The sequence below is a fragment of the Buteo buteo genome, chromosome 2 (assembly GCF_964188355.1).
Source record: "Buteo buteo chromosome 2, bButBut1.hap1.1, whole genome shotgun sequence".
In the NCBI taxonomy this organism is placed as follows: domain Eukaryota; kingdom Metazoa; phylum Chordata; class Aves; order Accipitriformes; family Accipitridae; genus Buteo; species Buteo buteo.
Genome location: NC_134172.1, coordinates 43,099,023 through 43,220,918, shown reverse-complemented (window position 1 = coordinate 43,220,918; position 121,896 = coordinate 43,099,023). Strand labels below are relative to the sequence as shown.

Sequence of the window (121,896 nt, the reverse complement as noted above, 5' to 3'; positions counted from 1 at the left end):
TAAAAAGGTGAAAAGAAAAAAATCCTCCATGCAGCGTGGACTGATCTCTGCACCATAAGCCAGGCTAAGAGGTACTAGTTTAAACATCATGGAAATGCAGCATTGTTAAATAATTTGCGTCATCTGCCACTGGGGACTCAGGCGCACATGTTAGGTGGCCATTTATCCATGTGTTTTCTCTATCCCGGAGCATTGTGCAGAAGAGAAGTCAGCTATCAGGATGTCACATCTGTGCACAGACCTGGGCTGCTTCCCGGGGCTTCTGCACCTGCATTTGGGCCAAAGGAGCAGAGGGAAGGGGACCGAGGGGTACCTGAGGTTCTCCTCAAGATCCTCCCATATTCCAGGACTATGTGGGAACTGAGTCAGTCTCCAGCCTAGGTCAGAGGCAATCTTCAGCTGTGTGTTGGCAGCCGAACCTGCAAAAGTGGCATAAAAGTGGGCATTAGTGTCAGCCTCATTTTATAAACCGTCACCACTGCTTATGCATCATGCAGCTTTGAGTATCTGCATTAAGTACATGAAAACCAAGGCAGCAATTATCTAGCCTCCCGTGCTGCCTGCATGAGGTCTACAGAGCATCACACACGATGGAGAAGAGCTGTTGTACAGCAGTCATCCAGCAGGCCTCTCTAGATTTGCTTCATTTTGAGCTGCAATTTCTGGGCCAGATGGGCTTTTAACATGTCGCATTTGCCTTTATACCACCTTATATAAGTAGCACTCGATGCTGTTGCACGAAATAATTCAAGCCACAATCTTCTTAAGCTGAGGTATAGGGGGATGTGCAGAAAGAAGGGCCCTTCAAGGAGATACTCCTCCCAGTTTTAAGCATGTAGCTTTATAAGTAACCCCGAGGTCCTCCTCCATCCAAAGGCAAAGGCTCTCCCAGAGAGCAATGCAGGGGAGCAACCATCATGGATAACCACGCAGCCTGCCTTAGGGATTCAGGCTGGGCAGGAGTGGTTTGTTTCTGTAGTTATAGGAGACAGCAGAGTTCAGCTCTCTATCATTGCACGCTCTGCCTTAAAACAGAAGTGCTAGGGGGTACGTTTGCAGCAAGTATAAACTCCTCTGTGAAGGGGCCTGGCACGGCAGAGCAGTGTCTGCACGGAAGGAAGCTTTATTGGCGTGGATGGACCTGTTTGTTCCTGATAACCAGAAACGTGCAGCCTTGCAGCCTCCACGCACGCCTGCTCAGCTGCTCTCTCTCGCTGGCAACGTGGCTGTGTCCTTGACCAACTTTCCTGCCCAGCAAGCACAGTCTCCGCAATGTTTTTTCCAAGCTGCCCGTTGCAGCTCTGTTGGCTGTCAGGGGTGGCTGTGTCCAGGCTCTCCCCCTACCTGGATGTTCCCCCCTGCCCGCTCCAAACTTCAACCTTAAAAAAAAATTGAAAGAAAAAAAAAAAAAGGTATTTGCTGATGAAGGCTCTGGCAGCTGCTCGCTGTACTCATCAAAGAAAAGGAAGTGCCAATTATTTCCTTGTACAAACTGTTTCTGTAATCAAAGAGCTCTGCGGTTCAGTTGCAAATGCTGATTCCCTCCCACCCCACACACAGACCATGCATGGGTCACAGGCCCGAGCAGGAGGTAGCTGGCTGCCCACACCCTCATCAGTTTATACTTTCACACAGCAATGCTCATACCTTTGTTTTCCTTGTGACATTCACCATTTCCTCGTGGAGTGAGGACACGAGATGGGGCAGTCTGCTGTGGGCACATTCACACTTGAGTCGGTGCTGTTGACTCCAAGCCCAGCAAGTTTCCCATGAACAAGCACAAACACTTCATGTCCCCAACCCCAGAGCATCTTGCCAAACTGGGAGGGTGGCAGAGCGGGGAAGGGAATCATGTTTTTACTGGGAAGTGTCCCTCCCATCCCCCTCATTTGCTGTGGTAAGGCTCTTATACCCAAACAGGGAAAAATTACTCATGGCCCATCTGGAGCATCCTAGTGAAAGCTGGAAAGAGCTCTTCCCAAGGACCTCCCAGGCCCTGGGACCTCCATGGCTCACGGCCCCACTAACAGGGGCTCAGACTTGGTGGCAACAAGGAAAGCCATATGCAAACATGCCACCAGAGAACACATGCCAAGAAAAAAGAAAGCGTTTTTGTGCTGTTATTTTTTCCAGTGCTGGCAGTCATAATTTTGTTTCTGTTTTAATTTGGGGGTTTTTTTAAACACCGATAGATACAGTATTTCCTGGAGAAGACTCTCTTATCTCCTAAAACAGTAAACTCTTCAAACTAGGAAATCAAGCTGGGAAAAACCAAACAGATCTTTGGCCTTCATATGCCCCCATCCAACCACCTGGCAAGATGGACCAGTATCTCAGGCGGACCGAGATGTGGGCTCCCAGCCACTGTGCACCGGTGCAGCCCCTGTGACCTTACAGCAGCTGATGTTCTCATCCGTTACTTCTGCATTGTTCATCTCAGTGTGCTGTCCTCCCCTCCAGATTTCGTACAGAAAAATACAAAGAACACAGAAACACAGTTTAGCTTGCTGACATAATGCCCATATTTAATCTTTTAAAACAAGAACAAAATCAAGAATAAAATCAAGAATAAAAATTTCATTTAAGTCATACAGTACATTAATCTTTCAGCAATGACCCAATCTACAGTACTCAAATGCCTGGCATGAAGTCTATTATCTCAGCGTTTAACAAGTGTATAACCAGTGACACAGTAAAAGAAGAGCTCACAATACACAGCTAACACGATGAGTTTAGATTTTCTTCTAAGAGTCCAGCCAGAGTTTATAATACGTGGGTCACTTTTGAACCGTACTTTAATCAACTTTTTTGTTCAGTCAATCTGTTTGGGGCTTTTTTTTCTGTTATATGAGTTTTTCCATTATGTACAGGAAGATTATTTCAAATGAAATTGCACAAGTTAGAATATCTATCTATAGGCATACATGGTCAATCTAACTAAAAATTTAATAAGCAGTAATTACTCAGTCCTGGTTATACATTCCTAAAGGCTTAATAATACAGTTTTAAGAAGAAAAACAAAATAAAACAAAACACAACAAAACATAGTTGTAGGGTGGCAATCTCTGCAAGAAGCCTCCTTCCCTCCCAAAACAACCAAGGGTTAACCGTACTTTCCACATTTACAGAGAAGTCATTTCAGCTCCTAAATAATACAAAACATGTGACTGTCCTTTCTGAAGTCTGAATGGTTCAATGCGTAATTCAGTGAAGCTCTCAAACAAATAATACTGGTAAGATGCAGACTGTTAACAGAAATTAGGACACTATGCCCCGATAGCACATTTGGATAGCAAAACTGTGTGTATCAAGGGGCCGTTACCCAGCGGTTAAAGTAGCTTGAAGCAGGAGGACGGCTCTCCCTGCAGCAGCTGCAGAGCAGGGGAAAGGGTGGGCTCTGCTGCTCCTTAGCCAAGGCTAATGCCGGATTTCCCCCAGCTCTTACTCGAGCACCTGCCCCCTCCTGCTCTCAGCCCCCTGGCCCGTGCTCCTGACCACTTTCCGAGGGGAAATCCCCAGCCCACAGGTGACCGGAGCCATGGCAGGGTGCAAGCCTCCCCTCCCCTGCTTGGCTCCTGATGCTCAGGGGCAGGCAGAACGCCTCTCCTCCAGCTCAGCAGCAGGCACACGCCGGCTCCCATGGACGCGCCGCTGTGCAAGAGATGCTTCGGCACAGCAAGGAGCAGCTCTGCAGTCTGGCGGCTTGCTGGCTCCTGGCCTCAAACTACTGCATACATCTAAACGCAGTAACAAACCGAGAGGTCTCTCCCTCCGCAGAGTAGTGTTACCAAACGCTAGAGACCCAGAGAGCTACCTCTAATGTAAGTTAACTAAACACAAGGTTAATGGAGCATCTTGTTCCCACATTAGCAAAATGTAACTAATTAACGCAACTGCTTTGACTTCTTTTAATCTCTTTTCTGGTGCCAGGTCCTGCTACAAATGGAGAAAACCCATAGAGAGCCGCTTTCCTACATGGAAAAAACAGCAGAATCTTAAGCCTTGAGGATCTGCTTTGTAATTTGCTACTGGCATAAACAACAAAAAAAGTCCCATTTGTTTGGTTGGTTTTTGTGGTGTTTTTTTAAGAAAAAAATCCAGACCATCCAGTGCACCTTCTCTGCACATACACACACACGCACATGCACACGCACCAATGGAGAGCTCCAGAAGAACAGGCATGGGAACCACAAAGCCCAAATTGTGAAAAGACATGGGGAATCTCACATTTCTGTTTTCAATTCTTGTTTAGCAATGAAGCAGCAAAATGATGTATTGCAAGAAATAAACGGTCACAGAACACACATACACCCAAACGCAACCATGGATACATTTTTCCCACTTTTTTTTTCTGATAGATGCTGTTATTAATCTGATAGTTTCTTTCTGGCTGTGCTGAAGTTTCTGAAGAGCATCTAGTGCTTCTTTAACCTTTATCAGAATGTAAGAACCTCAGTGGCAATTGACAATCAATCTCATTAGTGCCACAACCAACCATCTCCACTTGAGATTCTCTATGAACCCCTTCTGGAAGCTGAATCTGACTCTGCCCCTTTGGTGCCACTCTGTTGCCTTTTTTTTTTTTTTTTTTTTTTTTTTTTTTTTAAATTAACAAACACAGCATAGTAATGCAAATTTGATGTTTTCTAAAAATTAGAAATGCTCAGATAATTAGTTCAGCAATATGCAAAGTGCATCTATTTGGTTCTTTCCATAGATCACCTTCTGTTGTAAGTTTAAATTCCTTCACAGTTTAAAATATTGTGAAGAAATTATATGTATACTTTATGTATAGAACTATTTATATACATACACATATATACACACAACTCTGTACTTTATATAGCCATAAACACTCATTACTTAACTATTTATATTATATACACATGGCATGAACACACGCTCAGTGAAGAGTTGGTGCAGGCTGAAATCATTCCATCGGGTTTAATGGAATAACAACAGTGAAACCATGAGTGAGTTATCAAGAGACACTGACATACATCTATTAGATAAGTGAAAGACCAATTAAAACAGCTCTTCCATTTTCCTATTAGCGCAGGATTGTTCCCACCCCATTCCATGCTCTGTATGCACATACACAGCTATTTTGCGTTCAGTTTACATGAGAGGGCAGTGGTGGTTATTTTTTCTAAATGAAAGAACAGTCCATATTTACTCCAGCTCATCGCAACCTCTTCTGCAGAAGTGTGGCACAGCTGGGTCTGGACATCTTGGAGGACTCTGAATGCTGTGCCGCTGTTAGCTGAAAGCACCTGCTGAAGCGTTATTGCATGGTTATGGGACAGCTATCGATTGTTCACAGTCTGTGAACTCTCTCTCTCCAACAAGTGGTACAACTGTATAAATACATATTTTAGCACAAAACAGTTTAACACGAGGCAAGTCCAAGTACAAATGAGACCTAAAGGCCTAGGGGTGAACTTTAAAGGCCAAGAGTTCTTCAGAGTGCATGTTGTTTAAGGAACGCAAGTCAGGTAATTTCAAAAGAAGTTTTGTGAAAATAGAGGCTTCATTTGGGTGATTTTTCATGATTAAGGTCCTTAATGCACGGATTAGTGTTTCCTGAAGTGCCTCCACAGAATTGACATTTTCTATTCCGGAGCGATCTAAAGAGAAGAGGGGGGGGAAGGGGGGAAGGGGTGGGGGGAGAGAGAAAGAAAAAACGGGGGCGGGGGGAGGGGTAGAGACTGAACGGATGTAGTCTGCAACATACAGCCACTGCAAGAATCACTCACTAAATTAACAAGCACAAGAAAATTTAAATACTTATGCCAAAAGTTTCAAACCCACATATGAAAAGTCTTTTGAACATTATTTAGATTCAACTGTGTAAAGTATGAAGTTCCTGCTGAACTGGCAGCATTCAATCACCTTTTCTGTAATCACCCATGTTTCCAGAAAAGGACTGATTGAAGCACACACTTAAATTCTATTTTGCTGAATCACAACTTTCAATGCAAGGAGAGAGACAGGGCACACAGAAGTAAGAATTTCAAACATTTCTCAAGGCTGGACATAGAACCCTAAACTTAAACTGGCTGTTCATATTTCAGGAGGAAATCCCACTCATCAGGACAAGCCACCCTCGTATCTGCACAATGGGACCCCAGGGGCAAAGGGAGTACAAGCCTTGACGTGACTGGGCACTATTTCTGAGTGTGTTCTGAAGCACTTACAAAATGAAACATCATGCACCCAAAAATTCCCAATTGAGAAAGAAGAATTTCAATGTCAACAAAAATATTATGCTTTCACATACTGCACTCGTCCCACACCCGAAGCATCTCTTTCAAGAGAGCTGTATTTAAGAACATGCCTGTTGTCCTTAGGTGGAACCCAAGTAAGCAGCTTAAATGGATAAATTTTTAAGCAAAACCTAATAACCATGCACAGTAGCTGTTTTTTGCAAGCTGTAGCTAGCCTCTCTTCTTAAATGCTACATAAATTCAGTGGGGCACAGACATACACGAGTGACAGACATGAACAGAAATGTGCTTTGATGTGTACACGTACTTAAGCACTTTGCAGAACTGGGACACAGAATGACAACAGCTTTCTGGAGCAGCACTGAGTCAGACTGTACAGTCAGAGTGGGAATCCCTTCCTTATGCTGTCAGTGTCAATCCAATTGGACTTCTCAGGTGAACAGAGTGTAGGAAGTCCTCCTGGACTATTCAGTGCAGTTCCCTACCGCTATGGGAAAAATTATTATATAATCCACTTAAGTATCCATCCTGAAGCAGTTAATGTGTTTTTTTCCTTTAGAAAGATTGTTCCAGAACCCTCTACTCTAACAATTAGTAACTTTGATTAATATCAAACGGTGTTTATTAGCACATATTCCACTCTTCTGTGTAGATTGTCCATTAGGTTTGATAGCTGCTCTCCAAGAGAGCATGAGTAAAGAGATGCCTCTCTGCCTTTATTTGTTAATATCTATCCCACTTGCCCCCCCGCTTTGCAAAACATGTAGGTTTGCTCTATCCTGAACAGGGATGATGACATTTGCACAGAATATGCCAGAGGAGGTTTCTCAAGAGCTCTGTACAGTGACAGCGGTACTTACTACCTTGCTTCTGAAAGTAGAAGAACGCAGTCCAGTCTTTCCTGGCTGCCTTGGGTGAGTGACTGTAGCCTCCTCTCTTCAATGAGTCGAAACCTTTCTTCTCCCTCTCAGTCTACTTCCCAGTTTCTCCCAGTGGACAGCAGAAGTTTTTGTTAGTACTACCCCAGTAAGAGAGAATAATAGAGGGTGTGTATTTTATGTTCTTCTACCACAAGGCATCACCCTCAGTTAAGAGATTATCTGCTCTCTAGACTTGCACAAACCATATTCAGCTTTGCTTCCACCTTGCTTCTTCCTTCTTCAGTGCCCATGATCCATCTTGCTATCTTCCCTCCATCTTCAACACATCCAGCTAACGGAAGCCAGAGGTGAAGCATTTTTTTAGTTTTGAAATGGTACCAAGGTAATTCCTCAGCACCACCAGAAACACTCCTACATCCTCACTGTATGGCCCCGCTTCTTCTTTCTTTGCCATGTGACACCAAAACAAGAGGATGTACACAGTTACACACATTCCTTGCTACTACCCCTGCTTCTTCTTTCTGCATGTTCTAAATATCCCTCGTAAGTGTGGTTATTCATCCAGTGTTACATGGAGATGCTTCTGACAAGTGTTCCACCCACTAGCACTATTTAGAGACTTATGAACATTTCTTTTTTTCCACTGGTGTTTTTTCAAAAATTTTAAACAACTGAAAGTCTTTTTAAAAGATTTTTAACTAGTGCAGCATGGTATTTTATATTCTGGATCACACAATCAGGATTCAACAGGTCACACACCCCTGTCTGCTTCTGGAACTGATGTAAAACTTGACTACTGTACCACCTTCCTTTCAATCTTCTCTTGAGTAACTTTCATTCTGAGATGAAGAAGTCTTAAGTGGCTTTATTCTTCCACCTTCAGTTCTTCTTCTAGTTACGGCATCCTTTGCCTTTGCCTGCATCTCCATGTCATTCTCTCTGATGCTCTTCCTCAACTCTTCCTCCTTCTCTAATTGAGCTCCACCTCCACCTTATGGGAAATGACTCTCTGGGTCACACTCCTCCTTGAGGTGTGGGGTGCAGGGGATCTGTCTTTCAAGATCAGTTCAACCAACAGGTGCCCACAATCCTTCCGTTCCACAGACACCTTCTCCTCCTGTCAAGCCCTCACATTGCAAGCATCTTCCCCAGGAGCTCTGTTGGGGGCACTTCTGTTCTTCTTAGGTACCTGCTCAAGCATGAAGCTTACTCAGTTACTCACTTGTGCAAGTAGTAACTGCAGCATTTCAATTTAGTTGCAAGGTGCAGAGCGAAGCTGATCTGAAAATTGCTGGACACTCAGTGACCATCAAGGTTACTGTTGTGTCTGGAATACCGTAAGAATGCAAGTTCGGGCCCAAACATTAAAAGACTAATGAAGTTGTACTTTATAAAACCCTGGAAGTATTTTGTGAAGATGTCCAGGAAGGCTGTGATCAGACTACAGATCAGATCACAAGGTAGCTAAGATAGGTAGTAATAATGTCCAAAACTATGATCTGAAAAATCCTCAGCAGCTGCAAGAAGCCTGAATACCAAACACCTCCTCTTTTTGTCCTGTTGCATGGCTCTGCCATTACATGATGTACATGTTACATACCATGCCTAAGCTAAGCTCTACTGGAAGCTAGCAACAGCATGGAGCAGTGCTCAAAAGGCTGGGGGGGGAGGGGCTGGCTCTGTGCTAGAAGCACATTTAACAGAACAGATACAGCCACTTACATTCAAAACAGGTGGCACAGAGATGGTGATATTCTAAGGCCCAGCAGCTGAGCAAGCAAGAAGAGCGGCTGTAGCCTAGTTATGACATTGCACAAGGAGGGAAGAGGCCTGGTTCTCAGTCCTTATTTTAAAAGGTTGTCTTCAGTTCTCATCAATTTAGCTTTCCAAAAATAAAATACGTAAAGCAGAGTCTGGAAAAAGCAACTAAAACCCCAGGTTTCTCTCTGCTACCTGAACATTTTCACTGACAGACTACAGTGCCATGCTTCCTTCACACTGCCATTCGTTCTGGCTTTTGAAGCTTGCAAACTCTGTACCACCCTCTGCTCATTACCACCACTTACAAATTGAAGAGGCTACAGCTGCCCAACCCTGTGCTATCACATTTCAGTTAGGCCATACACAAAGCTATTAGACTGAAGTGTCCTACCGTGTTTACAGAGGCTTCGTGTGCCTACAGCACCATGGCTGGGATGCCTCTCCCTGATAAGAAAGATGTGCGTCTAACCCACTCATGTGGAAGAGGTGTACTTGTTCAAGAAGTGAGTGGCCCCAAATGCTGGCTTGTTGTATAAGTGGACACTACTAGTATTCCTGCCTGCTACCTCTAGAGAGCTCCTTACCCAGCAAGCAGGGATTCTGCATCTTGTATTCCAGGCATTATATGCAGAGCTAATGTGCCTAATTTGAGGCTTTAGATAATACTACAGAAGTAGGTGCTTAATCCTTCTTTGAATCTGGGCCAGGGTGTTCTGTATATCCAGGACTGAAACAAGATATGAGGCCGGTGAAGATGTTAGTGGATTGGCAGACCTTTAGTGGTAAGAAGTCACAATGCAGATGAATAGGGCTTTCTTGCTGACATAGGCAGAGATCAAACTGTTGGATTTAGACTTAAGTAAGATACGCAACTGACTTCAGTGACAACACTTGGAAGTAAAAATACCACCTTATCCCAAGATTTAGGCTGTGCAAGTCAGGAGTAATTTCACTGATGCTGTCCTGTGAAACTTAGATGAGTCAGACAAATAGCTTCTAAATGGCCATCGGGCAGCTATGAGATGTATTTTTGCATTCTATAGAAAGTAGTAGGAAAATAAGCCCACTGTCACATTTTTCCAAAAGGCAGTATTAGAAAGAGCAGGTATGTAAAAAAGTAAATTACAGTCTGCTCGTAGCTTAAAACCTACTAAATTGCACTTAGACGTGAAATAACAGGGTATACATTTTACAGAAATCTTTTAATAGAGAGCCATATTCAAAATTTGGCAAAGGTGCAAGTTAACTTTCTCTCCTTACCAGCAGATACCAGGACAACCGCTGTAAACAAACTCATTTCCTCATCACTAAGTTGCAGGGCATTTAGTTTCTCACTAAACTCAAACATTGAGTTGAGCAGATCACCAGCTCCCATCGAATGCAAGTCATCCACACTGTACTTCTTTCCACTCAGGAAGGTGACGGTACGTTCCTTTGCATCAAACAAAGATGCAAATCGTACCATTAAAACCTGGTGAAAGAAAAAAAGAACAAAAACAGGTAAATATAGGTGGATTTCTAGAAAAGCAGAAGAAAAAAAATTAAACCTTTTAACATCATTCAAACCGTCTCATTAACAACTGTACAAGCATTCTATACAAAAACTGTCAGCATGCTATTGAGCTGTAAAAAACAGTGCAAGCTCTGGCCCAGTAGTCTGAGGGAAACAAACAAGTGAAAAAATTAGTGAGTGGATGCAGGGGAGGGGCTATAGCACATGAAAGGGAAGAAAATTAAAATTTAAGCCTCAGACAGCCTGAGCCACAAAGACACTGCCATTCATAAATATGCCAGTAGAACAACTTGCTTAAGCCACCAAACAGCCAAAGGCATACACAGCATTAAAAGAAATGTTTTCTTGGCCACACTTATGAGGAGCAAAATGAAGGTATTGAACCAGATTCTTGCTTGGCGTAAACTAGAGCAGCTCCATTGAAACAATGCTGCTTTACACCACCTGATGATCTGGCCCACTAGGCATTCTTTGGGAAAGTACCATGCCGCATTGCTGTACCCACAGGAATGTTAATGAGCTCTGGTAAAAGGAGCCACATGTACAGCCTTCAAAAGGCTAGGGAAGCAGGGCTTGAAACAGCACCTGGTCTGTAGCTGCAGCTGGGAATACCCCTTTGGTATAAGCACCTGGACTGGAGCAGGTTGACATGTGCTGAACTTACCCCTCTGGGCTGAAATTTCTCTTGTGGTTTCTCAGTCGTACTGTGAAATGTTTCCCTCTGGAAAGGCTTGTAAAGTTTCATTTGCTCATGTTCAACAACCTTATTTACATTTTCAAGGTTTAGGTTGCACAGAAAAGCCTTCTTATTTGGAGAAAATGAACCAACTGGCATTGGTTAAAACTTCAGACTTGCTGCAATCTCTTGGTGTGACAGTTGTTTCTTCTCACTTACCCTACATAACTGCATTAATTTAAGTGTTTACTACAGATGAGAGGAGAACCAGGTTTTCAGCAAAGACTAGTGCCTTTGACAAGCTTAAAAAAGGAGGGTTCAAAAAAAAAATGAAAATGTTTGAGAATTCAAACACCATTCATGCACATTACGTGACCTGCTCCTAAATTTTAACAGCCAAATGACATGCAGCAATCTTGATGGACACATGAGCACTATGTATTATTCACCTTTGTCAGCTAAGCTATATGTCCTTTGACGACATTAACTACAGAGTGCAGAAACCTAGGCAGAAACCTAGGTGCAGAAGCCCGCAGAATACAACAAAAGGAGACAAAGGGCAGACAGACAATGCTGAATTTCTGCATTAGCAGGGACCCACCAGGTGCTCAACAACCTTTCAGTTCAAAATGGTATCCCCTTACAGAACTGGGCGTTAGAAACATGAACTTTAAATAATGAGCAACCAGTACTAACGCTGGTATTCAAAACTGAAGCCCATGAAGCTGTGCTGACTTAATACTAAGGCAAAGACCTTGCCTATAGATTTCAATGTCACCATTCTAACCCAAGGAAGAACAGTTTAGACTATGGTATAGCACATGATTGACTCATCCCATTTCACTTCAAGCCAGACTCCTATTTGTGCATGCTGAGGATATACCTGATCAACCCTATCACCTGACCATGGCAAGGTAAGCAGACAAAAACCTCCACACAGACAAGTGCTTGCTCACTTCCCCACCACCTGCAGCCAAATTACCAAGTTTGTGAGTCTGTAGAGAAATTGAGTCACTACCCCAATCGATCCAAGGGGCTCGTTAGCTCTACCATCAACTACATTTGGAGTGGGGGCTTGTGGAGGTGGTGGAGGATCCACCCAAATCCATTCCTTATTTTACAGTCACCACTGTTTCTGAGCTGGCTCCCATACAAAGCCATGCAAATACCACCACGATATACTGAACTCCCCAGTACTCTCACTTCTAAGAGGGCTTTTTAGCTTACATGTGTGTGAATATGTATAGCTATGCTGCTTCTGCACCAACATTGTCTCCATGTGTCTTCTTGCCCCCAAACAAACAAGCACTCCTTGAATATGAGCTGCTGGCAAGCACGGTGCCAAGACAGCCACCCACTGGTGCCCAAGGGAGCCAAAACAGGCTCGGAGGCAGTACTTTTAGTCAGGTTCTTCTATTAACATGCAGAGGTTGGGATATCCTAGTTTAGTTACGCAGCAGACAGAAGCAACCTTGTATGCACCAGGGTTTCAAGATGCTTCTGCCTCTATTGCAATGGTTTCTTTAATCCTGTTTTGGTGTTTTTTTCCCCACTGCTCTGCAGCATTGGTTTTTTTGGTTTTTTTCTGTTCCTAAGATGCCACATAGGCCTTTAACTACAGGTACAGCTCACTAACAGAAATCACTTATGTTTCTTATAAATAAGTGAATAGGGATAAGCATGCAGCCATACATTATTATTAATTTCCCTGGATATAGAAACAGTCTTGTCAGCAGTTTAACAGTTTATCAGCAGTGCTTGTAACTGGCAAAAAGGCATATGAATGAGGCTTCAGAAAAGCTTGAGGTGAAGAAAGGCCAAGACAAAACATTTTCTTGCAAAACATGAAGGTTTGGCTTTACGTTATAGGAACAGTTCAAGCCTGATTCTCCACCCTCCTTGAGGGCACTGGACAGTATACCACTTTGCAGAGGAAGGAACCGACATTTGTGTAACGTGAACAGCAACATAAGAGGCTGTAGCTGAAGAAGTGAAAATACAGCCCTTAGCTACAGGAGTTGTAGATGAATATTAAAAGGTCAAGAATAAGTATAATGGCAAAAAATACATGACAGCAAAATGGGAGCAACATGGAAACTGACACGCTCCAGGCACCAGGTCTTCCAGTATAACTTGTACCTTCCAACCCAACAATTATCCATTTTAGAACCGGGCTGTATATAAATACAGATAAAAGACCCAACACATTACATGAGAAATGTCTTCAGTTCAGGTAAATTTGAAATCCAGCATCCCTCTTTGAAAGAATAAATCAAGTAAACAAGAGCAAAAGCATCACCAACCCTGCCCACCCCAGAAAACCACAGTATCATTGCATACTTGAGACTTCAGCTCCTCTGTCCCTCTGTGTTTAAACTTCAAATCCAAATACTTATCAAACGTGCATGGTCCCCAATAGACACGAGTCTGGAAGAGCAACTAAAATCTTAAGTAAAGGTCCCCTGGTGAAGGTCACTAATTATAAAACAGCACCAGGCTCTGGTATCATTCCCAATTTAACACCACTAATTCACATATATGTCATGCTTGCAAGTGGGTGAAATTAACCACAAGGACCTGGTGGGATTAGCCTAGAGTAAGTCAGGCTGCAGCTGGTACACAGTATCTACAGAGCTGCAGCAGTACAGCTAGTTATCAGTGTTACTGCTTTGGAGATGGAGGCTTCAGCAACCCCCAGTTCCCAAGAAAGGCTAGTGGTGACTGGTCAGGATGGATACTCTGGCTTTGGCAGGGAGCACAGTGGCAGAAGGAAGGACATACAGAGCAACAAACACATTCCTCTACAAAACTTATAAGTCAATAGATAGCTTTCTAAACTATCCACCCTTCCAGATGCAGTCTGCTTCTCTCCAGGCTAAGCAAAGGTAGCTATCAAAGTAACCGCTGCTATACAAAACCAAGAAACTCCTTGTGAGTCGTTTATTAATGCCCAGGGAAGAGGAAAGGGTAAAAGGGCTGAGCACTTCTGAGCTACTTGGAAGAGGGACAGCTCACCAAGATTTGACCAAACAGAAGCACTGGACACCATCAGCTTAAGGAAAGCTCAGAGCTAGCATCCATGAACAAGCTGGTTTTGCCCAGTATAACCCAGTTTATTTTTGTTCTTAAGGGGGTCGGACTGATGCACAGCTTTTCAGGTCCACACTATACACACAGTGGTCTCACCTCAAAGGTCCCAGCCTTCAGAAGATTAACCTGGTCATGCTGGGAGAGATCCCGGAAACCTGGGATGCGCTTGGCAAACTCCACCACTTCCTTCACCGCAGGGGTAAAACTCAGGGAGAACTCTTCCCAGACTTCATGGCCAGACTTGTTTGGGTCCACGTGGGGAGTCTTACTCATTGGGCAGACCTGATGTTTACAAAATGTAAGCAGAAGACAACTCTTAAAGATATAATTCCAAATACTGACAAATACTTGAAAGAAGCAGATTTATTCTTCAAGAAAACTTTGTAATAATGACACAGGGAGAAAAAGTATCAGTATTCCTCAGTCAGGTCCCAAAGCAACTAGATTTCTCTCCCTCCCTTTAAAACAAACAAACAATAAAAAATCCATGGCAGTCCATTAGCAGTCTGTTTCTAAATTTGCTGACCTTGGTAACACCAACATTGTTTATAGCAAAAGACTTGAGAGAGCCTGGGTTATGCTACTCTTCCCTGATGTCACTCATGGCTGACATCTGGATTTCTCTTACTTGTATTATCCCTGTCATCTCACAGTTAATCGTGATTTCACAATCAATCAATTGTAATCTCACAGTCGCTACTACGTTCACTCTCATATATCTTTCTTGTTGTGCAGGTAGCTAAAGTGATTCAGTCAAGGTGACAAAGGTGTCAACACCAGACCAAGGAATTGAGCCTTGGTTTCCTGAGTCACAAGTTTACACCCTCATTACCAGAACAACCTTCCTCTCCTACGTGTTTGCTTTTATTTGTATCACTGAAGGAGGACCAAGGAACTGGTATTCCAATTTTGCTCAGTCAGAAGATGACAAAATGCTCTTTCTTTTCTACATATAGCAATTATTTGTAGGAAAGTCTGAATCCACTATAATGAGATGAGACGTATCAGACAAGGCTGACTGCTGATAAAATCCCTCTGTAAAACCCAACCAGACACTCTGAGATACTTTCAGTTCTGCTTTCTAAAATTTACATCTTTTAATGAAGTTTAAATCTTTTAATATTCATTTCACCTATCATCATCAAGGACAAGAATTCCTTTTAAGTATTCCTCACAAGTATACTATTACTGTGTATGTAATCCTACATAATGTCAGCAAAGCAAATAGAAAGCAGTGAAATAGATTAGTAATTCCTCAGAGCTATGCTGCTTTTGCAGGCCATCTTGACTGATAATTGCCTAGCAATTCTTTGCATGGAAGGTCCCAAGATTCATTACAAGCATATAGTCAACAGGTATATATGCATGTGCATGTGTATGAATTTGACAACAGCTAGGGAAAACAAGATAGAGATACAGATACACATTTCTGGAGGTTTTGTGCTTTTTTTTTTCCCAAATATCAGTTACTAACTGGGCAGTCAATATGCAGAAAGCTCTCCCCAAAAGACAAAAAACAGAATTGCAGATTTCTTGGTTCAGCTGTGAAACACAACATCATTTGTGTGTCTGAGGACAATGCCCAAAACCAAACAATTACTTGTGGGGTAGAGGGGGACCTTTTCCATAACCTGAAAATCATGAAATATTTTGGCAAAAGGAAAGGTCTAGGCACACAACCAGAAGCACAGCAGACACTAGCCACTGCTCCATCCACGATACTGCAACAGTTCACACAGGTATTGTGAAAAATACAGCATTCTCCAAAATTAAGGAATCTCTGGTTCGGCACCCTGCTCTGGATTAGACACAAAAAGCATCTCAACTCATCCCACAATGGTTTACTCTAACCCCCAGGCACTCAGTCCCAAAGGGAAAGTGCCACTTTCACCCGCTGTATATTTTGTCTAAGCTCTCTTGAGAGACCGCTGCCCAAGAGTCATAGAATCACAGAATATCTCAAGTTGGAAGGGACCCATAAGGATCATCAAGTCCAACTCCCTGCTCCTTGCAGGACTACCTAAAACTAAACCATATGACTAAGAGCATCATCCAGACACTCCCTGAACTCTGACAGGCTTCCTGTGGAAGCAGTTGTCAGCTTGTGCAGTCACTAGGTCTCTTTAGAGGAACCTCTTCAGGAATGACCTGCTCTGCTTTTCTGGTTGTGGGGGTATGAGTGAAAAAACCAAACCCCTGAACATCTGTCTCTGTACTGGTTCAGAGCCTAATTACACTCCCTTACTGCTACTGACTCATTTTGGTCAGATTCTGCTCTCATCAAATTCTCTGGCAAAACCCTCATTCACGTCAGGGACGCAGGGTGTGGGGGGAGGCCGTCCTGCAGTGCTCTGTTGGATTCGGTTTTGTTTCCTCACCGCTGGCTGTGTGAAACCTCCCTGCAGCTGCTATGCACAGGTCAAACTGACTGGTTGGGCCTCTGCAGGCAGTGCCACTCCCTGCCTGCCCATACTGACAGGTTTAACCTCTGCTTCTCAGGAGTGCCAAGAATGCTGCTGTAGTGACTCCACATACTTTCCCTGCAAGGAAGAAAGGTTGGGAATGATTATTATTTGCCATGGTGTACTGCCCAGAGTCTGCGATTAAGGTCAGAGCCTGCTAGGGATGGCATGGTCCGCATATGCCGTAGCTGAAGAAGAAAAAAAAAAACAACGAACCAACCAAAAAAACCCCAACAACAGAAGAAATCCAACATCAAAACAAACAGCCTTCACTGTGCAGACTTTCAGGGGCCTTCAAGAACCTGTGAAAAATCTTCACAAACTAGGAGGAAGGAAAACATCGGCAGCTTGAGTACTTCAGAAAGGTCAGGGGCTCGCACTTCTCGACAGGAGTGCAGAATGAGAACGAGGATGTTATGTTCTCTCATCACAGGCGGTTCCAGTGATAAAGGACCATCTATTTTAAGGGGCTTACAGAACCGGTTGCCTGAATGGCAGAGAAACAGTGGGTGCAAGGCAAATGGGAGGGACCTGTTAAGGAAAGGAAAAAAAAAAACCCAAAACACAAAACCCATATGCAAGAAAACAGGAAGCATCCTTGTTAAGAATTCAGTGAGAAAATGCTCTAGCAAAGTCATCTAAGGTACCCGTAAGTGTGTGCAGAGCCTCGCTTGTGTAAGTACTATAGAAAAGACCCTGAACTTCTCTCAAGTGGTTTAGGTGTGCGACTTCCTCCTGCCTCTGTTCAGATCTGAAGATGTTCTAGGGGAGAAGGATGCATAGCCTGTGGGTCCCATTAAGCCTATATTTCACACTGCCTGTAACAGAATCAGCCTATCCCCATTAAAACAAAACAAAACACTCCCCTGCCCTCCTCCCCCCAAAACACCAGCCTACCCAGCAGGAGAGATTTTAGAACACACTAGCAAGGTGTGCAAACAGAGTGGCTCAAAATCCTAGCTCTGGGGTCTCACCCCAGAAATTTGCTCTGAATACCTTTAAGAAAAATATAGCATATCTGACTGTGTAGATTATTTTAAAGTGAAGTCTTCAAGAGGATTGAGTGAAGAAGGGAATTTATGAACTCCTAACATCTATTTCCATTTTTAAGTCAAGCCAGTTAAAAAAGCCATGAGTTTTCTTCAACCAATGCTCTTTGACATCAGTCTACTTTCAGTTTGCTAGAAAACGAGCCAAGAAACCCCATCATTTGTATGACTTCAAATGCTCCACACAACTTGCACCATTATTCTCCTTCATCACAATTTGTGCTATCAAACTTGTGTCACCATGAAAAGTTTCAGCATTTGTGCCAATTGTGTACAGCTGGATCACATGCATCGCTAAGCCTTTCACTAAGTCAAAGCAAACAATCGATATCAATATACCAGATGCATTCTTCCTCCAGTGCTGCAAGAGTAAGTGGTATTCTTGTTTGGAGAAAAGCTGTCTTCTGGGATCCTATCACAAAGTCGCTGAGTATAACCACTGGTGAAGTTCATACAGTGGCCATTTGTGAAACACATGGCATGCCCACTTGGATAATGCATTGCGCTTCTCCCTTTGTACTGTCCACCAAGGTGGTGCTCACTTTCAGGGTACTGAGGGCCACTGAGCCCACCGACACAGTGCTCGCTGCTCAAGATGTACTGCTCAGTGTTCTTTGACACTCTCTCCCCACTCTGGGACTGCATCATCTCCGCTGGGTTTTGGGACTGTTCTTGGTTGTACATGAAAGTGTCTTTGTGGGCCCTAGTGACCATACCAATCACTTCTTCCTTAGCCATGTCAGTGCTAGGAGGGGGAGAAGGGCTTTTGATGGTTTCCCGCTCTTGTTTGGGCTTGGAGGAAAGTTCTTCTTGAGGTGCTTGATCTTGATGTTCTGTTAATGCTTCATTGGGTAAGTGACCGCTGAACTGGCTGTTCATCATGGTTTTCATGGCACTCTGCATTTCAATCAGCATCCTCTGTTTTTCACGTTTGGGAATACGGCCAAATCGAACAGCTACCAAGGTGGAGAAATGAAAAGGGGGCAGGGGGGAGAAAAAAGTCAATCCTGAAAGTGTTAGCAGCAGACATAGGCATCAAGCCAAAGTGAAAAACCAACAAGAACACACACAAAATACACACCCCAAACAATAATCTTGCCTTTTAAGGGAAGACTTTAACTACTCTCACCAATACTACAGCAGAGGTATTACCACTGAAGTCAAGGAGCTTCCTGAGCATAGGATAGGCACAAGATACGAATTACATGCTGCTGTTTACAGACAAAGAGAAGGCTGCTCTAAAGCACATAATCTCTAAAGCTTTTTCCCCTTTTGCTACAAACCTAGCTATGGACTATACATGCAGTTGTGTTAGTTAATTAAGTGTCAGGCCTTAAGATTGGATCAATTAAAACAGTACAATTTTGTGAGCTGACAATTAGCTGAATTTAAACACAGTTCATATCATATTTGAATATAAGTCCTAGAAGACAGCCCCTCATGGACCAATTATATAACTTGCCAAAACAATTAAGAGCAACAATGCTGAATGAAGCTTACCTCGGCCCATTTTCCTGATAACTTTGCCTTGACAAGGACATTTTCTGCTGGCAAGGGGAGGGGCATCATTGTGGCCGCAGCCCTTTTGACCCTATCCTAGGGAATCTACAACTGCCTCTACTATCCTGTCCAACCACAGCCTTACAAGGGCTTATAACCAGTTTCGACTGATGTAATTATGTTCATGCAGTAGTCCATCATTAATGTAACTAAATCTCTTTCATTAAAGCAGGTGCAACCTTACACGCAAACAAGCGCCTAGGGGATGAAATAACTCCTATGCACAACAAGAACTCAGAACAATTATTTAAAATAAGTTTTAACACTCCACCCACTAAATTATTAACAGCCCAAGATTCCTAGTTCTTGTGAAATAAACACCCAGAGAAAATTAAAAAGTGAAACAGAAGGAAGAGTTCTGGTTCATGACAGTAAGTTGTAGCAGACTAATGAACTACACTTTCAGCATCATGTTTTAAAAAAAGTCACAAGGAGTGGATAGCCAGCAAGGTGGTCAGAGACACAGCTCAATATTACCCTTTCCTCCTTGCCTCCCCCCTCTCCCCAAGAAAAAAAAAAAAAAGAAAAGAAAAGAAAGAAAAAAAAAGAAAAAAGAAGAGCAGATACATGTTCTCCCCATGCACCCAAACCTAACTCTTTAGGCTCTATAATGATTACTCTAAGGCTATCAGCTTGGGCAGAATTCCCTTTCATTGAAAAAGCAACATTAACAAAACAAAACAAAAAAGAATCGAGTCTTGTTCAGATTCAGGCAGGATACAGCTATAAATATTAACTCATTAAAACAAAATTGAGACTCTTCTTACAACTGTCTCCTTAACAGACCACTGCAGCGCATCCCACTGCATTAGCCTCCAAAGATGGGAGGACACCTCTGCGGCCAGTATTACGTTACCAGTTCAGGAGAGCCACGGAGCAAGAAGGCAAGCTGATCTAAATACTCTTGGACAGGGAACCTGTCCCTGACAATAGGGCTGGCTGTGTTTTCTGCTGTTAAGACCCTTAGCAATTGGTTTTGAGGTGGGCAGCAGATTCCCTCTCAGAGGATCACTGCTTAGTAGAGGAACGTACCATCTCTTGACATCCCAACAGACAGGCATTTTTTGAAACGACACTGCTGGCATCTGTTCCTATTCATTCTCATTATAGAGCAGTTGTTATTCTTCAAGCACTTCTTATACTGGATGTTTTGCTGAATGCTTCTTCTGAAAAAACCCTGTAAACAAACAAGCAAACAAAAAAACCCCACAACTATTATTACAGCACATGTCAAATCCTCCTGCCAAGATTCACCTCTCAGCAAGCACAGAAAACCTCATTGCATCTCATCAGCTGCTTCAGAGCCATCAGCCCCAAGTGATTTTAAAGAACTTGCTACTCCTCATGACTTACTTCCCCTTCATGCGTGATCTGTGTATAACACAAACTAGTTATGATTTCTAACTATAGAAGATGCTAAGTTGTTCCCTGCATAGTCAGCACCTAAGAGCAAAGTATCTCCAGAATTACCTCTATCACTGTGCTGACAGTTTATAAGATATGCCCTCAATCTCCTAAGTGCAAAGGTGAAAGTCAAAACCAGGTCTTTTCACTTCGATCTCCACCGTTTGGCAACAAAACCATCCTGTTGCACCATATGACCTTCAAAGACAGTTCTTTCACATAACCCTTAAGTTGATAAACTCCTTCACAGAACATAAAATCTGCAGTGTTACAATATCAGAAAATACAGCTCTACTGATACGCGAACATGCAAGCACCCAGTTCTGGCTTTCCCCATGGTAAAGAATTGCTTTTTCCAAAGCTGTTTTGTTCTGTGTCCCAGCCCAGGTGACAACTCACACCCACTATCTCTTAATGCAATTAACATTCACATGTCTTGCGTGACATGGTCCTTACCACCTCTGTCTCCAGTTCTGGTTCTCTGCTGTGCACTCCAGGTCAGGGAGGATCAGACAAGGGGCAAGAACAAAAAGCATTCAGAGTTTGAAAAATGCTGTGTATTGCTAAGTGGTTTGCCTTTTCCTACAACTTACACACTGTCTGAAATTTCTCAGTTTTAACAGAGAAGCATCCTGGGTTTTTTTCGGAAGTATCACCCCTCTTCCCCTATGTGGGGAACTTGAGCATTTCACCAACAGAAAGGTGAGCAGAAATATAGCTCACCTTGCAGCCCTCACAGGCATGAACACCATAATGAAATCCTGAAGCGACATCTCCACAGACTTTGCAAAGAAGAACCATGCCATTAAATTCTAGAATCAGAACAGAAAAGTCAAGGATATAGAAAACCAATGACAACTGCAGGAACATGTTTCCAGCTTTTAAAACCTGGACTAAAAGCAAATTACGTCAGGTCAGCTCAACATACAAAAAATACAGCAGAGGAACAGACAACAAGAATGTACAAAACCCCTGAACAGTTCAGAAGGTACCAGTACAAGGGAGAGGGGAAAAAAGACAAATATGAAGCACTCAACAGAATAGGGAGAAAGCACATATTCACTGGACTGTCAATCACGGTAGCATTGTACTCAACTGTAGAAAAAGAAAGTCTGCTTACATTTACGCACTTTTAAAAGGCCCATTTAGTTAACTCGGCCACCAAAGTTCGGGCTCAATCTGTTTTTCCATCAGGACAAGTAAGGCCATATAAAGGCTACTGTTTCCCCAACAGAGAATAAACATCTTTTCTTAAAACCAGAAATATTAAAGGACACTTTCTTTTATTATATATTGTAAACAAACCATACACTCTACCTATTTGATAACAATTTAGGACTGGTAACTCAGCCACATCTACATATGTAAAGACTACTCATTTGAGTGCATATCCACAATGGCATGCTTACACCCTTGACCTTGAAAATACTTTCTCAGCCCTCTAAAGATACTCATGGTTTGGGTTTTTTAAGTTTTTCCCCACCTATTTTATTCCAGCTTGCAAAAAAAGATTTTTTTTGGAAGTCTTAAGTGCTGGTCTAACATTGGTTTCACTGAAGCCAATGGGAATTTTACTAGTGACTTCAGTAACCACAAAGTTACCTTAACAGTGAGCAACAGAGACAGCTGGAAATACTCCCACAGAACCATATTCTACCAGAAGAGTAATTTATTTGACATTTGGGTTTCATTTGTAAAGAGGAACTAAAACTTTTTTTTTAAGGTTTTGAAAAAAAACCAAACCACAAAATTTCCTTTTCTTTTTTTTTTTTTTTTTTTTTTTAAAAACAGAGCTAGTACTGAGCTAAAAATGTTATCTATCTATCTATACATCTGAACAGTTTTCATCTTCAGGAACCTCTGCCCTGATACCAAAAACCTAGTTGCTAGCAAATTTTTAAGAGGAAGTAAAGGTTCTTACTAAGAACTTAGGGTAGGAACACATCAAAAAAAAAAACAAACAAACAAAAAAAAAAAACCCCAACTTTTTAAGGTAGAACTGTTAGATACTTATTCTAGCTTCATAACAATTCAAAACAATAAAACAATTCTGCCAATAAAAGAATTCAGCCTTCAAAAGACTAGTGTAAATTCCAGCTAAGTGTTTATTGAAACACTCATTCCAGCACTTAGTTTGATTCCTACCCTTCCAAAACTGTTCAAATATAGTTCTTTACTGTCAATCTTTTCTGATTACCAAAAAAAGTGTGAAGCAAATGGCTAGAGCTAGATTGTTAAATGCATTTTAAAAGGCTATCCATTAGTTCCAGCTTACGAGTACTTTTGTTTGCTACATCTACAGATTAAAACTTGGAATCAAAAAGATAAAGGTCCCAGCTACAGCTATGTAAATATAATACAATGTTTTGGTAATCTATTTATTTTGTTCCTCAAAGAAATCTGGGGGGATGAAAGGTGGAGGGGAAGGGGAGGGAGTAGGAAAAACAGAGAAACTAGATTTGCAAGACAGCTCCATAAATACTCCTGAAGGCAACTTCTGATTACTATTACCTTTATTTCATTGCATCTTTTCAACCAAGTGTTTGATTTTTATTAAGATCAGTTTTCACTAGTGAAAATCTGAAGTAAAGCTGGACTGTATTTATGGACTGTTTGAAGTTAGCAGCAATGGGACCTCTATCTATTAGCATTTGTATGGCAATACTATACGTATTACTATACATATAATGCAAAAAAAGATAAAAATGGAGGCTTTGCTATGTGCCTTCACAGCAAGCTACGCAGAGGACCTGTTTGTAATATATGGGGTTGTAATATATAAGGGGAAAATGGTGGTTTCAGGAACCAGCACCAAACATACTTGTGACTCCATTATGGCCTTTTGTCAAACCAGCAACACTCGACTGGTTTGTTTTAATAGTCTCCTCCAGCCGATCGCTCTTCGGTGCCCCGTCAGAGCCCTCACTGCTCCGACTGTTGCAGCCGCCTTCCGAGGAGGAGCTGTTCGGAGAAGATGGTACAGGCGAAGAGGACGACTGGAAACCGCTGTCTGAGCTCTCGCTGTGACATGAGGCTGGGCTAGATGCCGAGCTTGAAGAGCTGATGTAAGCTATCACACCCCCTAAGGCAAGAAAAAAAAGGCGGCACGTAGTGACATAACAAGCAGACATGCACCGCTGCCATGTGAGCCACGCCATGACCCAGCACCACCAGACCCAGCCATCACGTGTTCCTGGACGCCCTCCTTTCCCTCGCTCCCTCCAGCTTGCTTCTCTCCATTTGTTTTCAGCGGCTGACCTCTCAATCTGCCCCATCCCCTTCTCCCGATTTATCAGAATTCCTCCAATCCAAGTCGAGATGAAACAGCAAAAGCAAAAGATGGAGCAACAAGCCATGGTGCTGGCAGGACGGGGCAGCAGGGAGAGGGCACGAGGCGGCCCAGGGAGGGTTTCTCTGGCCATCCTCTGAGCAGAGCTCATCTGGAGCCACAGCAAAGACAGGATCTTACAGCACTGTGGAGCCAGAATGCAAACAAGCTAGGTTAGGGACAGAAATAGGGCAGAGAGAAAGACTTCATGCAGGCTATGCGCCAGAGACACAGAAAGGAAAGGCTGGGAGGTGCTCACGATGCAGAAGGGAAGGGGGCAAGGGAAAGAAATAGCGCTGCAGCCTGGTTAGCCTACTGAACGCCATTTGTCCAACTGCAAGCCTTTGTAGCGTTTCTAGTAGCAGCTAAACTCCAACTGCCAGGCTGCTATTTGCAAACAGTCTCTGTCCTGCAATCTGACACACTTGAGAATCCCTCAGATGAAACAGCTTTTTGTCCTCAGACAGACCTGGGAGCAGTTCTGGCTTTTCACAGGCTCCTTTTTCTTGCTCTTAAGCAAGAAAAATTGTTTTCACTTCATTTGAGTTTGTCTCCAAGAGTCGGCATTTCAAAAGTCAATATAAAAATATTTGATATTTCACACAAAAATTTCAACAGCGAAAGCCACGCAACTGTTTAAATAAACTCCACTTAGCATCTTCTCTGCTTTATGCCTGTATTGCTCTGTAAAGTCTCTTCACAGACGACTCAGGAGATTGCAGCAAGGAACTCCACACGCCAGTAAGAATTAAAAAACTTTAGAACGGCCATGCATTGGCTTCTTCTGGAGGAAAAAAGCACTGGTGTCAGTTGAGCCCTTGATCAACTGAGTTGGCATGGCAGGTCGGGGCTGTAGCCCCTTACATCAGACATCACCTCCTCACAGATAAAGGCTGTTACGCCTATTAGGCAGCAGTGTTATACAACCCTGGAAATATCACTGCTCGCAGGTAGAAATTCTGACTTACAAGTTTTCATTACTTTGATCAGCTGTAACGGTCCTCTTAGCATTTCTGCGGCAGCTTTACTGGCCCATTTCCTCTTTAGCATTTAATTTTTTCTACCAAGGAAACTGCTGCCAAAACCCTGAAGAGCATGCAGCCGAGGAGCCCCCGGTAGAGTCGCCGTGGAGCAGAAGTCAGACCAAGCGGTTGCGCGACACGTGCGCTACACGCAGACTGCTCCTCACGTTCCTGGACACAGGCGACCCTACGCCCCACCAGAGCGGTCATTCCTGGACGGATTTTTTAAAAAAATAATCCTCCACGCAGCGTAGCACGCGTTCGGGATCATTTTTCTGGAGAAAGGAGGGTTGCAATGGACACGCAGGTCCCGCAACAGCATGAGAAAAAGACGGCGTCAAACGCCCGCGCTCGTGTAAGACACCACCGCCTGTTTGACAGGGGTCCTGCCGTCCCCCGGTGCCACACCCGCCTCTGCCCGGTGCCGGGTCAAAGCTCACAGCCCGCCTGCTCCAAGGGAGGCACCCGGCTCCTCAGCAGGCGCCTTATCTGCAAGGGGCAGAGCAGGGCACGCGAACACGGCTCCTGCGGCGAACTCCATGTTGCCGCCTGGCCCCACCGCCTTTAAACCTGCCTCATAAAAAGAGAGGCTCTTTTCCCTCAAGGGCAACACACCAGTGTCAGAGGGGAGCACGGCAAGGGTACGCCTGTGGGGGTGCGCGCCCCTTGTCTTCTGAGAGCCCGGGGAGCCCCAGATGGCTGGGCTGCTCCCGCACCCTAGAGAGCCTGGCAGTCTTGTCCGCATCACGGTCAAGATTCCCAATACTTTCGCTATTTTACAAGTTACATCTCCCCACGGGCCCCGTTTTTGTTTGACCCGCGGTTAAAAGCTGAATCTCGCACACAGCACGGGGCGACAGCTCCAAACAAAGAGCCCGGGCAACGGCGATCTCCGCGCACCCACATACGCCGGTACCCCGCAGGAAGGGACCCCCAGGCTCGGTGGAGAAGGCGGCCCTGGGTCCGTAAACCGATGGGGCTTTGCGCAGGGAACGGGACGGAGGGTGCCGAAGCAAGGCCTCTCGGCCACGGCGCCCCGCCGGGCGGAGTCGCGAGGACCCCCGGGCCTTCGGGTCCTACCTGGCGGGGGTTTACTTAAGGCGGGGGGAGCCCCGTAACGTGCAGGTACTCGATTTCCACAGAGGCTTAGGAAGTTGTAACGGCGCGGAGGCGCCAAGGAGGAGGCGAACCGGATACGGTACGAATCGTTTCACGCGGCGCCCAGGACGCCGCAGCGGGGGCTCCCCGGCCGGCACCCCCGGCCTCGCCTATCGCCCCCGTTAACAAAGCAGGAAAGCAAAGCGGGGAGGGGGGCAGCGGGGTCGCCCCGCCCGCCCTGCCCATCTCCTGCCGCCCCGCGGGGCCGGGGCTGCGGCTTTCCCTGCCGTCAGGCGGAGCCGGGCTGGAAAGGCCCTGCGCCGCGCCGCGGCGCCCTGCCCTGCCCCCGGCCGCCCCCTCCCCGTTACACAACGCCGCCCCCGCGCACCGGGCCGGTCCACGTGCGGGGCGCCCGGGCAGCCCCGCCGCCGCCGCCGCACACGGCCGCGCGCGTGCCGGCCCCGCGCCCCCGCCGCAGCGCGTCCCCCGCCCCTGCCAACGGCCGCTCCCCCCCCGCCGCGCTCCACCGCGGCCTCGCGCGGCGGGGGCGGGGCCGGGCGCCGCGGGGGGCGGGGCCGCCGGCGCCGCAGCGGCGCGGCCCCACGTGTCCCCGGCGCGCCCCTCCGCCGCCGCCCCGAATGTAGGTCACCAAAACAGCGGCCGCCCGCCCGCCTCACGTGTCCGCGCCGCCAGCCGCCCCGCGCCGCCGCCCCGGCACTATTATGCAATCCGCGCGTCACCGCCCCGCACGGCCAATGAGCGGGCACGCCGCGCGGAACGTAAACACAGGGCGCACATGGCTCGCCCGGCGGGTCCATGTGAGGCAGCGCGCGGCCGTCCCGGCCACCAGCGGGGCCGGGGCCGGGCGCCGCCGCCGCCCTCCGCGCTCCCCCCGCCCCGCGGCGCCCCGGCCGGCCCCCGCCTGTACCCACCCGCCCGCCCGCCCGGCCGGGACGACCGCGCAGAGCGCCCTCCCCCGCCGCGGCCCCGGCCCGCAGCGGCCGCCCCGCCGCTTACCCGCGCTGACTTCCATGGCGGCCTCCTCCCGCAGGGGCAGGGGCGGCGCCGCGCTGGGCGCCGGCAGGGCACGGCACGGCACGGCGCGGCTGGGCTCCGCTCGGCTCGGCTCCGCTCGGCAAGGCACGGCACGGCACGGCTGCGCTCGGTCGCTGTCTCCACAGCTCCGTCCCCGCCGCAGCCCTACATGCAGCGAGCGAGCGGGCGGGCGGGAGGCGGCCGCGCTGCCGCCTGTCAGAGCGGCGGCTGCCCCTTTACAACAAAAGCGATCGGGAGCCGCGCAGAGTGCGGCACCGCCGGCCGCCCGCCCCGCCCCGCCCCGCCCCGCCCCGCCGGCCGGCCCCGCCCCCGACCGCCCCCCTCACCCAGTGACACACTTTCCGCGCCGCCCGGGCCGCGGGCGGGAGCGCTCACGTGCGGCGGGCGCGTGCGGGCGGCGCGTGGGGCGGCGGGGGCACTGCGGCGGCGGGGATTGCCGCGGTGGCGGGGCTGGCACGGGCACTGCGGCGGCGGGCTCGCGGGGGCGGCGGGACCTGCTCGCGACGCGGGGGGGGGGGAGGGTGCGCGGAGGCCCCCGCCGCGGCCTCGCTGCCCCCCCCCCCCTTTAGCCGGGCGCGGCGGGGGGGAGCCCCGCCGAAGCCACCTCCGTCGGCCGGGCCGGGCCGCGCCGCTGCTGCAGTCGGCGCGGCGCTCGCCCACCGCCGCTGCAGCGCAAGTATGTGCCCGTGCCCGCGCCCGCGGCGCCGCGGGGCACGGTGACGGCCGGCCGTGTCAGCATCCGCCGGCGGGCTCCTCCGCCGCCGAGCATCGGCAGGAAATGCCACTGCTCTGATAGCCGCGGCTAATGAGCTCTCTCCTCTCCCGACCAGGACGTGGGGCAGTTCCGAGCACGGGTGCTCCGTCCCCTCGCAGCCGCTTAGTTTCCTCATTGCAGGGGAAAAGGAAAATCCGGGAGAGAGCCCTTCGCTAGCGTGCACACGCCAGTTCAGCCTAAATAAACGCAGCCAAAATAAACGCAGCCAAGTCTCCCGGCACAGCCCCCCCCCCCCGCCAATAGCTCCCCGAGGACCTACTGCACCGGGGGGGTTAAAGCAGGGGTGTCCCCGCCCGGGGGGGGCCGCACCCTCCCCCATCTCCTGCTCCCAGAAGGGAACCCACAAAAAAAGACCCGCCACAACAATAAAAGGGGGGGTACGCTCTCCGTTAAGGGAAGGCAGAGCCCAAAATGAAGCTCCGTCCTGCCTCGGCCCTCCGGGAGGCAGAAGGAGACGCGTGGCGTCAGGGTGTATTTGGACCTCCAGGATGAGAGGGAGGCAGCGGGGTTAAATGAGGCTAACGAGCGGAGGTTAAACGCAGCTAAATGTAGTTTACCACCTCCTAATTTGGGTGAGTTTCTTCTCTTCTCGAATGAGGTAAACAGGTCAGTTTGGGCGAGCTTCCTCACTTCTCGAATAAGGTAAACGGGTGAGTTTTCCTGTTTTTCTGCCCGTGGCCGAGCAGCTGGGAAGCATCCATCTTTCCTCTTGGTCCACAGGCAGCCCCCACCGCCATCTCCAGGCCCTCCATCCCCCAGCCCTCGTTTCCTACAGCAAAACTTTCTTGTTCTCCTCACGTTCCCGGTTCTCCTCCTCGTACCGACTCCAAGCCACGTTTCCTAAGCCCTGCCGCGTTGCCGTCTGGCTCTCTCGCGCTGCCCCTGCCTGCTCGGCTGGCGGCCAAGCAGTGCTGCCTGCCCTGGGGATGGCCAGGTATGGGCCACAACGTCCCACCCTCCCTTCCCATGCTCAGGGCACCTGGCTGGGTCTCTGTCTTGCTCCTCCACGTGGCTGCTAGTCTTCGTGGACCGAGCACAAATCTGGTGTATTTGAGATTAGCCTGGCCTGCCATGTCAAGCCTCTCGACAGCTGAAACTGGCCAACAAACCCAAAGGAGAAGGTAGTGTATAAATCAGATTCTCCTAGGAAACCAAGCTAAACATCAGGGGCAACAGCAGAGCAAGTACTCTCTGCCTGTGCATTCTCTGCCTCTGGGATTTTTTTTTTTTTTGTGTTGTTATTTTTGGATTTTGGCAAGGCATTAACGTTTAGACACGATGCTTATGTGGTATGTACTAACCGGTGGGTTACCAGCCCCAGATGTTCACTGCGACTGCTGAAAAAAACTACAGAACTTGAGCTCTTGCTGTTGGATGAGGCGGGAGGAGACTTCAATCTGCAGGTAGTGGTGGAAGCACTCGGAGATGAGTATGCAGGCACTGGCACTCGGACCAAAGGTCCACCTGGCCTGCAGGCAGTCTGTGGTGCTCAAGGGAGGCTCCAGGTTCTTCAGGTCCATGGACTCCATTCCTGAGAGTGGCCAATAAAGGGAAGGACTGCTCCTCCACTTCCTTTGTGGGCAAGGACAAATGCTGCTGCTCCTGCCTGGCGGGACAAATGGGAAAGGCAACATACACAGCTCCGTAGGATGCCGTAGGGAGAGGCCATCACACTATTGCTCCCAATCTCAGTCTCTCCTATTTACCACCGGGACAGGACTTTGCCCCTCCCAGAGGGATCCTAGCCTCTAGTATCTTCTACCATTTGCTTTTGAGACTCTCGGGGATCATTATAGCAGTTTCAGCCTGCTCTTGCCCCTGGCGCTGCACTTTGCAGCCCTGGAGCCACCTCCCACCCATCTTCAAGAATGCCTTTATTTTGTTTCTCTCTCGTATCTCAGATCAACCCCTTCCTTAATGACCTTGGACGGCTCCCTGTGCTCCAATACTATGTCCTCTCTGGGTCCTCCCCTGAGGTGGCTACACACACATGTGGGTTGCAACAGCCAAGCACTTCTGTTAGCAAGGGAGTATGGCAAAAGCAAGTAATGGGCCCACTACCCAGCCTTCCACTCAGGCTCCTTGTCCACAACATCAGAGGAAGCCAAAAGGTGTGTTTCCTGAGAAGGTCCAGCAGGTAGAGCTGGCTGTGGGTAGCCATGGGGCGGTGCAACCAGTATAACTCCCATCCTGGAGTTCCTAATGGAGAAGATCTCAGGAATGGCCCTGTCCACTCCTGTGCTGTAGGTCTGCTCGTCAGCACAGAGGTATGGACTGCCACAGTAGTCTATGAGAGCCACTTCAGTGTTTGGAGGAGAAAACTTTCTTAGCAAGCGTCAAGGTTTTTATTCTGCCCTGTAGCCTGGGGGAAGACAATGCTCCACCGATGGGTTGCAATATGGGAGCCAATTTTTTCTTGGAGCCTCTTTCCACCTACCTCTTCCAAACCCATACAAACAAACACCTAGCATAATAACCTGTGGCTCTGGGTGCTAACCAAGTCGTGGTGCCTGGGCTGCTTCTTGAGGGGCTTCTTTTTGACCCTAGCTTGGCTGCTAAAGCTCTAGTGTTACTTGCTGAGCTGTAAGTAACATTCCCTTTAAGATGTGATGCTCAGTGGGTAATCCCTGATGCCCATGAGGAGATGTGATTCGCTACGTGTTGTTCACCCCTCCATGAAGGGCAAAACCAACCCTGGCATTATGGAGAGGCAGTGTGCTGCTGGCATTCACAGTGGCGTGGCACGTCTCCAACCTGACGGTCAGACAGGCACTAGGATGACCACCTGAAGAGCAATTGGGAATCCATATGTTTGGTCAGTCCTCTGAATCCTTCAGCCCCTGTTCACTGAGGTTGCTGCTCTCTGCAGAAGACTTGTGTGAAGGGGCAGAAGAGGGGAAAAAGCACAAAAAATGGGACAGAAAGCTTCTACAACCCCCTTCCCACTCCTGGGAAGGCACACAAATATTCCCCCTCCCCCTTTCCTCACACCCGACACAAGTGGAGCAGCTAAATCTGCATGTTTAAATTCCAGAGGTTGCAGACTGACTCCCACCTGTGCTACAGACTCTCCTACTCTGGATGGGAGATGGCACGACAGTGTTGCAGCAACTAATGCTGACTTAACTGTTAAGCGCAGTTGATAGCTGCATGGTGGGACAGGATGCACTTTGGCCACCTCACCAGAGGTATGTGGAGACCAATGACTCTTTTTCCTCAGGCCTGAAATGCTGGTAGTTGCTCAGGTCAGGACAGAATGCCTGCACCTGTCTGTCGCTGCAGAGAGGCCCTCCTAATCCCAGTAAACATCCACACACCAGCCAGGAACGTAGGAGTTTCCACCAGCAGGCATTTGTCTGCTTTTGGACGAGTTGGATTTCTTCAGTGCCTGGCACATTTACAATAATATTAATTTGACCCTCAAACATATACTTTGCAAAGAGAAAAAATTTGTTTACATGAAGAGTGCCAAGGAGCAGCATTTTTTCATGCCCCAACAGCTCCTCATGTTTTCTGTTTCTTTGTTCCTTATTAACTCAGGAAAAAATTCCTTAACATCTTATTTGTCTGTTTGACTGATGCTCGGAACAATGCTGGCATTTGCACAGATCTACAGTGAGCCCAAGTTCTCTTCCCTGGTCATTTACAGCTTACAATGGTTTACATATAGTGAAAGTTATTTCCCCCCCATATAAAATACTTTGTCACTGTTTTTCTGTCCAGTCAGCCTGTTTGAAGAGATCCTTCCAAAACCCTCAGTAATCTGTCTGTCCCGAATAATTTGTGCTCCACAACTGCAGGTGGAACTAGTTCATACAAGTACACTTCTCTTAGGTGAGGCAACTGATTTCAAACCTATCCTTGCATTTTCAGCTTCTGTAAAGCAAAGATTTACTTGCTATCTTCAGTTGCTAGCTTAAATATTGCCCTCTAAAAGTCATTATAATGATAGCTATAACCGTGACTTCTTTCCTACATTACATGATATAAATAGCAATAACTCATCTAACTAATCTCAGCCTCTGGAAGCCAGTGGAAATTTTTCTATCGATCAGAGTCGGCTTGGGTCAAGCCCTATGCGGTGTTTTCTGACCCCTTGCCCTACTTATTCTCCATTTCTATTTCACATATGTATCTAACTCTTCAGATTGTTGCACTTTTTTTTTTCTCTCTGTTGAAGAGAAATCCTGATAAGGAGGTCCCAGAGGTCTTTAGCTTGTCATCACATCCCTTCATAGGCTGAATGTGTGCAGAACGCTTTAGGAAGAAGCAAAAGCTAAATATAGAATCATTTAAAGCCTACCCATTAAGGGCATGCCTACATGACATGAATGCAACTAGCTTAGGTACCGGGAGCGGTGTAGTCACGGAGCTAAGTATAACCGAAACAGAGGAGCTGGCTCACAAACTGTTCCCCCTCGCTCACATCCTGTCTCTCAGTGCCAAGTATCAGAGCCTTGGAGGAAGATATAAAAGCTCATAACAGACAGTTATATACTAACTTGCCCATAGGGTAACTTGCTTCCTGATTCAGCTCTTTAGCAGTCAGTTTATGGCCTGAAGCACGTAACACCGCTGCTTTTCTCTCTTACCCAGTGTTCTTGCAGGTGTGCTTTTTATTCACATAAATTGGTAATAAAAAGTGGCCTTCTAGGCTGGTCAAAATGATGGGCAATAACCTCATGCAATAGTGACATATTACAACTAGCCTCAGCTGCCCTTGCAGATTTTAATAGAAGGTGAGGACTTGGACCTTTGGTCCAGAAAGACAAAGCATTAATCTTGCATTGATTAAGCCTATATTATATGGCAGTAATATCACTGCCCACCTTTTCCTTTTTGTGCTAGAAGTTACTTAATCTGCTGGTACATCATCTATTTATCCAGAAATAAAATCATCAGTTAATGAAACAAAGATGAGAATATTTATTTCTTGATTGGGCCAATCATGATTTTGGGGAGAGAAGCAGAAAGGATTGTGCAAAGGATGCACCAAGAGCTACCCTTTGCTTTCACTGAAACACCAAGACTGACATGACTTAACTGCAGGTGATTTCTAACGACACGTTGTACTGTCTCGGAGAAGACATCAGCAGTGTTGTATTGAAGGCACAGTCAGCAGACAACTGCTGCCTTTCGCTCTTGGCAGCTGCCAGTCCATTCTCCCCACCACCCAATTCTCTCCAGGGGCAACCGCCTTTCTCCTTCTGGTGTCTTTTGTAATAAACATCCTTCTAAGACTGGATTTTCTTCTGCCTTTTTCAAACTCTCTTATATTACAGTGTCCTACAGAGCATCTTATTTCAAAGCACTGATGCTCACTAGGAAGTTAGCTAAGCTGCAGGCTGCCAGCGATCATGTTGGCATTGTGTGACACTGGCACAGTGCTGGCCAGGACATTCCCAGTGTGGTGGGCATTGCTGTCACCAGATCAAACCCATCGCTTCAGAAGTCATGTAGCTCGGCTCCACCATTTCCTTTCTGAACCCTCCAGGCCACCAAAACATAAATATCCAGTTTGCTTTTTCTCTTTGTAAACTATGTTAATCCTTGGAGGGATGTAGTGTGACACAAACACAAAGCTCAGTCCTGGGCAGAGCTGAGATGCAAATGGCACCTTCTCCTCCTCTTGGGAAAACTCTGCAGGTTGTATGGAGGGGACACAAAGTCAGAAATGTCACCCACAGCTCTTGCAAGATTTTGCGTATCGCCCTTGCTTCTCTCCTCTGGAGCAGCACAAGCTTATTGTGATTACTGGCATATTTTACAAGGAAAATCCCAGGGAAAACTCAGCTCAGTCATGAACAGAGGCAAATGCCACCTGCATCTGGGCCCTAAATAGCCCAAGATGGTAGAAAATGAACAGCCTTTCCTTACAGATGCCATTGGTCCCTGTGCATTGGCCCCAAGAGAGAGGACCGTCTTTTTACATCCAGGCAAAACAAAGGCAACTATATTCAAATCAGTAAAATTTCTCTGGGTAATAAACCAAAACATATTTTGGCCCTAAGGATTATTACCTGTAACTACCCAAAGGATAGCTAGCAATTTAAGAGCGAGGACAGCCTCAGACTTTCAGCAGCTCTATATAACACAATGTTTTTTTCCCCGATCGTTGTCTCACCCTGGCTGACTTGGAGGTCAAAAGCTGATTTAAGGCCTAATGCTTCAAGGTGCGGAATTGTATCAGGAGATGATGCGTGGAACACCGAATCAGACCTTGTGTCCTCCTGGATTAGGCCCAGGTGGGCAACTTCTTGTTCCAAAATGCTGGCTTGTCTATTCTGCTAAGAGCCCAAAGAGTTAAAGTTATTAACTGGCTGCAGAATAAAATGCATTAGGAATAAATATGCTTTAGGATAAACCTATTAAATGGATAAAAATGCCATTACCAGTAGTGAAATATGGTTGTGTGACCTTTTAAATAAATAAGCCTGCTATGCACCAAATTATGTCAGATAATAAGCTTTATACATGATAAAGTCATGCAGTAGGTCTCAATCTTCAGGCATTCAATGAAATATTGCTAGCCATAAAGGGCTTCTGAAATGTTACACTAAAGAAAATTGCTTCCAGCTATAAAAATTTAACTGTTAAAACAAATGTAGTTTCTCTCACAAAATTGTATGGAAGGCATTGGCAGCAAGAATGAAAGCTTGCTAGAAACAAACCTGAGGTATTCAAACTATTTTGCAAATACACAACGCTTCTTAAAATAACTCAGATTCCAGATAAATCTGGAATAACTTGATTGAAAGCAAAAGGGTTACAATCCTGTAACACCAGTGTAAGATCCAAATTATGTTCATAGGGTCTTAGAAATATGTTTGTGGGGTATCTCAGGATACAAACATTGCTGTGGATGCAAACTAATCTACACTTGTAGTTTTGGCACTGTACAAGCGGTGGAAATACTGACCTCTCTGGCTGTCCTGAATCTTGGGCCTGTGTTATGCCTCAGTGACTTGCCCAGATTACTCCTGACACAATGATATTCCTATTAAGGGACCATTCATATTTGATGTGATGGAAACAGAGCTGGATATTATCAGCCTCGTGAATAAAGGCAGACATGCATTTAGTCAGATTCAGCTGCCAGCTTCACACGCAGCAAAACTGGCTCTGTACAGTAAGTCAGAGTAAGAACTTTCAGCTCTAAACCATTACGATTAAGAAGGAATGAAGCAAATTCTTTCATTCCTTCTAGTGATCATGGGCAAACCAACAAAACCTCCTGCTGAGGCACTTAAAATTTTATCAAAATCATCCTGGTCACTTCATCTGTTGTTACATGAACATCAGTGAATACATGCAACTCCCAGCTAGGGTCTCAGACACAGCTCCAAGGACTGAAAATACTCTTGGAACTCCCTGCCACAATCAATTATCTTCTCCAAAAGGTGATATTGGACATTAAGAAAAAGGAGCATTCCTGTTTCTTCCAGGTTTTTTTCTGAACTGGGAGAATGCAAACACTTTTTCTGAGGGTAGAAAGGATCTTCTTAACCTCCAGCTACAAACACCGACAATTTTCACTAACGCTCAATCCAATACAAACTTTTCCAGGAGGGGCACTGAAAGAGACATAGCAAAATTCAAGCACACAAAAGAAGCCAGCTTTGCCCCAGCTCCCAAAAAGCAAAAAGATCACTCTCTGAACCTTAGACATTTTAACTGCGAAGAGCCACATTCTCTGCAACTACTTTTAGTGTTTTTGCTAAATAGAGCAAGGTACGCCACGCTAAACACAACCTAAACGGGACCACTGCAAAGGAATGAGTGGCATTCTGAGGCTAGCAGTGAAATTTTATCTTCTCCTCCTGAACAACTGTAGCACAATGTCTAGAAACAAATAATAGGTCTGTTCCTGGCAGGAGCTCAGCTGCATCCTGAAAATGCCTCCAGGCACTTGCTATTTTGTTTTATTGCAGTTCCTCAAAACTGGTCAATTGTAAGCATCAATCTTGCAGAGAAGGCACATTATCGGTGGTGAAGGACAACTGCTTGTTATATAATCCTGCCAAATCCTTGATACAGCAGTTCTCAGTGAACAACCGTCTTGCTCTGAGTCATCTGGAAAGTCTCTGGTTCAGTGAGCTTCCAGGAGCATCAACCATCACAACAGGTTCTATTTCCACTTCCCATTTCAAATTACAGGAGGCACCTATGAGTCAAGGCAATCATTTTCTCTTTATCTACTTTCAGATGCCATCCCGCGTACGGATCCAGCCCGCGTTCCTGCGGAGCCAGAAGCCCCGTGGGAGTTCCCAGCTGGCTCTGGATGTCACAGCTTGCAGTGGTCTGGGGTGGCTGTTGGCACACAGGTCCCACTGCAGTTACTGAGCAGGACAGTCCGAGGGCAACCACGGTGTGAGGGAATCCTTACCCTGCTCTTCAGAGAACTGGAGATGTGACATGTGGGGCTGGACTTGCTCCGTGCTCAGCAGCCTTTCTCCAAACACCCATCGCTGGTTCCTGTCAAAAGTGGATGCCGTACCCATTAGACCTCTGGGCTGGCCCTGCACGGCCATTCACGCGGTGGGAGGCAGGCACTGCCGAATGCCATATCCCTGCTCCTGTCACCAGAGCCAGGGGCTTGATTAGCTCACGCTTTGAAAATTTTTTTTCCCCTTTGAGGCAATGCCAAGTCTTAATCCGGTCCTCGGTCACGGATCTCAGCAGGACACATTACACTGGATCTATCTTTGAATTAGGAAGTTTCCCGCCTCAGAGCTGGCCAGCTTAGACCTACTGCTCTCCCACCTCTCCTCCTCCCCATCATGCCCGACAGACAGCTGGAGTCAGCTCTTCTGACAACAGCGTTGGCACGCAAAGCTGAGAAGCTCATTTTTCACAAACCCAAATGACTACAACTTTGGCAATCTCACTTCTATTGAACAACAACGAAAAGAACCGAGTCAGCAGCAAGCAGTAGCCTGTTGCACAGGGCTGTAATAAACCCAGGAGAGACAAGATGGGTCAGCTTGGGTTGGCCAGTAGGTGCCAAGAGAGCTGGTCCAGGGTTACCGCTGCAGGGGCCAAAGGGGGGAAAGATGGAAGGTAATTACTTCCCTGCTTCTCCGTCTCACTCCTCTGCATATGACAAAATTGCTTCAGCCTTTACTACTATTACAAAGTTTCTATGAAAGGACCATACAATTCAATATTCAAACTTAAATGCAATTCATATGATTTTAGGACAATTTGCAAAACTGCAAAACCCATCAAGTTTCAGTATTCATTATGATCTGGACAGAATTCCAGTTCTGCATTCATTCCCACAGTCATAATTTGGCTAAAATAATTATTCAGGTTCAAAACAAATCTCGTATTTCCTTATTTTAAAATTATCTTTCTTAAAATAAATTAAAACTCCAGAATATTGCCAGAATGGCACCTACTAGAAGGCAAGATCGTTTATCAGAGAGGTATTTTAAAGTTTTCTGTTCTAAACAGATGGGACCATCACTGGAGAAAATAGAACTCGTGTATGCCACATTTTCCATAGTTTTATGATTCTTGTGTTTTTTATTAAACTAGCAAGTGAAAATAATAACTATAGTGGAGTTTTTTATTTAGCCTCAGGAGTCAGAACAGTGATTCAGTTGTTCACAGTGGGTTGTTTTCTTTTCTCCTTTTTTCCTTCTCAGCAATATAAATCATAAATCTAAGAATTGGGTTTCCAGTGTAACCCATTATAGCAATTAATTTATTTTGTGTTTCCCATGGATATGGTATAACTGTTGCTTTAAAATTGCTGTTTGGGTAAAACAGGGCCCAAAACCTAAACAGCAAGTATAATCTAAAATGTGTATCACACATAAAGGGCAGCAATCATCTTCCCAGTACAAATCATTGGCGTTAACATGAAAAACTTAGTATCCCACTATCAGTTCATATGAGTTTTTAGTCTCCCTCTGTTAAGAATGGACAACCAGGCATCTACCAAAAATAAAACTACCTACACTAGGATTGGGAACTAAATTCTCCAGATTTAATAGAACCAACCGAATCATGTATTTTGTATAAATAATGTATGTATTAATCTATTAAAAAAAATCAAGAATCCTTTTATTCCCACCTTTTTCTAAATTTATAAATATTTAAACTGGTTTATATCTGTCCTTGACTTTTCTTGTGTAGCTGAATCTTACTTTGTGGCTTCTTATGTTAAAAAGATTGTAAGCAGATGTTCTATGTTCTCCATCAACACCTGCAGCAATAACTTGTAAACAAAGTGAAAAAATGAAATTTTCTGTTTTAATTAAAAGCTTTACTATGACTTTGCTTAACTATGCATTGACAAAACTGCTTCCCAAATAGTTGCAAACAACATAGCAACTTGTAAGACAACATTTTTATACATAGCTCTGAATGAACTGAAAACACAAAGCTCAGAACACGTTCTTTATAAAGGTTGCGTAACTTGCTATCTAAACTCATCTGACTAATCACGAAACCCATGAGAGAGGCAGGTGGATCGTAACAGCAGATGAGTTGAAGGGCAGCGATTCTCATACAAGGAAAGGGTTCAAATAATTGCTTATTAGTCACAGAAAAACAATGCTGGAAGAAAAATGTATGAATAAATGAATGAGCGAACACCAGACTAATGAGCTACTTCCTCCACTTGGCATATGAGCTCTCTGGGGATGGCGACTCATTTTCATTACACACGTGAACACAACGCAGAGCATAACAGGGTCTTGGTTTCTGCCTGCTGTTCTGGCTATTGACACGCAGCCTGGTGATGAGGCCTGGAAGATGGAGGGCTTGAGCGCTGGACCTGGTGCCTTTCCCAGCCTACTGTTCACAGCACCGAGAACAGCCCTTCTGCTCTGGGTTCGGGGAAGCGTGGCTGCTGCCCGGTCTGTCGGGGTTGCAGATTGACTCCGGAGACACGGGCACGTGGAGCTAGCTGTGTGCTGAGGGGACTTGGGTCCAGCCAGGTTTATGCTGCGGGGACCGTGCCACGCAAACCTGGCCGACGAACCCTGGCTAGCTGCAGCCGGCTCCTCTGCAACACGTTCCTGTCACCGGGCAGCACCAGGGTACTAACGAGCCCCGCTGGAAGCCAGCTGACTTGTCCTCTTCTTTTGTCTTCTCCTTTTTTCCTTCAAGGCGCCTCTTGATTCTTGGGTTTCCAAGGGAACTTCTCAGCTTGCACATGGACAGTCAGCTCGGGTCTGGACGTCTGCCTCCACAGCCCTTTCGCAAGACACATGCTGCGTAACCCCTGAGGAGTCAGCTAGGGTCCAACATGTGAACTAGCAAGGGTCCTTCTGAAGCCTGGTACCCGGAAGGCAACACAGGGAGGGAGACCTGAGCAGGCTCAGAAGGGGGCTACCTTCCCTCTGAGAGAGCGACCTCAGCCAGCATTCATCTTAAGAGAGTCAGGCTTAATTTAATCACTCATCTGCTCCCACTGAGGTCTCTGATCTCCAGGATACCCCAGCTCTCTGTTCCCCTGAATGATGGAGAGTTGACAGTATTTAATGAGATTAACTGTCATCTTCATTACATAAGAGCCTTTAATTACACGATACCATTGAACATCACTTGATACCAAAGAAAAGCATGCTTTCTTAAATTTCAGGCACTGACAAGGGGCCTAGAAGAACTGGGTTCCAATCCTGGCTTTGCCACAGGCCTCTTCTGGCATGTTAGGTAAGAGCAGAATAGCCACTGAATTAAAGGTTGTGTAAGCAGGCTCAGGCACTTCTTAACTTTAGGGAGCTAGACTTTGCAATCTAAACACTCTGTGTGTAATTATTAAATTGAGGCTGATTCAGAACCTTGACACATGAAGAGTACTACCCACAGGCTCTCCATCCTTTTATACAGCTTCACATTTCAAACAATTACTTGAAAAGGACTGGATCAAAAAGTTGGTGCTTGCTCAAAGCCCCAGAAAAGTGTCCAATTCAAATCCAAATTGCTTTTTTGTGGCTGAAGCAGTGTTTCCATCACTCTGAGTATTTTGGCTTGATACTCTCAGAACTAGACCTGTGTGTGCTGCAAAAGAAGAGAGCCATACAAGGGCAAAAAAGATGGTGGTTTTTCCCATCTCGGAAAGCGAGTAGATGAAAGAGTAGAAATCAGGCTCTATTTTTAGAGTCTAGCTTTTTAATTCATTAGCTGGACAGGGCTGTTCACATGCAGTCACTTTTCTCACTAGGTCAAGGCTAGCGAACAACTGCTGCATTACAAGGACAGAGATAAGTGAGCAAGTCAAACTATTACTCTCCTCCATCGCCAATTACTTCATTCTAAGACCCCCCCCCAAAATCACCAGTGACATTCAGTGACCTTCTGCTGCAAGGAAGGAGCAAACTGCCCCCTCCATCAGCATCTGTGCCTACCACAGCCAGCACAACGGCGTCCCTCGCCTGGCAGCACACAGCTGCCTTGCAGAAACTCCCAATGCTTCGGAGACAATGTAAGGAAACAATTACACTTGCTGTTGATTAGCAAGTCTGTACTTTTCAACTTAGCTAGTGCTGCCAAGTAATGAGCACTTCTATTAGCTACGTGGGAAGGGAGTTTACTACTTGCTTATTTAAAGAACATGCTAAATCACACAATCTGTTTTTACACATCCCACCTCCCAGGAGGACAGTTAGTTTCTAACAGGGGCTGAGTTACTTGCCAGGCCCTCAACTTCTACCAAAGGCTAAGCGGTTAGTTAATCTAGGCACAAAAGTGAAGTCCAGCCTAGTAAAAGCTTACAATCAACTATTTTCAACAGCACCTGATACCAGGCTGAAATAGGCTGGTACTGTACAGCCCCGTCTCTCTGCAGTTTAACTGTGGTACTCATTTTGTCTTGCCTAGGAACCAGACAGCTTTTTTAATTACATCTAAAACATGCCCGTTCAGACTGAGGAATAATCAGTCCTGCAAGCAGAGCCAAGCAGATGCCTTGGAAACAGATTACTGGATTCCTTCGTGTCTTAATAAACTTCACTAGTGAAATTCCTGACGCTTCCTCTTCCCTCCCCCTGCCCTCCTTCAGCTATAGCTTAGTATCTGTGTTTCAGGCAGACTTGGTGTACAAGGAGGGTTGAATTCAAGTAACAGCCTCTCACTAGGACCACGGTCTCAGATGACCGATGTTCACCAAACTCATAAGGAACTCAGACTTGCAATCTGTTGACCTTGCACAACAGGTTCAAAAATCAAATACGAAAAGCAGGTCACATAACCTCTCTCTAAGCCTGGTTTCCCAAGCTAACAACCCCAAAGAAGTTTTTCCTCAATGTTTTGTCTTTTAAAAATAGATTTTAATAAAGATCATTTGCCTTTCCTCTTCACACAAATACTGCACTGCCATTTCCCCCCCTTTCAACCCAAAACACTTTTCAAGAGTGTAAGACCCTTCCAGTGTGAAAAGATGCTAAGGCAATCTGATTTTCCAAAGACTTGGGATTAGCCGTACATGCCCGCAACTCCCCTTGAAGACAGTACCATCTGCTTCAACTTCCTTAGCTAGTCTGATACATACCATGCCTTCTTAGATACACTTTCATCAGTAGCTTTCAATAAACTTTGGAGGGGACAGTATTTCCCTCTTCCTATTTTAAAGTTCAAAAAGCTACATAAAGGACCACGAGGGGAAACCTTAGGCAAGTCTCACTGAAGACACCCCCCACATGCTAGAAGTTTTGAACCCTGGCAAAGGACACAGCATTAGTGCTGATGGCCCAGTCACCTGCTATCACCTTCCCCCATCAATGGCAAGGGTCCTAGACAGCTTAACAAAACCTGGTACAGCATAATCAAAGTTGGTACCTTAAAAGAAACGGACACATTGGCTATACTGGCACCACCTTAAGCCCTTAAATCTACAAAAGGGAAAGATCAGCCCCCTCTCTACAGTAACCCCCTCCATGCTCCAGGGAGGCCTCATTCACCAAATTTGCTCCTAGGAACTTCCTGTCCTACACCATCACAGGAGCTGCTTTCAAGGATACTAGTGATACTTCACAAGGAAGGTTAAAAAAAATCTCCCTTCGTTAGAGGAGCAGACAGCACTTTTTAAGAGAAGATTCCTTTTGAATTTTTTCTTGTTTGAGCCAAACAAAACATGTCCTGAAAGGATTGCCTCCTTGAGCTGTTCATCCTGGCTTGAAGAACACATTGCCAAAAAGTTTCTTCTTCAGACTACCATCCTCCTCTAAGAACTTAAACAGCAAAGTAAGTTCATTTCTCAGTTGAAGGGCAAAACTTGGACATTTCAGTCCCAGCACTTTTTTTTTTTTCCAAATCTTTCCACATCCCATGTTGAAGCTCCAGGAAGACACAGCCACTTCTTGGGCCTTCTATCAATACCTTTTCCTATCACTATCCCATGGACGTTGTACGAAATCTGTGGAAGCTAGGACAGCCATGCAGCTAATTTACCAGAAGTTGCAGTTATTCTCCTCTCAGCGTTTACATGCAAGTTGACTTCATGCTGAAAGGTCACACTAATTTCACAAAATATAGCCTAAAATACATGCATCTATAACTGCCTGTCATCCAAATGTGATTATTTCTACCACCTAACCATGCAGAGTAAATCAAGAATGCAGCTCTTCAACATGACAGAAATGCTCTGTTCAGTATCAAAAGACAGATCCAAGAAACACTCTTTGCTGAAAAACAAACAGCCTGCAATCTTGCACAAATTAATACCTACTCTACAGTCAATATTTTATTATTCAACCTAAAACATTGTATGTATAGTTCTTTGTGAAGTGTCTGTATTTAAAATACTGTGCACTTTAATGATCAGAGCAAGCCTTACCTTTCTATTCTGTGCTTAGTTGATTTAGCCAACGTTTGCAGACAGCACAGGCTCAAGAGCTGGTTTCACACTGAAGACATACAAAAAAACAGAACTTGAAAAATAAAATTGCCATTAGTATTTAATCACCTATAAAAAAATAAACTAGCACTTTCAGTTTACATCTCATTGCACAAGATCAAAGCTGGCCTTCAGTCTAAGCACAGGAGACAGAGACCCTGACCTACAGACAGTGAAGAAGTGTACTCAGACCAACAGAAAAAAGAACATGGACTAGCCATTAGGTTTTCAATTCACACGGCACATGTCTTTTGAGTCTTATCAAAAGTGAAATCCACCACAGAACTCTATGCTTGGGGCCTACAATCTTCACAAATATCAAATTACATTTTCAAAAGCCTTTGAAAATATGGAAACAACTGAAATCCTGGAGAATTCTACACTTCTCCACATAAACCAAGAAGCAGCAGAAGCACTTGGTAAATTCAACAACCCGCATCAGCTTTATTAGATCGTTACATTTACAAGAATTAACGGTAACGGTGCAGCTGCAGGGTATTGCGTCTTCTCCAGGCAGCACGACGTGAGCCACCAATGGTGTGGTGGAATTTGTGGCCCTTGCCAAGACCACGACTCTTCCGCCCGGCTGACGTCAGCCCACGCATCTCTCTGTGCTTGTGGACGGGCTTGGTTATCCACTGGGTATCAGGGTTGCGCCTGATGGTCTTATGGAAGGGATCAATCAGGATCACTTCAAAAAACTTGTAAGTTGAATCTTCACCGACCCAATACGAGTTCAAGACTCTCAGAGCCCCACAATGACGGCCAGCACGTTCCTAGAGGAAAAAATAAATGCAAAAGGCTGTAAAACCATGGATGCAGGGCACTATTCATGCAGAGAGGTACAAATAGCTCAAGATTTTGTAGGTGCTAGAAATTTCGATTTGCCCTGAGAGACCCTCTCTTCCTAAAAGAACTGTTCCCCTTCCAGTTGCAAAGATGCAAGAAAAAGTAATAGCTGAAAGGAATGCTGTATTAAAAAAGAAAAAAAAAAAGAAAAAAAGGCTGTTTGGATTCCTACATGAAATGGGTTTTAAATAACGTAAGGAGGAAGGTGCTTGATTGACAAAAGAAAGAACTACTTTGTACACACAAGCACCCAATCAGTAAATACAGAGTTAAAAACAATTGTAACATGAAGAGCACAAACTGCACTTGGGGCCATGGAACAATCTTTTGTGGGAAGTTATGAAAGACTGATCAATTTACACATCCAAAACTACAGGGGAGAAAGACATTTCTGCAGAGAATAAGTCCATACTGATAGAAGAAAAGAAAGAGCTGATGTAACAAGTCTTTGTTCCACTGCTAGCATATTAGTGCTTGCTATTCCTACCCTCACTTGTGGTTGGAAAGAAGCAGTCTTAGTTTAGAAAACAAAACAAAGCAGAAAATAACAATTATGCAACTCCATCTGCCTCTCCCATCAAGAATGCTCCTTATTTAAAAAACTAAAAGTGTGTTTAATCGTAGGACTTCATCATCACCGTGAGAAAGCATGAACCCATGAAGCCCACCCATCTTCTATCCCAATGCAATCCCAACCTATTGCTAGTTTACTTGACTATTTTCTGCATATGTAATAAAATTCTTTCAAGTCCTTGTTTTATTCTACCATGTGAGAGCAACATGTATGTTAAACATTAAAACACCAACCATCCCCAACCAGCTTCTATGTGCAGACAGTAGCTACAATCGAGGTTTTGTATTTCTATAATATTTCTGTCTGAAAAATGTAAGTCTTCCAGGAAAAAGTGTGTTAGAATCAGAAAATTTCAAACTAAAACTGAGGGCCCATGAGCTGTCACTACAAGTGAGCATGTGATTAGCCATCAGGTATCTGGGAATAGCATATACGAAGAGCATGCCATGAGCACTGAAAACACAGAACTGCATTTTTAATTTAAACTCATCATCTGTGTTTCTTTTAAATTAGCATGTCCCATATACGGGGTTTTTTTTCCTCCTTTGAAAACCCCCACCATATTCAGCTTGCTGAAGTCACTTATGAATATTTTTGAAATCCTGGGAACAGGAAAAAAAAAAGTCTTCTGCTTCAAGATGGAAAGGCAATGAGCAGTCTCCATTTAATGTCTCTTTTTTGAGACTGCAGACTGGTATTAATTCTAACCCACTGAAAGAGTTTTTTCGAAAGGCGAGAACTACATCTCTTCAACACTACTACTGTGACGTTATGAAACTTAAAAGATCTCATCAAAGTTTCCGTTTTGAGTATTTCAGCAGGTAACAACATCTCGCCTAAAAACAAGTCAACCATGAATCTTTGTGCTTGTGAGGTACCAAAGTATTTTACAAAGAACCAGGTTGTCTCTGGCATGCTGCTTTCAGATCCTGTGACATAGCTAAGTACGCTGTACAGCACTGCTACTACACAAACAGGTGCTACAGACTTTAAGACAGGAACTCATCCATACTTTGTGAAAGGACCATTACCTAAAGTTGGTAATACATACAACATGGCAGGGAACACAGCGGTGGGATTTACTGATGAGTGAAGTCAGACACCTTAGCGTATTTGAATTTTTACTTCTCATGCCTAACCCTTTATTTTTACTGGGGTTTATACTAGTTGTATGTCTAATTTTCATTACAAATATTGTGGCATACTTTAGAAGTAAGCATACACTATGAACTTCAATAAACCACCTAAGTAGTACTTCCCCCAGACCCAATTTGTAAAGTCTGAACAGTTTTTTCATTTGTCTCAATACAGCTTTTCCAAACATTCTGGTGCTTTCCTGCCATCTGTATTCAAGATCTCTTACCCAACACATCAACAAAACAGTTGTTTGGGGCTTTTTTTTTTGTCTCTAGTCTATAGACTAAAACCTTCCTACCGCCAAGTTTCTGAGCAATAACCAGAATAGTTACCTCCGCTACAGACTGAAGACTCCGGGCAAACTTCAGCTGGTTAACACCATGATGCACAGGTTTACCATAGGTTGCACCTTTCGGAACTGGGCGTTTACGACCACCACGGCGAACACGGACACGGTAGATAACGTAACCTAAAAGAAATGGTGACTTAGGAACTAGAAGAATTCTGTCACGAAGCAAGTGCAGATCACAGCAATACAATTTTGATGCCCATACTGCATTTCCAAACCCCAAAACTTTACAGGAAATCCTGCAAAATTAGGTCACTATACCAATCTTCACCAAAATCTACAGCTGGGGGTGGCTAGCACAAGATGTTTTTGTTATTTCCATTACAAGTGACTAAGGTAAGTGATGTCCTGTCACAACTATTTTTTAGTTGCAAACCAGAGCTCATGGCACCTTTCCACTCTCCAGTTCCAAATATACCAAGAACAGCTACAGCTATGTTGTAACACGAAAAACCCCACCCCGAAACACCTAACAAAACAACCACCCCAAACCTAAAATCCCATATTCCGATCGTAACATTCATAAAGCACTGAAGCACCAACCATCCACAAACCTTGCTGAAATCTGATCCCTGAAAAAGGAGGAAGCTAGACAAACTTCACAAACAGTAACAGAAATGTAGACTCTTAGTTTTGTATTTTCATAGTGGACAAACTGTTTCAAGGATTTGCTCAAGTTACAGATGGATGGCCACTTTCCCCAAGTTTCTTTCACTTAGCAGTAACTGTTTCCTAATGACAGTACAAACTACATCATCTTGCTTACTCAAGTGCACGCAGCTGTAATACAGTCAAAGTAACACATGACAAAATCTGGGCAGAGAAAGGACACCCCCCAAAACCTAGGATACTAAAAGCACTGGTCAGCTCTGCAGTAGTGACACAGCACAAGAACAAGAATTAAGGCCAAAGCCTGCTTGATCTCCATCTGCCAAAACAGCCACAGAAGGCGTGAACTCAAAACTCCATGAAGTAAGGTTTTGGGCGGTGGGCACTACTACCAATTTAACATAATATTAAAGTTTGTTTCACGCAAGACACTTCAGTTTCTTGTGGAATAATTAAGTTTCAGGTTTTGCTGCTCTACTATCACATAAGGAAGGAAGGAAGCCGACATAAAAACTTGGCCACGACATCACGAAGCACATGGACTTCACCTCTGCGTCTCATTACCTTGCTTGGCCTTATATCCCAGCCTGCGAGCTTTGTCTGGTCTGGTTGGCCGGGGAGCTCGGTGCAAGGCAGACAGCTGGCGATACTGCCAACAGCGGACACGGAGGAGGAATCGCATCACATCCGACTGCTTTTTCCTCCATAGCTCCTGGATGTACTTGTAGGCACCCATGTTGGTCTACCTGCTGAATCGAAAAGTCAATGAAAAACGTGCACCAAGTCCGATTCCAAATTTGAACAGCTTTCAAGAGAGACACTGCATAAAACCATACACGTAACACCACTGAAACACATGATGCTCTCAAGCTTCTTTATACCACTGCCTCACCTGGTAACACGGCTCACACTTGGTGGCCCCCAAGAGAAAACACGGCAGTTACCATTCTTGGCAATTTTCTTCCTTTTCATATGTTATCAAGTGCTGAACTCCTCAGCTAAGGAATTTTCAGACGTGTATGTCAGATACTACCCAAATCGATAGTTAACATCCGAAACCAGTTGTAAATATTAATCTAAAGAAGGACGTGACTGTGAGTGGTGTGGTATTTGTTCTTAACATGGTTTAATTACCCCTAAAAACCTCTGAGCTTTTACATACCTGGAGCAATTAGCAGATTTAAGTGAACTCCATCAAACCCCCACCCAAATCACCACCGGAAAAAGGCAGCTCATTTTATTTGCACAAAAAAAAAAACCAGTTCACGTGTGATTTTTCAAGTCTGCCCACCTACGGCCTAGCTCTCGCCACCCCCAGCTCCCCCTCCTCTACGATCGCATTGTGGCATAAAACACCACAAACCAACTGCAAACCCGGAGCCCAACCAGGACGTGCGGCCTGTAATCACCCTGCACCCGCTACGCTGCGGTGCGCGGTCCTCTGCTCACACCGGGCAACCCTGGGTCCGACCGAGTGTCCACCTCCCCTCCCCTCCCCGCCCCACACCCCAGGCGCCCAGACCGCCCCGACGAGGCGCAGCACACGGGCCCTCCACGGGCCCTCCACCGGCCTCCCGGGGCCCGCGGCCCGCCCAGGCCGCGTTCCCGGCGGGCCGCAGAGGACCCGTGCCGCGGGAGCAGCCGCGTCCCGTCCCGCCCCGCTAGGGTGGCGGCAGGCGGATGCGGCAGCGGGGCGAGCGGATGGCCGCCTCGGGCCCGGGATGGAACCAGATTGAGGGAAAGGCCGAGCACAGACAATCCCTCACCTGATGGCGCCCAGCACCGGAAAGGAAGAAGCCTGCTTCCCACAACCCCTTGCGGGGACACCGCGCTTCCGGCGGCGGCAGCGGCGCCTCATGGGTAATGTAGTCCGGGGGCGTGGTGGTGCGGGAGAGCCGGGCCGCCCTTCTCGCCCCGCCCCGCCCTGCCCGGCCCCCGCGCCCGCCAATGGGCGGCAGGGGGCGGGGCTCTGCCCGGCAGGCCGGCGCGGCTCAATGGGGTCCTGTGGGAAGCTCTGCCCAGGTGCGCGCTCGCGCTGGGGCGGGGGGGGGCCGGGGGCGCGCGCGGGGCCGGGGGCGCGCGGAGCTGCAGGGGGGTGGGGGGGTGGGTGTCCCGGGGGGGAGGGGGGGAGTTGGCCTCTCAGCGGCGGCGGGGTGACCTCTCCGTTATTTCAGCGTATGCTTCGCAGAGCGCCCCGGCGTGTGAGGCGTTACCCGGTTAACCTGGAGTCGGCGGAGGACGAGGCCAGCCCCTCCGGGTCCCGAAAAGGTACTCTGCGGCCCGCAGACCGCTCCGGACTGCCGACGGGGAGTTCGGGCCTGCCGCCCTGCCCTGGCCCCGCTGGCAGAGGGAGCTGCCCCTGGCTTCTGGAGGCCTCCCGCTAAAGCGAACCCCCACCGGTCCACACGGGTTTAAAGCAGACCGGAAAACCTGCTTTTGCACTTGCTTTCCTGTGCTTCTGCTTTTCACCCTCCTGTTTTCTGTCACCTGGTCCGTCAAAGCTAGGAACTTTCTGTGCGTGAAGTAAGAGGGAAGGAACCGCCATTTTGTCGCGTTTCCAGAAGCCATCCTGATACCACCAGATACCGCCGGGCCCGCAGCAAAACCACGAAGCCCGGTAACGCAAGTCTTGCAGTGTACGCACACGCCGACAAACACGGCCCCTGCCCCAGAGGGTTTGCACACTTCAGGGCTCACAAACAGTCTCCCCGAGCCCGGCGGGGCAAGCGTCGAGGCTGTGGGCAAGCATCGGCACCAATGGCAGTAGCCTAAAACCTTAAAACATGGTGTGGGAGGAAACCCTAGTCCTAAAAATATCAGTCGCTGGTGAGCGCCTGGGAGGGAGCTGTGCCTGCGAGTCACCCGCTGCTTCGCGTTTTGCCTCTCGCCTTTTCATGGGCTTCGCTTCTGTCTGGTGCCGAGCTCTGCCACCGCGCCGGGCTCACAGACTCCTGTGTCTGCACAGGGCTCGCCTGCTTACTCGGCCCTCTTGGGAAAGATGGGAAAGGGCTACAAGGTGGTGGTTTGTGGAATGGCCTCGGTGGGAAAGACTGCGATTTTGGAGCAGCTTCTCTATGGAAAGCATACCGTTGGTGAGATATTTTTACTTTTGGTGGGGGGAAGGGGATTGTTTCCTTTTCCAGCATCTTGTTACGTGTGGGCCCAAAAAAACCCAGTAACCGAGGACCGCAAACTGCACTGAGGTGAAGGAAGAAATTAATGTGGTTTTGTTGCATCTCTGGGCAGTTCTTGAAATCTGTAGTCCCTTACTTACTGATTTTTAAAAGAGGCTCGGAGAAGAACCCTTTCCGTGATGTTCCCAGTTACAAAATAGGTGAATGTTTAAAAAGAAACAAACACAGGAAGCAGGTGATGTGCTTGCTGCCTATTTACATAATATCTCATTCCCTGAAAGATGCTGTAGATGCCTGAAAAATAAATAGATGTCACATGATGAGTGGAGAGACTGTTTAGACTTTCGTTCCGTCTTCTTAAAGCTTTATTTTGCTTGGTTTTGGCTAATATTTAATCAAAGCACTGGAAAGAAAAACAGCTCAGCTTTAGGCCCACGTTCTGTACTGAACTTCAAGGGCCAAGCTTCTCGGGTCTCAAAAGAAATCCTCCTTCGGAAAATGGACTTCAGAGAGGAGCATGGGATGTCTGAGACTTGCTGTGCACAAAAGAAAGGGAACGAAGGCAAAGCCGGCTTGTTTCCCTCTTTTTCCACATGACTTGGCTTTGAGAGGAAGGGCAATGATTGGCAGGCTGACAAATTATTCCTGCCTCACCCAGAAACAAGGGGTGGCACCAGGGGTGAATCTCAGGGCTTTGACCAAAGACGTCTAGTCAGTTTGTATCTTTTCCTTGGGCCGGTAAATTAAATGTTGGGATAAGTTACTGGATAAACCCTAGGATTTCTAGAATGGTGTTTTGCAGGCACTACGCCTTTAAAATGTGGGGATGGGAGGAATTTGCTGGCAAAGCGTGATATAGAACTGCATGCTAATACCCTTGTCTAAAAGGAGGATTTCCTCTAATGTTGCAGCAACATCTGTTTCCAGCATCCTACCGAGCCCTAGGCACGTAGTCCCGTGTAGCTTTCAGCGAGAAGGTTGCAAAACCTGCAGGCTGAAGGTTTTTCCCTTTGCTACCAACTTGCTTCTCCTCTGCACTGGCCTGGGTGATTGTCAGAGACACCCGAGCAGCATGAGCAAGGCCACGTTACTTAAATCATATTGCATTGCATTACTTCCTGCCCCAAGCTCCTATTAGTGAGCCAGGCAGGAAGGATATTCGGGTGTTGCTGATCGGAGGAGCTATTTATGGAGCTAGCCATGTACACGATTATACAACGTCATGGATACTAGCTGACATAACTGGAGGGAGGCCTCGTGCCTGGGGTTTAGCTGTGGGCGTCCCTCCGTCGCTCCCGAATGCTCCACTCCAGCTCGGCCACTGCGCAACGTGGACTTCCCACCCCCCACCCCTTAAAAAGATCAGTTTTTCTTTCCTGCAGCTCTGCTCTTATTTTTTGGAGTTAACTGTAAGGGAGGGAGCAGCTGATAGCAGGGGGGAGGGTGCAGTGCAAGGGGAGAAGGAAGAAGGTAGTCTCCTGTTCTCTATGATTTGGTCAAATCTTATTCCCAAGACATTTGGAGAAAGAGGGCAAATAGCAGAGTCAAGATCAGCGTATGGAGAGAGCTCATACAGAGCCACAGCAGCCCCAAGGGATGAGCGGCTATGGCCCAGCACTTTTGGTATCACCCGTGTGTGCCATCAGGCACGTTGTGGGGGATGGACTGATAGGTTGGTGTTTCTCGCTGTCCCGCTGAGTGGTCACTGTCCTCCCTGCTGCTTCCTCAGCCCACAGGCAGTTCTGGCAGAGAGTGCCTGAAGTATAGGCTGGTGAAAATGGTTCCCAGAAGATCTTTAGCTACTGCTCCAATCTGTATTGATTTAACCCTTAAACTGCAGAGGCAGGACACCACTGTGAGGGTCTCACTGGGCAAGGACAGAGTTTGAGGAATGGCAAGTCTTTGATTGCCTCTTAGCTGAGCTGCTTTAAACTGCACAGAGCCGTTGCTGATGCTACCGTTGCAGGGGTGGCCCATCCACGCTTAAAACATGATTACTGAATCTTGATCCTCCTTTCCTAAAGCTTGCAAGCTCCAGAAAGCTGACATGTACATCTTGGCTGCTGGCCTCTTTGGCAGGAGGCAGAAAGGACTAGTGTGTTTGCTGAAAGCCTGTCTGTTCAGAGCCAACCAGCAAGGCAGCTCACCGGGTATGGCAACATGGACACAAGCTGTTTCAAAACCTGTGCTTCCTGACTGACGTCAGGAGCAGCTCTGCGGCCAGTCCAAGGGCTAGGGAGCCGTGGGGAGGACTGCCGAGCCAACGCACGGAGTCTCTCCATTCCTGACGGCATCCCCATCCTCCTCCCAGTGACAAGAAGCGTGCTCAAACTTGGTTGTAGGCTCAAAGCACAAGGTCGGGTGCCATCCTCTGGGGTGTCCTAGCCACTGACATGGGGGTCTCCTCCTGGCTGTAAATCAGCCATGAGTCTATGTCAGTACTCACGTGCCTCCTGTTGACTTTCCTGTAAAAAGTATTGGAACAGCTGCTATCAGGGAAGTGATTAGTGTCCTTGGAGGTTTCACGCTGTTATATAAAGCCCTTGGCTTTGAGCCCATGCTTCTGGCTGTGGGCTTAGCGATGGTGCTGTAAGCCCAGTTGCACAGTGTTTCTTTTCCTAGAAAAATGTGCACCTTCAGCTCTGCCTGGCTTGTCATGGATGAAGTCCCTAAGTGCGGCCATTGCTTACATGGTCAGCAGCTAGCACTCTTGCAAAGGCACTAAGATTGCTTGAAGTCAAAGAGGAGAGAGTACTTGGGATGGAGGAATACCCCCCAAAAAGAAATATCTGTGTCCCTAGAACCTGTGAGCAACAACATGTGGTACTGGGTTTTGTGCTAGGCTTTAAAACTGCAAGAGGGGCTGTTTGCCTTGGGCACTAGGATGAGAGAGGGCAAAAAGATGAGAAGCACTGTCAGAGCCACGTAAAGTAATGTACGTATTGCATAGCAGCCTCTCTGGCTAAACTGATATGAGGAATCAGACAAAACCTGAAAGGAGATGTCTGAAACGGGTGCAGATTTAGCTTTGAGTCACGTAGGGATTTTATTGCTATAGGTCAGGCCAAATAGTTGTTAAGGCTTGCACATATGTATACAGTTGCCTGGTACCTGGGATGATCTCTCTTTTTGTAGCTTCAGTGTTGTTTTTGTCCAAATCCTTCACCTTCTCTTGCACTCCTGAAGAAAGGAAGAAAGAGGGGCCAGTCTTTCCTCCTCAGTCATGAAATGGGTCCTTGACTGGCAGTAGAAGATTGTCCCACTAAATACCTGTGGTACCTGGCACTGCTTGGCCTTAGCTCTCTTGAGAGGACTAACAGGAGAGCTGCTGGCTTAACTTTGGCATGGGACATGTCTGTAAAGAGGATAGGTATTTTTCCTTAAACAGTGTCCCTGTTCAGTGACGGTGCAGAAAGGAGTCTTCCATCTGCCTTTAAAATATCTCTGGCCCCTGAACCTATGGTAAAGCTTATGTGGTGGGTTGACCCTGGCTGGACGCCAGGTGCTCACCAAAGCCACTCTATCATTCCCTTCCTCAGCTGGACAGGGGAGAGAAAATACAACAAAAGGCTCATGGGTTGATAAGGACAGGAAGAGATCACTCAACCAATTACCATCACGGGCAAAACTTACGGACTACAAAACTTTTGACTTACGAAAAATTAACTTAATTTATTGCCAATCAACTAGAGTAGGGTAATGAGAAATAAAACCAAATCTTAAAACACCTTCCCCCCACCCCTCCCTTCTTCCCGGGCACAGCTTCACTCCTGGATTCTCTACCTACGCCCCCCAAGCAGCACGGGGGTATGGGGAATGGGGGCTGTAGTCAGTTCATCACACGTTGTCTCTGCCGCTCCTTCCTCCTCAGGGGCAAGACTCATCACACTCTTCCCCTGCTCCAGCATGGGGTCCTTCCCATGGGAGACAGTCTTCCACGAACTGCTCCAGTGTGGGTCCCTTCCACGGGCTACAGTCCTTCAGGCGCAGACTGCTCCAGCGTGGGTCCCCTGTGGGGTCACAAGTCCTGCCAGAAAACCTGCTCCAGTGTGGGCTCCTCTCTCCACAGGTCCGCAGGTCCTGCCAGGAGCCTGCTCCAGCGTGGGCTTCCCACGGGGTCACAGCTTCCTTTGGGAACCCACCTGCTCTGGTGTGGGGTCCTCCACAGATATCTGGTGGATATCTGCTCCACCATGGACCCCCATGGGCTGCAGGGGGACAGCCTGCCTCACCAGGGTCTTCCCCACCAGGGGCTGCAGGGGAATCTCTGCTCCGGCGCCTGGAGCATCTCCTCCCCCTCCTTCTGCACTGACCTTGGTGTCTGCAGGGTTGTTTCTCTTACACATTCTCACTCCTCTCTCCAGCTGCAGTTTCTATGCCCACAGCAACTTTTTGCCCCTTCTTAAATACATTATCCCAGAGGCGCTACCACTGTCGCTGATGGGCTTGGCCTTGGCCAGCGGCGGGTCCGTCTTGGAGCTGGCTGGCACTGGCTCTGTCGGACATAGAGGAAGCTTCTAGCAGCTTCTCACAGAAGCCACCCCTGTAACACACCCCCCCCCCCCACCCCCCGCTACCAAAACCTTGCCACACAAACCCAGTACAGCTTATCAGCTCAACAGGAGATGAGAACTCTTCCTGTAGAAAACACGATTTACCTTATCTCTGCCTCCTGGCTGTGTAAATAGCTGGTATGGCCAGGTTATTCATAAGCAGTTACTTCAAATCACCTTGCTAGCTAGAAATGAAAACTCCGTATATTACTGTGCTAGAACTCATAACGAGAGAATTTGCCTCGCTTGGTCTCAGCTGGAGGGATTTGGGGTTTTGGCTTTCACAGCTCCAAAGATGTGGAAATTAATTAACCAAATGATGCATTCTTGCACCTTTGTTTCTTAAATCAAACTACCTCCTGATAGACCTGCAGTCAGCTTTGCATTTTAGAAATAGATGAAAATGGAGCTGAATGTGTGCAACTGAGTGTCACAACCATGGCTACTGGTTGGTGGGACCAGTACTTAACTAGCAGCTAAATCTAAAGAGACCAGCTCCCGTTGAGGCCTGTCCAGCTCTTCTCCGAGTCAGGGATCCTCCGATATGCTGTCATTTGAGATCTAAGTAAGCAAAACCTGTTATCCTGCAGTTTACAAACACAAGGAATAGCAGGCTTTAGCAGCTCTTTGCTAAATTCCTGCTGGAAAGAGGGAGATTACACAGGAGATCTTCAGAAGGACTCAAGAAGACACAAAATTTGCACTGCCTTTGTATTCAAGAGTCACTTGGGAAATTCTGAAATTCCATCCATCTTGAATTCTTGCTTTATTTTGGTATTTGCAATATTTCTGCTTTGCCTAGTCTGAGTGTGCAGTATTCATTAGTATATTGAGCCTTTTCTTTTCCTCTTTGGGAAACCACCAGGGGTTGAAACACCATCCAATTTATGACTGAGGCTTCCCCTTGCAGTTCCTCTGTGGCAGCAGTCGGTAATGTAGACAAAGACCTTTCTGCCTCTCCCAAGACTTGCACCAGCTAAGTAGGCACTAGAGAACGGCATCAATCTCCTTTCTATTCCTCCTCTCCCTCCCCAACTTTTTTTCATCTTTAGTTTCCAAAGAAACCATGAGATTGTTCAGTCTTGTTAGTTCCCCTTTCCCCCCATAGCTTCTGAACCTGAAAGCTGGTTCCATCTGCCCATTCATCTGTGTCACAGCAGTAGATACCTCAAAACATGTTTCTGTAAATTTAGAAGAAAACTGGTAGCAGGAAAGAGAGAAAAGGCCCATGATAATGCTCTCCTCCAAGGAAAACCTACTTGAGCTGGCAGCAGTTTGCAGGGCAGTAACTCCCCAGCACAAGCTGCCCTTGCCCACGCAGGTGGGAGGATGCCTGGGTATGCCAGTGAAGGAAAGGAGAACCGGGGTCATTAGGACAGGGAGGATGGGGTGGTGCCAGACACCTTCCTAGGACACTGGGCTTTCCTGACTAGTTTTGCCGCTCGTACAACAACTTGCCTGGCACGTGTTTGAATGGAGACTGCGAAAGTGTTTGAATGGGACGGTACTAACAAGAAGTGTAAATATCGTTGTCAGGAAGATGGGGCTAGCATGTGGTCTGGGCTTTAGAAGCAGGGCCTAGAATAAGGTGACACACGTATATCTAAAAAATTATCTGTGTTTGCTTAGGAATCCGCTTGCATATACTCCCTCCCCCAATGTACATAGGTGAAATTTCATCTCTGGAATCTGATAGTGATGCATAAATTCCAACTGCCTCCAAAGTGCCCCCCCCCCCCCCCATTTCACATCAAAATTTGTTGCTCTGTTGTGCTGACTTAAGTCCCAGGTCTTAATTTTTCCTCTTCGTTTTCAAGTAGGATGTTAAAAGACATAATTTTCGCTGCTACTTTTAATGCCATTAAGAAGAGACTGTCACAGGAGAGTGTGGATATATCAAAGACTGTTGAACTACAGTGCAGCATTTAGATGGTAAAAACCTGTACAACATTATTCATTGCTTTCTAAAAAGAAAACTTAGGTACTTACAGTTCATTCCTTCTTGCCAAAGTAGTATTTACTGATGCTAGATATTTCCTTGACTTGTCTGCACAATGCAACGAGGCAGAGCAAGAAAAAATACAGTGCTAAATCCAGAAAGGGCTGTTACCTACTTCGGTCTTTAAAAACGCCCTTGTAACATATTCTCCAACCATACGGAATGCGTTTGTGCTTCCTCTTTTTATTAACCTTTGTTTTGTCCTTCTGCTCTTAGTTTTGCTCCCACACTTTAGCATGGCTATATTTGGAGGCAAGATAAATTAATTCACTGCAAATCTAATAAGAGTTTGATCTATGAAGACTGCACAGAGAGGGGCAAAAAGAACAGCTTGTGCCACTTTCTTGCACAGGAATGCTGCATGCATCATGGAAAACCATCCGCGTGGGTGGAATGCTTTAGCTTGTTTGTCAATGTGAAGTATTTTGAATAGTGTCATTGAATATAGCAAAATCCTTATTTTCACAGGCCAGATAATCCCTTGTGTTTTCTTAGACAATGCTGTAATATGGTCCCTTTTTGGCAGACAAAGAGAATAATGCAGGACTCATTATTGTAGCCCTGCAACAGCAAACAATTCATGTATATAGGAGTGCAGTGGAGGCAAAAACGTGGATTGCAGAGGGTTTATATGAATACTTAAAACCAAGTCTGAAAGTGGCCCAGCTACACTATACATAGTTTGTTGGGACCTGTAACCTTATGCACCTGCATCCAGGGGGAACACAGAGCTAAGGTGATCTATGTGTTCTCAGGTTTGGCTTGGAAAAAATAATTTTAAGTAGTTCAAAGTAAGCTGCCTTGAATTACCTCACATTTACCACAGGGAGAGGAAGGAAGGAAGGAGAGCCAATGTGCAGATAGTTACCATGGAGCAAGTGATATATATATATATATATATATGAAAGCTTGTTACCTTATGCATGCTCTTACCTTGCAGTAAATGAGCTTGCTCCCATTAGCAAATCTGAGTCATTTTAAATCCCTAAGGGATGGAAAAAGCTCACTGTGTATTTGAGTAAATATAGCATGCAACTTTGCTTGCATGCAAACATCCCCTTCCCTTTCTGGCTTGATTTCACTTGTTGGTTAGTTGTACCACCAATACACATTCATTTCCAGAATTATTCCTTTGGCTCCTGCTTCTGCCATATGATCCAGCTCAGAATGAAGCAAAGAAGTAGGCTCAAGATGTTAGTACTTGACTATCTGGTGTTCCTTGGCTGTTCTTCCAAAAGGGTATGTTTGGGCAGGCCCATTTGCAGCATGTTTGACATAGAACTGGTACACTGGGTGGTTGGAGTTTGGGAAACCTGGGGGAAGAGCTGTATATCTTATCCTATCCTGAATATGCACATTGTATAGATCAATTTTACAAGCATAACCATGTTCTCATATATTAGATGGCTGTATTTACGCAGTGTCGCTATTGTAAATAGCTGGTGCGGTGACCTATGAATATAGCCCTTCATGGGGATGTCAGGCAAGGTCGAGTCCAGGTCAAGTCACTCTGGAAAACATGCACTGAAAGCTATTGTGGAGTAAAATTCTGCGGTACTGCAAATACTTCTTATAGTGGTGCTGTACTTACACCAGCTGAGCTTTCCTGCTTCTTTTAAAACAGGCTTAGATGAAGGTGCCACAATGGAAGATGTGTATTTGGCATCAGTGGAGACAGACCGAGGCGTGAAGGAACAGTTAAGGCTTTACGACACCAGGGGTCTGCAGGAGGGCATAGAATTGCCAAAGCACTATTTCTCTGTCGCTGATGGCTTCGTTCTCGTCTATGCTGTGACCAGCCTCGAAGCTTTCCAAAGAGTTGAACTGCTCAAAAAGGAGATCGACGTCTTTAGAGACAAAAAGGAGGTAAATGTATAGTGCCTTAACTGCTTGGCTTATTGCTGTATCAGTGATAGGAGGTTAAGGTTGCAGAGCATAGATTTTGTTTCTGTAAAACTCGCACACAAAAGAAAACGAATGTATCCACAGCCTTGGGCAATCCAGCAAAAGGAAGCTTTCTCATGCTAGGAAGCCTAATTCACATGCCATGTAGGTCATGCAATAGAATGCCTTTTTTTTTTTTCTCTCCTTACTTCCTCTACTACAGCTAAAATTGTTAGCTGAGTGCACCAGCCAGGACACTTATGACTAATAAAACATATGGTCTACAGCAGTGCAGTTCATATGTTTTTTTAGGTATTGTACACAGGAAGTCAAGTGCATAGAATAATATAACGAAGGGCATTATCTTTGTTTGTTTTGTATTCATGTACTTGATGGCTTACAAACTAGTGTAATTGACAATGGGTCTCCCAGACATTAGTCAATTGGCAAAGCAGCTTTAATGTATTTTAACAACCATATTGAATCAATTCAATTGTGTGAAATGACTGCTCTATTTTCCCTTAGAAAGCAGCTAGTGTTTTCAGCTGACAGTGTTCCAGCTTAGCTAAACAAATATAACTTGCATGTGGCATTAGCATTATGGCTTTTCCTACAGTATCTTTATATTCTTGAGTAGTTTTCCCTGTTAAATGTCTTTAGCCTACAGCTTTCCAAATGTCTGGTTTATGCTGTTAAAAAAAAACAACCAACCATGCATGAAGAATTAATTGGATAATGGTAGGGAGAGAGTTTTCAAAAATGTAACTTGTTTAGTACTGACAGCACATAGGGTGGTGGAGGAAGGCAGGCTCCAAGTTTGACAGCAGCTGAACGTGCAGTCATAGGAGAGGTATGTTAGCTGGTAGGGCTGGTGTGAGCTGCAGATTGTCACGTATATCAGGGATATGGGAGTCAATCATAACTCCCCTGCAGGGCAAGGAAAGGTGGACAAGCAGGAAATTTTTCCCAGGCGCTGTGTTTTGTGAGGGCCCCAAGGTGTTACTTTACAGCATGTTGTAATGCAGAGAGAGAGTCGCAACCCCACAGGGTCTGCATCCCTCTCTTCTGTGTTACCTGCCAGAACTCTTCTCTCTTGTGGCATGCAGGTATTTTAGAAAACAGCCAATTTGCTTATCTTCTGGGAAAGGTTAAAGTTGTGATCTTGACTGAGGATAACGTAATTGAAAGAGTGGTGCCCACAATAAGCTGGATAAATTCGTTTTATTCCTGTGATTTCTAGTCCATATAAAATAGGCTTTGAAGCATAGAAGGTGAGATCAGGACCCCTACCTTAAGATACCATCAGCAGACTTAAAGTCTGGGCTCTGCTAGAATGCATCCTTAACCGAATTAGGGATGTATCTCAACAAATGGTGTTTATGAGCTGGCAGAACTTCACCTTGTTGAGTGGCACAGTCCCCTGTTGTGTGGCAGATGACAGAAAGCACTGATGGCTGGTTCCTTGCCTCTGCTGGCTGTGGGGGCCATCCAGCATGTACCTTAAAGCCCGGCCAAATGTTATACTAAATAGAGGTTGTGTTCTCTCGTACTGACAGAGTTTAACCATAGGTAAAATTCAGTTGGAGCATGTGGTAAATACATATGAAGATTATAGCTTCTTTCAAAGCCTTTGCAGAGGGAAAAAACATTTTTCCAAACACCCTGGGCTGCTATAGAAAAGAAAGGAAGGCTCAGACCTCACAGGAACAGGACAAACATCTCTAGCTGGAAAGAAACAGAAGACATCCTGGAGTTAGCCTAATGAACAGGAAAGAGCAAGCAGGTGTGGCCACAGCAAAAACCCCAAATCATCAGCAAGAGAGGACTTTATCACTTGATCTTTGTCAAACCACTAGTGTAGAGATGAGACCAGAGTTTGACTAAGGACCTTGAACTATAAATACAGGCATGGTTTCCCCTAAGAGCTCATGCTGGTAAAACATCTTTAGAAAATGGTTAACTTAAAATAACCAGGAGCAGCAACTTTAAGTGGTCAGCACTATCTTCAGCACTTCCTAGAACTGAAGTACCGGGCAGGCCACTGAGCTCAGCCACACGGTACTGTCTCGGTGATACAGAAGTCACTTGATGGATCCTTACAGCCAAGGGTCTGAACGGATACAGCCATGCTGCTCTTGTTAGCTAACCAGCTGCTCTCAAAACTGCTTCGGAGAGGCTGGTGCTGGTGCTTACCTGACCCTGTCAGCGACAGCAGGCTGTCCCCTGAGGTCCCTCGCGTGGCTTACCCTGCCTGCAGGAGCAGGCAGCCAGCTGGCCTGGGCGAGGGGCACAGCAGCTCAGCATGCCCGGGCTGCTCGCACGGGCTGCCTTCTGGCAGGTTTGGCTTTACTTATATTGCGGGTTGGGGCTCAGGAAGAACAAGCTGGGCAAAATCCACAGCTGTGGGGTCCAGGCTTTCTCTGCTGCCTGCATTTTTTCATCACTCAAGCATCTGCTGCTCTGACGCACTCAAACGTCATGCTCCTGTCATTTGTCTAGGGCAGCTCAATTGCCAAGTAAATGGAGAATAGGGCTGTTTAACTTTGGCTCTCTTGGGTATTGTCTCCCTTTAAGCAATCAGAGGGAGAAGGGGAAGTCCTGCATATCCTATGATTAAAACCAACTCCCAGCCCACAGGTAGGTAAGGCTAATTCAAATCCCAGACCCTGATCTTCCAAAACTACACACAGCTTACCTTGTGCCAGTGCTAAGTTCAAGAGCAGGTCTGAATTGTGTTGCTACTTGCCTGCTGTTTAAAAGCATTGTGAGTGGTGGATGCTTTTTGTATAAAGCTCACCCTTTCCTTTTGTTTGTAGGTAACAGTTATTGTCTTGGGAAACAAAACTGACCTCCTGGACCAAAGGCAAGTGGAAACAGAAGCAGCACAGCAATGGGCAAGAGCCGAGAAAGTGAGACTGTGGGAAGTGACTGTGACAGATCGGAAAACATTGCTTGAGCCCTTCACCTTCTTAGCTAGCAAACTCTCCCAGTCCCAGAACAAATCAACATTTCCCTTGCCTGGAAGGAAGAGCAAAGGGAATAACTGTGATAACTAAGCTACCTTAGCATTGTCTGCTGCTGCCAGGTCACAGCCTAAGTCCTTTCTGTGCCATTTGCTTCTCACAGTTTCACTTAAAGCAATAATCTCATTCAGCAATAAAATCAGCAAGCTTATGGCTAAGAGGCATCCTTCCTTCTCACAGACTTGGCTTGAGAATGTCACTGGTGGTAAAAGCCTTAAAAAGCACTTCATGAGAGGAGTTACCTTGCAACAAGGGTTATGGAGGAGGGAGGGACAGGTGGATACCTCTCTAGTGGGGGCTTTTGACTACACCTGAATACAGCCATGTTGAGGGACAAATCAAGAAGCTTATCATTAAGCAATCCCCCTGCAGATCTATAGCCTCTAGCCACAAATAGTACTAGCTGCAATAAAAGCATTCAATTTGGAGAGAGGATATGTTTGAAATGGCAACAGTCCTTTTACCTTGACCTTAAACAGGGCCACAGGGCTTTCTGATGCTGCAGGAGGCTGAGGTCAGTGTGTTGCTGCAGGAGAAGGGTTTGGGGCAGGAGGAACAACTACCAGCAGATTTAGCCACTGAAGTTCTGTTAGTGTCTGGAAGAAGAAGAAAAAAAAAAAAAAAAAAAAAAATTTTGTGGGATATACTAGAACAGATCTACCCTGACATGAAGCTTGTCAGCAGCGTTTGGCAAGTAGTGCTTTCAGCTCAGGAATTTATTTGTACAAACCAGAAAAGCTCTCAGAGCACTTATTAATTTAACTGCAACCTGAAGGACAACATAGCTGCACATGGTTTTTTTCCAGCACGTCCAGTACAAATCAGTCACATTCACATAGGTGATAATTTTACTGAGAAATTATACACAGCAATTTTGTATGCTGGAGGTACTGCCCGGGCTCTGCTCAGTGCATTGCATAATACTCCTACCCAGCTGTTCAGCCAAGCTGCAGTAATCCACCATCGGTATGAAGCTACAGGCCAGATAACAACCGGTACAAAGTGCTGCACTACTTTGTGAGAGGCGGCTAGGGAGTGTAGGAGGCTGCCTTTTGGGAACATCCCCATGGCAAATGCCCAGAAATACCTGTACAAATGGCCTTGGTCTTAATATGCCACACATTGTCCAGCGGCAGGAGCACAACTGTACGTGCTGTATTTGACTCTCCACACTGGTAAACCTGTGCTGCAGGAATCTGCTGTCCTAGGTCAGCCTGTCAGTAAACTAAACAAAATTGGATATAGAGGGACAGAATGAGCAACCGTTCCCAGAGAGTGGCCAGCTTTTGGCCTCTGATAACCTCTTGTATTAATTGATACTAGCTTTTCTTTCTATTTTAAGACAAGAGGGGAAAGAGGGAGTGAACTGAAGTACCCAGTTCCCTCATTTTCCACTAAATTAATGTTGTTTTGAACAAATATTGAGAATTTTACTGTGAGTCAGCAAAACCACAAGCAATATTTGCACTGTCATAACTGCTAAATAGTAAGTGTGGTTAACGATCACAATTAAGCTGTGTGCTTATAGCATTGCTCTTCCTGAATACTGACAAATAAAGTCCATCAGCATTACTAATGTTAGAGCAGCAGTACAATTCACTAAAAACTAAGCAGGTATTCCTACCTTCATAATGAAGGTAGACGAAACTGCTTGTGTGCTTTGCTCAATATAGTTTGGATCGCTGTGGCCAAGAAGTAAGATAAGAGAGCAATTATGAATGAGCAAGCTCTTGTAATGTAGTGCTAGAAACATACAATTGTTTCCATTGCAACACTGCAGCTGAGCAAGCACTATAGCATGACCTCCCCCAACCTGGCTAGTAATAGTCATTGTCCCCAGTGATGCTGCAGAACAACACTCCCTCCTCACTCATTTCCTACCGAACACACGTGTCCTCAAGGCTTCTCCCTACCCAGAAGACTCGGCATCTGCCTGCATGTGTGGAAAGTGGGCGTGACTGCAGAGCAGCAGCAGTTCACCTCCTTGCTGCAACCTCTCACCAAGGAATTGGTTATGTTCCTCCTCTTCGGCTCTGCAGAACCCTTCTTCTAGAACGGACTTGATTCAGCTTTGGATGAATCAAAGTAAGCCAAGACCTTTGCTAACCGCACATTGTCACTGAAGCTGACCCTTGAGCCCAGAGAGTGCAGGTTAACAAGTCAGAATTAATGTAAAATGTGTGGAGATGGAAGGAACAGAGATGACTGGTTCCTGTCCAGTTCTGCACTCTGCAGTCTCAGTGCCAATTCCACCGCCAAGACTGATGTGACCTGTAGGCTGGCAGAGCCATGTCATGCGAGATCAGCTTGCTCACTTGCTCCCCTGGACACTCAGGACTTGACAATGTTTTAAGAAATGCAAGAGGAAAAGGAATCTTCTGAATGACTAAGGCCATTTTTCCAAACAGGTTACATAACGTGTTTGCCTTTATCTTTGATTTGGTTAAATTAATTAGAAACAAGTTTACATCACTTTGGGCATTCACATAAACAACCACCACTGTTTTCTTTTATAAGCTTATTCTGATGCTTTTTAAGCACTCAAACAAATTGTCTTTTCTAAATACCGCAGTACTTTACTGACAAGTGATGGAAAATCTAGTGTCTCCTCTGCAAACAATCTAAACACAGTGGCTGGTACTGAGTAAAAATGAAACTCACTGCAGTACAGTTTTACATAGGGTTAATAAGAAACGTACAGAGTATAACGTAGCAGCTAAAGGGCAGAACACATATTTCTTCTTACCATTCCACTGACTTGAAACCTGTCCTAGGTCACTCATTTACCAATAGTGGTACTCACGTACCAATAGGTACACCCATTTACCTCCTCACTCAGTAAAGGAGAGGAGGAAATGATTACCAGAGATGCTCCTGGTGTGATGTAGCTATACACCAATAATTTTCCTAGGCTGAACCAAACAGCTGAGGGAGCTCATACACCAGAACATACGTTGTGTCAAAAGAAGGCAGTTCAGCAGATGAGGCTAATGTACTACTACCCACAACCACCCAGCAAAGGAAGGGTACCTCTAGTTAACAGATTACTTTGGACCAAGTTAGATTTGATCTATATATATAGATAGGAAGAGAAGTATATAAATAAAACATACACAGAATTCATTTTAAAGTACCAGAACAAATCTGAGAGCACAGATGACCACATAGCACTCAGAAGAATGTCGCAAGGTGAAGTACTTGCCATGTGAAAATGAATCTGTGCTTCCGGCCTTTACCTTAAGGGAGCGGTCAAAAATGCCATATCCCCAACTATCTGCCCTGTTGCTACACACCTCAGTGTAAACACCATGTCTCTAGGAGATAATCTTTGTAGGTAGTTAAAGGATCTACAGATTAAGTCTCCTTTACTATCCTTTAAGGTGTCTTCTGCTAGCTTACCAGGACACGATTCCTTCTCCTCTTCCAAGTGGGAACAGACCATTCCATCAGAAAACCATGAAGATACTCTCTTCTTCCATTTACCTCCTGCCTGTTTCCCTTCCAGATCTCTTACACTTTTCCGGTTGCACTTTCAAATAACGTGCCAGTCCTGAAAAGCCAATGCTGTGAAAACTTAAGCTAAAAAGTAACTAGCATGGACTCTGTCTGTGGCAGGTTACCTCCTCAGGGGCTGTGCCAGCCTGTGCAACCCTTACACAGTAAACAGTTGAAAAAGTCTTACGCTGTCATTCATTGTATGCTTGTCCAGAAGTGTCTTCCCAAAATAGCAGCAGTCAGTGCACTCACCTGCAGATCTCCGTTGTCCTTATCCATACTGTAATCCTCAAAGCATACTGGGAGACACTGTTCTGGCAAAATGACAAAGCAAGGCACTAAGCAGAAATATTTCCTCCTTCTTTTTTTTTAAACATCTTTTTATTAGCACAGTAACAAATGCAGACTTAAGTAGCCCACAACATACAACCAATCCACTGAGTGACTCCTATTCCACGCCTTACAGTTAAACAGCTTAAGGTATTTCACTACAGGTTACCGTCAGTCCTGATTAAACCCTTTATTCTTTTCACAAAGATAGATTGGCTTATAAAATAATACATTAACTACTTCTCATTTCATATATGAGGCCATATATCCACCTCTCCGTATCACAGATCATGAGATGACAGTCTTTAAAAAGGATTTGTTAAATACCAATGTGCCCTCCATAGGGGAAAACATCCCGACATCTTTTTACAAAAAAACCAAACCAAACCAAAACAAAACAAAAAAACAAAACAAAAAAACCCAAGAACAAAATAAACCCCTAAACCCAAAACAAAACAAAAAGCAAAAACAGTGTGTAGAGTCTTGAAAGGACTTTTACATAAATGTCAACATATGTACCTGTACAAAATTAAGCTGTTTTAATCTTTTACATATTGCAAGCAAACTGAAAACCAAAGAAGTCTAAGAAGTTTACATTCTTCTCGGTACTATATGTGAGCTAATATTGCTGAACTAATTACAGTCTTAAAATATGCTATTCCCAATCCTAGCTGTCTACTGTAGCAAGATACCTTAAGTTACAACAACAAAATCTTAGGAAATAAAAGACTGAATAAAATCTGTTATAGAAATACCCTACTCTTTACCAGCACCCTCCCTCCCCCCACCCCTTCAAAATCATAAGCAGCTCTTTCCATCACAGACGAATAATGTAAGAGTTTGACGAAAATTCAATTTATGTAGCATATCTTTTGGTCCATTGTCTGGCCATTCTGTCATGCTCTGCTCTGTTAGTCATATACTGAGTGGCAATACTTCCAACCAGGGGGTCAGCTGAAAAGAAAAGAAAACAAACCACTTACTTCAGACAAGTTACCAAATAAAAACTTAAAAATAAAGCGGAAGTGTGAATTTAATACAAGGGAATCACATGGGTAAAGGTACATTGCAACAATCTAAATATACTGAATTGATGGTCTGTATCTTCACTGATTTGTGTGTATTTGCGGTGATGCACTAATCTATTACTTACTAAGGAGCAAAATACCAATTAAGTTTCAAGGAGTTTAAAAGACAACAATCCAACAGTCATATTTTGCATTACTGAGGACCCTCACTGATTTATGCATTTCAGATTCATTTTACCCTTCTAAAAGTGGCTGGGACATACTCATTGCTAAGTGTACTTGTATCAATATAAACCTGCCTTCTAGGAAAGATCGGATCTCAAGGAAAGGTTTTATTTTTTTCAACAAGTTTATTATACATAATATAGTGTGAAATCTGGTGTTTCTCTCATCTTTAGACGCATATAGAAATACAACCCATAGAACTGACTTTGGAAGCCAAGACACATTCCTCTTAACCGGTGTGGATAACAGGTGGGTTAGAGAAGCAGCGAGGACTACCTGTGGCATAGTTGGTCACCAGTTTTAAACAGATGATGGAAAGCAAAAGGCTAATCCCCTTGTTTTCAGAACTGCGTTTGTGGCTCTTCTAGCTCCATTACTGAATGACTACAGCCCTACAGACCAGCAAAGAGCGTTTAACCCTTACCCAAAACCAGAGTTGGTTTGGAAGGGGAAGGAGTTTTCATGTGCAGGAGGAGGACCGGCCACTTTCCTCGCGGGTCAGCCTGAGGAGCGGTGAACAGCAGGCAGGTAGGGTGTATCACCTCCACCACCTCCAGCCCCTCTCCGGCTGCCCTGGAGAGGGAAACGTGTGGCGCTGGAGGCCGGAGCCCAGAGCTGCACTGGCCGAAGCCAACGGGATGAGATGGGGGCCACGTCATTGGGGTGCCGGGTGGGGTGCGAGGGGGCAGGCGGCCTGCGTGGCCACGCAGGCGACTTACCCGGGTTGCAGTCTGTGAGGAGGGAGCAGATGGAGAGGAGAACTTTCGAAATGGTTAACGCTGGACTCCAGTTGTCTTTTAAAATGTCCAGGCAGATGACGCCTTGGCTGTTAATATTACAGTGGTAGATTCTTGTCCGAAACGTTACCTGCAAGAAACGGGTATCAGCTGGCGTGCTGGGGTCCCGCGCACCAGGCGGTGAAGTGACGGGCAGCAAAAAGCGAAGGGAAAGGAGAAGAGCCCGCGTGCGCTGGCGGAGAAGGGGGCACGAAGGGGGCGCAGAGAGACCGGCCGGGGCCGGGGCCGGGGCCGGGGCCGGGGCCGGGGCCGGGGCCGGGGCCGGGGCCGGGGCCGAGCTCCCCGGGCCGCCGCCGCCCTCTCGCGGCCGCTGGCGGGAGCACACCCGCCCCACGGCCCCACGGCGGGCCGGGCCGGGCCGGGCGGCTCTGCGGCGGGCAGGGAACCGCCGGGCTCCCCGGGGGGTCCCCGACAGCCCCACCTCGGCCGACGGCAGCCGCCTTGCACTAAAAATGGCACCTTCCCGCCGGTCGTTCCAGGGTAAGAGAAAAGATACAGCCCGCGTACTTCTTCTGATGCCAGAGGCAAATCAGAAAGAGCCTGATGCAAACTGAAAAATAAATCGAGGTCTCACGGGCGCGTGGCTGGCAGCACGGCTCCTAGCCCCTCCGCGTACACCTGAGCAGCGTTAGACACGCCGTGAGGGCTGACGGCTCGGGCTTCCCGTCCGAAGGACAGGGAACGAAACACAGAACGTGGGTGACTTATCGGAGAGAACCACTGCGGCCTCAGCACCGGCTCAAGCCTGACAACACGTTCACCGTCTCCCGGCAAAACAACGGCCAAGCTTGGGTGCTGATGGTCACCGTGAAAGCCAGGCTGTGGGGTTTTTAATTTTTTTATTTTTTTTTTTTTTTTAAATTACCTTTTGTCTTTTTGCTCACACCAGCGAAGGGGCCTGGGGCTTTAACACCAGCATTTTTCTCCCACTGGGCTCCCATGGCCTTGTAAAATCTCCCAGACAGGCCAGGGTACTTGGAAACACGGCTCCCATCACTATTAAGAGCTCAGCAATTGGGGGAGTTGGTTGGATTTTATTATTTTCAAATCTGGGAGATGTGAATGAGCTGGGCAGCTTGCCACAGAAGTTATCCAAAAGGGAAACAAAAGCACCACGAGCCGTTTTCAGGAGAATACAATGTGACCTGCAGAAAGGCCTCACTGACTCACTGGATGAACAGCAACAAAAAATTTGGTGGAACTTGCATGGATTAGGATTATCTGCATGAATAAAGGTTGGCGGGTTCATGCCCTAAATCCTCGGAATTTGTCAGCTATCCACACCCACAAATTTTATTGTCTGTTTATAGGTCACGGGGGTATTTGCGAAACATGCTCGGTAAGCGTGCAGTATGACAAGAACACACTAGTGCTTTCTCTCAAGATGAGACCAGCCCACACATAAAACTTGCCAGCCAGCCCTCATTTTTTTCTACTGTCTTTCTGATGCAAAAATTTTGCCTGTGACCCTCCCTCTCGCAGGCTCGGGGAGCAGGCACGAGGGAGGGTGACACAGCTACAAAAGCCCAGTGCCTGGCGTGTGTCCATGCACTGCATCCGTGCGGTGTTCCCAAGAACACTCCTGATGCACGAAGCACATGGGCTATTTTCGGACTCGCAAAAGCAGCTACTTGTCACACAGGAGACGCCTACACTGTATGCTTGGGGAGACTTTCTGCTTTGTTCCTTGTAAGCTGCTTGGATTTTAGATTAAAACAGGAAGCAAGCAAGCAAGCAAACAAACAAAAAAACCCCACCAAATCCCCACACTTTTGCACATTATGGGTGGGAATAGCAAAACGTCTGCAAGAGAGTGGAGATGTGTCCCCCTCACACACCTTCTGCAATAAGCTGCAACTCCCAAAACCAAGAACCCCTACTGCTTTCTACCTAGGGAACCTTAGAGGTATAGCAGGTAAGAAACCAAAATGACCTTTGTTTCCCAGGTCACCTAATCCTCAGAGGAAAAGCCACAACGATTCTCTACAGTCGTGTGGAAGTCCACGTACATCAGCCTGAGCAGAAGGTAGATCTGACTCTGTGGCACTTGCCCCAACCCATACTGTTTGGGGCAAAACAGCAGGTTGTGGCATTTGCAGTTGCTGGCAATGGCTTGGGCTCCCAAGCAGCCCTCAGCCCAGCCCCACTGCTTGCTCAGTATTTCTGTACTTGACCTGCAGCATTGGTCTCCTTCCAAGAAGGCTTCTAAATGTAGGTGAGAGAATAATTTTAACAGATTAAACACTTCCAGAAGGGGAAGCGTAGAGTATTTCCAAGTTGATACAATAAGGACCAAATTAACAAGAGAGGTCAAGAGTTCTAATTTGTAAAGATAGAAAGTTGTTAAACCTGATTCTGAGCACAAAAGCTAAGTACTCTCTAGGCAGTGTCTCATTCCAGTTGACTAATAACTGGTAACAAAGCATGAATTCTGTTTGCCTTTAAGAATAAGACTTACTTTTTAATTATTATTTGTGAAGGAAGGGAAAGAGGGAAAGGAAGTATTTGCAGAACAGCCTGGTTCCTTAAGAAACCTTAAGATACAATCCTTAAGGGTCATATCCATGACACCAAAAGCAGTTTTCTCCAGTTAGAGGAGCTCTACCTAACCAAAGCACTGTGGGAAAAATCTAAATTTGTTTTCACTTAAACAGCAAGTCAGAACTGGGATGGTGTTAGACACATGTAGTCCAGGTGTTTGCCATTTACAATTTTTGCTGATGGTACAAAAGCCAGCTGTGCAGGGAATCCAAATGAAGCTGGGAGAGGGGGAGGAATTGGAGGCCCACTTAAAACCAAAGCATTTAAAGTAAATGTTCATTACACCTTAAAGAGGAAAAAATAAATAAAAGAGAAATAATTCACATAAACCTAGCAGATTCAGACCAAAACCAAGAGAAACTGAGTTATTTCAAAGGTAGTACAATGTATTCAGGGTCAAGAGAACAGCATGTGGAATAGCGGAAAAACATAGTGTAACTGAACAATCCTTTGGAAATGTCCCACCTGAGATTACATTAATGCAGTAACTACACAGAGTTAAGCACAGCTTTTGAAAAGACATAAAAGAAGCTAATCTCAACCTTACCCTGAAGTGATAGAAGAGGTTAATTTACACAAGAAGCAAAATGGGAGTGGAGGGAAGGAAGTGGTTAGAGGTTATTAATACAAATGATCAAAGCACACACCAGGTCAACACAAGCTACTGTTTTCACCTCAATAAATGAAACCTAACCCAACTGTAATGTAACTCTTGGGAAAACGTCCATTGTAATAGTACAAAAGAATACCAATCATCTTGAGCACTTACTACTGAACTCTTAAATTCTAATTATACTTGTTTATTGGATTCTCCTGAATCCAGGCCCACCCAGCATGTGCCTGACTCAATTGCTATCTGAAACAAAGGCAAAACCAGAATACCACACAAAATTAGAAAACATAAAAGCAGAGAACAGATTAACACTAATATCTTCAAAGTGTTGTATGGAATGCCCAATAAATGCAAAAGAACTCCATTATACATATTTAGGACAGGAAAGAGAGTATCTGTCCCTGTACCAGATTTCTCCCACTGAAGTTCCTTGTACTGTGCAATGCATTTCCAAGCCAAATTTTAAGACCCTTAATTTCTCCAGCCTCAAGTACAGTAGTGCAGTCCCTCTTTACATCCTTCCAGGAATCTGTTAATATCACTTCCAGCACAGTCCTCTGGCTCTCCGATAGCAACATCCTCCACCCAAAAGCTTGCTCCAACATACTGAATCAGACCTGCTAGACTCAGTCCTCAAAGGCTGCACCTGTATATCCTTCATCACACACCTCTAGGATGCTTGTCAACCACACAGCATTTGTCAATAGTGGCTATGCCTCAATACCTTCTCTCATACATATTCCTAAGGGCTTGGAAGCCTGCCAGGGTGACCAGTTTCACCTCACTTTATTTAAGAAGGTAAATCCTTTAATAACATTTCATTTTCAACTTATGAAATGTGTTCTACTATAGGCACTTCACTACGGGGCAGCCCACAGGAGAGACTGTCCTCGTAAGAATTACTGAGGACTCAAAGAGGCAGTAGGGGTTTTCTTCCACTGATCTTGCAAGGCTTACCAAGGAAAAGTCAAGGGAAACTGGTCCTTTCACTCTAGACAGCTCAATCTTTTCAGAGGTCAAGGCTTTTGAAATGACCTTCAACCACTCTACTGCTCTACTAGTGCTTATTATCAAAAGGATACACTAGGTTTTGTTTCAAATAGCTGTTTCTTTATTTCTTGCCCTAAAAGACAAATATAGGAAGGCTATGGTAATTAAATTAGTCCCACCACTTCCAGATGACCCACAAACAGTATTTATCAGTCACTGCAAGCAGTTGGGCAATCTGAAATCAACAAATTAGTGGGAATAAAGCAGGAGCAATATTATAATTATATTTTCCACATTATCACTGACTAACACTAGTGTAGGTGTTAACACAGGAGCTGCTATAAGAGTCTTGGGTTCTCAGCAAAAGAAAGTTTAAACCTGAAGTACTCAAGTAGCACAAGTACGCTCTATTAGAGCACTGATAAGCTTTCTCTTATATCCCATCTCAATGTGACTGAAGCTATATGTGGGTTTTTTCCATACATATATATGGTCTGTAAACCAGCTTGGACTCTGCTAGATGGAAGACTCCATTTAAATGCAACTCTGCTACAATACAGTGAATCTCCACTAAACTACTCTTTTAAGGCCTCACTAAGTGGTGCCTGCTTTTTTTTTTTAATCCCACCTTTCTTTTCATCTGGGTGAGGGTTTACATCCAAAGATAAAGGCAGAGAGATCCCTGTCAGAAGCACAGAGCAGAAAGCAGGGCTGAGCTGGAATGACAAAACTGTATCTTTGGTTCTGCATCAGGGAACTTGGCATATAGGGCTGTCTCAATACCATTGGTAGTTTTAATATTGTCTTGTAAGGCATCATGCTGGATAAGCCTGGGACGATAAGTGCTTCTGACTTGTAGCATAGAAAGCAAAGGTGTAGCAAAGCATAGATGGGAAGGTAAAAGCTCCCTCTTTAAATGCTTACTGGGCTCACGACAGAAGATACTGCATACAGTCGGTTGGACAATAAATTTTCCAATGCAAATTAAACCAAAATAATGAAAAACTATTCTGAACTGAATTAAACTCTACCACAAGACACAAGAGAACCATCTGTGCTGCAAGAGAGCCTCCAAACAGGAATGGACAGGCGCCAGCACAAAATCACTAGAGATGTCCCAAGGTAGACCATGCTGCTTGTGAACTGAAGCCCTAGCTTAGGGGTAGAATTTAAGGTCCTGCTGATACTACCAGAAACCCTGAAGTTATGCTAGCAAGGTCAGTTTCTTTATTTTGGGAAGCTTGTATTAATTTGTCTGGTATGACCAATTAGCATTGTCTCCACTGAGATGGACTGATGGCCTGAACTATGGCAAGTCCTTTCTACTGCAGACTAGACCAAAGTCTGAAGATGGGGCAGTCACTGGTGTTTATCTCATCAATGCAACAACTTTTAAAGTAGAAAGTTAAACACGCACATAAATGCTTTCAGATACAAGGCAAACATGAAGTGTACACACAACCACCTTTTCTTGTAATCCAACACTCTTCCTCCAGCCAAGTATGTGAACCACAAGATAACATTCACTTGCACTGGTATTTGCCTTGTGGCATTGGAACATAACAGGACTGGAATAGAAGAGCTTCACAGATGCAACACACCTACAGAAAAAGTTTGTTACTGTACAAGCAGATGAACAACACAAGTACCCAACAAAACTGAAAAATTAAATACGACTTTAGTGGCCAAAACACACATAACTGTTATGCTTGTGGTAACCGAGTGGTTTGAGAAACAAATACTTCTATCCTTTCTCCTCTCCCAAAGTTTATTTACTTTTCAGTTTCTCAGGCCTGTCCTGATGCTTGCACTAATTGCTTAGGACCTCTTATAAACAGAAGCAGAGGAAAAGAAAATAAGCTCCAAAATAGCGATCAAGAGGACTTGAAAAGCTGTTAACATTTAGCTAATAGAAACCAATGTATTGTCCGAAATGAGCTTAAGCTTGTTCTTAAAGAGAGTAGCTTTCAAATGGGCTGCATTCCATTAACACTGCTTCTTGCTACTTGATGATCTGTTGACCATTCGTGACTTAAGACATCAGCTACAGGTCTCTTACCTTTGGAGGCTTGAAGGGATATTCTGGTGTGAATGTGATGTCAAGGAAGAAAACACCTCCCTCATAGACTGAACCTGGAGGTCCTAGAATGGTTGATCTCCATTCATAGATGTTATCACCTTTGGGGCCAGCGCTACGAGATGAAAAAACCAAATGGTTTAGGAATATTACCACAGTTAAATAATTATGACCTCTTACATTCTTCAAGTATGATATGGAAGAAAGTTTTCAGTGTTATACTTCATACACCACCTGAAGTAAAGACAGGGATTAAAAGTAGATTGAATCCTTCAAAAAATTTCAGAGATCTTACCTGGACTTACCAGTGTTCCAGACTGCTCAGCAAAGCTGAGAAACTAGAGGTGGGGTATGGTTTTCAGCTTCTCTCACCTGACATTTATAAGAGCAGGACTGCCCAGAACTACTCCTAAATATGCTACACAGTCTCAAAACAACAGAAAAGTTAAGTTTCAAAGGAAAATTTCCTACTGGATTTCAGAAAAGGCTCTTCCAGGTCAGCCTTAATAATGCTGTACTACATGAAAGACCATACTAAATTAATTAAGGACTTATGTTGATTTTATTAATCTTGTGTGATCTTTAAAATTAAAATATATTCCCACATTATTGCTAAACCAAGGCTCATGGTATAACTGAAGGAAGCCAAATACATGATGATAATCTTAAATGTCAAAATTTTCTACACTTTTACCATTTTGCTACAGTGATTTCTAGAACAAGGCCATAAGAACTCAGACCATTGATATTGTTTGTATTGTGGAACTGCTTTTGTAAGGGGAATTAAAATCACTGTGTCAAATTAAAACAGTGCTTTCTCAAATCAGCTTTGTCTAATTCTAGATTCTCCCTAACCTGCCAGCAGCTCACCAAGAGCAGTACAAACTAAAGGTGTTGCAGAACACAAATGTCTGTTTGTTGAAAATTAGATCTACCGAGATCCTCAGACACTTGTATTCTGTAGCGTGCCATATGTCACTGAGTATTTCTAAGTACAGCTCAACCTATAAAGCCATTAATGGTTTAGGACTCCATTGCTACCTCTTTCTTTCTGTGCTGCTGTGGTAGTATTTTATCTGCAAGATGCCAGAGCTGAAAACTCCCTCTGCCTAAGGGGAGGTGCTGACACAGCTTTTTCCATCATGGATGTGCTATGACTTTGGAAATCTCTTCTCCCCTTGTTCTGTAAGGGGCCGGATTTTAACATCCCCAATACAAGGAAAACCAGCCTTGCTCTTCTTTCCCCATTCTTTTAACAAGGCTAATGCCAGACAGAAGGATAAAAAAAAAGGCTCTTTTCATATTATAACAATCATGGAGCGGTATTACTTGAGGGAAGGCAATCCAATAAATTCAATATATACGTGACAATATGCGTTTGAGAAATGTGAAGGGAACCAGAGTAATTGTTAGGTGTTAGTAAGTGCTAGAAATAGAAATACAACGACAAAAACATAAATTCTCAATGTAACAGCAGTGATCAGAGACAGTCTTTTTTCCCCTGCTCTTGCAGTACCAGTGAACATGTTCCTGACAGCAGGGGAATCAGGGGAGACAAATGGAGTTAATTCTGTTATCAAACCTAAAATTTTATTTTCAGATTAAGCTAAAAACAGAAGTTCACAATACATTGGTGCTAAATAGTTCAACAATAGCAAAGCTATGACTAAAAGCATGCTTCCAGAGGAAGGAAAGCACGTAAGAAACCAGTAAAGGAAGACAGGTTCTCTGCAAAGCGATGCACCAGCCACTAGGGAAAGATTTCTCTCCACAGAACACAAAATCCCACGCAGCTTAAGATCAGTACTAAATTAAAGTAAAAGCCATTCCATCCTGAACACTCCTGGCATCCTGTTCCACCTTAACGACTTGTCCCTGTCCTATGCAGGTCTATATATTTGGGCACTCAGTACTCTCCAGCTACCACTTGTGCATTAGACTGGAAGAGCATTGTATTTCGACAGGAAGCTCTACCTCTTGAAAGACACCAGCTTAACTGTGCAAACTTACTGAAAAGGACTCTGGGGCACCCTTAGCCACCACTCCAAGGAATCACCTCTTTATGTACGTATTAGCAACCTACTGACACACTGTCATTACTGCAAGTTGCACCGGTGATCATCCTCCCCTCCCTCCCCTAAAGATGGAGCTACTGAATGGAACAGGTACTTGAGCTTTGTTAGCACCGATTTACTGTTGGAATTTATATCACGAGAACTGCCAACTGGGAGCACTTCAGCACTCAAGAAATGTGATGTGCGATTAGCACTGAATACAGCCCTCTGAACCAACGAGAAATACTTCAACATTTTGCATTTTATTTCCAGCTTCAACCCAAAGGACTGTCAATAAAAAAATCCCACAGACTTAACAAATAATATATTATTATTTGTAATAGTCTTAGAAATCTCTTGTATCCCATCAGGTTTCCAATTAGAGCTATCACCGCATGCAAGCAATATACTGCTAGACCTCTGTATTAAAAGAGTGCAACATCTTTGTACGACATCAGTAGGCTTTAACAGTGATGTACTAAGCTTACCTTTTAAGCTTTTCATAATTCAATTAACAGAGTAAAATAGCTGTAGATGTCCAATTTTACATATTAACATTGATTTCTTATAAAGGAAAGACTGAAAGAGGAAGATGCAAGTCAGCTTCAGAGTGCAATATTGCTCGGATTTAAATTAGGATTAGGTAATATCAAGCAGATCAAGAAGACCTAGTGCTTAATGGAAAAGTGACGACACTGGACCACAGCATAAAGTGCAGTGGCATTAGCTTCTGGTGGATATATAAAAACTGTCAAAGGTTAAAGATTACATTCTTTGTCTAAAATCCTTGCAATTACCTGCTTCAAAAAGAAATTCACTGATGCATAGATACAGGGCTCACAGGCACAGCTGCCACCTCGCCTGATGTGTGTCACCACTGCTCAAATTAAGTGTCTAGATCTACTAACACAACATTTTGAAGGTGTCCAACATATGACCACTGGGAAGACAATTTTAACCAATTAAAATAGAAACTGTTTTCATTGCAAGACAAGAGTATGAGAGCAAAAACTTTCTGTATTTAACTCAATAGCCTACAACCTCTTCACTTCCAAAAAAAAGAAATGAGACAAAGACCAGTAATGCAGAATGAAAGATGACATCCGAAAGAAAATTGAGAAAATCCCAACCCATCATTATCATATTAGGCAGCATATGTTACACAGCAGTGCAACTGAGATCTTTCTTCCCTGGAAAAACAGTGATATACTCAGCGAAGATGCCCTGCACCCACTGTAACAACTGTTTCTGATCATTCCCAGGTTGCTGCTGGCTTATCCTCTGGACAGATGTTATGACAGTAACACCCTTCGGAAAGTGCCCAGTGCCAAGGTAGTTTTTGCTCAAGGACTATCTAACTTTCCAAGTCCAGAAGCAGCAGTCTGAATCCTCCTGGTAAATGCAATACAGAGAGAAAGTCTTGGCACAGGTGAGACTCAAAAGTTCTGCCTGGACCAAGTCCCAACCAATGTTGTGTCGCTTTAGCAAAACCTCACCTTGCCTTGCCTCCCATTGCTGGCAGGCACCATGTTCTTTCTCAACTTAAAAACCAAACAGGTAAATTAGAAATGCCCACAGCAGAGGCTGGGGACCAGAATGATGCCTAGGTAAATTGGCTGCATGCTCAGATGCCTTGCAGTACTGAGCAGTTGTAAGCATAAGACTCACAGAGATGAAGTGTTCATGGAGAAGATACACATACACCTTTTCATGTACTGAAAAGGCTGAAACGACAGATAGTCTGCAAGAACAGCCAGCCTGTGGCTTTTTCATGTTTAAGCCAGCCAGGTACAACCTCGGCCACAGGCATACATTACCTGATACCACTCTCATATTTTTGGTGCACAAACTCAGCTCCCAGCTCCCTCCTCCCTCCTCTGCCTGTGCATCCCTGGGGAAATCACTCAAAGTATGCCTATGCCATGGAGGGGAGGCAGGATTTTCTGGTGTTCACCACATCCAGCAAATGTATGAAAATCCCTGGGAACACACTGCTGGTACTTTCCAGGAGAATGACTCAGAAAGAGTCCACTGTTTATGTCAACTTGCTAGTACATTTGGAAACTACCTAGTCCTCTCTAGGAGTTGACCAAATGGTAACATAAGCTTTTCCTCTAGTGAAAATACAACCCAGTGAATACTTCAGTTCCTCTTCTTTGAGATATGGAAAGCACGCAATAGCAGGTCACAGTAGTGATAAATGAATCAAAAATTAGTCGATGCTACAGACACTAGGTTAATACCCTGCTATACCACAAAGGCATATATTCCTTTTAAAAGCTAACTAATTTAGCAGAGTAGTTTAAAAATGCCAGACAGTTATCTGCCAGGGTGCTTATGAGGAGGGCAATTTCATGGTATGTTGAAGTAAATAACAGCTAATGAAAAACTACAATGTTTCATTTAAAACCACAAGTGACAAAACCATGAACTCATACTCCGACTACTCCATAGCCCTAGATTCTATTTTTGAGGCTATTTTGCCCTGAACAGAAGATTCTGATGCAAGTACCTAAGCTGTTTTGAAGTTGCACACTTGTGGAAAATAATTTCCAAAAACACTGCAGACATGACCTTTTCCAAGGGACATAGCTCAAATCAGAAAGCAAATAACATACTAACAGTGCATGGGAATTCCAAGGTGGCAGGGAATCTGATGATCTCCAACGTAAAACTGCACTGTTACAAACTGATAGCAACATTTGTTGTTGTTGTTGTTTTATTTTGTAGTAAGAAACAGTGAACGACTGAACATGGAATTGCATCTTGGCCATGTATACGTCACCTTACTATGCAGCTTTAGGAAATACTTAGTTGACTCTTTTAGGTCTCTTTTTTCCTTCTCCCCCTCTCGCCCCTTTTTATTTTCTTTTCTTTTTTTTCCCCTCCTTTTTTTTTTAAGATGCAAGCCCAAAATGCATTAGACGTTTTGACTGGCAGGGAGGCAGCATAAAGTTCTGGTGCATCTTGATTTTCCCTCCTAATCCACCCCGCTCCTGACCTCAGGGTAAATATGCTTTCTTTCCTGGTAGTCCACCAAGTGGGTCCATGCTGAGCTTGTCCACCTACATTGTCAGACTGAATCTGGTGCAAAGATTGCAAAAGTACCCCAGAAGTCCTAGATCACTGGGCGAGGCAGGTGCAGGGTCTACAATGAAGCAGGACAGCTCATCTAGCTTAGCTACACACACACTTGCAAAACCCTTCATTCAAAGAAATTTTGCTCTATGGATCTCTAAGCAAGCTGTGTTAAAAATGGGAACGTCAAAGAACAGAGTTAAAACCAACCAAACAAAAAAGCAGCTAATTCTTTGGCCACCATGTCACTTCCAAAACTTCATATTAATGCATAGCTCTAATTTTAGAAATAAATTGTCACCTCCTGCACATGCTTTAGCTACCAAGATGATTATTATTATTTTTATTACTATAGCACTGAGACACTCCATTCACAGACAGAACCCCACTATGCTAGGCATGCTACAATGCAATCAAAAAACTCATGTACACAACTTACACAGGTTTTTCAATTATCTAATAAGCATTAAAACACTACACAATTATTAGGAAGAAATTCAACCAGACAAGACAGAAGGAGTTAAAAGTATACCCTGGGCCATCCATTTAATTGCCATTTTCCAGTCAAGTAGTTTAAAAGTGGGATATAATTTTTTTTGCTTCCCATTTTTAGTCAAAGAATGGAAATGAAAGGAAAAGGAAAAAAAAAAAAATCACAACACAACAAAACCCCTCCTGGGCAACCGTGGAAAGTTAAAGGTAATATACTGAATTACCATGTGACTACATGAATCAGAGTGATATTTTTTGCCCACTGTCATTATACACAGCCAAGCAGCCAAGCTGGTCCTCTGTGTTAACACTAGTTAAAAATGATGGATTGACCATAGGCAAAATGCCTATGAGCTCAAGAAGAGACACAGCGAAAAGACAGCAAGAGAAAAAGTTGCAGCTGGCTTTAATTAAAGCATAAGAAGGGAGCAAAGGAGGGAAAGGAGAGGTAGGTGAGCAAAGATGGAACATTATATCACTACAGCAATCCAAACTATAGAATTGTGAAAACAGAACCTAATTCTCCTTCTAATGCATGGTCAGGGGCATGGTTTTCAAGTACAAAGCAGTAAATATTATTATTTTTCTTGTAACTCATTGAAGGTACTGTATTTTCTGTCTTAAATTTAAAATGGCAGTCACAATATTATTGCACAATGGTAAGTACCTTACAAATCCCACCACATTTCTAAGAGAGAAGAGCATGCACTAAATTTCTGTTTTAGCATCTGGGAAAGCTTTTCCCTTAAGTATCAGACTAATGTAAAATTGGGGAGGGGAGGTTTGAAGAATTGCACATAAATTGCACAAAGCTTAAACTGGAGGATAAACGGTGCAGCGAATTACATTCTTACGAGGTTAAAAAAGGAACTAAATAACTAAATAGCTCTGATAATGGGGCTGATAAGGTGTTATGAAGGGATTTATGGGACTTCAAGGAAAACTGTTTCAGGGGGATTTCTTTGTGGGAAGGAAAAAAAAAAAGACTAGGTTTTCCAGTTTATATAAAAAATACTTGGCACTAAGATCATACAACAACCAAGAGCCTTACTGTTGCCAAGATCTCACTCTTTTCAATTACAACAGGAAGAGAAATGCCCAGGAGTACTTGCAAATCTAGGACCTTCACCTGAAATATTTCAGTCTCTGCAAAATATTACTGTGAAGTTACTACTAAACTACTTGGTGAAAAGGCCAACCCTCTTGAATAATTTCACTGCAGAGTTTGATTTTTAAACCAGGCTTCAAAGATTTAAAATAAAATCTCAGTTAACAGGGAGGTCAGAAGGAGACTTATGATATTCTCAGGAGTGTGCTGCAGCTCTATTTAGTTTAACAATAACCACTTCAATTTAGGAGCAAGTCCTCATAAAAAGGTTCAAGAGAAATTAATCCATTTAGCATTGGTTCCAAAATTGAAAATAAATCCAGCCTGCTCAGCTCTCAAGGGCTCCCATTTTCCATTGCAGTGGCTTCTTCCTAGCCTTCTCCACCTCAAACCACTGTAAGTTTGTTCCACTACATGTAAGACCATTTTCAGCGTCCAACATGACTGCAGAGAGGCTGTTGCAGCAAGTCTGTGGCTTTAGTATGTACAGATGCAAATACAGAAAATGTTAAATGAAGTAGTCAATGAAATTATTTTCATTGTATGCACATCTGTTTTCCTTTTCTCCTCATAGTTATAGCTTGACACTGTGACCAAAAATTAAATGAATTAAAATGTACTGGCTTATATTTGACCTTGCATCTCCCATTAAATAATACCCTGCACAAGAAACAATAAAACAAATTGGGAAAGAGTAGAAGAGAATCTGACTCGCCTAACAATTAGCAACGGCTTATGACAAGAAGATGTGATGGTAGAAACTGTGCTCTGCCAGCTTAACCTTGTGTTATTTTTACATCAGTTTCCTTCCTGCCATTTGTCAACTGGACTATTAGCTGCCAACATGGGGACAGAAATTCCTTCACATCATCAGACCTCATTTCCAAATTTAGTATTTATGACACAGATGTGTAATTTACATTTGGTAAGCAAAATTAGGCAGTTTCACAAATGCACCATTTTTGCAACTACACCATTTGCTTCGGGCCTTTTCACATTCCAACAGGTTTTTGGAAGTTGGTATAGAAACATATCCAGTAAACCTATTTGTTTCTGTAATTGTAATGCTTTCATAAAGTAAACATACTCTTAAAGTGGTTGCCCAGCATCAAATTGACAGTCCTGTATTTAAAGACAATAAAAGAGAATCAATACTATTAATAAATATGAAAGGTCTTGTGTCACTAATCTCAAATGTGGTGCACCCCTCAAAAGAGAGCAAAAGCTCTACTTCCTCCTGGCACTTACTGGGACATAGTAGGTTCTTCACCCATGGAAAAGAAACTACCCCCTTGGACCAACATAACAGTTCAATAATGCCCCCTTGCCCCCCATAAGCAGCCCTAACTGTGCTACATTAAATGATGAGAGCGTTCTCCCCTAAATACCATGCTTTATCCATTAGGGAAAATAGAAATCCACCACAAATAACCTGCCATTCCAGAATCAAACTGGGACCTACATCTGTGTTTCTGTCCTCCATGCCCATCTCCTGTCCTCTTCCTATCAGTGTGGGAATATGAAAGGTGGACTCAATAAACAGATAAAATACCCCAGCACGTCATAAATATTTAGGCATCCTGTAGTACATCAACTGTAAAACTGCTAAGTTTGGACCCACATGATCTGGAGGCATCTGTCTTCACAAGTCACTTGCCCTGTTTAGGGGAAAGAAAGAAAAAAAAAAAACCCAGAAAGATCCCACCTATTTCATAAGTCTACCTATCCAGCATTGAGATAACACAGTGGACTGGTTATCTTGAACTTTATCATCAGTTTGCCCTCTTGATTTCGTTATAACTAGTAGTTCTGTAGATCAAGAAATGCATATGCTAAGTAACTTGGACTGAAAGGGCTACAGCAGCTACAAACGAGCTTGGAAAAACTGGCCCCAGAAAGTTAAAGATGATGTGTAACACTTGGCAAGTCGCCCCTGCTATGCTGAAAATTGAAAGCAGACAAGACTCTCGAACTTCCTCAAACTAATAAGGACATGGTTCTTGTGGCTTTGCCCAACTGTCCCCTCGAGCTAGCTTTCTTACTTCGAAGCACGGGGAGGAAAAGGGCTATTTTAAAGAGGGCAGACAATAAATTGCCAGACTGGTAGCTATCTCTCTTGCACTGAACTACACGAATTCTGTTTAAAGTCTATACTCAGAACAGATGATGCAGTATTTTAAGATTGCTAGTTTATATGCAACTTTAAGTTTTCAAGAGAACATAACCTAAGGAAAAAAAAAAATGCTCATGTACCACATGCTCCGAAACTGATCTTCCTGTCCCGCCATGTACCTACCTACCAACTTGCCCTAAAAACATGCTACAAATTAAAACAAATCCATCAGCCAGTCAACACCAACAGACTCCCTTTCGCATTAGATCAAGGATAGGTAGAGTCAATACCACTTAACTAGAGAATGAGGTCATTCCATTATCTTGTCTTCACATCATTATATTGCTTTCCATCAGCATACCAATGCTGATACTGATAATATACTTTGATTAGCAACATAATGTTATGTTTTGAAGGACATACCTTAATGATACATGAAACCTAGAAAGAAAAAAAAAATATAGAAAATCTAATCTGGATGTCTTCCCCTTCTCCTTTATTGACATTAAACTCTTTATATTAACTTCCTTTCCTTGCCATTCACTAAATAAATCAAAATCACTGCATCTGGATTAACCTGTTTCACTGCAGATGATAACAGCAAAATTACACAAACCACCCAATACCAAAACAAGATTTGGTTACTCTTCTCAAAACAACAACAAAACATTCTCAATTATGCTGCACTACCCAGTGCATCTCTTTCCTGATTTTCACAATTCTGAACTACTATTAAAGTTGCCTAGCAGAAAAGTAATTTGAAAACACTACCTTTGAGTTTTGAAACAGTGACATGCACAGACTAGAAATTTTATCTGAGATCTGAGAGTTTACTATTTTTTAAGTAAAACAAGATTACCTACACTTTAATACAGCACAGCTGCCAGCCGACTACATAGCAGTCACTAAAAATTGTTTATATACCACTGCAAGTTGTTCTCATTAAAAACAGTTGCAAACACGAGCCAGTCACAATAGCTAATCAGCATTTATTGTAGCAGATACATACACAAATATTATTGTGAAGCTGACATGAGAGCAAAAGCTTGAAAAACAAAAAATCTGTCAAGGGATTTAAAACCAAAAATAGGCTTTTGATTTTTTGACAGCATAGTCACATGCATAAGGATAGCCTGAATAGGCATTTGTAGTGGCTTCCTAAAGTTTTTTTTATTTTTTTGTTTTCAAAGTATTAGGAACATTAAATTTAATCCACATAAGGAACCACAAGAGGATTAAGCAGTGCTCTTAAATAATATATACAGTTTTGGGGCCAATGTGCATGCCTTAACTTGAAGGACAGATATAGTCCATCACAAATTACCTTTTTTCTCCAAAACCCTATTTGGCAATTGATGTTAAGCAAATTCCCCCAAAGCAAAAAAAACCCACATCATTGACTTTCAAACTTCCCAATGCCTTCAATTCACGACATTTTTGTCTGGAAGTATCTCCTGAATGCAAGGAAACATTAAAGACAATGAAGTGCCAGGCAATAAGAGTTTCAACTCGGGGCATTACATCACTCACACCTTTTATAAAAAGCATGGCACATTTACACACATAAAAGCCAACACGGGTGTCTGCTCCTCCCTGAGTTTCACCAAAGAGAGAAGACTTAGCCACAATTTAATAAGCTGGAAAGACAACACCACGGGTGGCAGTTATGTTCTGCTGACAGAGGTCCACAGCAGGCAGGTAAAAGGGAACTGCCAGGGAGCATAAGAAGTCCAGGCATCCTTGCCAACATCAGTCCTGGTCCCACACCAACTGGAAACTTTGCTCCTTCAGCTGACCACTGGAATTCTTAGCTTAAACTACGTTTCAACCTTTCACTGTCATGAAAAAAAAAACAAAAAAACATCATGCTAAGTTTACACTGTAATTGGCTGAAAACACTGATGTTAAATAATGCTTCAGATATGTTCCCATGGTCTGGAGGCTTTTCTAGTCATTAAAAAAAAAATGTTCTCCTCAAACTTCCTGCACAACCCATGAAGTTCACAGAGAAGGATCTTTAGTGGCATTTAGTAAAAATTTGCATTTCTTTATTGGCTGGTGAAAACATTTTAATTGGTAGTAGTACTAGTGTGAGATTTTTCTATTACATTTCATAGAGACAGAAGGAGGAAAGCACACCTTACAGGCACATGCAAGTGTTTTAGAGACAGCAGTTTACATTTTCTAACCTTTTAACCTGAGCATTGTTAACAAGTAACACCTTAAAGGAAGAGTGACAAGATTAGGAAGTATGTTTTGAGAGTTGTGCATCACTTTTGTTATGTTGTAACCACTTCCATACATGTGGCAACAGAAATAAAGAGGCATGCCTACAAAACTGTAAAACTGACACAGAGACAGATACACAGTTTGCACCTAATTTTAGACTATTAATTTTTGAAGAAAAACTGAACATGTTACTTCTAATTAGGCACAAATATTACGAATATGAAACTGGCATAATAGCATAACAGTAGTATGGCAAAACACGTAGAAGAACTGACAGCCTTAACACCCATGCTTGATGTAATTTTACATACATAACAACATAAGAGGAGGAAATAAATCTATCATTAGCTACAAATCACAGGGATTTGGGGTATGAAGGTAGGAAAAGCACTGTAAGAACAAAGAAATTACTTGTTTCCAGTCACTATAGCTTCATTCACTTTGATTTTCTCACTAAAAGGCATTTCAAATATTCCCTTTTAGTGAAATAAAGATGTTCTAACAGCAATACGTTTACAATGTAAATAAATTTACACTATTTACACAATGTTAGAAAATTCCTCAGCCAGTCTAGGCAATCCCACCTGAACTTTCGAGATAAAATAAAGAGATATTTCTTCCTTTAAGTTTCTATGTGAAGATCTCAGTTCAGAAAGGCCAGTAGATAAACCCCTTAGAGTACACACAAATAGCCTTCTTAAAAAAAATCAGTAAGAATCAGACAAATTCCAGAGACAGCTGACACTCCCATCATTAAAAAGGACTTCTAATAATTTTTTATTTTATATTGGGTTTTTAATCAAATGTAATTAAAAGTTATGATGAGACAACTCCTTTTTTCCAATTAAGGCAAACTAACTGAAAATAGTTCTCTTCTGCTGAGCTAGTGCCTGTCACAGAAGAATAAAACAGATCACAAAAAAAAAAATCATCCCAATGGTAATATCAGTAACAGAGTAGCAAACTAACCAAGCCTAAAACGATTTTTTTATTTACTCTGTATAAATATAAGTAAAACTACATGTCACACACGTAACTTTCAAGCCATGAGATAATGATATTACAAACTTGAAATTTGATCAGGCAAAGTCAACCTTAAGATTAAGTACTGGAGTAAGACACCACAGTATGTGTGCACTCATTTTCAGCTTTAAGACTCAATTCTCTGAGAGAGATATTAATTTGACAAAACATTACGGGAAATAGTTTTGGAAATTACTCTTAAAGGTGCTTTTGTCGCACATATATATAGATACATATGTGTGTGGGTGTTTCATAATACACAAACCTTTTTATAACACGACTTACAAAGATTTTTTCTAAACAGTTTTCCCCTTTATATAAAACAATGTTAAAATAAAGCTCAGTCCACCCATTACTATAAGTACTTTGTTCACAGCCAAATACAAATTTTGCCACAGAACTTTGTTCCTCTAGTAGCTTATCAGAAGAATTCCAATGCCCTGTTTTTCACTGGTTTCCAGTGTCAAATGGGGCAGAGATGGGCACTGGAAGGCTCCTGCCTGGTCTTCTGCTTTCCCCTACCTTAGCAACATCCTCGACGCTAACTGATTGAGTGTCAAAACCAGGCATCTATGTTTCCCTTCTGAAATCAGTATGATGAATAAGCTGCAGTAATTCTGTCTGATTTTGCCCTCCATAGAAGTCTGAGTCTTTTTGAAGCTTGCTAAATTCCTGGCTTCAGCAATGTAATACAGCATGGAATCCCTATGTCTAATTTCATTTTGTAAAAATTAAATAAATTAAATTTCTCTATCTTTTAATCTCATTCCATATGCCTTTGTTCTTGTGCATCACAGAGGAAAATAATCTTCCAGTCTATTTTCTCTAGAGAATGAAAACAAGGAAAATAAACATTCAGTCTATTCTCTGAAGGAAGCAATCCATGTGTGTTCACATGAGAACTCCTCCAGTTTCTTTTTCAATAATTTCAATCTCTCCTCTGCAAAATCCACTTAGTATTACAGAATACTTCTCCAATATTCTTTTTGAGATAAAGTGGACAGCATTACACAGTAGTTGATGGACATGGCATTACTTTGTATGTATCTATATTAAGCCTTTTTCTCATTCACATGCCAGAAAAACCTACTGCCCTTCTTTTTTCAAAATGGGAAGACTTAGCTACCATAGGTATGCCCTTAATGAGCACTAAGCTAGTAAAGAATAAGTTTCTTCCCTACTTTCAAAGTAAGAACTTTGCAGCAGACCATGCATTGTTAAAGATCTGTCATGTTAGCAAATACATTTGTCAAGTGTCTTTCTAGAAGCCAGTACTTCTGTATCAGTCTGGGCTTGTTGAAGTCAATGAGAAACTTCCATCAAATTCAGCAGAACAAATTCATATGCAATGCAGGACAGAGAAATCTCTTTTGGGAACCTGGAAAAAAACAGCAGTGACTGCAAAAGCCAGATTGCTGCAAAGCACTTTGGGGGTTTGCTTCATCACACTTAGCCCAGTCAGTAATTATGGCATTCTTCGTTCTTACTGTCAGCAAAGAACACTTTTGAAAGCATCCTTGTCACTTCTGCATCCTGTAAAAAGACAGGATATTGTATTCTTTATGGAAGAATAATCTCTAAGTGTTTGTTATCAATCAGTGCTGCTGCTGAGCATCTTAGAAACAAGCAACAAGCGTTGCTTCTGTCATTAATCTGACTAGTTTTTAGGTAATTACAGAAGAGCAGAACCTTACAAAGGAATGCACACAGCTCTGTGGAGAGCTGAACTCCTCTACTGGAGACATTTTAAGGTTCTTCTCTTTGAAGCCACTTGTTTTATTCAAGTTGCCTTTCATAAACTCCCAATAAGAGAATCTGAAGACCAGGAATATTTTGGCTAATGCCCAGAGATTTCTAATTATTGTTTCTATTACGCTTTTGCTCAACTATTTTTTTTCTTTTCTTTTTGATACTTCAGATGTAGATTTGTTGTTTTTTGATTGGGTTTTTGGTTCTTGTTGTTGTTGTTTTTTAAATAAGCTTTAGCATATCAAGATGATATTTCTCCTCCCTGGCTCCAATGTGTAGGAACTGTGTCATTTAAAGCCCTGCCGAGATTTGCAGGCATAAATGTCAACTACAATAGTCAAACCTTTTAACATATTTGTTACTTCACTCCTGATATTTTTCCACTCTGTGGAATTAATTCCATAACTTGAAGTGCCACTTATTAAAAAGCCAAGACATGGTAAAGAGCCTGCTACCATCATCACTTCCTTTACAGAAATATAGTGATTTCACTCATCACAGCATACTCAAGTTTAATCAATGTTGTGGTTCTTGCTCTGCATAGGTATTAATCATTCATAAGTCTTAGGATTCTATTGCTCCCTTTGTAGGTCATTTCCACAGGCATTCCCTTGCAACCTGATCAGACATGATGCATAATGGTAATTCCTGGGATGGGCTGATATGGAAAGGGATGTGGAAAAAGGGCATGGAAAGAGACAAAGAAAACATGTGAGGAGGATATCCACTCCCAAAGAGATATAAGACAAGTGCGTACATGTGTATGTGGAAGAAGGGAGGGAGAAAAACACTTGCATATGTACAAGCTGGGATTAGAGAAAAAGATTTCCATGCAATGCCCAGAATTCAGGTAAATTTTAGTCTACAGGCAAGTTTAATTCAAAGGAACACAAAAAAAGCACACTCTTCTGATACAACATCTCAAGATAAACGTGCTTAAGCCTAGGAGCATGGGTTTAATATTGCTCCAAAATCACCATAATTAATAAGACAGGCTTTGAACATTCACGATAGCCACATGCCTGCCCAATTCTATTTCAAATTCTGTTATGTTCTTGGCCTCAATAATTTCCTGTGACAGTAAGTTCCATAGACTAATTATATGTGTGAAAGACACATATAATACCTTCCTTTTATTACTCTTATATTTGCCACCTTTGATTTCAATAGAACATATCTCTTTGTTCTTCTGCTATGAGAAAAAGAAAACAGATGTTTCCAATGTATTTTCCTTTACACTAGTATTCAGTGCAGCATGAAGCTAACGGTTAAATAAATGACTGAAATACTTCATTCTGACTGTGTTCTTCCAAACAGAATAAACTCGCCTGCCTACTAGGAAAATCAGAGAAAGATGAACAAGTAAAGGAAGTAAAGAAACTCAAACTTATGAACTCTGAGCAAGAGGCTTATGAGAGAACATGAGAAAACCACACACACCAAGCTGTGTCATGTGGTCGCCACGCTGGAGGGAAGGGATGTCATCCAGAGGGACCTTGACAGTCTTGAGAGGTGGGCCTGTGTGAACCTCATGAAGTTCTACAAGGCCAAGTGCAAGGTCCTGCCCATGGGTCGGGGCTATCCCAAGCACAAATACAGGCTGGGTGATGACTGGATTTAGAGCAGCCCTGCAGAGAAGGACTTGGGGGTACTAGCAGATGAAAAACTGAATATGAGCCAGTCATGTGTGCTCACAGCCCAGAAAGCCAATCTCTTTTCAGGCTGCATCAAAAGAAGTGTGGCCAGCAGGTCGAGGGATGTGATTCTCCCCCTCTACTCCACTCTGGTGAGACCCCACCTGGAGTACTGCATCCAGGTCTGGGACCCCAACATAAGAAGGACATGGTCCTGCTTGAGCAGGTCTAGAGGAGGGCCATGAAGATGATCTGAGGGCTGGAGTACCTCCCCTATGAGGACAGGCTGAGAGAGTTGAGGTTGCTTAGACTGGAGAAGAGAAGGCTCCAGGAAGACCTTATAGCAACCTTCCAGTACTTAAAGGGGTCCTACAGGAAAGATGGGGAGGGACTTTTTAACAGGGAGTGTAGTGATAGAAGGAGGGGTAACGGTTTTAAACTGAAAAAGGGTAGATTTAGATTAGAGATTAAGAAAAAATTCTTTACTGTGAGGGTGGTGAGACACTGGAACAGGTTGCCCAGAGAAGCTGTGGAGGCCTCATCCCTGGAAGTGTTCAAGGCCAGGTTGGATGGGGCTTTGAGCAACCTGGTCTAGTGGAAGGTGTCCCTGCCCGTGGCAGGGGGTTGGAACTAGATGATCTTTAAGGTCCCTTCCAACCCAAACCATTCTATGATTCTAAAACAAATACTACAAGTATTAAAAAATGGTCCTGTTTGATGCTGGTACACCTGTATTTGAAGAAGAAAAAAACCCAACAAACCACAAACTCTAACCAAGTGAAATATAGCACGTATGGCTGAAGATGCTAGTGAGGGAGAAGAACAATAAAAAAGCAGAAGATAACCTATCATGTAATGTCACCCAAACTCTGATATCACACATACTCAGCATGCTATTTTAAACCTCATTGCAGAAGCAGTTACAGCCAACAGTTCCAACTTACTTTGTGAGCATAAGCAAGTTCTCAGGTGCCATCACCAGTGTCACGGATGAATGGCTTAAAAAGAGACCGATGCCACAGTTTTGCAATGACATTTCTGGGCACTTGCAGGAAGGGTGTACCTCTATATTTGTATGTAACTACCATTATCTGGGTGAAAGCTGCACCAAAGACAAGCATGACTTGAACAAAAACATTTCATAAAATAGGGATCTCTATATAGAGGGATTCAATTTATAAAAGCAGTGGAAATAGATTTCAGAGGGACTTCGCCAGATTACAGACTGATGACATTGGTGTTACAATTCCAGTGGAAATCTTCCTTGATTTAGTTATTGCAGGTCAGAAAAGGACAATTCAGAGAAACTACAAAGCTTTTGTATTACCTCAGCTATAGGACTGATCCCTAAATACAAAGGTTACCTACCCTCAGATCCAATATCAGGCTGCACTGTGGCTTACTGAGCCCAGTTTCAGCCTCCCTCACCTTCCAATGACTGAGACACTGCTGCAGTTAGCTGCATCCACACTGGCATCAAATCATCCAAATAAAACCATAGAATGCAGGAAAAATTCAACTTCAGAATTCTGGCAGTTTCTGTATGAAATCTTAGCCACCTGTCACGTATGCATAGAGCATGCTTGAAAGATATTTGTGTGACTTTGGCTCAACCTCTCTCCCCAGGCTAGGCAGTGAAAAATCACAAGATAGTAATTCAGAAGGACAAATACAAAACCAATAGATCTGAGAAGTCCAAGATCATAGTCCTTTTATGTTATGCTACTTAAATGAGGACTACGGCCTCTTTATTTTGAATAATCTGGTTGTTCTTATGTTTAATGGAAACAACACTGTACTTAAGGAAAAATACACTTACATCGCAATGCTTAATTTTGCAGTATCATGAGATCCTTGATCTTTACACCAGCATCATTAATATACATTAGTTACACGTGAAAAGGCATCAGCTATATGTGACCAGCTTTGGGGACTTGAAATCAAATTTCTGGAGCAGAGAAATTCTTTCTGACAATACACGTCATTTGGATCAGATGTTTTTATTTTTAAAGGTATATTTTCAACCATGAACAGTTTATGAAACAAATGAAGTGTTCTTACACAGATAGAAAGTTCATTTTTCCATGTCAAAACTCTGCAAAGACTGGGGGAAAGCCACCAGTCTGCTATGATTAGTCAAGGGCACAAAAGCACAATTAGCTCTTACTTGCTGACAGAAGGATTGGATGGAAAAAGAAAACCCAGGTGGGTGAAATACAAAATGAGGTGTCCTAATTGAGTCTGATGACATTCAGATTGCATTTTCTAAAAATGTCATACATCTTTTAACAAACTTGGGTGATAAAGTTATAGTCATACCTAGTTCTGATCATACGTACACTATTTCATATATAAAAGCCAAGTATATAGGCATGTGTGTATAAACATGCACATGTGCATACACACAAACACAGACAAAATATACACCTCCACAGTTGTACTAACTCAGTTCAGTGGCAGTTAAAATGAACAGCTACTGCTGCTGTAGTAATATTGTAGAAGTGCAGAAAGACCATCCAGGATTGATAAAAGAGAATTAGCCCACTTCAGCCCCTTTGCTGAGATACTTTTCAGAACACACACACTCTTATATAGTATTCCATAATGGCATATCTAGAATTCTATTATCATTTTTGCTACAAAATTACGACAAGAATATACAATATTGCAGCACTGATCCCAGCAAACACCTTTTGCTCTCAGTCACAACAAGAATTTTGGCCTTACCCTTTATACCACTGGAATTAACTGTGGCAAGTCAGCATTATCATTGGAGTCTGTTTTGCCTGCACTTAAAGAGACTTCCCCACGTGTGCGTCTCCTCTGTGATGTGATGTTCAGAGTTTAGGAAAATTTGTATTCTGTCAATTTCTGCAAGTCAAGTTAAATGCTGAAGAAAAGGAAAGTTGATCTTACAAGAATTCTTTTCCATACAGTTATTTTTGCGCATTTGGGATGGGAAGAGCAAAGAAAAAATAACCCCTTACTTTCACAGAAATACAACTGCACTCTGGTGAGTGAGTACAAAAGGGGTGTTTGCACACACACACACACGCACACTCTAAACACACCACCAACAAAAAGCAGATCTGATGTTCCCTTAGAGCTGTTGTACAGATAATATCTAGAGGTTTTAAAATTTGTAAATTATTAATTACCTCATAATTTGCAAAATGAAATGGTTGGCCAAATAAAAACAAAGTTGAAATCTATGTCATTTATTTCAAAGTTGAAGTCTGACAGCTGTATTATATTCTCATTCTTCTTGAGCAATACACCTACTGCAAAACACATAAAGAGGCACTCTTTAGAGCCTTCCTTACTGTAAGGGATTTACCTTTAACTGCCAGCAAACTCCAAGTACACATTCCCCTTCTGAGCATCCTTTAATCTTTATAGTTTGCTTCTGTTCCTTAAATCCAAGTAGAGCAGACCCCCAACAAGTAGGTATGCCTGCCCAGCACAGGCTGCAGGAGGAAGGCAGCTCTGGCTCAGTGGCAACTGAGTGCAGGTATCTTTCTGAATAGAGTGGAAAGAAGGATCTAAGCTATGCAAGCTCCAATTAAAGTAGAAAAATAGCTTAAACTAAGAAAAAGTCTATCTATTAAAAATGTCTTAGCAGCTGTGACCAACAAGGATGAAAAGTTGTGAGAGAGGCTGCCCAGTGGCTGTTGTGCCGTTTTTACACACTTTTCCCACTAGGGCAAAGAATGATCAAGAGACTCATCATCTCAACAAGTTCTCTTACTGTAAACAGCTAGCGTTGAAAGTCAGCCCCTTAATAAATACATGCATTTCATAATTTTACTCGAGACATTCAGTTTTACTACATACAAAGAATCAAAAATATAGGATAATTCAAGCCCTTGTCTTCTTCAGTACTACTTGTAAAGAGAAACTTGAACACAAAATAAATCACCTTTCATAATCCTGTCAGCATGCTAAGGATGCACACGGGACTGATTCCCTACAGGCATGCAAGTATTAAAAAAAACCAAAACAGTTCAACAGACCTCCCCTCATCTAGATCAATGTCTTACTGCACATGCATTTATCTTCTTCCTTTCTTTGTTTGCTATTTGCCCACTTGCTCTACAATTACTGAAGTTGCCTAAAATCAGAGGACTGTAACAGTCAAACCAATGCACGGAGAAGACAAAAAACCCCAGTCCTCCCACCAGAAAACTGCCCCAGCACAGCATGCCCTAGCTTTTCTTATACTGTGAAACAGGATAATAAATACGAATGAGGAAGCAACATGAATCTGTGCACTGCATTATTATTATTATTATTTTTAAAACAGTCTATATGTTTGCTTTTCATTAGCTCCCTGTGGTGGCAAAACTATAAATGTAGAAGTTAGAGACGTAAAGGGAAAAAATGAAGTAGCCAATAGCAAAGATTTCAAATACACTTACACAACCACACTGTTTGTTTTACAGCTGCTTTACATAACAATAAAAATGTAATATACCGTGGGTTTTTGGCAGTGTGTAGAGAGACTGCATCAAATGGCCATAACGAAGTAAGCAGAAATGATCTCTTTGGAACAATTAAGCAATTTTAGAAGCACTACTATGTCCAACAACTAATGGGTCCAAAGAGACAGAAAGGTCAAAAGCATGAGTTTCTCCCTACTGACCAGAGATCATATATACGAGCCTTTGGAAGACAGGGTAACTTCATATTCATATTATATAATCCCTAATAGAGAACAACCCCATATAAAACCCAGCACACCAAACAAAAAGAGAGATCTTTCCTTCGGAAGCCAAAAGCAAGATGCAGTCTTCCATCCAGCTGTCTCAGCATAATTAATAAATTAAAAAAGGAAGAAAAAAAGAAATGCTTACCCTCTTTATGTATAACCAGCTGAGAAAAAGAAAATCACTGGCTATACATGAAACAGTAAGGTGCTCATGTAGTTCAGTAAAGAATCTGGTACTTTTTAAGAATGAATGTGTAAATCATACGTATTGTACATTAAAACCCACAACTCTTCTAATGACCTTGAGCTCTAGTAATATGAACAGGAACATACAAACCCACTTATTTCTGGACACAGTTCATTCACTGTCTCCAGCAAGGACTGAAATTTAGCACTTGACCTAGTGTGTCATTAGGATGTGACACATTATCTTCCAGGAAAGCCAACCTAAGCAAACATCACAGTTCCATTACTATTTTAATATCCAGAAAATGACATTCTCCCTCTGAAAAGAAACCATTTGCTAAAACAGCAACTAGATGACTTTCCAGATGTGTCATTCAACATGTACATGAGAGAAAGATTAGTAAAAATACTGACCAAAGAATCTTTCATTTGCCTGGCATACAGCTGTGCAAACTCTCATACAAGCTCACCTACTGCATGTCAAATGTCCTTATAACCCCAAAGTGAAGTTTAGATGCATCCTCTTGACTAGAAACCTTTCAAGATAATAAAATACACTTTTCCAATGGCCAAAGAGTACTACATAAAGAAAGATGACAAATGTCAATTCTTATGTTACCTTGCACTCAGGATTATCCCAATTGCCCATTTAAGTACTTTAAGAACACTTTCCTCTTTCATCAAGCTCCTCTGATTTGTGACCCAAATACTTAAGCCATTTAAAAACAATAAAATAAAACAATCTATATACACATCCAGTGGTTTAGCCAATCACTGCTACTTCATTTGCAAGTAAATTAATAAAACAAGAGCGGTTTTGTCTGTTTATTTTTTAATTCCTCACAAACATTTTCCTTCCGTCAACAGCACAACCTTGACTCTTCTGCTCCCTGTAGGCATGGGCTGCAGACTTTGACAGATGTAATGGCTTACTGCTGAAGGATCACTGCAGCCATCAGGAAAGAGAAGGGGCCAGAACCTGCTCAGATCAGCAGGAGAAGGAGGCCAAAGACACTAGCATCATTCCTTACAAGCCTGTGATGGTTTGCAGAAAGAGGCCCAGCTCTGTGGGCCAGAACAAGCACACTAGCTCTCTTTTGCAGAACTTAGACCACACCGGTGATTTGGGACACATTGGATTGTAATGAAGAGAGGCTAGGAAAGAAGTACATAGAGAGCTGACAATCTGTGCAGGGGACTGGCAGGTTTACTACCGGAAAGGGATCTGGCAAAATGCATTTTTTTCCCTGTTCTCTGCTTTTAAGGGTCATATCTAACCCCACCCTATATTTTCACTCTTTCCTAGTGTGTCATAGCTCAGCCATCAACTTTAGTTCCGTCTTTTTCCTCCCCCGTTCGTTCTGAATCAATAAAGACCACTGCAAACAGAACAGACTTCACTAGGTAACAGACAAGTCTCCTTCCCAGATCCAGACCCCAATCAGCACTCCTTCCTTATCTCTCTTTAAGCCAAGCCATGAATCACTAACAAATCCCATCCAGCTGTTCAGCCAGCCATGAGAGAGGTCACAGCACATCCCCACTTACCCTCAGCCCTTTACTCTGCTGCTACAGCTTACGGCTGGACCCTGCCAGTTCATCGCATCCCCGGTGCAAAGTATTACCATACAAAGGCTCCACTATCCAATCCCTATTTTTCAGTCTTTCCTGACAAAATCCAGTACTAGTTATTTAACATGTCCTAAATGGCTAGTTCTGTGCTACTTAGCACTGCAGTGAAACATGCACCTGAACAATCTCAACGCTGAATTATTTGTCTGAACTTTACACCTCCTCATAAATAAGACTCTACTATGAAAAGCAAAGCAAAAATCCTTATAAAGCAATGTAGAAAGTCTATGGGTTAGAAAATTTGCATTTTCTGTGGAAAAAACAATGTACAAGACATAGCCCATACATTACAAAACCTCCAATGTAACATAATATTTATAGTCATTAGGAGTACACACACTGAATAGTAAGTACTTTAAATTGGAATGTCTCAGCACATGTAATAGCTCGCAATTTAACTAATATTTCGCTAACAAATAGTTACAGTCCTCCTCGTTATTGAGGTGGAAGGTGAAATAGGAGCACAAAGACAGCAAAGAAAGAGATTAGCTATTGGACACCTTAATTATTTCTCTGCCACTATCCAGGAAGAAGAAAAACCCCAACACTAATATCTCAAAACACATTATCCTATTACAATGTAATAGTATCACAAAGTAACAGCTGTGATAACCCTGATGTGCATAAAACCGGAAAATAACCAAATCACATATTCAAGATAATGCAATAGCTGCTGAATAAAACAACTCGCTTATTTACCTCAATCAGATAAGAAAAAAAATGCAATGTTGCAACATAAGCAGAACTTCATTTTTTGGGGAAGGGGGAATAGGGAGACGTCTACAAGCCCAAGGACTAAACCTACTTTATTATTAAAGAACATTTAAACATAGCTGGAAATTTACATACCACTTTGCAAACACAGACAAAAATGGAAGAAGTCCTTTGCCCTGAAAATTTTACAGTCTAAATTCAGCAAGACAAAAGCAAGAAGTGGCTGAGTGACAGGATTTTATGCAAAGCATAAAAAGAAGAGAGGCAAGAACAGTTCCATAAAGGGCAGAAGTTGAACATTTTATGTGGCTAAAAGCGATGTCAAGTGGAACAAGGAAACAGAAAAGAGACTGTAGCTAGTGGACTGGAATGAGGGAAAACAGGGTCGGGGAAGGAGGTCATTTTGTGGGTACTCCACACAGAATGCAAGAAGACCGTCTGGGGTCACCTAATTCAATACCCTACTCCTGGCAGTGGTAAGAGCAGATACTCCTCGGAATAGGTGACTGTGGCCACTATCTGCAGTCCATTCCCCTTGTACTCCCGCAGCATCCACGCCACTGGGTTAGGGGTGCTAAAGGGTACATCCCTGACTTTTTGAGTCTGTTTATGGACCTGTTGCCCATGAATTTGTTCAGGCCATTTTTGAGTGTACTGATACTATCTGCCTCCACGACCTCCTGCAGGAACAGCTTCCAGAACTCCACTGCCTACCGGGTAGAAGGACTTAATCTGTTCTAAAATGATCTCTTAACAGTTTCAGTGAATATCTCTGTATTTAGTACTATGGAATTTACTGAATAACAGTTATTGTCATACTTCTCTTCCAGTTGCTACAAAAGCAAGGTGTGCTCCTTTGGGAGATGCAGGTTCACAGGGCATTCAACAAATTAAATTTGCAACTTCCTAGCTTTAATAATAGTCTACTTGATTGGGATTGACAGAGTTTCAAGTGATTTTTGAACTTTCCTACCCTTTTTTGTTTGCTTACTTGTTTCTCTCTCCCCCTTTTGCCTCCTCCCTCCATTTCTACCTCTGCCTTTCTCTCCCTCTGCTCCTTTCTTGCTATCACTCCTCCAATTTTCTTCTCCCACTTCTCACATCTTGCTCATCCACTTCTAAAGATATAGGAGGACAATCCATGGGTCAAGAGCCATGTGCAACTCATTCAGCAGTTCAAGTAGGCCTACAAAGATACATTTGGGCACTTGTTACATGTATTCTTCAAGGTATAGTAGGTTGTGCCTTCTTGATTTACAGAGCATTGTAAACAGTGTAAGACTGTATAAACGCATTGACTTTATTGCTATACGAATATTTTGCCTCCCAGGTGGGGTGCAATACAAGCAGCACAGCAAAAACTATTGTTGCAGCTTGCATGCTTGCCTGTTTTAAAAATTCACTCATGCCCAAGAAGAGGTTGGCCCATGGATGGCCCTCCCCATTCATTCAAGAGGAGGATGCCCCACGTCTTCTGCTCCTCAAGACAGGGCAATAAGAAAGTGGACCTATATTGCTGGAGCAGACAAATAATCAGTCTGTCTCTGCTTCCACCTTTGCTGCCAACTGTTTCAGCAACCAGTGCAAAATTGCCTCTGCTGCCCTGATGGGCCATCTCTCTCTCTGCTACCTCTTACAGTCATCACTAAAGCCTTGCACAATCTTGCTGTCCTCGAGTAACACCCTTCTGCCTCGAGTGTTTGTACGTACTTTTCCATTCCTCACCTGCAACTCATTCTCTGTCTTACCAATGCCTACAATCTGATTAACCTCATAAGGGAAGTGAGGGGCTGGAAAAAATTGGAAAAATGCTATTTCAAAGAAAGTATTAAAATTTCACTAGAGACTTCAATCCTGGGATGCAACTAAAAGACAAGCAGTAGGGCATCTGAAGGCCTGACTCTAGTTACATTCAAAACATAGATCTTCTAGGTAACTCTTGTCACTACTATACATCTTCTTGCCTGATTTCCTAGATCATGAGGGTGCTGTTCAAGTTTCATTTGAAGTAGGAAGGAAAGCATCACCACAGCTTTAATGCAATAGAGAACTCTAGTCAGATTAATGATATTTTGAGATTTTATTTGGCACAGCTGTTTAAAGCCTTCCGTCTTTTTCCCCTCTCCCACAAAGCCCCAAGTGTGAGTAAGCACAAATACTTTTATCAGAAGCCAGAGCACTACAAAATATGAGATTCTCAAATTGAGAATTACCCCATCAAAAACAAAACCAGACTATTCTCATTGATAAACTACTTACAAGCAAGTCAAGGAGGACACCAACTATAAATGCTTGCATGCATCACCTAATTTATCTCCTTTAAAAAGGTTACCAAGACATACAGGAAATAACGTGCAAACATAGTATTAAAACAATCAGTTTGATTGATCAGAAACTTCTGGTGAAATGACCTTTTATAGTGTACTACAGTATTGATATAATTGCTTTAAAACTATGTTACAACAATGTGCATTTTAGCAATCTTTCAAAACCATCTGCAACAGTTAAACAGCTTTAATTAAATATATTGCACTTTCTCCACCATTTATAGGCCACTTCTCAGAGCAGTCTACACTTGTTCAGAATACAAAATAACACACTGAAACTTTCTAGAAGTTGTCCTCTTGACAGATCTGTAACAGTCATCACCTAAATTAGCACCTTAAAATTTCAGTGAAGATATTCAAGCTGCAGGTAAAACCTTTGAGACAGTTACCCTGACAGGCTTCCTTGTATAACAATAGCTACTGCCCTGAAGCTTTGCTGTTGTCTCCAAAAACTCTGACAATGTTTTCAGTCCAAACTAGAGGTATCTTTCTTCTTTTCATCAATTCTTCTATTGTGAAAAGACACCTTTGACTTCAGAATTAATTTTTAATGTTTGCTGGCCTTTTCACTCCTGTGTGCAACTCTCTGTAGGATCCTAGGCATCAAAAGAAAGAAAGAAAAAAACAAAAGACCCCAAGACCCCTCTCCTGGTTTCTCCTTAATAGACACTGGAATTAGCTTCAATGGCAAAAATCTATTCCTCAGACACCCATAGCAGAAATAGCATTAAATATTAGCAGTCCACCTGCCCCTGGAAGCACCTCCTCCCTAGCCCTCAGCATTTACTACTGCCTTTACAATTCTCAGTACCAGTTCAAGATTCTTGATTTCCAGCAAGTTCAGCAGCTCCAGAGGGAAAGATGAGAAATGCAATTCTCTAATCTCTTAAATAATCATTTACACTGATACAAAGAAAGTGCAAAATGTATCTAACGTGCTGATTTGGTTTACGCTCGCTTTTGAGTCTAAAAGTTGAAACCCCTGGAGGAATCAAACCCTCGACTCTGCGCTGTTTCATAGAAATACAGAAGAAATTTAACAGGACTCTACATCATTAATCATACAGCTTCTTTAATCCAATTACTTTGTATTTTCTCTTAAACAAATGAACTGCCAAGACTTGGCCTGGACCCAGTTCTCTAAACAGCTCAACTTCAACTTACCTGACCTGTATTTTCAGTTGTAAAATCATGAAAGAGATTGGAGAGAGTGTGAGGAATCAAACAACACATCTGCCCTGAGCTACAGTCTGCATACCCCACTCTCCTTTTCTCCCCCACCTCCCATCCCAGGGAGTCCAGATTAATAAAGAAAAGAACATTGCACTTTGGATGTTGCAGTTAAGCATACAGATCTGTGATATATTCTCCTGGTAACATCAGCGAGCCCCTCATGCACAGAAAACATGTATTAAATGCACTGTAGTAACCATTACACTTTCCACAAATGCCTTGGAAGACCAATCACACATTGCTGAAATTTGCAAATTAGCAAGAGAAACAAGAAAACCTCTCTGAATTCCAGAGTGTACAGTGTTTATTTTGACAGTTGTAGTTTATTTATAGTACTTGACGATACACGTTCTCTAGTTCATCTTGTAAAATAACTGTCAGTATTTCGACCTCCACTGTTAAGCCTCAGAGGGAAAACCAAGTATAAACTTATTTCATTCAAATAAACGTACAGATTGGCAAGATTCTACTATAATGACTAAATTACATCATTAATTTAACTTAGTTTAAAGCACTTTCTTTGGTGGAGAAAGCATAGCCCTTAAATTTGTATGTGGTGTGCAAGTCTGCACAGATGTGCAATAATCTCTTAACCCATTCACATAAAACGATATCTTTTGTTTAGTACATTAAATACTTTTAGAGAGGTGCTGTATGGAAGGCCAGTCTGTCATGTACAATTACAGAAGAGTGCAGGCACAGGCTGCAGAAGTTTTGCTATGCACTAACAATAACCTTAATCCACCCACATAACTTGTACTGGTACAGGTGAGCTCTGTCTCTGTTCTCAGAACAACCCCCTTTGACAGTGGGGCCAAAGTTAATGTCTTGTCAGATGGCATCTTATCGGCTCTCAAGACCAACCCATTCTTCAGAAACCACAAAGCTCTCAGTCACTAGCAACCTGCCCTTGTTGAAATCCTCAAACACAAAACCATCCCCTATCACTTTCTCAATCCCCTAGACTTGCCCATTCTCCATGGATAATTTTGTCTTCATATAAAAAGACAAGATAGATTCAAGCCCTTAAAGTACAAATACTCCACACACAGTGTTTCCCATTTATGTTTATAAAGTACCACACGCATATCATGAATATTTCTTCAAACAAAACCAGACATGTAACCCACTGCTAATACACATATCCAATATAAAAATCTGGACAAGCAGAGCTTGAATACAACAGAAATGAAACCAAATTAAAGATGGCATAACCAAGAGAAAGTATTAGAATTTGTCAGATAAAACATATACGCAGCATCATAAACACAGTTGCACAGTGCCCTCCAAGGGCAGCAAAGCTTAAAGTCAAATAATAAAATTAAGTGGTGTACAAGAGAGTGTGCACAGAAGGGATTTCAATCCTCTTTGTTCTTAGCCATGATACAATTTCACAGCCGCTCTCAAGATTCATCGTTCTGATGTTTGGCATGCAAGAGCACAGAATGCAGTTCATTTGGGAATTACAGAGCCAGGATGTGCCAAACAAAATCTACCACAGCATCAGCCAGCTCCTGCCACAGTGTCCGAGCAGCCCGGCCATCAAAACATTTGATTTTAAAGGGAGCCAATAAAAAACAAACAAGAATATCTTCAGAAAGGTGAATTCCTGTAATATTAACTAATCAACCCACAGTAAAGAAGCTGTTCCTGTGCAGCTATTGTCTGAGTACGTCAGACAGAGGACTTTGCCTGGAGGAGCTGCTACCTACGTATACTTCAAATTCACAGAGTGTAGAAATGGTATTATTTTTATGGTTTGCAAGCGAGACCATACACAGCTGCAGAGAATCTCTAAATTAGTTAATACACCATTTCAAAAGGAAGAGTTATTTCTCCAGGGATCATGTGCCAAACAAAGCAGGGAGGGAATGCTGAACCACTGGTAGTTTATATGACAAAAGATATTTTTCAACTACACACAGCACTAATTACGAAGGTCCTTCCTATCCTACAGCTGGAAACTTCTCACAGAAAACAATCCCATTTCAGAGAAACAACTTGGGGGGGGGGGGGGGGGGGGAGAGAAAAAAAGAAGTGCTAAAAGCACTTTTGTAAGCTGATAATTTTCATTAAACATGATCTGCATTTTTTATTTCTACAAGGAAGTAAAATTCAGCATTCATGTCATTCTTGATCTAATAATTTGAGTGTGCACATTAAAAAAAAAAAGTCATACCAAAATTAAGTTTTTTAAATACAAAACATAAGACCAGAAAGTTTATGCCAGAATATAGCTATGTTCAGGGAGAACTACTTCAAGCATGAAATTAATAAAAACAACACTGATACTAGTTTAACAGTGACAATCCATCCTTAGATAATACACTAGTTTTAAAAGCAAAAACACTTAAAGCATTATTGGAGTTGGAGGTATTGAGAAAATACATTTGCAAAAAATTACAAGCACCATAAAACCAGATGCAATCAAAACAAATGCCAGACTTTCATGGTATGTAGATGAAATATATTAATTATAATATGAAACTATTGAGTTCAAAACTGCCTTTGAGCCACACATTTTCTGCAGACTTCTCTCTAGCCAAGAAATTTTAATTCTACATTGCAAAGTTTTGAAAACTATTAATATTCCCCACGTTATAATGGAGAGCACTTCTCCACACCATCTATACTGAGACGTATATTTATTAAGTGCTGACAGTTAACTTTCACAAGACTCTCAGAGAGATGTGGTCCTTATTCTGTGAATTTACAAAAACTGGGCTGAAGGAGCCAGGAAACACAAGTGTATTTTATTATTATTTAAATAATGAATTTGTGATAGCATTTTACTCTGAAGCAATGGTAAGACTTGCAGGCAAATGCCTCCTTCAGTAAAGGTTTGAAAATTCTTTTTGTTTAAATAACAGCTGGTCGTGCCTATATGGACTTAAATGAGCCATGTGGAGACAAACTTGTTTCAGTTTGGGTAAGAAAGATTAAAAAACGTTAATTATAGTTAATATCCATTTTGGTCCCTCTACACAGATGGGAAAAATAACATTAAATTACCATGCTTACATACAGTCAATACCAGACACCCAATAAAGCACAAATTCAATGCCGTGGTCATAACGCAACTGATGCACACAGTTCCAGCAGAATAGCTCAGCTGCAAGTTAGCCTGAAACAAAGGAGATTTACATTCATTTCTCCACTTTGCCACAGACTTCCTGTGTGACCTTGGACAAGTCACTTGGTTTTTGTGTGCTGCAACTCCCCATCCCTAAAATGGGGAAAACCATTTATTTCATAACCTCACAGCAATAAGTAGATTTACTATCAGGAGATGCTTAGATACAGAGGTCAAATAAATGACACAAAGAGAATAAACAGTATGTAAAGCTTCAATTAACTTCTGTTAAAACTTTGGCAACTTCATCACAATGAGAGAATGAAAGTTTTGGCACAATACTGACAAGTGTTATCTACAAACAAAGATCAGGTCTGCCTACGTAGCAAGATGGAACTCTATTTTGACATGTGCAGACAGTCACGGACACGGACTTCCATGACCCAAAGCAAAGACACAACACAGTCCTCTGTCATCAACATATACAGAAGACCATAAGTCCAAAGTCTCTAGGTACCTCCTTTGAGTTCTAAAACAAGAGTTGTAACTTCCTGATATAATACAAAGTAGCAGAAGAAATCACCAGGTACTCTCTTAAAAGATTTAAAACACTTTAGGTCCAACCAGTTATTCTCCAATTCATACTAGCCACTAACCACCTTTTGAACTTGAAAGCCACATTTAACTTTCATAACTCAGTATTAATATCAGAAGTCAAATCATCTTGCAGACAACAGAAATTGAAGACCTCTAGAGGGACAGCCTACCAAAAGTGATGAAGAGGAGTGAGAACCATTCAGAAGTAGCCGAACTCTACACACACACTACACTAGGACACTTATGAGGACAGCATTGCCTCCATCAGGGACCCACAAATTTGTGACATGAATTAAATATATCTTTTTAGAAAATATCTTCAAGTCCAAAAATCTATTTTTTGAATGCAGGCCAAACATAGATCGCATTTCCATGCACATATTCTGCACCTCTGTACAAGTAACTTCTACTAGCCTGCATAAAAGCAAAATCACAGCCTGGGGAGGGAGACATGAGGGGCAAAGGGACTACAAGAGATGATGAAGCAGCCAACAAGAGACAAGCACAGGTAAGCATTTGGGGCACACAGGCAAGCTACGGAAAACCAGAAACAAGGAAACTACTGAGGGGAGAGGAAGTTCTGGGATAAACTTCCCCTCATATTACCCACATATGTGTAAAACCCACACAGCTGCTCAATCACTGGGTGTTGAGTGTGCTTGGGGTTTCGGGTTTTTTTGTTTGTTGTTGGGTTTTGGTGGTGTTTTTTTTTTTTTTTAAACAGACGATCTGTGGGTTACACACATGAAAATACGGTCACTGCAAGCTACAAAAATAAAAATGAAACTCATTTGTTTTTAAGCTATTTTTTTTTTAAATATCAAGTGGTTTTCATTATTTGTAATTGCATCTTATATGTGGTGTTTTATAAGCAGAAAAATAAAATGGTTCTTACTAAAAATCATTTACAACCTAAAGCTTTTTCTTTCAATATGCAAAGCTGCTCTGGGATGTGTTAAATATCTTGAACTCCCATTACTGCAATAAGACTGGAAGAAGAACAGCACTTTGCAACGACGCCAAAAATTAAAGCATGGCCAATAATGAACTGCTATCAAACACCAGGCACAGCACAGAACAGGGGAAAATACAAAGATGGTGGTGAGGGGTGTAAGAACAAATGTTCGGTAGAAAAAAGGAATACGACATTTCCAACATAACACAGGATACAGTTTTGGATGCACATTTTCAAATGTGACTTCTGAGACTTTGCCACCCCTAAAGTTGACAGCAGAATAGGTAGTACCTGGTATCATATACAGCTCCCTGAATATGCAAGTTTTGAGATTAGTCTTCCAGGAGAGAGCGAGATGCCTAAAACGAGAGGACTGCTCTGCTCTCCCCTTCAGTGACACCTGAAAAAAGTCTGTAGAGGCACAAAGGCAGCAGAGAGATGAGGGGCTGGAGGTCAGAGGAAAGGTAAGGACAGGCAAAGTCATGAAGGCAGGAAATTGAAACTAAGTTCTGGAACTATTTATTTAATAACTCCCTCTCAGCGTGCTAATAATGTTCATATGAAGGAAAAAAAAAAGGGGGGGGGGGAGGAGTGACACTGTCAGCAGGCTTCCCCAGAACAAATTTTGGCAACCTTAAACATCACGCAGCAACCAGAGTCTCTCACTTGCTTAATCTCCTCACACTCACAAATCGACTACTTCTATTTCTTTTTCCACAAGAGGTGAACTTTCTCCATAACTGCAATAGTTGAAACTCATCTCACTGTTGTGGCAATTGGCACCTGCCTATCCTTATACAAACCAGCTGCTACAGAAGCAAACTCCCAGTGTTTGACTGTGCAATTGGAACCTCGTTAGCCATAAGGAGAGCTGCTCTCCTTCACTCTCAGCACTATCTTTACTGAAGTAGGATGACTTCACCCCAAGATGAGCAATACCAAAACTCCTTTGGTCACACACACACATAAACCCCTCCATTCACATTTTCCTACCTATCAACATATTAAGAGACAGTAACAATTACAACAGTTTCATGTATTATTTGCAAGAGTTGCCAGCCTTCACTGTCATTCATTTGAAGGTCGGAAGGAATGCAGAATACCTGTAATTGCATTATGGGCAAAGATTAATCATCACTATTTGTACTATGAACTCATTTTTACCATTAGAAATATTTATAAAAGCTGAAACAGCACAAATTTACTATGTGGGTCTTGAAGTGCATTATCCTCAGTGGTCTATGTAATTAAAAAGAGAAAAAACAAAAGCGTATTCTATTTTGACAGGTACCCTGCTAGCTCGTCTGTACCTGTGAATGATGCCAATTGAAACAAGGACAAATTAGGGCTCTACTATTATTTACACAAACCTTCAGATGAAACCTGCAATCTGACATACTTGTATACTATCACTACTTTTGGATAGATTTGCAAACTTCAGACTGCAGTACCAGCACCTTGATCACCCAGACTCAGCTATCTAGAGAGCAAGTCACAGTGCCATGCTGAGCTGTGCTTCTGTGTTTCTTTCCCATGAAAATCAGGTTATGGTGGGAGGAGGAGGGGAAAACATGTGGACTTCATCCTGACACAGAGCCAGGATGCAGACAGGCCAGACAACTCCAGCCCAAGAGCTGGAAGCTCTTGTAATATTCAGGTAGTTGTTATTATCGCTAAAAAAATATCGTCACAGCTAAAGATTTCAGAGCTCATCAGTTATCATCCAAATAGCTCAAAAATCTTAGTATCAGCCTAGACCTCTACTCACGTGCCTCATCCCATCCCTCCTTTAATTAATTATGATCCTTGGGACTGGTACCGAAAAAGTTGTTCTGGACCTGTCAGGCTAACTCTTTTGCTAATGCCTCCCTGCAGACTAACAACAATAAAAAGCTTCAATAAAAAGGTTCATGTGCATTTGTGGATGGCAACTGAATACTAAAAAGACCAACTTAAATAGTTATTTATAAGCAGAATTTTCTGTGATTTTTGCTATCACCAACATCAAAAGGCCTCAAACCTCAGCCACAGCAAGAAGATAGGAACAGAGTTGTGCTTTGGCAGCTACAGCGAACACAGACCAGACCGAAAGCCACTTTCCTCTTGAATGAACAAGCACAACCAAAGATGTTACACTACTACTGTCTTCTCTCCAAATGCAAAGAGGCTCAGGACACCATGCAATCAACCAAATCAACCTGCTAGATGTTTTAAACAAACGGTACAAGTTTCCAAAACATACTTAAAACCAAGCTGCTCTATAAAGGGCAACAGACTATCCCTGCTTTTTATTTCATCAGCTAACATGTGTGCTCCTGTAGGGCACCCACTGAGTGACAAATTCGCGCTTCTTTTCCACTATAAGTTACTGTTCACAACAGCACTCTGAGCTAAAAAGCTCATAGCGTTTTACTATTCTCTGCTTCCTTGGCAGGACTCTTATTTATATAAGATTAGTGCAGTCAGGCATTAAGATTTATAAACCAGAAAAAACAAGGAGAAAGTTTTCACTCTTCTTTATAGGCCAGTTTTAGAAACATACACACAAAGCAGTATAACAGATTGAAATGCAATTGTTAAAAAAACCAAAAACAAACAACGAAACAACCCCCCAGACAAACAGAAAACTCATATCAAAACACATATAATCTCTGGAGGTCCTCCCACCTGGAAACTATTTAATATTATCCAAGCATTCACAAAAGTACTGCTGGTCACCTAAACAGCCGTTTCTCTGCTCTCCTCAGAGCCTCTGAGGACAGTCACACACAGGCACCCTTCAGCCCCTCGCCTTCCCCCACCCTTCTCAGGTAAGGAATCGACACCAACCTGCAGTTGGGAGGTGGATCTAAGGTGATGTCAGCCAATTCCTTCTGAATCCTGTGGCAATAAAAGAGAGAAGGAACAAAGGTAAGTCACTGTGCGGGACAGCAGTTAACACATACACCTTACAGACATATTGTCACCGTGAGTTTGCAACACTACATAAGAGAGAGGCACTCTCAACTGCAGCCTCCCACCAGTCCAAACACACCAAGCAGGACAGGCGCCCTGTTACAGAGACGGCCAGAAAAGCAGACAGGCACCGTGCACTGAACCCAGACAGGTGCAGTGTTCTATGCTCCCATAAAGATGCCAACCACAAAGGGGCAGTGGAAAAGATTGTCCGCTTTACTCTGCCAACCAGCCTGTAAATGAGGGAAAACCTCTGCAAATGTGATGCACCAAGTGCTAGGAGGAAACTGCAGTCTGAAAAGGAACTTTGTCTTGCTGGATTGAGAGAAACGGTCATTGCCAAATTGGCTCCCCCTCTCTCCCCCCCCAGCTTCCCATCACCATCCTGAGAAAAAACACCAGCCCCAAGGGAGTGAATAACTGCACCATTCCCAAGGACACTTAAAGGAAGGTGAATATCTATTTCCGAGGCTCCTGCGCATTCCTGCCACCTTCAATCCTCCCCTCTCTTCACCCTCAAGAGCCACACAACATCCCCACGTCCCCTCCTCCCTCAGGGCTCCAGACGCTCCCTCTCTTCACCGCGTACGGACAACACCCTCTCCTCCCTGCCCAGACTATTCTGGGCTCACGCTGCTTTTGCCACAGAACGCCCAACCAGCTATCATCCCCTTCCCTGGAGTCCCATTGCTGTCACTCAGGCTTCTCCTCCAGATTTCCCCACCCAGCACTCAGTCTGTCTCCCTTCTCCTTTAAACTCAGCCAGCATCTTCTGCCTCTCTTCCAGTTGTCATACATGAGAACCACAGCCTTTTCATATGAGGCAGTTTACGATCTTCTTTTTAAAATAGTTAGGGCACGACACGTAAACAGCGCTTGCCACTATCTATGTCAGTTTGCCATGGAAACCTGCTGAGTGGAGATCTGGAATAACCAAACTGCCTAAATTCTACAAAGCCACAGAGAACTTAGTTGCGACGAAAGGGCATTTGCATAAAGCCCCAGTCACTTTTGACACCTACAGATGCAACCTCTCTGTGCTGCCTGGCAAAGCTGTTCAGTGAGATGGTTTATTATTCTTACTGAAGTACTGCAAGTTTGCTTGAAAACTTCCATTTGTCAGCTTAGCTCCCTGGAGCAGAATGGCGCTGAATTCAGGTGAAACACAGAATAAATAAGAATAAATAAGTTTGGAGTTTTTTTAAACTGAGTGGCTCCAAGCATCTGTCCAGGTGAAGAAAACTGACTGACAGAGCTGTTCTGGAATTACTATTCTACACAGGCTTCTCTCCCCCATGTAGACGTTATTCTGGAATAAAAATTATTTCATTCTCAAAAAAATCCACCCAACCCTGTGCTGTCTGTGCTGTGAGCAAAGACTATTTTAGAGCAGGATGTCCACAAGTGGACCTGCTGTGGATTACTTATTCTAGTCAACATCCAACCATACACAGAAAATTCAATATAAGTGATGAGCAGACAGAAAAACAGTAAATGTATTTGGTGGAAAAGGTTTGGGGCTGTATTACACCACTTGCACTGGAGTGCACTCCCCCAGTGCAAGCAAAGTCAAAACTCTTCACAAACATTAACTGATCCCCAAAGCAGTCCTGGAAAGAAAAAAGCCACTCTAGATCAATCCCAACCTACAGAGAGGGAAACTGACGTTGAAATGCAATGCCTTAATCAGGACCACACAGCTTCCAGTGGCAGAGAAGGAATTAAGGTCCTACATGCCAATCCTACACCATCCCTACAACTGATGCTAATAAGGGAAAAGGCAAAGACAGTGGAAATAATTGAGGGACAGAATAACAGCCCGGAGGAAGAAAAGACAGGAAAATATTTGGGATGGAACAGAGGAAGAAGCAGGAGAGAGACCACAGAGCAGTGAAGTTGGGCAGACACTCACTGCACCGAGACGCTGAGAAAAGTGAGACAATGGCAGCTTCATGTGAAAAGGTTGAGCATAAGGGCTAGAGATGAAGAATGGAAGCTGCAAGGGAGCAGTGGGGAAACGGAGCAAAATAAAACAAGGAAGGAGAGAAGATGCAGCAAATCAGTGAGAAAACTGACTGCAACCTCACCTCTTGGCACTGGTAGATAGCAGCTTAGAGTTTTTACTCATGCTGACTTTGCTTTCCTTCTTCTTAGGCGTGCTTGTCTCTTTCTCTGTCTGTTGGTTGGAGGATGAAGATGAGGAGGAGCTGGTGCTGGCCCTCGAATCGTCATCCGACATAGCGACCCCCCCACCACACACCCCAACCTGGAGAGGAGACACCATGGGGCGTGGGGAACAAACAGTGAACACAAACACACACAGAGAAAGGCTGTTGACGATCTCGCTCTGTGTTTGGGTCACGCTCCTTTTAAAGAGTCATTGTGTCTCCCTCTCCTCTTCAGGCCCTACAGTCGAAGCAGGAGAAGCAGTAGCCTCCCCTGCACTAGTAACACGGAGGAGCAGGGCGAAAGGGACTTTGAAAGCTTCCTCTCAGAAAGCAAGTGCGAAATGAGAGGAGAAGAGACTGGAACGAGGACGACTGCGAGGATCGGGGAAGCTCAAAGCAAATCCTTCTAATCTCCCCCAAACTGCACACACAAGAGCCATCACCACCCACCACTATCTAGCCTAGGGGTGCAGGAGATAAAAATGGAACAGCTCCGGTCCCTTGGGTTCCCGGGAGGCACGTGGGGGAGGCGGGACCGTCGCCAGCACTAAAATGGAAGTGGGGCATCACTGGCAACAGGGGGGAGACCCCGAAGGAGGATCTGTGACCTGCAGTGGGGAAACCCCTGCCTGCTGGATAACCCCCTGCCTGCTGGATTGGGTCTTGGGAGCAGGGGGGACGGGGGGGGGGGCGGACGAGGGGGAAAAGCTAAGTGGGGAGTGGGGTGCGTGGAGGGAACCCACCGAGGCCCACTGCACTGAGGGGCATGCCAGCAAAGGTGGAAGGGAACACGGTGGGGGGGGGGGGGGGGGGGGGGGGGGTTAGGAAAAGAAGGGCCACGGCCTACAAGGGGTGAGACCGGAGGGCCCGGGGAGGCCGGGGGCAGGGAGGGGGGCAGCGGGGTGCCGGGGGGGAGGTAGCCCGGTTTCACGCGGGCACCTCGGGGGCAAAGGGGAGGAGGGCGAGCACGGCGGGCTACCGAGGGCAGGTCCGCAGCCGAGAGGGGCGAGAAGCCGTCGGGAGGGATGCGGGGAGGGGGGGGGGCGGGCAGGGCACCCCGGCAGAGTTAGGGTGGGAGCGAGGGGGGCAGCCGCGGGCCCGGGACGAGCGGCGGCGGGGCAGCAGCGGCCCGGGGGGCCGGCCCACGGCCGCCTCCCTGCCAGGGCCAGCGGCCCCCGGGGAGCTCCCCTGCCCCCCGCCGTGCCGCCCGCCCCGCTGCCGCCCCTCCGCCGGGCGAGAGCCGGGGGCGGGGGGGGGGGGCCCGGGCGAGCTCCCCCGGCCGCGGGCCCGCAGGGCCGGGCGGCGAGGGGCCGGGGGGACAGCGGTACCTGACAGCCCCGGGCGCGATCCCCCCCCTGCCCCGCCGCCTCCGCCGCCTCCCGCCCCATCGCCGGGCCGCGGCCGGCCCTGCCCCTCGCCCCTGCCCCCGGGGCCGGCGGGGAGGGCGGCGGGGGGTGCCCCGTCCCCCTACCTCTCCCTTTGTGTCTGGCTGCTCCTCCTCGGTGCGGCTGGGCCTGGCCACTCGTGTCTCTCTCGCTGGGAGAGAAGCGGAAGTGCTGCAACAGCAACTATTAAACAGGCAATGGCTTCCCTGGCTGCCTCCCCCACCGCCGAGCGGGGCTGGGGGGCGGCGGGGCCGGGGCGCCACCCGCCGCCGCCTCGCGCGGAGCGGGGGCCGGGGTGGGGGTGGGGGGGGCAGGTGGCGGAGCCCCCGCTCCGGGGCCGGAGGGGGGGGGGATCCCGGCAGCCAGGGTCTCCCCGTCCCCCCCGCTCCGGCGGGTGCCGGGGAACGAAGAAAGGGGCGCTCGGAGGGGGACGTTGAGTTTTTAATGGAGACCCTCTGGAAAGTAATCTGCGGGGGTGTCAAGGGGGGAGGGATAACGCCCTCCCCGGCTCCGCGTCTGCTTCCGTGCGAGAGCCCCACAGGGAACGCGGTCGAGGCAGGTGGCTGGGAGAGGGGGCGAGCTCCCGGGGCTGCTTTTTTAAGGCCGAGAGGGGGCTGTTAGGCTTGGCGGCGGGGGGGCTGCTCGCTTTCCCCCTATTCCTACAACTGTTTCAACCCCAAAGCTTCTCCCCTGCCTCACCTGCTTTGTCCCTCCGGCAGCAGCAGCAACTTCTCACCTGTCTCAGTTGGAAAGCAATGGGGGGGGGAGGAAGAGAAAAAGAAGAAGGAAAAAAAAAAGCCCAGCCCAAAGCCCCCCCCCCCCCCCCGCAAGCCAAAAGGGATCCCCCGGCAGCTTTCCCGTCTCTCACCTGTTTCAGCCCCAAAGCAGCAGCTGTGTCCTCCCTTCCCTCCCCCGGCTCAGCCCTGAACCAGCAGCAGCAGCCGCTTCCCACTCGCCCTCGCCCGGAGTTCAGGATTCCATTGTCCCCCACACTGCACTTGGTGACATCACTGACACACAAAGAAGGGGCACTTCGTGATGTCATCAACGCATGCTGGGAGAGAAAACAAAATCCTAGGCTTGGCAGCGACAGCACGAAAAACCCCCCTTCCATTTTCCAAAGGTAAAAGTATTAGGGATTTTTTTTTTCCTCCTTTTTTTTTTTTTCCCTTTCCCCCGAGTGCCCTGATGGGGAGCCCGTCTGCGGGAAAGGCGCAGCGGCGTTCAGCCGCCTGGGCTGCTGGCGTATTCTATTTGCGAGGCGTTTTACTCCTCTCCCCGAAATCTTTGCTGTCGATCTCCCGCTCTCCCTGCCCACCCAACGGAGAAAAGTGCTTCGGCTGGAGCGACCCGCCACCCCCAGCCCACGCGTGGGCGCAGGGAGCAGCCCGCCGCCCCCGCGGGCCGCCCCGGTGGGCTGCCGCGGCTCTTCCCGGGGGTGCCGGACCCACTCGTGAAGGGACAATAGGGACCCGCACTCCCACCGCCCTCACCCGGGGCAAATTTGGCTCGGTGCCGCCAGTTTCCACAGCCTATCGAGGGATCGCCTCTCCAGTTACTCGTACCTTCGCTGGCCGAAAATACAATGCCTGTCACCGCCGCGCATCACGATAACGAGCAGGAGTTTGCATTTTCACCCCTCCTCCCGCGGGAGGGCCCCGAGGTGATCCGCGGGCGCAGGCGGCTGCTGCCGCCTCGACAGAGCGCTCTTACGACGTGACGCCTGGGGACTCCCGGGGCTTCAGTTACAAAAGCGAGGCCGCCGGGGCGGAGGGGGGACACGGCCCCGCGCCGGGGCTGGGGGGGCGGAACGGGACATCCCGGGGCTGGACGCCTCCGCTGCACAGCGACTGCGGGGCGGGGGGGGCAGCCGAGGCCGGCTCCCTCCGCAGCCCAGCCTTCCCGCCTCACGCTGCTAGGCGCTACCCGCTCCCGGGAGCCGCGCCGGGGCCCGGGGCCGGCGCTCCCTCCGGGCGGGCGGCGCTGCGCCCGGCCGCGCACGCCAAGATGGCCCCAGCGGGCGGCGGCGGTTGGCGGCTGGGGTCGCGGCGGGCCTGCCCCGCCGCCGCCGGGCGCCCTGAGGGGCTCGGCGGGCGGCGGGCCCGGGTGCAGGCGGGGGAAGCCTTGCCGGAGCCCGCCGCGGCCAGCGGCCTTGCCCAGGTGCTGCCCTCGGGCTCCCGCGGGACCCGGCTGGCTGCCCAGCGGTGGGACGGGTGGTGTGAAGCTGGCCCCCGAGGCGAACCTCTCCGGTGGGACCCCGTCCCTTAGCAAGGGCGCAGGCTTGAGCGGGGACAAAGCCCGAGAGGTTGGGCCGGGTAATGGATGGCTGTGGCTTCTTCTGGGGACACCTGGGACCTGAAGGAAGGGGGTGTTTGGGCCAGCTGTAAGCAGGACTGCCTGGGGATGCTGAGCCTCCCCTCCACGGGACAGCAGCTTCACACTTTGGTGGCTCACCACGAGGATCTGGTGGTGGTGGTGGCGCTGATCCTTCACCATTTATATCCAGTAACCCCGGAGGCAGAGGCATCCCCAGAGGGCACGCCCGGCCAGGGGCAGCCCTTCCCTTTGTCACCCCCTCCTCTGTTTCCCTGGACCTCGGCATCTGCTGCTTATCTCTCCTCATCCTCTCCCTTTCTCCTTCCCCATTTTCTGCACACGTCTCGGCAGCACCTCATTTCACCTAGGTCAACCCCAAAACTACCTACGCTCCCCACAAACTTGCTGCCCAGCCTCCTCTGTGGTTGAGCCATGCCGTGGGTTAGATAGCTACACCAGTGACACTGTGAGAGTCAGCCTGACAAAAGGAGAAATTCCACCGCAGTGTCACGCTTCCTGGTCTTTGGGTGGGGGTTTGGGTTTTGGGTTGGTATTTTTTTGCTAACCCTCCTCTTTCGTCTTTATTACCTATGGTACCATGTATTGGGCCTTCCTTGGTGAATTGTCCTCCAAAAGCAGCTTGCTAGCCCAGCCCACCTGTCTAGTTTGAGCTGTGGGAATGACACTTGGGAAGCCATGGTCATCCTTCCCTCCAGTAACTGTGGAGCTTTGGCATCTCCACCATTGACAACAGCCTTGAAGACACATAATAAATTTCATGAAAACTGGCATTTAGGTAAAGGCGGGTGATCTGATCATCTCATGCCCCTCATTGACGAAAGGGGGGCAGAATTCAGCTCATACGTACTTAACAGCAACCAGTCGCTCTGCCAGCATTCTCCAGACTAACCTGGGGGGCTGTGGAGGATGGGGCTGGCAGTATGGTGGTACAGGCCAGGTGAAAAATGCAGGAGATGAGAGTACACAAAGCAAGGTGACCAAGCTTCACAAATTTCACTGCTTATGGAACAACTTTTTTAAAACAGAAAATCTTCACTTTCACCACAAACCAACCTCCAGCCCTTTCCTGTCATCACGGGAAACCTGCACCAAAGTCAAATGAGACAACTGATAGATATTAAGAAAGAAAGCCCTCCACTTCTGTAATAAGGGGCAGGGAAAAGGTAAAGATTGTTACAAAATCACACATGCCCTTTTCCTTTATTATGTTAATAACCTTGGTAGGGGGTTATCTGTAGACTAACCTTTTCTGCAGCACACAATCCTTGGTAACCTTGTTCAAAGTAATAATATGATAACTAGCAGCAGCAGTTATTTACTTACAAGCCTACCCAAAAATACGCTTGCTGAAAGCACCTACTAATGTCATCGCTTGAGTAGCTGTTACAGTGGCAGCTCCCATTTTATGACTCACTTCCTAGGTCATGGCTAGGACCAGGCAAGGGCTGTTCTCCTGTGCTAGCCATGCCATACCCATGGCCCTGGAGAGAGAGGGAGCCAAGAAGCTGACTTCTATGCCCAGACATGTTTTTGCAGCTTGCCTTGCTCCCACCTGTGATTGTCCTCTCAGCCCTGCATGGACACCGAAGAACTGGAAAAGAGTGTACAACATGGTCCTTTTTTCCAGCAAATAGGAGAACTAGCTCCTCTAATCTAGTCTCTTCCCATCTTGTGAATTTTGACAAAACCTCACTGATCTGCTTCTATTTCTTTTCTCTGTGCACTTTATTGGGCGAGGTTTCCTTCTTATCAGTGCTTCCTCTCACTGTCTCCTTACTTGTGTGGGTTGTTTTGTTTTTGGTTTTTTTTTGGCTGAGTTGTGCAAAGGACTTGCAGAGGAAAACTGACCCAGATTATTCATTTTCCCTGTGCCCCAAGCTTTTTTAATCGATGGCACTAGCTCAGTATAGCAACTGAATAGGATTAGTCACTTTTCCCTCTGGATCAAGTTTGGAGGAGGCTGCAAAGCTAGATGACTAGAATCGAGTTGCCTTTGGGGCTTTAAGCTTAATTCACAACAGAAGCTAGCCAATTCAAATCACTCTGAGCCTCCTGCTAAAGGAAGGTGGCTGGGATTAGTCCCTTTGTGCCATCTCAGCTCCAGATACATTTTCAGCATTATTCCTGGCTGGTCTGTTTGGGTCTGAGCCAAAGCCCCTTATATTTCCACCAATTCCAGTGAGTTTTGCGTCAGGCCTTTTGTGGGGAGCAGAAAAGAAATGATCATCTGTTTGGCTCTCCTAATGTCACCTCGCTGGTAATGTCACGCTTGCAAGTGACAGTGGCAAAGCCAGAAACATGCTGATATCTCACACAGTCCTGTGATGACACACTTTGTCCTTTTTGTGTGACCCTGTAATACAAGGTGAGGTAGCAAGGAAAAGCTACAATAAGCTCAGGTCTTACGACACAGCTATTTGAATAAAGCTAGGCAGAAGCTCTGAATTGGGCCAAAAGAGGAAGGAACTGCATTCAAATGAGAGAAAATGTAACAGAGAAAACACACGTGACTCATTTTTGTGACATAAGTGTAGTGAATTTACAGGCTTACCCTTCGGTTTCCTGCTCACAACTGTCTTGCCATAACTTAATGATGCAGTCCAACTTCCCTTGCTGTAATTTTCTCACACAATACAGCTCTTAGTCCTTAGAGTTATATCTTTTCCAATTCCTTACAGAAGAATGAAGGGGTCCACAAGCAGAAAAAGGCTTGTTTCCTCTCCTTTTATTATAGTGCCAAAGAGGACTTAGTTGTGGAAGGAAAAGTTTAGGTCTCGTTGTCAGACCCCTGCTATTTGCTACTTGGTTTTGGTTTTGTTTGAGACTAGTCCTGGGAGCTCTCTGAAGGCCTTGCCGAGAGACTGACGTGTGGGCAGAAAGACTTGAGACCTGTTACATGTTTTGGCCTTCTTAAAGTCCTGGCCGAATCCCCACAGACCTGAAGAGTGGCTGGCAATTAATTCCAAGAGCTTAAGCAGGGAAGTATAGCTGCATGTACATATCCATATCTTCTACCTCTACCATGCTTCTTTTATGCCTCTCCTGGTGTATGGTCTGGTTCATTTTGGTAACTGAAAAACTGAAGATGCTTAGATCAATCGAGTTTCACAGCGTCGTAAGAAGTTTCATGAGATATATTTCCAGAGTTTTCTGCCTTGCTTCCAGGTGATGAGATTGAGCCTTAAAATTGCTTTACCTTGAAGATACAATGATTCACTGCTTTCTCAGTTTGCCCTATCTGTAGCTAGTACTCAGCAATCAGGACTGAGAGATACACGATGCTTCCCCTATTTATGTCTCTAGCAGTCACCCCATATTTCTGATCCTCATTTTCCCCCTGTAAAAGAAAAGAATGATGTTAATCAGGAGTTAGACTGAGAATGTAAATAGAGGTGCACATACAGACTTCACCCCTAGCCGCTCATTAGACTTTCCTGTCACTTCCTTCTTGTGCCTGATGGATCTGCTTTTCTGCAGAATGCTGCCTCCCCAGTGGTCTCTGTGCTTCCTTCGGGCTTTGCAGTAGCTGGCTCTGCTTTTCTTCTCCGTCTCTGCAGCACACAGGCTCCCTGGATCGCTGTATTCCAGACTACTTGACTTTTTCTCTTCTGGCACTGCATGCTTCCCTAGTTCAGATGGTTTTCCTGTTTCTGCCTCTTTTTCAGTTTACAGAAAGTGCTGCTTTATTGATCATCATCAGCTCTCCATTTCTACATACCACTTTTCCTTGGCAGCAGTGCTCAGGTCCTGAAGAAACTCAGAAAATGGAGTGATTATACTAGATTAAGCAGTAGATGGACTATCATCAATCAGTCCTGCCCTAGGAAAGCTCCCAGGGCAATGGCATTCCTGTTGGCAAGAGACCTGGGAGAGGTGAAAGGTGTTGGCCAACATGACCCAGACAAAAGGACTCCTGGAGGCAATGGGTCAAACAGCAGCAAATGTGCTATTTTTGCGACTCTTCTCCTACTAACTTGCAGGAAATTCCAACTTGACATTTAAACTTGTGTTTGCTTTTTATTTGTCACCACTGAACAGCCAATGGTAATGGCCACTGCTGGACCAAATCGGTAGTTGAAGATTTCTGCTACAGTAATAAATGGTGAAGTTGTGACATTCCTGTGCTGGCATAATGCCAGGTGTAGCCCAGGAAAAGTCAGTCTAAAAGACCATTTTGCCAGCACAAACTGTATCTCCTGATGTTGCGTTTTGCCTGTACAACTGTCTTGCCTGCACAGCTATCCCAAGAGATCTTTCTCTGGTGTAAGCTTAACCTCACAGTGTCTCTGACTTGCAACAGAATAGTCAGAGAGGAGAGCCACTGGGGATGGCTTATTAATAGTGTACACTCACAGTTTATGCCTCTGCCTTTGTAGGGTGCTTTGATAAATTCAGATGAAAAGGACAGTATTTTTCATACAGTCACCAGAATGTTGCAGGTTGACCACAGACTCCGAAGATGTACCCTGGAAAATCACTCATTGTGGAGATGCAGATCTGCAATAAGACATATAAAATATCAGTCAATTTTACTGAATGGGCTATTTAAGAACTCAGTAATAAGTGAACAAAGTAATTTTCCTAGTATCCGAGACAAAAGGGTTTCTCACCATATAAATAATACTTACACCTACAGTCCTTTCTTTCTGCCCTTTCAAATATTTCTCAGTGTCACAGTATGTGTCACTCTGGCTCAGATGGGTTAGTACAAGAAAATCTGCTTTGCTTGCTCATACGCTGAATTGCTAATATTCTTATTCTAGTTTATTCTTTCTACTAAAAAAATGAGTGATTCCCCCTCTGTTCCAATTCTGTGGATTTGTAAATCCGTGTGGGGAAAAAATCCACATGTCCTAACTTCTCAGAAAATGTATTTAGTGAGGATTTCAATTGAGTCTTTCAACCTCTGCCTCCTCATCTAACAAAGGTTCTTCTCAACAGAGAAGGATCAGGAGAGGTGTTCAGGGCTCAGTAATTTCACTCTGTGGCTTGACTACAGTTCAAGACTTCAATGGTCTTCAACTGCAATTTTTCTCCCTAGGCCTCCTTATTATTAGAGCCCTTCAAAAGGAAGCAATAGAATCACTCAGACTTTTACAGATCCCTGATGCTGCATTCTTGAGAAACCAGTGCATAGCACTTCTTTTCTTCTTTTTTGTCTGACCAGCACATGGAAGCAAAGAATAGAACATGCATCTGATTGTTAACCATTACTTATATTTAACACTTGAATCATATACTTTTCATATTTATTGAGGGATAAAGCATTCTTCATTTCCCGCGTAAAGTCCATAGTTAAAACAAAAAGGTGTATCCTCTTAAATCTCCAGCATTAGAGAGCCCTTCATTTCAAGACTTCTTAAATGCCATTGTCTATTTTTTTCTTCCTGATACAGGCCATGGTAACTCTCAGATTATGCCAAAGGTTCTAGAAGTGTTCACATCATGAACTAAAATTTCACACATAATATTTTCTCGTTACCCATTCTCAAATTCACAATCACAAAACTTCCACGTAGCATCTTCAGCAATTGGTTACATGAAAGTATAAGCTTAGGAAACCTAAACATTTCTGAATACCTGTAAAAGGCTTTTTTATGTTAAATAACCTTGTGTTGCTCTGCTCTGTTCCCATACAATCATAAAAGATGTCTTTGAAATGTGGCTTCTTGCTAAGCTAAAGAATGTCATGTCTATGGCCTGAAGGACAGCTAGATATTTCAGGCTTTGTCCACACAGGCACATTTCACCCTTCACATCAATACAACTGTATAGCTGTAGTTAAACAAGCATAACCCTACCTGTGAACTCCTGTCCCAACATAAAAATACTATCTGTAGTTCAACTAAAACCCTTTCCAGAGCAATATATGTCAAAATTGGAAAAAGACTCACTTCTAGAGTGTTCACATGAGGAACGGTACCAGTATAATTATGTAACATTATATAATATAATCACCTCTTTTGTTGCACAGACATGCTTTGGGAAACTTTATCCATGGAGTAACAAAGTTACTCTGCCAACCTTTTCATTCAACATTTCCCTTGAGTTAGAACTGAAACAGGAGGACCTTGCTTTGATGCTGTGTTTGTGATCCTTTCTCGAAGAATTCATTGCATCTTTTCTCCCCCTTTGGCTTTTTCTTTTCTTTCCTGCTCCCCATAGCCTGAAGCACTGTCTTTCTCCATATTTGTCTGGCCATGATTCTCTGATTCTTTTTAACCTTTTCCACTTTTTTTTTCTTTACACCCTTCCTTGTTTCTGGCTTTTCTTAACACCCTGCAAGTGATTCCCTGAATTTTGGCCAGTGGGTCCAGCCAGCCAAGTTTTTTTCTCCCATCTCCTCCGAGTATACCACATGGACTTCTCCCCCTTCCTTCCAGGTGGTATGGTGACTACTTTGCAGGCAAATGCCACTGCATTTGTTCCTTCTCCTTATCTCCTACTTCTTCCAGGCTTACAACCTGCTCCTTGAAGTGCCTTGCAAATGGCTATGGAAGCAGCTTTCTCTCAATAGACCAATAACACAGCAAATGCTCTATAGCCTCACTGGTCCACAGTGGCCTGTAGTTTGAGAGCCACTACCTATTGCATCAGTTGGCATGATAAAAATAGGAGCTCTCTGGACATGAACTTATAGCATAACTGGGCTTTAGGCGTTACCACAACATGAACAGGACACAATATCATAAAAGCAGAAATTTAATTCCTGTTTTGAGAGTTTTAACTTCTTTTTTTGAACAACACCCCAACTAAAAAAAAAAAAAAATTATAGAACCTGATTTAGTATGACAGAGACACATGGCTGGTAAGAATCCAGTCAAGTGCATATGCTTAAAGCAAATCAGAAGGACATGCCTCCTATACAGAATATGATGTTCAAGGTGTCAGTAGAACTGCACAGCTCTGTGGCATTTTGGGTGGCAATCGTACCACACCCTGGAAGGATTTGTTTGCAAAACTGAGGTTTCAAAAAAAAGGACACTGAACAATGGATGTCAAGAGTACTTCCTCCACCAGGTACAATCAGGAGGACAGAGAAAAATCTTTTCAGTTGCTCTTTGAAGATTTGCATGCAAATTGCTGTATCCTCAAAAATGAGATTTGCATTTCAAATCTCAGAATTTATGTACTGAAACTACAAACTACAGGCAGTTTTTACAGGGTGGGCTGATCTGAAAGGCATATTCATAATTTTTTTTTTTAAAAACAGCTAATAATGAAATGGAATATTGCCTTTTTTCCTAGCAATTTTTTGGCAAGAAATTTGGAGATTTTTCAAATAGCAGAGACAGGACTAACACCTTTCCAATGCCACTTCTAAATTCTGCCATTATTTTTGTTTTAAACATCTGCTAACCTCAAAAGATGCCCATCTATTTCTTGTTGATGTCATAGAAAGATGACGTTCACCCTTCTAAACATACAGTGTCACACAGGACAAACAATGCAGTACCATCATCTGCAGTCTGGGAAACTGTCGGTTCATTTATCATGACACTATTTCACCAGTTTACCTTTTATTTAAACTCGTCAGGCCTTACGCACCAACTGATAAAGTCAATAAGATTCTTTTCACTAGTTTAATTTGTTTCAAACCAAGGCAATGGATAGGAGCAGATTTTTGGAAAGAACTCATTAGTGGAGATGCTGCTGCTTTCTGCAACTCCAAGACTGCCATCGGGAGAATCCTTTAGTTGCCTTAATGTCTCCGCTGCAGCCGTGTGCTGTGTCGTGGCCATGTTACCCAGGTATTGTGGGTTTCTTTAATTTAGCTGCCTTGATCTCCATTCAGTTATGTTTTTTCCCCTGCTATGAAATACTATTTTCACGTCTTCTAGTTTCTGTGCTACTGGCAGCCCTTCCTCTCTGCTTATCAGAAAAGCAAGAGAGAGGACAGTGTCACACTTGAATGATTTTTTATAAGGTTGGGATATACTGTAGGTTTCACAATAAGATAGCCTGGCCAATGGAGTTTGTATATATAGATTTTTCAATTTTGTTGCAGCTATGGGATTAGTTAGCACAGTAAAAGGAAAAAAGCAAAGAGGAGGATTCTGATTTTGCCTTGGCATAACTCTATTGAGTTCAGCAGGCTTACTCCAAATTTATGCTGGAATAAAGGGAGTTCAGAGTCAAGCCCAATGGATCAGTTTACAATGCTTTTGGAGGCATCAATTTACTCAGTCACTTGGAAAATCTCACTCCCCTACTGCGAAAGATCTGGGAAAATTCACAATTCTAATATATTTGGGGGTCTGCTCTGTGGTGTGTAGTTGTGTTTGCTTAATAGAATTAGGAATCTGTAAAGTAAACTTCTTACAGCAAACCCTGCCCTCTCTTGTGCTGGAGGGCAAAGTAGAGAATCAGACGCACAGGGAATTTTCTGCCCCTGTACAAAGACAAAAAGCTCATGAGTGCTGGCCTGTAGCAGACCTGGATATAGCCTTCCAGCCAGCGATCGCTTACGCAGCCCTCAGAAGCAAACTCCAGCTAGACGCAGATCTCAGTGCTCTCATTCACGGGGAAAAGGATGCCAACAGCCTGCTGTGAGGCGTCCTGTCCTGACTGGTAGGATTTCTCATAGCAGAGCCGACGCTGAACAGCACCTTCTTCGCTCCCCTTCATTGTACGGACAGGATTCTGGTCCTGCTATTAAATGGCTTAATGTACTACCCTTGCTCTGTAATGAGACAGGCTTAAGCAAGCTTGTAGGTGTGGGGGAAAAGGCTGTTTTCTTCCTCTATCAGTGGCAATTACATGAAGTAAGCTTATCATCTTTGACCACACGCTACTACTGTAATTTTTCTTTTAAGAAAAAGGACTCTCTGGTAAGTAAAAATACAGAAATGTTGCTGTTTGGAGCTTTGTTGACAGATTATTTTTGTGCTATCCAAGGTGTGAAATCACACTTGGCAAAAAGCATCTGAACACTAGAGTGTGTCATTTAGTGCCCTAAGTGTTTACGTCCAAACCCCTGCCACTGATGACACAACATGCTGCAAGAACAAAAGTCTGTTGGCTGGAATCTGAACTGGTTTCCTAATTTGCACCTGTGCATTGGCAGACAAGCAGCCATCAATCCCGGACTCCCATGCATCCTGGGTACAGTGCTACAGGCGGGGCTGAAAATATTTCTCAGAGTGCTGATGGGAGGGATGGATAGGGCAAGAAAAAACAATCGAAGAA

General features: G+C 44.4%; 4 protein-coding genes across 21 annotated transcripts; 1 reads left to right on the top strand and 3 right to left on the bottom strand.

Moving 5' to 3' along the window:
- Positions 1–2,416: 2,416 nt before the first annotated feature.
- On the bottom strand, positions 2,417–27,414 carry NR1D2 (nuclear receptor subfamily 1 group D member 2). 4 transcript variants are annotated; one of them, XM_075052359.1, is made up of 8 exons: positions 27,089–27,414; positions 23,445–23,705; positions 21,347–21,435; positions 20,252–20,396; positions 17,999–18,615; positions 14,245–14,430; positions 10,130–10,340; positions 2,417–2,454 (listed from the first exon to the last, which is right to left on the bottom strand). In XM_075052359.1, exons 1-8 carry the CDS (start codon positions 27,102–27,104, stop codon positions 2,432–2,434), a joined length of 1,548 nt encoding a protein of 515 aa, XP_074908460.1. In that variant the 5' UTR covers positions 27,105–27,414; the 3' UTR covers positions 2,417–2,431. The 4 variants fall into 4 exon arrangements, 3 of the variants coding, with proteins under 3 accessions (XP_074908460.1, XP_074908477.1, XP_074908469.1); XM_075052376.1 differs by lacking the exon at positions 2,417–2,454 and adding an exon at positions 2,499–5,627 and having other exon boundaries at positions 27,089–27,404; XR_012653775.1 differs by lacking the exon at positions 2,417–2,454 and adding an exon at positions 5,541–5,627 and having other exon boundaries at positions 7,091–10,340.
- A 15,756-nt stretch (positions 27,415–43,170) lies between these two features.
- On the bottom strand, positions 43,171–48,110 carry RPL15 (ribosomal protein L15). Of its 2 annotated transcripts, none has more exons than XM_075052338.1 (4): positions 48,035–48,110; positions 46,833–47,014; positions 45,643–45,779; positions 43,171–43,526 (listed from the first exon to the last, which is right to left on the bottom strand). In XM_075052338.1, the coding sequence occupies exons 2-4, from the start codon at positions 47,002–47,004 to the stop codon at positions 43,221–43,223; spliced, it is 615 nt and encodes a 204-aa protein (XP_074908439.1). In that variant the 5' UTR covers positions 47,005–47,014; positions 48,035–48,110; the 3' UTR covers positions 43,171–43,220. The 2 variants fall into 2 exon arrangements, with proteins under 2 accessions (XP_074908439.1, XP_074908446.1); XM_075052345.1 differs by having other exon boundaries at positions 46,833–47,017; positions 48,035–48,099.
- A 93-nt stretch (positions 48,111–48,203) lies between these two features.
- NKIRAS1 (NFKB inhibitor interacting Ras like 1) lies at positions 48,204–61,019 on the top strand. Of its 9 annotated transcripts, none has more exons than XM_075052273.1 (5): positions 48,215–48,290; positions 48,443–48,536; positions 49,234–49,360; positions 57,579–57,820; positions 60,655–61,019. In XM_075052273.1, the coding sequence occupies exons 3-5, from the start codon at positions 49,267–49,269 to the stop codon at positions 60,892–60,894; spliced, it is 576 nt and encodes a 191-aa protein (XP_074908374.1). In that variant the 5' UTR covers positions 48,215–48,290; positions 48,443–48,536; positions 49,234–49,266; the 3' UTR covers positions 60,895–61,019. The 9 variants fall into 9 exon arrangements, with proteins under 9 accessions (XP_074908365.1, XP_074908374.1, XP_074908393.1 ...); XM_075052280.1 differs by having other exon boundaries at positions 48,232–48,290; positions 48,457–48,536; XM_075052285.1 differs by lacking the exon at positions 48,215–48,290 and adding an exon at positions 48,770–48,885 and having other exon boundaries at positions 48,457–48,536.
- A 3,688-nt stretch (positions 61,020–64,707) lies between these two features.
- On the bottom strand, positions 64,708–111,991 carry LOC142042366 (ubiquitin-conjugating enzyme E2 E1). Of its 6 annotated transcripts, none has more exons than XM_075052252.1 (8): positions 111,936–111,991; positions 111,070–111,110; positions 110,457–110,521; positions 108,905–108,993; positions 106,692–106,742; positions 72,940–73,072; positions 66,659–66,806; positions 64,708–65,640 (listed from the first exon to the last, which is right to left on the bottom strand). In XM_075052252.1, exons 1-8 carry the CDS (start codon positions 111,974–111,976, stop codon positions 65,543–65,545), a joined length of 666 nt encoding a protein of 221 aa, XP_074908353.1. In that variant the 5' UTR covers positions 111,977–111,991; the 3' UTR covers positions 64,708–65,542. The 6 variants fall into 6 exon arrangements, with proteins under 6 accessions (XP_074908353.1, XP_074908328.1, XP_074908359.1 ...); XM_075052227.1 differs by lacking the exon at positions 111,936–111,991 and adding an exon at positions 111,239–111,430 and having other exon boundaries at positions 111,070–111,106; XM_075052258.1 differs by lacking the exon at positions 111,070–111,110 and having other exon boundaries at positions 110,457–110,541.
- Positions 111,992–121,896: the final 9,905 nt, after the last annotated feature.

Bases quoted from the DNA above. Each gene is read 5' to 3' on its own strand.
- NR1D2 (XM_075052376.1), bottom strand. The intron at 21,436-23,444 runs GTATGTTTGGTG...TTCTGATTCTAG, and splicing joins AGGCCATAATGGAGTCACAA to AATTTAATGGCATGGTTCTT. The intron at 14,431-17,998 runs GTATATTGATAT...TGTAAACATCAG, and splicing joins CTGGAGGAAGAATGCATCTG to GTCTGCCCAATGAGTAAGAC.
- RPL15 (XM_075052338.1), bottom strand. From the start codon at position 47,004: ATGGGTGCCTACAAGTACATCCAGGAGCTATGGAGGAAAAAGCAGTCG. The intron at 45,780-46,832 runs GTAATGAGACGC...CATTTCTTTTAG, and splicing joins GGGATATAAGGCCAAGCAAG to GTTACGTTATCTACCGTGTC. The intron at 43,527-45,642 runs GTAACTATTCTG...TTTTTCCTCTAG, and splicing joins GTCTTCAGTCTGTAGCGGAG to GAACGTGCTGGCCGTCATTG.
- NKIRAS1 (XM_075052264.1), top strand. From the start codon at position 48,216: ATGGGCGGCAGGGGGCGGGGCTCTGCCCGGCAGGCCGGCGCGGCTCAA. The intron at 48,537-57,578 runs GTACTCTGCGGC...CTTTTAAAACAG, and splicing joins CCCCTCCGGGTCCCGAAAAG to GCTTAGATGAAGGTGCCACA. The intron at 57,821-60,654 runs GTAAATGTATAG...TTTTGTTTGTAG, and splicing joins TCTTTAGAGACAAAAAGGAG to GTAACAGTTATTGTCTTGGG.
- LOC142042366 (XM_075052227.1), bottom strand. From the start codon at position 111,415: ATGACATCACGAAGTGCCCCTTCTTTGTGTGTCAGTGATGTCACCAAG. The intron at 73,073-106,691 runs GTTGGTGTCGAT...TTCATCTCGTAG, and splicing joins GATCCACCTCCCAACTGCAG to CGCTGGCCCCAAAGGTGATA. The intron at 66,807-72,939 runs GTAAGAGACCTG...CGTTTCTTGCAG, and splicing joins ATCCCTTCAAGCCTCCAAAG to GTAACGTTTCGGACAAGAAT.